Source organism: Euphorbia lathyris, chromosome 1 (assembly GCF_963576675.1).
Source record: "Euphorbia lathyris chromosome 1, ddEupLath1.1, whole genome shotgun sequence".
NCBI lineage: Eukaryota > Viridiplantae > Streptophyta > Magnoliopsida > Malpighiales > Euphorbiaceae > Euphorbia > Euphorbia lathyris.
Window position 1 is genome coordinate 47,685,124 of NC_088910.1, and position 144,179 is coordinate 47,829,302.

A 144,179-nucleotide genomic window follows, 5' to 3' on the forward strand; every position below is an offset into this window, starting at 1 on the left:
AGAAGTAGTCTAGTCTAAAATTTAGAACTTAACCCATACTTCTTTTGTGCTTAATATTTGTGTTTCTTGCCAAGTAAATCTATGATAAGCATCACTTTATCCAACCTGTCTTAATATCATGCTTAGTAGTATATACTGATCTGTCCAAATTGAACAAACAAATCATAATACTCAGTATACATCTTCACACATAAGTAAACTGAAGTAATAAAATGACCATTTCTGAAAATTGACCTATCTGATCTTAGAAGATCTAGGATTGAACTTAGTCAGTACAAGTATCTTTAATTTCTCTCAATTAAATCTTGGAAGGTTTAGAGTCAAGTTAATAGATGCAACCCTTACGGGGGAGCAATTTCAGAAATATGAAAAATAAATCAATCATGGGGAATTTCAAAACTGAGTTCCATAATTATGTATTTTGCCAACATCAAAATGGGGGAGTTTGTTGAAACACCTTTCCATAAGATTTTGATTTGACAAAATCATCCATGATTAAGAGACAATTAAATTTAAGTGCTTTGATTTAATTATACTAATCTGTTTGTTCAATGTTGAGTACAAATATGAATGCAAAAATAAGACAGGGCAAAAACACAGCTTAAGCTGAGTAAAGAGCATCTCAGCATCATAAAAGATAAGTCATCATCACAACAACAGACTAAGAATAAAGATGATCTGAGAAGCTGAGTAAAACGGAACTCAGCATAAAAGAAGAAATGTCTGCTTCAGAATGAAGTCTTACAGAACGAAGCTGACCTTGGAAGCTAAGTACGGGAGAACTCAGTATGAAATCTGGAAAACAATCAAAGGCAGTGGACAACGAAGTCAAGCTGAGTTATCCTCAGGACAGCATGAAAAGTCCATTGCCTAGAAGACAAAGACTGCCAACCCTCTGCGCCAATAATAGAAATCTCGAAATTACACAAAAGCCAAATTCCAAGATGAATGGGTCAACTGTCCGTGGCTAAAAGACGAACTGCCGTAAAAAGACAAGCCTGACGTCTGAAGAATTCAGGATTCAAGATTAGCATGCACATCTAAAGCTGACCAGAGATTTGTCCCCTAAAAGAGCCGTTTTGGACTCAACGGACAAATCAAATTTCAAATGATCTGTTTCCTACATTCCAACTATAAAAGGAACAAAGGTTTCATTTGGAAGATTGCCGATTTACAGAAAATCATAAGTGAGAAAGATACAAATCCAAAGCACTCAAAAACAAGAAAAAGATCTTACACCAAACTTCCATTCTTTGTGTAAATGCTAGATTGATTGATTGTAATCATCTAAAGTGTTATTTGTTTGAAAGGGAACAAGTTCTTATCAATTGTAATATTGAGAGTGTATGCTGAGTGCTCGGTGTTGAGTACTTAGTGGTAGAGAAAATCTGGGTGTTCGGTTATAGCATTCAGTAGGAGTTGAGTAGACGTATAGAGGAAGGTACTCTTGCATATTCAACTGCCTTGTAAACGGTTTGTGCTCTACCTTTAAAGAGCTCAGTATTGGATTCTAAAAGCCCGGAGGACTCTGGGGACTAGACGTAGGCAGAGAGGCCAAACCAGGATAAGTGATACTGAGTAATCTCTAACTCTCTCTCTATATATATATATCTGTATGTGTTGTATGGTAAACTTACTCAGAATCTAAACTGATTAAGCTGACGCTGAGTAAATTAGAGTGCTAAGTTGAAAGTTGGCCTCTGTGAGTGTCAATTCTCAACTTACAAGTAAAACAGTTCTAGTCAATATCTGACTAAAGCTGTCTTACGCTAACTTCGGCCAAGCTAACCAAAGCTGAGTTGACAAACTTACCAAAATTGTTAAGTCAGCATAAATAATTAAAAAAAAAGTTATATTAGTTCCTACCCCCCCCCCCTTGGAACTAATCACACGGGACCAACAGCTGGCCCCTTTGGTTCCACTCGAATTCTGGCAACTGAGCCCATTCCTGAGGCAACATATGCGTATCTTCATGCTACTGAGTCCGGACGTCGCATTATTGACTCCGCTCAAACTATTCTCCAGGATTTGAACACTTCTTATGCCGATGCTGCTGGGTATGCAAATGTTGAGTCCCCACAAATCTCGTCTATCACTCAGCTCCTCAATGAGATCAAGGGTCTCAAAGATTTAGTAAGTGTAATGACAACATTCCAAACATAACAACCCAAGCAAGAATCCATCATCAAGCTGGCCGAACTGCAGTTAATGATGGTGAATCACATGGATTCCCTTTAAGGCCAAATTAATGCTCTTTCTGTAGTCAACACGGGCTATGCTACCTCTGCCGAGTTGAATCAACATTTTACCAAGTTGAACTCTGAGCTGACCGGCACTCGTGAGCTAATCTCCTCAACCTCTCAATGTTCGGTCGAACAAATAAGCGAAGTTGTCCGTCTACTCAACTTGAGTAAAGAGGAAATGGAAACTGGTCAACTCAAGATGAATGAACTGTTGCAGTACTCCCGAGCCACCTACAAACATGTGCGCCACACGAATGCTCAACGACATTTTTATGACTCGGCTTTGCTCAAGATGTACCATCAAGCTTATGCCCAGCTGACTGACACAATCACATGGATTGGGAAATCCCAGAAATATATCCTTAGTATGCTCAGTGCCTCTATCTGAATTCCCCATGATACCTTGGACGATGGTATCCCAGTTTTTGATGGCCTAAGGGAAAGCACGAAAAGACTTAAAGCTTATTCAGTGAGGTTAACTCGTGCTGCCCTCAACGACACCTTCGTTCCTCCTCCACCCGATGGTGGCAAAACGAGGGAGAAAGAACAAGCTGATAGAACTCAGCACACAGGCGGTGCATCCAGTAGTCAGCTGCAACAAAAGGGAAAAGCCAAAGTCAATCCTGCTCAAGTCAATAGGAAGAAATAGTTTGGCTAGTTTAGCTTGCTAGTTTTTATTCTTGACTTGTATTTTTTTTATGTTTCCCTTATCTGGAGTATTTTGTTTTGCTAACTACCTATAAAATCATGCATCTTTTATTCCAAATTAATTGATCTTATGTGATGCTTACTTAAGTATTGTGCTTTATGCTGATCTGTCTTAATTGAACAAACAAATAAAAGAAAAAGGGAATATACTCAGTATACATTTGCTCTAGGTTTCCCATAACTCTGATATCAAACTAACCATGTATCAAAACTGAGTCAAAACATATCCCATATATTGACCTCTTCTGAAAACTGACCTAGGCTCATCTGAATTAGATCTTGGAAGGTCTAGAACTGAACTAAGTCAGTATAAGCATGCCTTAACTTTACTCAATTAAATCTTAGAAGGTTTAGAGTTAAGTCAAGTCAATAGATGCAACCCTTACGGGGGAGTAATTTCAGAAGCATAAAAAGAATTTCAATCATGGGGAATCTCAATGCTGAGTTTCATCAATTGAATATTTTGCCAACATCAAAATGGGGGAGTTTGTTGAAACACCTTTCCACACGATTTTGATTTGACAAAATTATTTAAGTTAATCCATGATTAAGGGACAATTAAATTTAAGTGCTTTGATTTAATTGTACTAATATGTTTGTCCAATGTTGAGTATAAATATAAATACAAATAGAAATAAAAAGTAAGACATGACGAAGTCAGCATAAGACCACAACACAAGCTGAGTAGAGTGGAACTCAACGTAAGAGAAGATAAGTCATCTTCAAAACAGAAGCTTAAAGATCAAGAAGCTGAGTGGAACGAAGCTCAGCATCAAAGGTAGAAATGTCTTCTTGAGAACTATGTCTTACAGAACGAAGCTGACCATGAAAGCTGAGTGAAAGAGAACTCAGTATATGCATTAGCAGACAATCACAGACAACGGCTATCAAAGAGAAGCTGAGTGATCTTCAGGACAGCATGAATGATTCGTTTGCTAAAAGACAAGCTCCGACAACTGTCTACACCAATAATAGAAACCTTGGAATTACGCAAAAGCCAATTTCGAGATGAATGGGTCAACTGTTCGTTAGCTAAAAGACGAACTGGCACAAGAAGATGAAACCTGCAAGAAGAAGACAAACCTGACGCCTGCGGAATTCAGACGACAGGATTGGCCTGCAAGTCTAAAGCTGACCAGAACCTTGTCTCAAAAAGGAGCCATTTGGATCAATGGACAAATCCAAAGTTCAAACCATTTCTGCTTCAGACCACAACTATATAAGAACATGATCATTCTTGGATCATTAGCCGATCACAACAAGAACAAAAAGAGCATACATACAAAAGCACACAAAAGCCAAAAGAGATCTTACACCAAATTTCTATTCTTGTGTAAAAGCTAGATTGATTTTCTGTAATCATCTAAAGTGTTCTTCATCCAAAAAGAACAATTTGTATCAATTGTAAAATTGAGAGTGTTGTGCTGAGTACTCGATGTTGAGTGCTTAGTGGTAGAGAAATCTAGGTGTTTGGTTATAGCACTTAGTAGGAGTTGAGTAGACGAATAGAGGAAGGTACTCTTGCATATTCAACTGCCTTGTAAACGGTTTGTGCTCTACCTTTAAAGAGCTCAGTATTGGATTTAAAAAGCCCGGAGGAATTATGGGGACTGGACGTAGGCGGAGAGACCGAACCAGGATAAGTCGTACTGAGTAATCTCTAACTCTCTCAATATATATATATATATATATATATATATATATATATATATATATCTGCATGTGTTGCTTGTCATATTTACTCAGCATATAAATTGTTTAAACTGACACTGAGTAAATAAGAGTGCTGAGTTGGAAGCTGACCACAATAGTGTCAATTCCCAACTCATACGTAAAATAGTTCCAGTCAGCATCTGACTAAAGCTGTCTTACACTATAATCGGCCGTGCTGACTAAAGCTGAGTTAACTAACTCAAGAAAATATATTAAGTCAGCTTAATTAAAATAGAAAAAGTTATATTAGTTCCTAACCCCCCCTTGGAACTAATCACACGGGACCAACAAGATATACTCAGCCTATCTTGGCTGAGCATATTAGACCTGATAGAGCAATACGACCACGGAAGTCTTTATCATACAGGCTCACGCATTCATCTGCTATAGTTGATGATACCTGCCGGAGATTTTCATCGGCTCGGGGCATTGATCGGAGGAGATGCCGGCCAGTTGGATACGATCCCATTGCTTGTGATGTGGCATACATGGACTGGTACATGCGATATTCACATCCTCATCTCCTTCATGCCCCACATGATGGACCGGTCCAGCTTGCTCGATCCAACAGCGAATATGTAAGTTTATTATTATTTATTATTAGTTTATATATGTTTGTTTTTTAATATTTATTTTTCTGCAGTGGGTTAGTTGGTTGTGGCGTATCACTCAGCGATCGGCCGCCGACCGACATGATGAGGAGGCTCCAGTTATTAGGAGAGAGATGGATGAGTTCATGGACGTGTGGCGCCGGGCGAACTGATATCTGTTATTATTCTACTAGAACTTTTGAGATTATATATACTATTTTATGTTTATTAATTAATTTTAGTGTTTATGTTGTTAATTTTTATTTCTAAAAGGTTAATCCGAGTAAAAGCTTATTTCGAGTAATCCACAATAAACCGTCCATTCTGTAAAACTTTTTTCCCCCACCCAGTCACGCAGGCATGAGGTAATCACGCCTCACCACAAGGTGAGGCGTGAGGCTATCACGCCTCACCTTGTGGTGAGGCGTGATATACACACGCCTCACCACAAGGTGAGACGTGATTACCTCACGCCCGCGTGCCAGGAGAGGAAAAAAGCCTCAATTTCCCACCCCAAAAGCTGTAAGGGTATTTCGTCCTTTTACGGGACTAGGGGTGAGAAATTGAGGCTATGTTTAACAACACCCAAAGAAATTGGATTGAGCTCTTGATTTACAGAATATTATTAACATTTTAACTTGTTTAAACTATTTTTACTCAACTGTTTAAGGGGTATTTGGTTGCTCCTTTTCATGCTCCTTTTTGCCTTTTCACCTGGGTGAGTTTTAGGTGTTTGATTAGTAACCTCTTATTTGCCTTTTACATCTGAAAAGTAGCATTAGGTGTTTGGTTAGTGATCTCATGTTTGCCTTTTACACCCGAAAAGCAGTCTTTTATAAAAGCAAAGAATCTCTGCTTTTTGGAAAAACAACTTTTTCCAATAACAAACAGCAAACCGTAACCGTAACAGCAAACAACAAAATCAAACAGTAGGTAAAACAAACGGACTCTTAATTTATTTAAAAAGTTCATTATAATTTATTAGTTTTTAAACTTCGCTTATATTTAGATAAAGTGATATACTATACACGTGATGATATTTTATTTTTCAATTAAATCCATTTGAAAAAGACCTAAAGTTAGAGATTTATCAATAGATAATAGATAATGTTGCTCCAATACCTAACTAAAGGGCTACTGCAGTATCAATCAAAAAGACGGTTGTACGAAATGGATTTCGGAATTTATTAACATTCTCTAAAAAGGTAATATTAATAAGCATGTAGGTACTGAAATATGACATACTCTATAAATGTTGATCCTATTTAACCGTTTACAACAAAAAATATGACATACTCTATAAATTTAAACACCAATACAAGTTAAAGTGACAACAAGCTCGATATGAGCAAGGCGTACGACCGAGTTGAATGGGAATTCTTGAAAAAAATGCTATCGAAGTTGGGATTCCAAGATAAATGGATCGCCTGGATGATGATGTGTGTCAGCTCAGTTTCATATAAGATTTTGCATAACGGACAAACTAGTAACACAATAATTCCATCACGAGGGATCAGACAGGGGGATCCGCTCTCACCATTCTTATTTTTGATATGCGCGGAAGGTCTCTCGGCTCTATTACAGGCAAAGGAAAATGCAGGTCTGCTTCATGGTTGTGCTGTAGCTCGTTCGGCACCCCGGGTTTCTCACCTATTTTTCGTCGACGACAGTTTCCTTTTCTTCAAGGCAAAACCTCAGGAAGCTGGTATAATCTTGGATTGTCTTAAGGAATATGAAGCAGCATCAGGACAACTAATTAATTATCAGAAATCGTCTTTGGTATTTAGCAAAGGAGTCATACCGGCAATCAAGCAGGAAATTGTATCGCGGTTGGGAGTCGAGGAGGTATCGGAATTAGGAATGTATTTAGGTGCCCCAATCACGGTGGGAAGAAGTAAATCGCAAGCGTTCGGACACATTAAAGAAAGGATATGGAACCGTATTAACAACTGGAAGGAAAGATTTCTTTCCCGGGCGGGTAAAGAGGTACTTATTAAAGCGGTCCTACAATCCATTCCGACTTTCATCATGAGTGTATTTCAGATGACAGAGCAATTCTATGATGATGTAAATAAAATGATGAATCGTTTTTGGTGGAGGACTACGGGGGGAAGTAATACATGCATTCATTGGCAACAATGGTCGACTTTATGTAGACCGAAAGGCCAATGAGGTATGGGTTTCAGAAATATCAAACATTTCAATTTAGCGTTACTAGCGAAACAGGGATGGAAAATTATACAGGAGCCAGATTCTTTAATGGCCAAAGTCTTAAAAGCTAAATATTTTCCACACCTCCCATTCCAAGAAGCTAGCCTGGGGCATAACCCGTCGTACATCTGGAGAAGCCTACTAGCTGGACGAGACTTGTTGTTAAAAGGGTTGAGGAACAAAGTAGGTACTGGTGTTACAATCCCAATCTGGGAGAGTTCATGGTTACCTGATCGATTAAATCCCAAACCAACCAGCCCGAGGGACTTTAACCTTCCCACCGGAACTGTTTGTGATCTGATAGACAGAGACGGAAGATGGAATAAAAGCGTGATACAGCAAACTTTCAATCACCGAGACTAAAAACTCATTTTCGCTATCCCGAGAAGCCGAATAACACAAGAGGATGGATGGTTTTGGGGGCCGGAGGCGCGAGGAAACTACACCGTGCGAAGTGGGTACAGGCTAAGTACTGGTGATTTTGTTGAAGAAAGCACAGATACACAAAATTTCTGGAAACAGGTGTGGTTGTTAGATGTAGCTCCCAAAATAAAGAATTGCATTTGGAGATTGTTGTCCCAGGTATTACCCACCATGCATAACTTGTCAATAAAGCACAGTAATCTACCAAATATTTGCCCCGTTTGTGGAATAGAGGACGAAACAGAGCATCATCTAGTGATTGAGTGTGTTTTTGCTAGACAAGTATGGACTTCATTACTTGGTGATGAGAGGATGTCGAGAATTGAGAATTTTCTGGTTTGGTTCAAAAGTTTGTTAATTAACAGTAGGGGAGAGATAGCGCGGGAAGTAGCAGTGGGCGTTTGGGGAATCTGGAAGCATAGGAACGAAGTAGTGTGGAGCCAGGATAGAAGCAGTACTAGAGGCGTGATGCTACGGATACGTAACGAGCTGAGGGAATGGAAATTAGCGAAACAGGCTAAGTTCTATCAACAGCAGCAGTTGGTAGCAGCATCCCCATCTACTTGGCATCACCCGGAGGAAGGTTTCCTCGCCTGTAACATTGACGCAGGAACATTTGAGGAGGCAGGATACAGCTCTGTTGGATTCATCGTCCGCAATTTTAGAGGGAGTTGTATATTCGCATTTCATGGAGCTCTGGATAGTCTCTACGAACCCGTAATGGCAGAGGCATTAGCTTTGAAGGAAGCTCTATCTTGGATAAAAGATCATAACCTCAGGAATATAGACATTCGTACGGATTGTCTATCTATAGTTCAAGCTCTTCAGAGTCAACAATTTCACAAGTCCTATTTATCTGATATTCTTTCATTTATTTCTGTTCTTTTACAAGAGTTAGGTTCAATTTCAATCTCTTTTGTCAAACGTTCAGCAAACATAGCGGCCCATAGACTAGCTCGGGCGGTTGTGTCGGAGTCTGTTCGTAGGGAGTGGGCATGTCCACCTCCCTTCCTTATCGATGTTATTCTTGCCGATTCGGCCCATTAATTTAATTTAATTGATTCTTTCAACAAAAAGTATTAAGAAAAAAGAAATACTTTAAAAGTTCATAAGAATTTATCAAAAACAAAATTTCATAAAAAATATTGATAACATTAGGATATTATCATAAGGACCGAAAGGGGTAATTACCTTAAGATATGCCACGTAGCAAAGGAAGCCGTCTGGCGGATCATCCTAGATCAGCTCTAAGAGATCCGTCGGCGGATCTCTTAGGCGAATCTCTCCATTTACCTAGGTAACGGCTGGCCGCCGTCTCGGCCATAAATGATTATTAAATGAATCATTAAATAGTCTCAAACCACCAAATTAAGAGTAACTTGTAACCACCATTAAATGAGCATTAATGGAGGCTTTCTAGTTACCTAGGGGTTACGAATTCCTCAACTATATATAGCCTACCTTTCCATACTATCAAGGTACACTTACTTTTATATTCTCTAAGCTTCGTCAATATAGTTTATTCTCCCTATATTCTACTGACTTTGGCATCGGAGTGTCCCCGGCCGATCCCAACGGCGCCTCCCAGGGACGTGATCCGATCAGAAGTTTCTCTTGTGTTATCAATTGGTGCGGTGATCGTGGAATCCTTGATCAAATAAAGGATTTTTTCGTTCACAGTGAAACATCATGACCGATGAAGGACCAAATCCCTCCTCTAGGATTGAATCACCGATAATTACACCATCTAGTGCTGGACGCATAAGCACAACTACTCCTACAATAAATATTGATGGAAATATGCCCACTGCCTCTTTCATCGATATGTGTGTTCAGGATATTGAGGCACGATATGGACTTGAGATAGGGAACCGCCTACGGGCATCAATGACTATCCCTCCGCGTTGGAGTACAATATCTACGACATCTGTCTCATCCTTACCTCCTTTAAACTTTGGTCTGGGACCGGGTGCCCATGGCTCTTCATTCCTTCAAGCTCATAATATTGATTCCATAATAACCACTACGGCACCAGGTGATGGACGACAGGTTAACAGGGAGTTATTTCCTGGCGAGGGAAGTCGAAGGAATGATACGGTCCCTCCTGGCGGATCGAGGGTTCCAAGGTTTAGTCTCGGTGGACCAAATGTACCCAGGCATCCGTGGACAAATTCGTCTCTTGGCGGATTCAAGGAGCCCATGCGTAAAAAGCATAAAAAGAATAAAAATAAGCGAGCAGGATCCCCACGCCGTGGCAGATCTCCTCCATCTACTGGTCGTAGAAGAAGTAAAAGGCCAGAAATAACATCTCATATAGGTGGACCACCGCCGCATCCATCTTCGGGAACTGTTGGACACACCTCGTCAGGAGGCCAGCAAGGAGGAAATGGTCCAACTCCACCAGGCAGAGGAGGTAGTGGAGGAGATGGGGGAGGAAGGGGAGGGAACGGACGTGGTAATGCAGGAAGACATTCGCCATCAGATCCATCGTCTGAGTCAAGTTCTTCTTCTTCTTCTTCTCCAAGTAGATCGCCACGAAGGGGTCGCCCCAAGGCGGATCCGAAGAATTTTGATGATAGGGTGAGGGCCCTAGTACTCCAAATGAACGAAGAAAATGCTAGGCATAATCCATTCGCCAATAGGGATTCGCCTTTTGCAGCCTGGATCGAGGCAGAGGAAACCGACAGACTCAATATTCGAAAATATCGAATCTTAGCCAGACTCAATAGAGCTACTGAACCCGTGCTTTGCAAAATGTTTGTCACCACACTAGGAGGTCCAGCTTATTTGTGGTTTCAATCTTTACCTCCAGGCTCAATAAACAGCTTTGATCAATTGAGCAGGGAATTTTGTGCAAAATTTGCTGGATGCATCCCTGTAGTGGTGAAATCCGGAAAGCTTTTCGAATTAAAGCAAAAGGCGAATGAGCCCCTCCGAGATTATGTGGACACTTTCAACCAGTTGTGTATACAAATAGTTGATGTCGATATCTCCGTAGCTGTGGAATGTTTCGTGAGAAACACTACATGTAAAAGTTTACAAGAGGACCTCATCCGCAAAAAGCCTACCAGCATGGCAGAGTTGATGGAGCGTTGCAAAGACTTTATAGAGGTTGACGATATTCGCCGAGGTTCTCCATCATCGCCAAAAAAAGACAAAGGCGAATCTCGTCCCCGAGATCGGGACAGAGACAAACGTCAAGATTCTTCTTCTCGGAGCAAACGAAGGGATTCTAGGAACAAATCGACGTTTGTCACTTCCTTCACACCTCTCAATGCTTCTAAAAGCGAGGTTCTTATGTGGATCGAGAATAGTCAACACAAACGGAGCATTTCATACCCCGAGCCAAAAGGAGGGGAGTACACCAATAAAGGAAAGAATCCTAAAAATTATTGCAAGTATCACAGGAAAAATGGCCATAATACAAACGCTTGCTGGGAGTTAGCTCGAGAAATTGAGCGACTCATTGAAAGAGGAAAGTTGGATCGGTTCATCCAAACAGAAGGAAAGGAAGATGATAGATCCAAGGAGGACCCAAAGAAGAAAGGAAAGGGTACCATCAATGTCATAGCAGGCGGACCTGGCTATCAGCCAGCATTGAAAAAAGCGAAGACAACCACCCTTGACAAGACATCGCTAAACCACCCCTTCTCGGATGCGGGTCCTAAGATTTTACCCCATGCGGACGCACTGGTCGTCACTATGACGGTCGAAGGTTGGGAGATGAAGAGGGTAATGATCGATACGGGAAGTTCATATAATGTCATTACCCGAGGAGCATTCGCCAGACTCCGGATTGATCCCGTCTAGGTGGAGCCAACGGTGGTTGATATTTTGGGAGTGACAGGTCATACCATTCAGACGAAAGGCCAAGTAACTTTAGATTGTGAGCTTGCTGATAATGATCAAGTTTGGAGAGGAGATTTGGAGTTCTCGATCTTGGATGGACAGTTAGCTTATAACATTATCCTTGGATGACCTTTTATCTCCGAAGTTGCAGCTCTTATCTCTATTCGCCATTTGACACTTTACATTCCCACGGTCAAGGGAGGTGTGATGGTCAAAGGTTGTCAAAAGGTAGCCCAAGAAACATATTCGGCATCCTTAACGATTCGCCCTCAATCTAAAGAAGAAGATGAGGAAGAGCGTGTCACAATGGCCCTAGGTGAAACCGAAATGTACTTTGTGGCAGAAGAGAAGCAGGTGCGAATAGCTAAGGGGCTACAGGGCAAGATCCGGGATGCGATCACCAAAGTACTTTGTGAAGCTGAAGATGTCTTTGCATGGAAGGACGAAGTTCTCCCGGGAATCAGCCTAGATGTGATCACCCACAAGCTTAACATCGATAAAGATGCAGTTCCTGTGGCTCAGAAGCGGAGAAATCATGGTCCAGAAAGGCAAAAAGCGATAGAAGAAGAAATCGCCAAGCTCCAAAAGGCGGATGCCATTGAGGAAGTACTTTACACTTAGTGGTTGGCGAACGTAGTGCTAGTCAAGAAAGCTGGCGGATCTTACCGCATGTGCATTGACTTTACGGATCTCAATAAAGCTTTCCCTAAGGATAATTATCCTTTGCCATGCATAGACATGCTCGTAGATGGAACGGCTGGTCACGCAATGTATTCATTTACTGACGTAAAGTCAAGTTATCATCAAATCCCGATGGAGCCCTCAGATAGGATCAAGACCTCGTTCGTAACTCATCAAGCGACTTATTGTTTTAAAGTCATGCCCTTCGGGCTCAAAAACGCAGGAGCTACCTATCAGAGGATGATGAACAAGATATTTGCAGACAGTAAGACTGATAATTATTCTGTCTATGTAGATGACATGATCATTAAAAGTACAACTGTGGAGAAGCATGCAGAGGATATAAGGGGGGTACTGGACGTACTTCGCCACCACAACATCAAGTTGAATCCAGAGAAATGCACTTTCGGGGCAACATATGGCAAATTTCTAGGGTTCATGAATAGCGAAAGAGGAATTAGCCCAAATCCTGACAAAGTCAAAGCAGTCCTAGAAATGCAACCTCCTAGGAATATCAGAGAAGTACAACGCCTCAATGGGCGTATCATAGCCTTGGGTAGGTTTATCTCTTGCTCAGCTCGTAGATGTCAGCCTTTTTTCGAAGTTATCAAGGGACAAAAGGCGTTTGAGTGGAATGAAGATTGCCAAAATGCATTCGAAGGAATCAAGCGGTTCCTTACAGAGCCACCCATGATGAGTCGGCCTTTGAAGGGGGAGGATCTATACATGTACGTGTCAGTTACGGATAAAGCCGTATGCACAGTCATGGTGCGAGAAGAAGATGGCCAACAATTCCCCATTTATTACGTGAGTAAGGTTTTGAAAGATGCTGAAACCAGATATTCGAAGTTGGACAAAATGGCACTGGCTGTCGTAACCACGGCAATTCGCCTTAGGCCATACTTTCAGGCGCACACCGTGATAGTTCGAACCCATATACCGATGAGAAAGGTATTACAGAAGCCGGACACTTCGGGAAGGTTGATGGAATGGGAGATTCGCCTGGGAGAATTCGATGTAAGGTATGAAAGTAGGTCATCTTTGAAAAGTCAGGTCCTGGCGGACTTCGTGAATGAATTCACTGACGAGAGGATATCTCATCCCAAGCCTCCATTAGAAGAGTGGTCGATGTATACCGATGGAGCTTCCTCTGCAGATGGAGCTGGTGTAGGAGTTGTGATCAAAGGTCCCCACTATATAAGATTGCGATACGCAACAAAGTTAAATTTCCATGCTACTAATAACGCTGCGGAGTACAAGGCTCTAATATTGGGCTTACGCCTACTTCAAGAAATCACCCCGGAACAGATCGTGATATACAGCGATTCTAAACTAATGGTCAACCAGGTGATCAAGAATTACGAGGTGAAGGATGAGGTTCTAGCCAAGTATGTAGCAGAAGTCAAAAAGATTCTAGATAACCTTGAAGCTAAAGAAACTAAGTGGGAATTGGTTCACATACCAAGGGAATCCAATACAGAGGCTGATCAATTGGCCAAAATGGCTTCTTGTGAAGTAAACTGGGCGGATCCAGATTGTCCCTTCGAGGTAAAAATGGCTCCAGCATTCGCTACTAAAGAAGTGTCCGTACTCACAACGGTGGAAGATGATTGGAGGACAGTCATCCGCCAATATCTACTAAATGGAACATTACCAGAAGACAAGGAAGAGGCGAAGAGGATTGTCAGGAGATCAGCTTACTTCTCCTTGATCAATGATGGTCTTTACAGAAAAACCTTTAGTCATCCTTGGCTAAAATGCATTCTACCAGAAGAAGGGCAGCAGATCCTCAAGGAGCTGCATGAAGGATCTTGTGGGTCGCATGAAGCATCTGCCACGATCTTGAGGAAATCCAGGATAGCAGGTTTCTACTGGCCCACAGCTGAGTTAGATGCCCAAAGTTTGGTGGAATCTTGTCACAGTTGTCAGATTCATGCGAATGAGTCACACACTATCAAGCACATTCAGAGACCAATTATTGAAGGCCGTCCGTTCGCCCTTTGGGGAATAGACATCGTTGGCCCGTTTCCTCCAACTCGTCGGCAAAAGAGGTATGTAATAGTAGCAGTGGATCATTTCACCAAATGGGTAGAAGCCGAGGCCGTTTCCTCCATTACAGCAGAACAGATAGTGGAGTTTGTCAAGGATAACATCGTAGGAAGATATGGCATTCCACATACCATCATCACTGACAACGGGACACAGTTTAACTGTGGCAAATTCAAAGCTTTTTGTGAGGGATTGGGCATCCTGAACAGATTCACCTCCGTTTATTATCCCCAGTCCAATGGAATGACCGAAGTGACTAATCGAACGATTGTAAAAGGGATAAAAAAGAGGTTGGGTGAACACGACAAAAAATGGGCGGACCAGCTTACAAGTGTTTTGTGGGCCTATCGCACCACCCCAAGAACTGCTACGGGAGAAACGCCATTCGCCCTTTCTCATGGAGTGGAAGCCGTAATCCCCATTGAAATACAAGTCCCCAGTGATCGAGTGGCCTTTTACTGTGAAAAAGACAACGATAAGTGATTAAGGGAGCGTCTGGATCAGGTTGAGGATCGCAGGAATCAATCCTATGTACGCATGGCAGCATATAAACAGCGGATCGCATCCTATCATGATAAAAATGCCAAGCTTGTGGATCTAAAGATAGGAGATCTTGTGCTTCGCAAGGCTGATAAAGTCCAATCTCGAGAAGGCAAGGGCAAGTTGGGGATCAATTGGATAGGTCCATACCAGGTAATGGAGAAGGTGGGACCAGCCACATTCAAAATACAAGATACGGAGGGCAACACCTTGCCACGCACCTGGAACCTCCAAAATCTCCGCAAATACTTTGTTAGAAAATAAAGTGTGGTCTTGAGTACTCTTTTTCCTTTAACAAGCTTTTTCCCATGGGGTTTTTCTTGTTAAAGGTTTTGACGAGGCTCATCTATAAAAGACCTGTCCGCTGTAATAAGGTGTTCATCCCATTAATAAATATCATTGGTTTTATTATTCATGTTCTTTTTATAATTTACTACTGCAATATCAATATTCCAGTCTTAAAAAGAAAGGGGAGGCACCCAACGTTCTCCACATTCGCAATATATCGCTATCTTAAAGCACATAAGAGGATCAATCTTATGGGCGGATCCGTCTCTGGGCGGATCCCAATCTTCAATAAGAGGTAAAACGATCCTTGGACGCAAGGTCTTTACACTCTCTTATCCTTTTCAAAAAGGAATTCACAAGTCCTACGGGCGGCTCACTTCACCTCAAAGATAGGTAGCAAGTTGAACCCCTGGGCAGTTTTACTTCCTCTAAAGAAGGAATAGAACAGCTCCAAACCTTCACAAAGGTTCATATAATAAAGTATGGCTGGCCACCTACTTCAAACAAAAATCCTAAACATACTCACATTAAAAAACACTATCCTACGCAAGGATAGAAGTAGCATAATGTTTATACATAGCAATGTTTGGAATTATGCTTGAAAAGTTTTTACAAAAACTTGTTAAACTAAATGATAATAGGGGCATCTTTTTTTGTGCTTCCTTCGCCCCCAACGCTCACTTGAGGGTCTTTCTTCTCCACGGTCAGGGATCCGCCTTCAAGAGATACTTCCTTATCCCATTTTTGTTCAGAATCAGCTTTGGACGGCATCTCCTGGAGGTCATCCAACGCAACTGTGGTAGAAGGTTTGACGTCCGACAGGGTTCCCTTCATCCATTTTCGCACATAGTTGCGAAGGTACTCCTTGGCATTGGGCATCTTCTTGAACCTTGCCACATCTTCCGGTTCAGGGACAGCGAACTCAGGATCTGTGAAATCAACTTCAGGATGGGATAAAAAGAAGTACGCCATAAGCATCTCTCCATAAAAGAAGGCTTGTTCGCCCGCTGTGTATTCCGCTTCCCCAAGAGCATCTTCATGGCTTTTAGCATCAGAAGCTATTTTTGCCTTCAGGTTTTGTATCTCCTCGTCTCGGAGGACTAAAGCAGCGGTAGCGGAGGCTAGGTTCGCGTTGGCAGTGGCAATAGTGGAATTGGCATTTGCTATCTCTTTCTCTAGCTTTTCAATAGTTGCCCTATTCGCCACATTCTGAAGAACTCCATTCTCCAGAGTGCGCAAACGAGCATACAGCTGAGAAAAAACAAAAGGATTTAGCCTAAGAACGAAACAAATCATCACATTCTTTTAAAAAACTCACCGAAAGAAGCTCAGACTTTCCCTTATGGACGTGGATCGATTCAGGAATTTGGTCATAATCCTTTTGTACTTCTCCCACCTGTCCTAAAGCTTCGTCCAGGTCATTTAAAAGAGATTCATTCTCAAAAGTTCCTTGAACCCCAAACTTGGCGGACCAATATCCGCCGATATCAGGCTTCGCCATCTGCTTAAACAGGAAAAATCATACGCCGCTTTAAAATCAGATGAGCAGGAAACAAAATCAAGAGACTAATTACCTGAGCCACTTTCTCAGTAGGTTTGGCAGATTTAATCGCGTCCGCCATTATCTTGGTACTCCCAACATTATTGGGCCGCCTCTTCTTCAGCGGCGGATCGATAGCCATCTCCATAGGGCGTTTGCCCGTATCAGGTTGAGGGTTAGCCGCCTGATTTTTCTTGCGGGCTTCCTCTTCTTGAAACATCCTGCGCGTCTTTGTAAGAGCACGATTTGCCTTAGACACACCCCTGTCAAAGAAGATATCAGAATAATTAAAGCTCCTGAATTATACAAAGTACCTTGATCAAACTGAGTAATTTTTGAATCAATGAATTGATCCTCCACTCGGCGGATCAGAGGAATGTCACTCATCATGAAGGCTAAGGCATCCGCATACGTCCATGCATCCGCCTTAATTTGCTTCATGAGATCCGCCACCTTTTCATCACTGTGTGTTAAGATTCGCATATCGCCCGCCATGTGTAGCGGACGAGAATTCCAGACAGAAGGAAAACCTAACGGGTCATCCTCCTTTATCTTCACATAGAAAAAACTCTCGTCCCAACTATGAACGTTGGACATTTTGTCGTAAAAGGGCGAATAAACACCAAATTTAGCAAATGTAAGATAAGACTCCGACTTCCTCCTGGAGGGTTTGTGAAAAGCTCTAAAGATTCGGCCATTATACACTACACCTAAATTTGACGCAAGATAACAATCTAACGCCATGTCAAGCCAGCCGTTGGGGTGTAGCTGGCTGACAGCGATGTCAAAATACGAGAGGATATCCGCCAACATCTGAGGAAGAGGAAGGCGAAACCCTCTCTCAATATGACTACAAAATACAGTAAAGAAGCCCACCGGCGGATTGGAGGGGCGTTGATGAGAAGCTGGGAGTTGGGTTTCGTAATTTTTGATCCACGGAAAGCGATCCGATAGACTCGCCAAATCCGTGGCACTCATACGAGACGAAGTAGACTCCGCTCGAGGATTCTTTTTTCTAACAGGAACAGAAGAAGAGGCCATTAAACCCAGAAACCGGTTACGGGCACCGGCCGGGGTAAAACCGGAAAAGAAAGATGGGTTTCCAGTGGAACGAGTCTGGTAAGGGTTACGTGCCGAGTTATTGAACTCAGTCGAACCAGAATTAATCTCGCCGACAGAAGATTGGGAGTTTTCCGACGAGGATGTGGTCCAACTAAAATCTAGTTCGATCTTGGGAGAAGGCGTCGAATTAAAGAGCTTGGAAGTTGACCCAGAGGATGAAGATGAACTTCTAAACATTCAGAGTAAAAGAAAAAGCACTTACATGGAAATGTAGAAGCTTGAGTAGGATCTTTGAAGTTTCTGAGGAAAAGCTTCGAAAACGGGAGGAAATGGAAAATGAGAAAGGAAGAGAAACTCCGGAAGATGAAAGATGGTTTTTGAAACGTTCCTAGGGTCGTGTGCTATTACACGTGTCGATCATCAAAGGACGTTAAACAGAGTGCACATTAAATGCGGAAGCATAAGACGGCGCGCAGAAGTCCAAAAGCCCTAAAGGACTTTAAAGCCATTTTTGGGGGGGCTTCTGATAACATTAGGATATTATCATAAGGACCGAAAGGGGTAATTACCTTAAGATATGCCACGTAGCAAAGGAAGCCGTCTGGCGGATCATCCTAGATCAGCTCTAAGAGATCCGTCGGCGGATCTCTTAGGCGAATCTCTCCATTTACCTAGGTAACGGCTGGCCGCCGTCTCGGCCATAAATGATTATTAAATGAATCATTAAATAGTCTCAAACCACCAAATTAAGAGTAACTTGTAACCACCATTAAATGAGCATTAATGGAGGCTTTCTAGTTACCTAGGGGTTACGAATTCCTCAACTATATATAGCCTACCTTTCCATACTATCAAGGTACACTTACTTTTATATTCTCTAAGCTTCGTCAATATAGTTTATTCTCCCTATATTCTACTGACTTTGGCATCGGAGTGTCCCCGGCCGATCCCAACGGCGCCTCCCAGGGACGTGATCCGATCAGAAGTTTCTCTTGTGTTATCAAATATATACTAGCAAAACTGAAATAATAGACAAGCAGTAACGGTAGCATAAAAATATGGATTACGTTACTTTCTAAATATACAATTTCATCTGATGATTAAGTTATAGGTGCAGGCTATCCTCACTGTGTTACAAAACAAAGTATGTGTACTTTGTATTTTAGACCGTTGATAGGAAAACAAATCCATCTCATTCCTTAAGGAGTTTTGCTTGGTTACCTTTTCTACCGGTGAAATTTATTCCCAATTGGAACTGCTCTTTTTATTTTTTATTTTTTTTGTATTGATTGATCTTCTGGATTTTCCCCTTTCCTCTTCTTTCCTTCGTTATCTGTCGATGCCTCTGGTTTTTTTTCCTTCATTATCATGGTGGACTCCATCTTCTGAATTCAACTGCAAAGATTCTACTTTCGGAATTCCATAGGTAAGCATCCCGTCTGAATGAGGAGAGGGTTCGACAATCACACTACCTTGGGTCGAGTTGGGAAGACAAGTTTCAAGCGGAAAAGGCCACTCCCAATCATCCTCTCCAGAAAAATCGGAGGTAAGCAATGTGACCAATTTTGGAAAAACCTAGGATTTTCAATTTGATTCAAATAAACTTGGCGACTGCCTTCTTAGATCTTGATTTAGTACGAACCAGGAGGAGTGGAATTCCTGACAGAGTAATGGAACGGTAGAGCGTCTAGACTTCAGAACTGGTAAGAGTTGATATAACCACACAATAACTTGCATAACTTGCATTTTGTTTGAAGTTCTTTCACAATCGATAGAGCGTATAGATTTTGTTTGTGAAATTTGAACTTCATGTGAACACATATGCATCAAAATCAGCTGCTTCCTTCACCAAAAATCACACATTTAAAAAATGCCTCTGAAAATTTAGAAAATAGTAAATGAATAAAGGAAACTTCACTCTCCAGTGGACATGGATTAGTACTTGGAAGTTATTGAATGTTTTATGGTATTTGTATGTGTATGTTGTGTAATGATGATTATGCTAGCAGATGAAGTTCTTGAATGAATTTTATTTGGTTCTTGACTAACTAGTTGGCTTAAGTTTAGGATTCTGATTTCTCAGAATGGTGGTTATTCTTTGATACGCATGCTGCTATTGCTGGTAATGTTACTACTGTCATGATACGATTTTCCATTACTCTAAATTCTATTATATTTCAAAACTTAATTCACTTTATAAGTCGTGGTTCATGCCTATAATGTTACACAATCATATATAATGAGAATATATATTAATTATGGCTGGGAATTCTAGTTATTGTAATTACATTTTCTTTCCTTTAATATAATGAGAATATAGCAAACTAGATTTTTGTCATACAATAAATGAACCGAATCCAATCCGTAGATTTTGAAAATTAAAGCAACATATGTTAGTAAATGTGATGAAAATAATTGATATCCTTCTTTTGTTTATTATTTTCATTAGTTTATGGATAAGAATTTTGATTATAGTTGTGTACATATGGGTGTTTGGGCATCCGCCATTTGTCAGCTACGTAAATAGAGTGTGAATTAGTACCTAATTATGCATTTAGTTCATTTCTGATAAAAAAAAACTCTGAAGAATAGTTGTTTACTGATGAGATCGAAACAGAGAAAAAAACTGAAACTGATGAAATTGGGACAAAATTGGATGAGAGTTCTAGTGGAACAAAGGATGAGAATACAGAAAATGGCATAAATCTTGATGGACCAGCCAGTAACCAGAGTTCAGAAAAGATGGGGAGGTCAAAGGAAAGCTCTAGTGATTTGCCAATGAATGTTACTCTTTCATTGGCATCAGAAACGGAAGCTAGTCATGGAGAGAATGTTGTTTCAGAAAAACTCAAGATTTTTGCTTGCATTGCTCTGCAGATTATTTGGTGATTTGATCTTTTTTTCTTGTTATTCTTTGTTATGAGCATGAAAATATGTTGCCTGACTTTCTGAGAATGTGTTTGTTGCCTTGATGTTTTCAATAGAGTTATCCTATGATAGGAGTACCTTTTTACATTTTGCTCTAATTTTTCAATATTTGCAACTTCTGGTATATTAATTATATTATTTTTTAACATCTATTGCAATAGTGAAGTCTAGTAAATCAGTGCTACAAACTTGTCAACTATTTCATCTTATATTTCGATTCAGAAACATGTGGCCTCTATAGCATCCTTATATATCTTAATTTTTTTTGTCAAAAGGTCCATTTGTCTGTTTCTTCTGAGTGCAAGAAATGTTATCTTTTCATTGTTCACATTTGCGTCCAGCCTCCTGCAGACTAATGGTTGCTATGTATTGCAGCAAATATTTGACAATATAATGGACAATGGTATACCTTGGCCCAGAGTACCTGAGGAGATGAGCTTTGAAACATGTGATTGATTGACAGGCAAGTGCATAGTTGTTGTGCTTAAGAGTTATCTTGTCTTCAATACTTTGTTTTTTTTTCTTCTTCAATGATGAACTAATGGTAGCAAGAAACAATTAGAATCTTTCCACAAGTTTTAGTGTCTGTTGAACACCCAGACAAGCACCTCTATTTTCATATGTAGGCCTCTTAGTAGAATATATTTTTTATGGATTCCATCAGACAATAGAGACATTTCCTTTCTAAAAATAACAAAACCTGATGGCTAAGTTTGTTGTCACGAAATTATGGTTCAAATGAAGCTATTGATTATGCTTCTATGTGACTTTCAGATTTTACTTGATTATGTTGATTTAAGACTTAATTTGGTTGATTTACATATATACATATATGTTTTTGGTTTCAATATATATCTATATTGAACAAAATGAATTTGATGATTTCTTATGAATTGTTTTTGGATTGAGAAATCTGTTGCGGTTTTTGTTGTTATTATTGTGGATTGAAGTCCAAATATGATTTTTATGATACAAAAGGGCTAATTGAAGCCAAATGATTTATGGTTATGAAATAGTTTGGAATTTGATTGTGAAAGTAAATTTGAGCACGTTATGATTTTATATCCATTGAGAGTTATCCGGATCGGTGGTTTTATATTTGAAGACCATGTTCAGTGAGGGACATGGCCTGTGTACACAGTCTGAAGACCTATTGGGTATGGCAGCGAAGTGTTGGGTAAGACCATATGGGATAGGCAATGTTAAGAGACGTCTCGACTATATATGTGGTTATGGATTGATACTTAAGGGGAGAAACTCGAGGATGGATACAATGTTTTAAGTTCATTTGGATTATGATAAAACACTTATTTGATTACAATATTTTCTAAGGTTTTGAACTCAAGAATGGATACAAGATTATATATTTTTATGGTTTTGGTTTACCATTTTGACTATATTATGAACTTAAGTTTTGAGTATATTTTATAAGGTTTGATGATTATATTATGAACTTAAGTTTTGAGCATATTTTATAAGGTTTTGGTTAAATCCCTTTATAAACGTATATATGTAGCTATGTTAAGTCAAGTTGGTTTTTATAGCTGATAGTTTCTTACTGAGATTTTTTGTCTCACCTTTTTAAATGTTTTAATGTTTTTAGGTGAGAAAGTACATGATATAGAGAAGGTTACCGACCGTTTAGGCGGGGTTTGGAAGTTGGCTGCTTATTGTGAGAATTATGGTTAGAACTTTGGTATTGCAATTGTAATATAATGATATTTGGATAAATTGGAGACTTCTAAGTATTGAGTATGATCTTTCTATTTCACGCCCGATGCCGATTGAGGTCGTTTAGGGTCGGGTGTGACATTTGTGCTAGAGCAAATGGGTAAGTCTGTCTCTCTACTTTCCTTCTCGGTAAGACTTCTCAATGATACTTGTTTGTTAGCTTTCCTTTTCATGCTTCTCTTTAGATTTTAAGGTTATAGGGCTTTGCTGCTACTTGTCAGCCCCTTCTTCGCTGCTTCTATGGATCTCACGGATTTGAATCCAATCAATATCTTGGAGATTTACTGTTCTATTGTTCATTGACTTTACAGTTCTATGGTTTTCGTTTCTCCATGTTATTGGGTGTTTCCATCTTGCTTTTAAGCTTGAATTCTTTTGCCTCATCTTCGAAAATTGAATTCTTGTGTATTAATTAGGGCTTCCTTTGTTAAACAATCACTGTAGAATCCATTGGAAGACTAGAGAATAAATAATGTGCTTCATATATGTCTGCTTTTTCTTAGTCTTCAATTAATATGGCCCTCCTTGGCTAATTGCAGCATCGCCAAAGAGTGCTGGGTGAGACTTGGTCCTAAACAAAAAATTAAAGCCTGCTCTTTGTCATGGGGTATAGAAAGTCCAAAATTGCATGAAGTTGCAGGTGTGCATTATATATGTGACTTTTTTGGTTGTCTGTGTAGACAAAACAAGTCGAAACATGAAATTACCTGCTCTAGTATTACATATATAGATGTTTGATTTGTTCATGTTCTTCTATGACACTTTCAGTAGTTCATGAAAAGCTTCATGTGGTATATCAACTGATCCAACACACTTCATGGGCTTCTTGCCTTCCTTCTGTTTCTCCAAAAGCTTCCTTTTCCAGGTAATAGGTTTAATATATGTGCTTCAACTATATAAATTACTAATTGGTCGAACTTCTTTGTTTCAGGTTTAATATATGTGCTTCAACTATTTTCATTCATAAATGTTAAAGCTTCAAAATTGCTTGTCATTTTGTAGCTTGTTGTGTATTTAGACTATCAAATTTGATTAATTCTTTTAGTGAATCTAGCCCTCCTTAATATCCTTTCTTTTTCATTAATTTCCCATTATCCTCCATCGGAGAGAATCATTGTGTTATTCATGCAAATAATCTAACATAACTAGAGCTACTAGTTTCCTGTAAATGGGTTCAACAAAGATACAACTGTACAATTAAAACAACATTGACTTGTGCTAAGTTTTAATGTATTTCTTAATGCAATTAAGAGTAAGAAAGTTCATGATTTTAAGAAGTACTTGAAATATGTGCTGAGATGAAAGAAGTATGTGTTGATGTCATTTGTCATTTGTTATCATATGTATTTTTTTTAAGTTATACCGTTTTTACCAATTTTCATTTCTCTTAATGACTTAGAATTTCCTAATGTTTAGATTTGTGAATGTCATGTACTCTTTGCTTGACTAAAAGTGCTTAATATCTATGGAAATCATCTTACTGATGCATGTGGATCCTACCTTTCAACCATAGTGGAAAGTGGAGAGGTAAACCAATATTCGAGCTCCTCAATCAGTTAATTTGAACTACTTGCATCTATTTTTGTTGACAGCACTAATGTGTTATATCTTAGGATTTTTCATATTTAGTGTGTTGCTACCTATAAATAAGTTTATGAAATGCTTTAGGTGTTATTTGGTATAATATAGAGAGCTCCATTCAATCCAAATATTTTTATTTTATTTTTTTTAATAAAAATTACATCATTTGCATCGGCCCTTTTAAAGGGCCGATGCAAATGTTAAGACCATTTGCGTTGGCCAATGGCCAACGCAAGCCATTTGCGTCGCCTAAAAACTGGCCGATGCAAATGCTCCTGTTTTCTACAAGTGGGTGAAGAATAGTTGTTTAGTTCATTTCTGATACATGATCTGTTATAATTATTCTCTTTTTGAATTTTATGTTTTGAATGTTTCTCGATTTTAAATAACTTAAATACTAATATGAATCAATCTTTTCATTTTTGCAACAGCTGATGCATACAATCACACAGACTCAGAATTTTTGAAATCAGAAAATAATCAGAACTGAGATGCTGGATCAACTGCTTCTACTTCCATCCTTGTTAGTGATGTTTACTTGTTGGGAATGTTGGAGACCCTAGAGCTGTCATATGTCGTGGAGGCAACGTATGTTTAGAATAGTTATGATTTCTCGTGCTCTTGTTTGGCTACAACGTGTAATTATCAAAGTTGAAGTTTCACTTTTATGTAAACATTGAAATTTTTTAACAGTCGGAATTTTTTAATAGTCGGAAAGCAGTTCTTTACATGTTTGACGTGACTATATAGAAACCGTAAAAAACTCAGGTCAAATAATTAATGTTCTTTTAACTAAATTTAATGTTTACAACTAATTAATATGGTAAGCAGTGATGAATACATACAATTATAATTGATTAAGGCTCAATGTGTCAAATCGAAAGATTAGGGGCTGAATTAATAAAATTTGAAAAGATTAAGGACTTAAAAGATGATTTTTTTCCTAATCTTTATTTCTACCAATGCTCCGACATTACCATGGAATTTTTCATTCTTCACTTAAAAAAAATTGTATATTGGAATTTCCAGGACTTTCAGGCTTTTAACAACTGAATTTTCAGTGACTATAGAAGGACAAAGTTGACAGCTCGCTTGACTTTCTTATCCTCACAAGCAATGAATTATGGGAGGTAAAATATCGAGTTTCATGTAAAATATTTGATTTTTACGAAGTAGTGTCAATTTACGTGAAATGAGACTTAATTTACGTAAAATTCTTAATTTACAAAGAAAAGATATCTAACTTCACGAAAAATATGAGGTTTACGTAAATCCTCTACTGATAGACTGAATTTACGTACAATTATTATTTTATAAAAAAAATTAGTAACTTCCTAAAAAATCGAGTTTCAGGTAAAATATTTGATTTTTACGAAAATCATTTATTTTTATTTACTAAATTTATAAATAAAATATAAATTAATTACCAAATAAATTTATTTTTTATTAATATTTTAATGAAAAATAACTATTTTACGTAAAAATTAACAAATGTTACGGAAATTTATAAATGTTTTATATATTTTTATGTAAGTAGTGTCAATTTACGTAAAGTGTGACTTAATTTACGTAAAATTGTTATTTTATGAGAAAAAAATCTCTAACTTCGCTAAAAGTATGATGTTTACGTAAAATCTTTAAACTTTAGGTAAATTTTATACTGATAGACATAGTTCGCGTAAATTAAGACTAAATTTACGTAAAGTTGTTATTTTATAAAAAAATCTACTAACTTCCTCAAAATCGAGTTTCACGTAAAAAAATTGATGTTTACGAAAATCATTTAGTTTAGAAGAAAAATCCAAAAAACCTTGTGCAAAATACAATTTTATGTAAAACCTTTGAACTTTACGTAAATCTTTTATTTTTAGACATAATTTACGTAAACTTTGACTCAATTTACGTAACCTTATTATTTTAGAAGAAAAAATCCACAACTCTTGTGAAAAATAGAGTTTTATGTAAAACCTTTGAACTTTACGTAAATATTTTATTTTTAGACATAATTTACGTAAAGTTAGTTTAAATTTACGTAACCTTGTTATTTTAGGAGAAAAACACCACAAATGTTGTGAAAAATAGAGTTTTGCATAAAACCTTTGAACTTTACGTAAATCTTTTATTTTTAGACATTACGTGAAGTTTGAATAAATTTACGTCATCTTGTTATTTTAGGAGAAAAAATCCAGAAACCTTATGAAAAATAGAATTTTATGTAAAACCATTGAATTTACATAAATCTTTTATTTTTAGACATAATTTTCGTAAAGTTGGAATAAATTTACGTGATTTTCTTATTTTGAGAGGAAAAATTAACAAACCTTGTGAAAAATAGAGTTTTATCTAAAACCTTCGAAATTTACGTAAATCTTTTATTTTTAGATATAATTTACGTAAAGTTAGAATAAATTTACGTGATCTTGTTATTTGAGGAGGAAAAATCCACAAATCTTGTGAAAAATAGAGTTTTACGTAAAACCTTTGAAATTTACGTAAATCTTTTATTTTTAAACATAATTTACGTAAGATTGGACTAAATTTACGTAAAGTTTGACTAAATTTATGTAAAGTTGTGTTTTTTTACAAAAAAAATCAATACCTTTGAAAAAAATAGAGTTTTACGTAAAACCTTTGAACTTTACGTAAATCTTTTTATTTTTAGACATAATTTACGTAAAGTTTGACTAAATTTATGTAATCTTGTTATTGTATAAGAAAAAATCCAGAAATCTTGTGAAAAATAGAGTTTTCCGTAAAAAATTTGAAATTTACGTAAATCTTTTATTTTTAGAAATAATTTACGTAAAGTTGGACTAAATTTACGTAAACTTGTTACTTTAGGAGATAAAATCCAGAAACTTTGTGAAATATAGAGTTTTACGTAAAACCTTTGAACTTTACGTAAATCTTTTATTTTTAGACATAATTTACGTAATCTTTGACTAAATTTACGTAACCTTGTTACTTTAGGAGAAAAATCCACAAACCTTGTGAAAAATAGAGTTTTACGTAAAACATTGAAACTTTACGTAAATCTTTTATTTTTAGACATAATTTACATAACCTTGTTATTTTAGGAGTTAAAATCCAGAAACCTTGTGAAATATAGAGTTTTCTATAAAACCTTTGAATTTTACGTAAATCTTTTATTTTTAGACATAATCTACGTAATGTTTGACTAAATTTACGTCACTCGTTTATTTTTGGAGAAAAATCCACAAATCTTGTGAAAAATACAGTTTTACGTAAAACCTTTGAACTTTACGTAAATCTTTTATTTTTACATATAATTTACGTATAGTTCGACTAAATTTACCTAACCTTTTTATTTTAGGAGAAAAAAATTCACAAACCTTGTAAAAAATAGATTTTACATAAAACCTATGAATTTAACGTAAATATTTTATTTTTTTGACATAAATTACGTAAAGTTGGACATAATTTACGTAACCTTGTTAGTTTAGGAGAAAAATCCACAAACGTTGTGAAAATTAGAGTTTTACGTAAAACCTTTGAACTTTACGTAAATATTTTATTTTTAGATATAATTTACGTATAGTTTGACTAAATTTATGTAACCTTTTTATTTTAGGAGAAAAAAATTCACAAACCTTGTGAAAATAGAGTTTTACATAAAAGCTATGAATTTTACGTAAATCTTTTATTTTTAGACATAATTTACGTAAGGTTTGACTAAATTTACGTAACCCTTTTACTTTAGGAGAAAAATCCACAAACATTGTGAAAATTAGAGTTTTACGTAAAACCTAAATATTTTATTTTTAGATATAATGTACGCATAGTTTGCCTAAATTTACCTAACTTTTTTTATTTTAGGAGGAATAAATTCACAAACCTTGTGAAAATTAGAGTTTTACGTAAAACCTATATATTTTACGTAAATCTTTTATTTTTTGACATAAATTACGTAAAGTTGGATATAATTTACGAAACCTTGTTATTTTAGGAGAAAAGATCCACAAACCATGTGAAAATTAGAGCATTACATAAAACCTTTGAACTTTACGCAAATATTTTATTTTTAGATATAATTTGCGTATAATTTGACTAAATTTATGTAACCTTTTTATTTTAGGAGGAAAAAATTCACAAACCTTGTGAAAATAGAATTTTACATAAAACCTATGAATTTTACGTAATTTTTTGACATAATTTACGTAACGTTTGACTAAATTTACGTAACCCTTTTACTTTCGGAGAAAAATCCAGAAATATTGTGAAAATTAGAGTTTTACGTAAAACCTTTGAACTTTACATAAATATTTTATTTTTAGATATAATTTATGTATATTTTGACTAAATTTACGTAATATTTTTATTTTAGGAGAAAAAAATTCACAAACCTTGTGAAATTAGAGTTTTATGTAAAACCTTTGAACGTAAATATTTTATTTTTAGATATAATTTACGTATAGTTTGACTAAATTTACGTAACCTTTTTATTTTAGGGAAAAAAATTTACAAACCTTGTGAAAATTAGAGTTTTACGTAAAACCTATTAATTTTACGTAAATCTTTTATTTTTTGACATAAATTACGTAAAGTGGACATAATTTACGTAACCTTGTTATTTTAGGAGAAAAAATCCACAAACCTTGTGAAAATTAGATTTTACGTAAAACCTTTGAACTTTACGTAAATATTTTATTTTTAGATATAATTTATGTATAGTTTGACTAAATTTACGTAACCTTTTTATTTTAGGAGAAAAAAATTCACAAACCTTGTGAAAATAGAGTTTTACGTAAAAGCTATAAATTTTACGTAAATCTTTTATTTTTAAACATTATTTATGTAAGGTTTGACTGAATTTACGTAATCCTTTTAATTTAGGAGAAAAATCCACAAACATTGTGAAAATTAGAGTTTTACATAAAACCTTTAAACTTTACGTAAATATTTTATTTTTAGATATAATTTACGTATAGTTTGACTAAATTTACGTAACCTTTTTATTTTAGGAGGAATAAATTCACAAACCTGGGTAAAATTAGAGTTTTACGTAAATCTTTTATTTTTTGACATAAATTACGTAAAGTTGGACATAATTTACGTAACCTTGTTAATTTAGGGGAGAAAAATCCACAAACCTTGTGAAAATTAGACTTTTACGTAAATCCTTTGAACTTTACGTAAAAATTTTATTTTTAGATATAATTTACGTATAGTTTGACTAAATTTACGTAACCTTTTTATTTTAGAAGAAAAAAATTCACAAACCTTGTGAAAATAGAGTTTTACGTAAAAGCTATGAATTTTATATAAATCTTTTATTTTTAGACATAATTTACGTAAAGTTTGACTAAATTTACGTAACCCTTTTACTATAGGAAAAAAATCCACAAACATTTTGAAAATTAGAGTTTTACATAAAACCTTTGAACTTTACGTAAATATTTTATGTTTAAATATGATTTACTTATAGTTTGACTAAATTTACGTAACCTTTTTATTTTAGGAGAAAAAAATTTACAAACCTTGTGAAAATAGAGTTTTACGTAAAACCTATGAATTTTACGTAAATTTTTTATTTTTAGACATAATTTACGTAATGTTTGACTAAATTTACGTAACCTTGTTATTTTAGGAGAAAAAAATCCACAAACCTTGTGAAAATTAGAGTTTTACGTAAAACCTTTGAACTTTACGTAAATATTTTACTTTTAGATATAATTTACGTATAGTTTGACTAAATTTACGTAACCTTTTTATTTTAGGAGGAATAAATTCACAAACCTGGGTAAAATTAGAGTTTTACGTAAAACATATGAATTTTACGTAAATCTTTTATTTTTTGACATAAATTATGTAAAGTTGGACATAATTTACGTAACCTTATTAATTTAGGGGAGAAAAATCCACAAACCTTGTCAAAATTAGACTTTTACGTAAATCCTTTAAACTTTACGTAAAAATTTTATTTTTAGATATAATTTACGTATAGTTTGACTAAATTTACGTAACCTTTTTATTTTAGAAGAAAAAAATTCACAAACCTTGTGAAAATAGAGTTTTACGTAAAACCTATGAATTTTACTTAAATCTTTTATTTTTAGACATAATTTACGTAAAGTTTGACTAAATTTATGTAACCCTTTTACTACAGGAGAAAAATCCACAAACATTTTGAAAATTAGAGTTTTACATAAAACCTTTGAACTTTACGTAAATATTTTATGTTTAAATATGATTTACGTATAGTTTGACTAAATTTACGTAACCTTTTCATTTTAGGAGAAAAAAATTCACAAACCTTGTGAAAATAGAGTTTTACGTAAAACCTATGAATTTTACGTAAATTTTTTATTTTTAGACATAATTTACGTAAGGTTTGACTAAATTTACGTAACCTTGTTATTTTAGGAGAAAAAAATCCACAAACCTTGTGAAAATTAGATTTTTACGTAAAACCTTTGAACTTTACGTAAATATTTTATTTTTAGATATAATTTACATATAGTTTGACTAAATTTATATAACCTTTTTATTTTAGGAGAAAAAAATTCACAAACCTTGTGAAAATAGAGTTTTACGTAAAACCTATAGGGAGGGCGACGGCTAGGGTTTCATCGTGATAAGCTTCATCTTGTTCCTTTTTATGATTAATTTGTGTATTATAATTTTTATTTTTATAATTTATTTATTGATTAATTTAAAATATGTCTATATTAGACATTTGAGTAAATAATTTATTAGTCCCTTTATTTTTTTAACACACTATTTAGTTTTTGTATTTTAATAATATATTGTTTACTCCTTAATTTTTGTTTTATTCAACATTTTAGTCCTTCAGATATTTGAACTATTAAACTGTTTAGTCATATTTAAGGAACTAGACTATTGAATAGAACAAAAGTTAAAGAATTTTACGTAAATCTTTTATTTTTTGACATAATTTACGTAAGGTTTGACTAAATTTACGTAACCTTGTTATTTTAGGAGAAAAAATCCACAAACCTTATGAAAATTAGAGTTTTACGTAAAACCTTTGAACTTTATGTAAATCTTTTATTTTTAGATATAATTTACGTATAATTTGACTAAATTTACGTAACCTTTTTTATTTTAGGAGAAAAAAATTCTCAAACCTTGTGAAAATAGAGTTTTACGTAAAATCTATGACTTTTACGTAAATCTTTTATTTTATCAATCCCTATGTTAAATATCTAGCATATTGTTTAGTTCTCGTGTTTTAATAATATATTGTTTAGTTTTTATTTTTTATTTTGATCAACAGTTTTGTCACTTAAATTTTAAATTGTTAAACAGATTAGTCCCTCTATAAAGGACTAAAGTGTTGAATTGAGCTAAAATTAAGGACTGATTAGTGTATTATTAACATATAATGACTAAATAGTGATTAGATTAAAATATAGGGACTCATATATTATTTACCTTATAATTAATAATCTTTAAAATTACCATAATTAAATATTACCTGCTATAGCAGGTTACCTTTTTTATTAATTTTAATTAACATTATTTTTATTAACACATATCCAATTACTATTGGATACTAAAACAAAGTATGGTTACTTTATTTTCCAACAAAGTAACCATAGAATTTACCTAAATTATATATTTAAAATTTTTTCGAAAAAAAAGGTTATATATTTATATAAAATATCAATCCTTCCTATCTCAGTTAAAAAAAAAACATTTTTTACCATTTAAATAACCTAACATTAAAAAAATTGGCAAAAAACATCATTAGACCCTTATCTTTCATTTTTTTATTCATTAAAGGCCCGTTTGTTTTACCTGCTGTTTACTGTTACGGTTTGCTGTTACTGCTTGCTGTTGCTAGTTGATGTTTGCTGTTGGAGATGTTTTTCCAAAAAGCAGAGATTCTCTACTTTTGTAAAAGGTTGCTTTTCAGGTGTAAAAAGCAAACAGGAGGTCACTAACCAAATATCTCATACTGCTTTTCAGGTATAAAAGACAAATAGGAAGACCACTAACCAAACACCTAAAACTCTTCATTTTGAAGTGAAAAGGCAAACATGAGCACGAAAAGGAGCAACCAAACACCCCCTAAGTCATTAATCATTTATTTGGACATATTAAACTCCTTTATCATTTTTTTATCTCATTAAACTTTTGCTTACCAAATTATTAAGTTGTGAACATATAATTCTGTTAAAAATACATTATTAATTTCATTTTTATTTGAAATATAAAAAATATGTTTTACAGTTTGAATTAAAATTTCTATAGTTTTCCTTTAGTCACATTATACATCCAAAACTGCTTTCAAGCAGTAAAAAAAACGCAAATTTCAAATGCATGTGAAATGAATAGCTCTATCTTAACCGAGATTATGTTCAAAATTGATTTTTTTAGTCATTAAGGGCTTAATGTGATAAAAAAAATAAAAAATTAGGGATTTAATATAACTAAATAAAATATCAAAAATTTAATGAACCAAAAAACGAAAAATCAAAGGCCTAATGATGCTTTTTGCCAAACAAAATAGCCCATAAGAAAATTTTTAACTACTTCAACTTCTCCATTCAATTTTTGAGATTTTCTTTCCGCTTTTAACTAAAATATTTACTTATTTTGATTTTTCTTTATTGAATAATTTTTTTTGATCGATCTACTGTAGTGGTATGTTTGATAGTCTCTATTTTATTTGAATTTTTTTTGTTCTTTTTCGTATTTCTCCCTATATGGGTAGTCGCGGTCTCTCTTCCTATATGGATGATTGTGATATGTCTCCCTATATCATATATGAGTGTATGTCATATTTTTGAAAAACACATTATAAAGTCCATATCATTTGTCATTGTTGACTGTCCTGAAAGCTAAGGTATGTTTGGTTAAAAATCTAAAAAAAAAATAGACAAAAGGACCAAAAGATTAACGGTAATAAAATATAGAGACCTTATAATATATTTTTCAAAATAAGAGAACTAAACAATATTTTACGTAAAAAATGGAGATAGATAAATTATTTACTCTAACTATTATTAATACAAAAAATATTAATTAAATTAAAATAAATAAAATTTATTATCTTAAATTTTTTTTATATAATATGAGATTCACTAAAATAGGGTGTAATTGTCCAATCACTAGAAATAATTTTTGTTGGAAAGTATTTTGTAATTGGATAGTGTTTTTTTTGTGAGGTGGCATACTATTTAAGACCTTCAATATTTGATTAAAAAACAAATATCAATTTACAAAGATGGATTTAAAAGTCACTAACATGAGGTATTTGTGAGACTTTCTGGTAATTTTCAACGATCAATCAATGGGTGTTTGAGCTTTCCCTTATAAATTTGTCCCTGCCCATTTAACGATGATAATACAAAAAAAATGAATAGCATAATTTTTATGGCAAACAAAAAATTTAAACAAATATTTATCGTAAAGTAAAATCCATAAATAGATTACCAATCAAAAAAACCATATATATATAGAAAATAAAAATACCAAACCATCCCCTTTCAAAGCATCCTAGATGAGCTGATTTTGTACACCTTATATATCTAAATGCACATCCACCTAGCTTTATGCATAATTTAAGAGTAAGGTTGTCATAAAAAGTTGGTATTAGAGAGAAGAAAAAAAAAATTAATCCAAAGGAGCAATGTTATCAGAACCGGACCGGACATCAAACCGGATTGATAACTGGGTCACAGGTTACTTGGTCGGATCGGATGGTTCGGATTGGTCGAACCGGATGATATAATAAATAAATAAATAATATATATATATATATATAAATTTAAAATTATTTGAATACAATCTCCTAAGATTGTTGAATTATTCAAGAAGCACTCAAACTATGTGGAGGTGAAATTGATGGCGTGAGATGGACTTAAGTCAGAAAAAAAAAAAAACTCTTGAAAGCCACATCGAATAAGATGAATCTGAGCAAGCCAACAAGTGAGTATAAAAGGAAGTGAAAGGCTTGAGAGAGCACACAGCCTTGGTGAGCCAAAGCAGATTATTCTTTCACCTTTCATTGAAGAATAAATGCTCGCCCTCTTATTTAAAATTTGAAAAAAAAATAAAAAAAGAATTGTAGACCTGGGGTCACACCGGTTCCTGGTCGAACCGTCGGGTTTCGGTTCAATCCCGGGTCATTCCGGTTTGTTGAGCATTCAACAAACCGGAGAGGTTCGGACCGGTTGTCTGGCCGGTTTCTGGTTCAATTAATCGAACCGACCGGTCTGGTCTGAGCCTGATAACATTGCACAGGAGTATAGATAAGATGAGAGAGATAAAAACTATATACGTAGAGAGATTTTATTTTTGTAAACAAAAAGAGATGATCATGCATTTTTTTTTTTTTTGAAGATGGAGATGATTATGCTTAATTACTATTTTGTTAGCAATATCAATTAAAAAATTATAACATGAATAAGAAAATAATTTTATAAATTGAAGGACATAAATAATATAATTACAATAAATATGATATATTAAACTTTCAGACGAACCAGATGATAAATAAAGAAAGATTTAAACGCATGATGAAATCAATCTCCTTAAGAAAGAATTTGCTGCAATCGATACTTGTCTCCCAATATATAATAGAAGTGTGAGTAGAACTTTAATCTTTCGCGTTGAATCATCACTAGAAAACTAAGAAATAAGACGAACAAATCGAAGCAAAGGTTGAAGGAGTTGAACCAATTTTGGTAGAGATTAACTTTTTTAAATGAATTGTCTGTATTTCAAATGAGAAAAAAAATCACTCCATAGATATGGAGTTGGAATACTTTTTCCTCAATTAATTTAAGAACTAATTCACTTACTGAATTAATTCACATTAATAGTAATAAAACCAGTATAACCACTAAAATATTTTACAGAATTATTAATGAATATTAATTTAATTTAATTCCATTAATAAGATTTAATTTTCTAGTAACCACCATTCAGAATTTAAAATGATGAGCCCCGTATTTAAGTTTTCTTGAAGTTTTCTAAATAATAATAATAAAAAAAATTCAACATGTTAATAAACATAACAAGTCCATATTTTGTGGGGGATTTTATATGAAGAGCGAAGTTCTCCAACTAAGATAAAAGACATTCCATTTATATTTTAACACCTATTAATTAAACAAACTATTTTAAATCATTTATTATATTTCTCCATCAAGTAATAATGGAGTCAGAGACCATCTCCAAATTTCTCCATCGCTACCATTCTCCATCTTTGTTAGTCTTCGTCCACTGATGTGCCGATATTCACCGCTACTGTTCTTCATCACCGTCAGTCACCTCTATAACAGCAATTTAGCATCATTGGTCCAATCCCAAGTTCGCAGAAGGGAACTGCAGTTGTACTTTCACAACCATATAATTGACATGATATAATCAAATTTTTAGAGCTTCTTCTTCCCTAAATTGAAGGGAAATAAAAATAAAAACATATCTTTTAATTTGCATTTGCAACCATGCTTCTTCTTCACTAAATGGAATCCGAAAACCATAATTCGCACTTATAAGCATGCTTGGTTTTTTCAAATACCACTTTTAATTTCTACATACAGAAGCAAAAAGGCCACATAGAAAGGCAACAAACAACTTTAAAATTAATCAATTAAAAAAAGTACTATTCATCTTCTTCTTCTCTATAAATCAAAAGTCTATTTTGAGACTTCAATCGACCTATGAAATAGATTACCTTTTAGAGGTGGAATTACTAGCTAATAAATAGAAATTGAAAAGCACAATAAAAAAAAACTAATGGAGTTAAATCTTTTCAAATTTGTGTATTTATATTAAAAATCTAATAAAAACTGAAAAGCCAACTCATATGGTTTTGGGTGCGATAGGGAATGGAAGCCGGCGTTGATGGAGAATGGTGATGATGGAGACTATGGAGAAACTATGGAGAAATATGTTAAATTAATTAAAATAATTAAGGTGTAAGTTATCTCTTTTAACTTCTCTAACTTGCTATTTTTTAAAACCCGGAGCAACATCAATTTACCACCAACGTATGTCATGGTACTTGTAACTTTTTTCCATTAGCCATTACAAAAGAGCAAACAAATAACAATATCCATTGACACATTATACTGAAAAGAGCAAAATACATTCTCAAATACCTAAAAAGAATGTCATAAACATAAAAAAATGTAGTTTGAAATTGATTGAAATTCCCTTCTGTATTTTGCTTTTATGATTGCATATGCGGATATGCGATTCACATTTTATCATTTGTATCGCATATTTTATAAATGTGATGAGAAATCCTATATGCACATATATATAGAAGAAGTTATCACATTTTTTAAAGGTGTTCGCAATTTGCAATCTGCGAACAACATATACCAGACTTGTATATTATTATATGCGTAGAAACTTTGAGTATAACAGTTCTAACATTTCAATTGATTAATATGTGTTTTTTCTAAAATTAACTTACCTGATCTTTGAAGATAAATGTTGAACGTGATTTGGAGGCAGATGTTGAAGCTTGGAAGTGATTTAGAGACAAATGTTAGAGCTTGAAAGTGATTTGGAGATAAAATAGAATTGATTCTTGAAAGTGTTTGTTATATATATATATATATATATATATATATATATATGAGTGAGATCCAGTGTGACAAGGGGTTAGGGTGTAACAATAAGCTTATTGTGTGACATAACAAAACTACGTAATTTTAATGATAATTAAAAAGGGAAATGTGGCAAATTTGTAAATAAAATGAAAGAGAGGATAGAGAAAATTGTTTTATTTCTTTTCTTTAAAATACATTTTCCCGACATCTCTAACATTATTTTTCGAAAATTTTTATACTATTAGACTCGTCTAAATTAGACGGTCATTTTCGAAATATACTATTAGACTCGTCTACATTTTCCGGATGGACGTTTTCCGGTGAGAACAAAATTGCCCAGAAAATTCTCAAAAAAATTCAGAAAATGTAAAACATCATTCTAAGAAACTTTAATTCTTGGATCGAAGCGAGATTTCTTACGGTTTAGTCCCAATAAAACTTTTTCCTTAATTTTATCAATTTTACATGCTTCAACAATTTGTTGGGTCAAAACTGTAAGGAATCTCCCTTTGAGCCAAAAATTAAAGTTTCTTAAAATAATGTTTTAAATGTTTTGGAATTTTTTGATAATTTTCTGGGCACGTTTTTTGTCCTACTTACATTGTTCCAAATCAGTGTACCATTTGTTCCAACATAATACTTATATTGTTCTAACAGAAAATTGTTTTATTTCTTTTATTTAAAATACATTTTTCTGACATTTCTAACCTCGTTTTTCGAAAAATTTTATACTATTAGACTCGTCTAAATTAGACGGTCATTTTAAGATCCCTGATGTTCAAGTAAAAAAAATTTCGGTGAACGGAATCCGGGTAGGCGTTTTCTGGCGAGAAAAAAAGTGCCCAGAAAATTCTCAAAAAATGTAAAACATTATTCTAAGAAATTTTAATTCTTGGGTCGAAGCGGGATTTCTTACGGTTTAATCCCAATAAAACTTGTTTCTTAATTTTATCCATTTTACATGCTTCAACGATTTATTGTGTCAAAACTATAAGGAATATCGCTTTGAGCCAGTAATTAAAGTTTCTTAAAATGATTTTTTACATGTTTTTGAATTTTTTTATAATTTTCTGAGCACGTTTTTTGTCCTACTCACATTGTTCCAAATCAGTGTACCATTTGTTCCAACAGAAAAATGTTTTATTTTTTTCTTTTAAATACATTTTCCTGACATTTCTAACCTCGTTTTTCGAAAAATTTTATACTATTAGACTCGTTTAAATTAGACGGTCATTTTAAGATCCCTGAAGCTCAAGTAAAAAAAATTTCGGTGAACGGAATTCGGGTTGGCCTTTTCTGGCGAGAAAAAAATTGCTTAGAAAATTCTCAAAACATTCCAAAAAATGTTAAACATTATTCTAAGAAACTTTAATTCTTGGGCCGAAGCGGGATTTCTTACAGTTTTGACCCAATAAATTGTTGAAGGATGTAAAATGGATAAAATTAAGGAAAAAGTTTTATTGGGACTAAACCGTAAGAAATCCTACTTCGACTCAAGAATTAAAGTTTCTCCAAATAATGTTTTACATTTTCTGAAATTATTTGAGAATTTTCTATGCATTTCTGAGTTTTTTTTTATCGGAAAACGTCCATCTAACCGTTGGATTCCGTTGATTTGGGACTAAATCGTAAAGAATCTCATTTTGAGTCAAGAATTAAAATTCTCAGAATAATGTTTTACATTTTTTGGATATTTTTTTCTCACAGAAAAACAAATCGCCGGATTCCATTCATCGAAATTTTTTTTACCCGAGCTTCTGTGATCTTAAAATGACCGTCTAATTAAGACGAGTCCAACAGTATAAATTTTTTTGAAAAACAAGATTGGAAAAGTTGGAAAATGCATTTTAAAGAAAAAAAATAAAACAATTTTCTCTTTCATTTTATTTACAAATTTGTCACCTCTTTTTGGTTAATTATAAAATTGGTCCTTGTCACACAATAAGGTTTGTCAGACCATAAGAAATGTGTCACACCTGATCTCATATATATATATATATATATATATATATATATATATATATATATATATGGGGTTGGTTTTAATGGTGAGCACTAAATTATCTCCATGGATGGTGAGCGATTAATATCCATTGGATCAAGATCTAATGGTCCATAATTTAAGTTGACATTTAATATTAAAAAGGTTTTACCTGCTGACATGTCAGTTGTAACTTAGAATATTGTGCTTTAAAAACGTTTTCTCTTTCCTCAAGATATAACCAACTTTCAAGAAATAATTTTTTTTCTTCGGATGTTTTTATTTTGCATAAGAAGACGTCTTTTTTTGAGTAATTTTGTATCCGTCTAATCAATGTTATATGCATTAAATATATTTCTCTTGATAAATGCTTATTAATTGGGAACATGAAAAGCTTGACATTGGAAATGTACAATATTATTTATGACAATCAAATACAATATTATTTATAAAGAGTATATCTCCATTTTTCTATCTTCTTATTTTTCATTCAACTCTTTTTTCTTTTCTTTTTCTAATTTCCTCTCCTAACATTAGCACTCTACATCTTTCTCTTATTTTATTTTTCTTCATCAGCTCATTTTTTCTTTCTTAGACTCTCTCATCCTTTTCCGTTTTTTTCTCCTTTAGATATGTCCCCTTAAGTCTTACATCTCTTTTCTTTTATTTAGTCCAACCCCTCTTTTAATTTTTTCTTTTTTTTTTGTTTATTATCTTCACAAATCATACCCCCTTCTTTCCACATCCTTATCTCTTACCTTTTTTTTTTTGAGATTTTGGTCTTCTAATTAATGGTGTTGTCCCACCTATTTATTACTTTCATCTCTTGTCTCTGCCTTTTTTCTTTTCAAGTCTCCTCCTCTTTTTCTTCCATACTTTTGTCTTTTATTGATTTTCTTGTTTTAACTTAAAACTAAGTAATAATAAGTGTAATGGAATTACGTAAACTAAAAACTAATAATAATAATAATATAAAAAAACGATGTTTTCTTTGTTCAGTTTTTCTACATTTTTAGACTATTCAGATAAGGAGATGTTTCTAGCTTTTCTCATCGTGTTCCAAACCGTGATCCCATACGACGAGACGTGGGGCCCACCTGCAACATGCTGAGCAAAGATAACTATAATTCCATCACGAAGGTCGAAAAAGTTCATGCTAATAGTAACATAACATAACGTAACGTGACGTGACGTAACGTGACATGACATGACGTAACGTGACATAACGTAATGTAACATAATGTAAGGTGACATAACGTGATGTGACGTAACGTAACGTGACGTGACATAATGTAACGCAACGTGACGTGACGTGACGTAACGTAACGTAACGTGACGTAACGTAACGTAACGTAACGTACCGTGACGTAACGTAACATAACGTAATGTAACCTAACGTGACGTAATGTAACGTAACTCGACGTGACGTAACATAATGTCAGGTAGCGTAACATAAGTAATCTAACATAACATAACATAACGTAACATAAGGTAACATAACTTGACATGACGTAACGTAACGTAACATAATAATATAAGCTCAATTTATGTAAAGTTATTAAGTTACAAAATCAAAATCACATCTTTAGAAATAATTTACGAAACTGAAATATTACTGAAAACATCACTAAACTGAAAATCCTTGTAAGGTCAATTTGTAAATCTTTAGTTTTTTTACATTTCTTTAAGCTTTCAACTTAGTGTAACGTAACGTAACATAACATAAAGTAACGTAAACTAGCGCAACTGAACGTAACGTGACCTAATTTAGTGTAACTTATTGTAACATAACATAATGTAACCTAACCAAACTTTACTGAACCGAAACATCACTAAATTGAAACATTACCGAACTCAAACATCACTTAACTAAAATATCACTAAACCGAAATATTACTGAACTAAAACATTATAGAACTCAAACATCAATAAAATGAAACATTACTGAACTGAAATATCATTAAACTGAAACATCACTGAACTGAAACATTATTGAACCGAAACATTACTGAACAAAAACATCAAACAACACTAAACTGAAATATCACTGAACTGAAACATCACTGAACTGAAACATTACTCAATTGAAACATTAATGAACTAAAACAATACTGAACTGAAACATCACTAAACTAAAATATCACTGAACTAAAATATCACTAAACTAAAACATCACTAAACTGAAACATCACTGAACTGAAATATTACTGAACTTAAACATTACCGAACTGAAACAACACTGAACTGAAACATCGCTGACCTAAAACATTACTCAACTAAAACATTGCTGAACTGAAACAATACTAAACTGAAACAATACTAAACTGAAACATTACTGAACTGAAACATCACTGAACTAGAACATCACCAAACTAAAACATCACTAACCTGCAACATCACTGAACTGAAATATTAGTGAACTTAAACATCATTAAATTGAAACATCACTGAAGTGAAACATTACTTAGCTAAAATATTACTGAACTGAAACATCACTAAACTGAAACATCACTGAACTGAAACATTACTGAACTAATTTTACTGAACTAAAACATCACTGAACTGAAACATCACTGAACTGAAACATCATTGAACTGAAACATTACTAAACTGAAATATTACTGAACTAAAACAACACTGGACTGAAAATCCTTAAGATTGTAAGCTCAATTTGTAAATCCTTAGGTTTTTTTATTTCTTTAAGCTTTCAACGTAATGTAACTTAGCACAATTTAACATAACGTAACCTAAATTAGTGTAACTTATCGTAATGTAACATAATGTAATTTAACCAAACTTAACATAATACAACTTAGCGGAACTTAACGTAACATAACTAAGTTGTAAAGTAACTTAATGTAAGCTTAATTTATAAATCGTTAGGATTGTAAGCTCAATTTCTAAATCTCTAGGACTGTAAGCTCAATTTATAAATCCTTAGAAATGTAAGCTCAATTTGTAAATCCTTAGGGTTTTTTTATTTCTTTAAGCTTTCATTTATTTACAAAAAATCATTTAGCTTACAATCCCTAACGTAACGTAACATAATAAATATAAGCTCAATTTATAAATCTTTAGGATTGTAAGCTCAATTTAAAAATTTATCAATGTTAGGAGTGAAATTACTCTTCACTGCCAAGGTTAGGGGCAAAATTGCACTATGTTAGGGTGAAATTACTCAAACATTACTGAACTCAAACATCATTGAACTGAAGCATCGCTAACTGAAACATCACTGAACTGAAACATCACTTCACTGAAACATCACTGAACTGAAATATTACTAACCTGAAACATTAGTCAACTGAAATATTACAGAAATGAAACATCACTGAACTGAAACATTACTGAATTGAAACATTACTAAACTGAAATATTATTGAACTAAAATTTTATTGAACTAAAACATCACTGAACTAAAATATTACTCAACAAAAACATCACTGAATTGAAATATTACTGAACTGAAACATCACTGAACTGAAATATTACTGAAGTGAAACATTACTGAAATGAAACATCACTAAACTGAAATATCACTGAACTTAAATATTACTAAACTGAAACATTACTTAACTGAAACATTACCAAACTGAAACATTACTGAATTGAAACATTACTAAATTGAAACAATAGCGAACTGAAAAGTTATTCAACTAAAACATCATTGAACTGAAATATTACTAAACTGAAACATCACATAATAGAAACATCACTGAACTAAAACATCATTGAACTAAAATATTACTGAACTAAAACATCACTAAACTGAAACATTACTGAACTTAAAGATTACTAAACTCGAACATTACTGGCCTGAAACATTACTAAACTCAAACATTACACTAAATTCAAACATTACTGAACTGAAACATTACTGAACTGAAACATCACTGAACTGAAACATCACTGAACTAAAACATCACTCAACTGAAACATCACTTAACTAAAACATCATTGAATTGAAATATAGAAACCTTACTCAACTGAAACATTACTGAATTGAAACATCACCGAATTGAAACATTACTAAACTAAAATATTACTGAACTAAAATATTATTGAACTAAAACATCATTGAACTGAAATATTACTAAACTGAAACATCTCTGAACTGAAACATCACTGAACTGAAATATTACTGAAGTGAAACATTACTGAACTTAAACATCGCTGAATTGAAACATCACTGAATTGAAATATTACTAAACTGAAATATTACTAAACTGAAATATTACTGAACTGAAACATTACTAAATTGAAATATTACTAAACTGAAACATTAGCGAACTGAAAAATTATTGAACTAAAACATCACTAAACTGAAATATAACTGAACAGACCACTCAATAGAAACATCATTGAACTGAAACATCACTGAACTGAAATATTACTGAACTGAAACATCACTGAACTGAAACATTATTGAACTTAAAAATTGTAAAACTGAAACATTACTGGACCGAAATGTTACTAAACTCAAACATTACACTAAACTGAAACATTACTGAACTGAAACATCACTGAACTGAAACATGACTCAAATGAAACATTACTGAACTGAAACATTACTGAACTGAAACATTAGTTAACTGAAACATCACTCAACTGAAACATTACTGAACTGAAACATCACTGAACTGAAATACTACTAAACTAAAACATTACTGAATTGTAACATCCTTAGACTGAAATATTACTAAACTGAATATCACTGAACCAAAACATCACTGAACCGAAATATCACTGAACTGAAACATCATTGAACTGAAACATCACTAAACCAAAACATCACTGAATTGAAACATCATTGAACTGAAATATTACTAAACTGAAACCTTACTCAACTGAAATATAACTGAACTAAAACATCACTGAACTGAAATATTACCGAATAAAAATATTACTGAACTGAAACATTACTGAACTAAAATATTACTGAACTAAAACATCACCAAACTGAAACATCACTGAACTAAAACATCACTGAACTAAAACATCAATGAACCAAAACATCACTAAACTAAAACACCATTATAACGTAACGTGACGTAACGTAACGTGACGTGACATGACGTGACGTGACGTGACGTGACGTAACGTAACGTGACGTGACGTGACGTGACGTAACGTGACGTCACATGACGTCACATGACGTAACGTGATGTGACGTGACGTAACGTAACGTAACGTAACATAACGTAACGTGACGTGACGTGACGTAACGTAACGTGACGTAACGTAACGAAAAGTTGGACATAATTAATGTAACGTGACGTGACGTAAACTCAATTTACGTAAAGTTATTATGTTACAAAATCAAAATCACTTAGTTTCGCAAAAAATGTTACTTTCATGTAAAATTTTTGAACTTTATGTCAATCTCACATCTTTGGAGATAATTTATGTAAAGTTGGACATAATTAATGTAAATTTGTATTTTTAAGTAACGTAACGTAACATAACATCATGTGGCGTAACGTAATGTAACATAACATAATGATTATAATCTCAATTTATAGATCCTTATGATTGTAAGCTCAATTCAAAATCTTTAGCTTTTTTTTTTATTATTTCTTTAACCTTTCATTTATTTATAAACAGTCATTGAGCTTACGATCCCCAACCGAACGTAACGTAATGTAACGTAATGTAACGTAACGTAACATAGCGTAACGTAACGTAGTGATTATATTCTCAATTTATAGATCTTTAGGATTGTAAGCTCAATCTATAAATTCTCAGGATTGTAAGCTCAATTTAAAATCCTTAGCTTTCTTTATTTCTTTAAGCTTTCATTTATTTATAAATAGGCATTGAGCTTATGCTCCCCAACCGAACATAATGTAACTTAGTGCACGTAACGTAACGTGACGTGACGTGACGTGACGTGATGTGACGTGACGTGACGTGACGTAACGTAACGTGACGTGAGATAACGTGACGTGACATGACGTGACGTGATTTCACTTGACGTGACGTGACGTAACGTAACGTAATATTACTGTGAGCACAGACTTTTCTGACTCTTGTGATGAAATTATAGTTACTTTGCTTAGTACGTTGCAGGTGGATCCTGCGTTGTGTCGCGCGGAATCACGGTCCGAAATTTAATAAAAAAAAGGTTAGAAACAGCTCATTATCTTAGTAGTCCGGAAATATGGAAAAACCGAATGAGGTACAAACCGATTTTAGAAATATAAGAATCCAAAACCCAAGACTTCTGATATTTATCCATATTTTTATTATTTATATTATCTCATATTATTGTCCATATTAGTATATAGTTCACATAATTTTTGTTCTACTTATTATTATAAAAAATTTTAAAAAAAACAAATAAATAAGAAGAGAGGGAATGGACCAAGGAAAGAATCAGGAAATAAAGAGTCCAGGAGACTAAATAATAAGGATTAGGGAGATCAGTGAAGGAAAAAAATGGGGTTCTAGAAAGGGGAGAGCTAATAAGAACAGAAAAAACGAAATGGAAGGGAAATTATTTTAAATGATTTCATGTACAAATTATTTTTATGGATTTATTATAGAAAGAGAGTATTTTTGAAAAACGTGGACAATTATTTATTATAGAGAGAGAAATATACATTTAGGTAACCTGATAATCTATTGGTAACCTGCTATAGCAGGTCATTTAATTAAAATATATTAGTCTCCATGGATGGAGACTCACCATTGAGAACTCCTCCGTATATATATATATACACACACACACACTAAGGGTATTTTTGAAAAATATGTAGAATACTCTATTTTAGTATAATGTATAAGAATGAGTCTAAGTATGTAAATGAGCATCTCCTAAGGTATAGTTTTGTAAATTACATGGAAAAGGATAGTCGATCATTGTTACGTGAACCGAAATATTCCTAACTTAGAATTTCAAGTCATTCTAAATTGGAAGTTTGAAGTTTAACAGGGTGAGAGTTAAATGAGATAATGGAAATGAAAGAAAAATGTTGGAAATGAAAGTTAAAAATCAACATTATTTGAGAGTTTATAGAATATAATTAAGGTTAAAAGTTTAACTTCGTGAGTTTAAATATGTAGGAAAAAGAAAGTTAAGTTTACTGTGCAGAGATAAATTTTGTTAATGAATTTTCCATTACTTCCATTAACCCCAACTTGAATGTTAGAGTTTGAAGGTTAAAATAAGTAAGTATTTGATTTTCATTAACATTCATTTATTCTATATCGCAAAAAAAAAAAAAATTCATTTATTCTTCAAAAACAACTCCCACGTAATCCCGAAGTTTAATGGCAAAAAGCATACTAACATTGTTATATTTTTTTATGGGAAAATCCATTTTTATTATGGTGCATTAACTATAATCTACTATTTCAACATATTAGATTTCCTTTTTTTTTTTTTTGTCATATTAAGGCTCTTGTAATTAAAAAAAAACATTTTTATTATAAAACTCGTTTTATAAAGAATTAATCACTTCATACATTTTTAATAGATCGAAAACAATTTTTTATATATGTAATGTAGCTATAAAAAAATGTAAAAATCTTATTTTGAACAACAAAAATAAATAATACTCTACTAATCAAGTTTTATATTATGGAACGACTAATTTGATAAAAATAGACTTTAATGTAAAAAAAAAAAGATAAAAAATTTAATATTTAAATGGAATAAATGCACCAAAATTGGAATGGTTATTCTTTTTGCCAATTTCATTTAATGATGTACTATCCATAAATATTTTTCTTTTTGTAATTTTGAGGCTTATTCTGTGGTTTTTATGCACAAACAAAAAAGAAAAGGACTAAAAGTGAAATAATGTGGCAAAGTAAGCTCCCACCACCACCACGATTCAAGGCAGCGCTGATGCTTCATCTCTGCACAGTTTCACCAACTTCACTACCACCACCAACCCCGCTGCTCCACTCCTCCCGCCCCATCGGCCGCCGCCTAACTGCTACGATGACCACAGAATCAGCCCATTTTGACGAAATATTCAAGCAGAAACGGATCCTCCGATCTAAAGTCCGGAAGGCCCTTAGGTCCATGGACCCCTCTCTCCGATCTCAAGAAGGTAGCTCTATAATTACACTTCACTTTTCCGACTATTCTTAATTTTATGTCATTAGTCTTTTGCTAATCTGTTCGTTTAATAATTAGCTCCTGTATGGGTTTTATTTACTAGATAATGCAATTCAGAATATGGTTTTGGAAGCTCCATGGTTCAAGTGTTCCCGGAGATTATGTGCTTATATAAGTTGCAGCGCTTTGCGCGAGGTCGATTCGTCGAAGTTGTTATCGGAGAGTTTGCAGAACCCGGTTAAAGGTTAATGCTTTGAAATTTGTAGTCTAATAAGTTCATTTTCGATTAAACATGGATTACAGAGGATAATTGTGCCAATTGATTTTGTTTGAGTATAGATGGGTATTCTCAGACTGCAAAGAAGCTTTATGTTCCGCGTGTTGAGGATAAGAATAGTCACATGAGAATGCTGAACATCTCAAGCATGGATGATCTTATTGCTAACTCAATGGACATTTTAGAGCCAGCTCCTTCAGATCATCTTGGAAATGCACGGGAAGATGGTTAGTACGGTGGACAAGAATAGAAAGAATCTCAATTTTCTTGCATTTTGATAGAGATAATTAGGTTGTGGATATGCCCCTGTTCTCTGTGCTTAAAAATGTAGGAACTGTGTTATGCACTAGCTAGTCCTTGGACCTTATCCTTCTTGTTCTTTAGAGAATCTTTATAAATTTTTTTTTACTATTTTTCATATTTGAAATAGTAGTACAAGTCCAATATGTATTGATAACTTGACAGTGCAAAATATATTTGCACAAGGTAAAGTCACTATATACAAACCAGTTAGGGGGGCGGCCCGGTGCACTACGCGTCCCCGCTAAGCGAGAGTCCGGAGAGGGGTCCCACCACAAGGGTGTACTGGGGGCAAGCCAGTAAACCAACAATTTGATCTGCTTTTCCATATAATGGACTCAAATTTTGATCAATTAGCAGTAGGCAAACTGATGTACCAATATGTCAAATAGTATCTCAAGTGGGTATAGAATCTAGGCCTTTTTGCTCTTAGTTTCTCTGCCATGAATTTTAGCTGTTGAGCAATGGAAGATTGTTTTATTTAGTTACACCAGAATGACAATAGCTAGAAGCTAAAGACTTACAGTGACATCACTTTTTGTATTTGCTCTTGTGTTATTTGCAAAAAAATTCTCAAGGTTAAGAAAGTCAATCCAAGCTTTTCAAATCTGTTCATGGTGTTTTTGTCTTTAGAATGTCCAAAGATGTATGGCACATCTCTCTAGATAAAAACATGTTATTTATCTTTATTTTCTACGAATCTGAATGCCAGTTACAATGTAATATTTCGGGTATGCATTATCTAAAGATATTTGGATGCTAACATTTCATCATGTTGTTTATTTACTTTTGGGTTTGTGTAATACTTGTAAATACTAAAGATTTATTATTGTGCAGTAATGGAAGCAAGTGACCCAGTTGATTTGCTCCTCCTGCCTGGTAACATTGCTATTTTTAAGCCTTGTTCTGTTTATATTGTTAAATGTTCATAGGATAACTTTTTATGGCTGGAAAGGCAACGGAGATAGATAATGCTCATCCTTGTAATGTTCCCAGGACTTGCATTTGACAGATCTGGAAGACGCTTGGGCCGTGGTGGAGGGTGAGTTTATGGATCTTATCTGTAGCTCCTATATACTCTCTTACCTCGTGAACTCTTGACAGATATTATATATTTACACAACAATCTATATGCAATCCCTGAAATCTTCGGAATCCAACCCTTGGAGACCATGTTGCTTAGGTTACATGATGCTAGGCTTTGTAGATATTTTTTTTCCCCTTAAATCACACATTAGTCTCTGTTAGAATAATTGTTAATAGGGATAAGGCCAAGTTTGACCCTAACGTTTTCGGTGAAGTGCAGATTTAGCCCTAATGTACAAAATGGTGCAAATTTAAACTTAACGTTTCAAAGCAAGGTCAATTTTAGCCCTACGTTACCGAAAATTTTAAATAACTGGTTTGACGGTTATTTAACTGTCGTATCATACCTTTGTTTATCATACATTTCAAACAAGTTTGTCGATAAATTGAAGCAGTTTCGTACATTTTTGTTTAGTTATTTGTAACTACATTAGTAACAAAGTAGACATTTTAGACACATTGACAAAAAGATTTGTGATTAACTTATATGTGACACACTTAGTTATTTTAGCATTTTCCCAAGTTTTTTTTGTAACTGTATTAGCTATGCATTAAGTATCTTAGCCATAATTGATGTTTAGAAGGTACGATGAGACAGTTAAATAACAGTCAAACGAGTCTCTAAAATTTCGGTGATGCAAGGCTAAAAATTAAATTTAGACCATTTCATATGTTAGGGCTAAATCTGCACTTCATAAGGGTCAAATTACCCTTATCCCTTATTAATAATTTTCTTGTCACATGTAGGCTGTTTGCCTTGCAGCTTATGTTTCCATGCTATTGTAACTTTTGAGAGAAGAAGAGAAAGATGAATCTCATTGATTGAAAAGAAAAGTATCTGTTACAATGATATTTATACTCAAGCATATATGCCGAGTCATCTAACAAGAATAAGAAAATGGCTAAAAAGCCCCTAAACTTATTTCATTTCTCAACAGCCTCCCTCAAGATGAAAGTCATGTTGTATAAGAAAGTAACTTCATCTTGGACAACGCTACGGACATCTGAGAAGCACTTAAAGGTTTGGTAAGTAAATCAGCTAACTGATTAACAAAAGCAACATAAGGTGCAGAAATAAAACCAGATTCTAAGTGTTCCCTCACTATATGACATTCTATAAAGCTTGAATGGGAAGCTGCGTGAAATCTTGAATTCACGAAGTAAGTATGACAACCATTTAAGTTCACAAGAAGTACTGGACATTGACCTATACTTGCTCAGAAATACACAATACCTTTTAACTGAACGCCTTGTTATCTTGCATCTTCCCCAGTCAGAATCGCAATATGCAGTTAAAGCTGTTACATAAGTATTTGCTACATAAAACATGCCTAAATTTATAAAGGCGCATCCATATGAATGTTGTGTGAACTGGCAATAATCATGTGCCGATTTCTTGAAATCCATTAGCAATAACTGTTCAGTGAAGGCCTTATTCCATTGTCACTTTGTTTGCTTCAAACCACACAAGGATTTAGATAACTTGCAAACATGCCTTTGTTTTGCCTTGCTATAGCCTTCTGGAGGCGACATGAACAATTCTTCATCAATTGTTCCATGTAAGTAAGTGTTATTTGTGTCAATTTGGTGGATGGACCATTGCTAGAAAAGCTCTTACTGTCACAACTTTAGTAACAAGCGAGAAACTGTCATGATAGTCAATCCCTAGTACTTGATTGTAGCCCTTGGCAACCGGCCTTGCTTTGTATCTTGACACTGTCCCATTAGGTGCATATTTTACCCTAAACACCCATCTTGAAGCTATAGGTTTCTCTCCATTAGGGAGCGAAACTAGTTCCCTAGTTTGGTTTTGTTCAAGAGCTTCAGTCTCTTGCTTCATAACATCTTCCACAATGAGGATTACCTCTGGCATCAAACCTGAGCTAAAAAGGCTGTATAAACCAGGGTGCTAATGGATTTTCTCATGATCTGTTGGGAACTGAAGGATGAAATTATATTTCTTCTAAATTCACAGATTCATCGTAGGGTGACAAAGGAGGTTGTATTTCATTTGTATTATGTTCATTAAGAACATGATCACAAGATAATGGTGCAGGGGGGAATTTCTAAAGATTCACCAAGAGGCATAGCAATAGGTAAAGTCGAAGATGGGCTAGAATTCTCTATTAATGTAACAGAAGATTTATCATAAGGAAAAATGGTTTCTATAAACTGAACATCATCTCTGGAGACACATATTGTATGTGTTTCAAGATTATAAACTTTCCAACCCTTCTGTCCTGGTGATCCTCCCAAGTATACACACCGAAAAGCCCTATTATCAAACTTATCTTTATGAGGCACCACATTCAACATAATATAGTCTTTGCACCCAAATATAATCAGGTTGTTTATTGTAAAGCACTTGAAAAGGGCACTTCCAGTCTAAGACTTTTGTTGGTGAAACATTTAATAATGTTGTAGCATGTAACAAGGCTTTCCCCCAAAATTTGTTTGGGAAACTAGTTTGTTTAAGCAAGGCTCTAGCAACCAATACCAATGACCTATGTCTCCTTTCAACTACACCATTTTGTTGGGTGTATAAACATAAGTCTTGTGATGAACTATACCATGATCATGTAAAACAATTTGGGTGGGGTTATTTTCAAACTCGAGCCATTATCAGTTCTAATTTTGGCAACAACACATTGGAATTGAGTCTTTACCATTTTAAAGAAAAGAAACAATCCAGTATGTTAGGGACTTGGTGTTTATGTTTAAAGAGTATAGTCCATGTGACTCACTGTGATTATCTACAATAGTGAGCATGTATCTATCCTCTGGGAATGAAGGTTTATGATATGTCCCCAACAATCTGTGTAGAAGTTCAAAAAAGGTATCCTAGATTGTATAATTCCAAGCTTAAAAGGTTTTCTAGCTTGTTTGGCTTGACGACAAGTAGTACAACCAGAAATTTTATTCAGCTTGGAAAGGATTTCTACATGATTCATTTTAATATTAGATATGTCCTAATCGTTTGTGCCCCAAAACATTATTACCAAAGGATGAACTGATAAGATAATAAAGCCCTTTGTGCAAAATCGTCGATAGCCAAGATTGTTCTATAACTGTGGTCCTACAGAACACAACACTCATCTGAAATCTTCATCTCAGTCTTTGTATTTAGTGATAATAAATTGTACTGAAAAGCTGACATATAAAGTATGCGGTTCAAAACAAGTTGTGTTTTGAATTTCACATCACCAATATAGTGAACGTTATGTATAGAATTATCAGGCAAGAACACTTTTCTACCAGTAGCAAGTTTAACAATTTGCGAGCACCAGTATTGAATATCCAGGATTCAGGAGACCTGCACAAGAAACTCCAGCAAATGCAATAAGATTTGTTGTTGTTGTAGATGTAGAAGGTAGAGAAGAATCAGCTGAATGCTTTCCTTTGCATCTCATAACTCGCTGAACCTCTTTCTGATTGATTTTCCATTTCTCTTTCTGATTGATTTTCCATTTCTGCATCTGAATCTGTGTCCTCAAGTGGAGTAGCTTGATCAAAACTTAGATTAGCCCGAGGACCTGAAATAGATCCAGGTCTTTGAACTCTTTTGCCTTTATACCAATCTGGATAACCTCTCAATCAAAAAAATTCACTCTTTCTCATGTCCACCCTTGTGACAATATGAACAAAACTTATTATCCTTATTTTGCCTTGGCTTAAAACTCTTTTGTTTGTCGAACTAAAACGATTATCCTGAGTTTTAGTGGATGTTGTTGTAATGTTGGCAAAATCTTGTTGAATTTCTCTAGTGACATCTCTTTGCTTTTCAATTCACAAAAACATCGAATACGCCTTAGTAACAGATGGACCCATGAGAAGAATTTGATTTCGAATGTGATCGAAATCTGGATTCAAGCCCGGTAGAAATTGCATAAGATGCTCCTCTTCAATTTGTTCCTGAATTAGCTTACGAGCCTCACCACATGTACATGATATAACTGGCTTTAGAGAAGCATATTCATCCCACATCCGTTTAATTTTGTTAAAAATTTCAACAATCCACATATTTCTTTGAGTAATCCACAGATCTCGCAATGCAAATGAAAAATAAGAGGTCCATTACATTCTACATAGCTCTCATCTATTTCGTTCTACATATTTCTGGATGTTGCGAATAGAAAACATCTGCAAATTCGCGACTCAGAGAATTGATAATCCAAGAAAATACCAAATCATCCTTCTCTTTCCATTGAGCATATTCCACAAAAAAATTCTAAGCTGGTGCTTCATCTTTGAGGATAAAACCCGTCTTGCGTTTTGCGCTCAATGCGAGTAACATAGAGAGCTTCCATGATGTGAAATTCTCACCAGTAAGAACTGAACTCACAAGCACTAAGCCTGGATTGTCGTGATGAGAATGAGAATGATTTTCTAGATTTATAGTCATTGTTTGTGATTCTGAATTTTCTGTAGATTCAATGGAATTGACTTCCTCTTCCCCATCTCGTGTTAGTAGAGCATTGCGTAGCTCTTTCTTCTCATAATCTTTAATTGCTAGTGAAGAACAAACACACTTGGATGGAGCTCAACCAATGCTCTGGTACCATATTGTAACTTTGAGAGAAGAGAAAGATGAATTTCATTGATTGAAAAGAAAAGCATCCGTTACAATGGTATTTATACTCAAGCATATATGCTGAGTCATCTAACAAGAATAAGAAAATGACTGAAAAGCCCCTAAACTTATTTCATTTCTCAACACACGCCCTTCAAAATTTTCTGATTTTCTGCTGCACTAAATACACATTTGCAAGTTAATGTTTCTGCTAATTGGGCTATTGAATGATATGTGAATTTTCTTCTTGACACGTTTAATGGAAACTCAAGTTATTACGACACCTTTTTGAGCAAATATCAAGAACTAGCAAGGGAAAGGAACTGGAAGAAGCCTCTCCTTGGTATGTTTATTTTTGCACTTTCTCTAGTATGCAAAATGAAATGTAGCAGAAGTTGCAATTAGGTTAAGCTATTCTATTTTTAACAACTTGATCTGGTTCTGTAGTGGCACTGTCTTACTCTTCACAACTCATCGATGAAGAAGCTATACCAGTTACTCCTCGTGATGTGTTGGTGGACGCCCTTGTGACTCCATCTGGTGTCATTCCCATTTCCCAATCTGCATCGGAAAGGTGTTGCTCACTAAAAGTCTGTTTCACTCTTCTATAGATAAGTTTTGATTACTGTTCTAAAGGTTGTCATTCCATTTGTCTTTGCAGGATGCAGATTTGACATTAGACTTTGAAACCCACAATTGCGAATCTTCTGATATGCTGATGAGTGAGGGGGAGGGTTATATGTTCTGATGTGCCAAATGCAGCTTGTGTCATCGGAACCGGATCAGAATTATGTGTGGTACCTTTGGAGGCCTTAGCTAATTGTCCACGAACTTGACTTTTAGCTTACAGAAAACAGAACATGAATTAAAATGGTTTTGCTGTGCTTTGTATTTGATGAGCATAAGTAACAAACATGTCATGTTGTAAAGACAGGAAAATGGAAGGGAAGTTTGTTATTCTATATTTTGCTTCTTTAACAAGTCCATGATCGAATCATCATATAATAGAAACACTTGAGATTTTTCAGTGGGGTCTAATTATGATGTCAGACAATATTTTCATTTAATTTCCAGGGTCAATTGCCCTTAAGAACCCTCGTTTCTTATTTTCCTAATTACTTATTCCTAGTCGGTCAATGAGATATGCCTCTTGGATGTGGAGTGCAGACGCAGATACTTCTGATTTCTAAAACACATGAATATCTTAACTGGTTTCCAGTCCGGAAGCCCTACCGTTGAATAGATTGGAAGACAACTACTACCATGTCCATGGACCATAAACGAGTGGCAATTCAGATGATCGTGTCAAAATAGTGTTGTGTTATATATATGTAGGGGTCCTCAAGCCATGGCTGTTGTTGTTGGGAGTGGAACAAGTCTGCTTAGTACGATGTCACCTTTGGTGTGTCATCAAGACCTTCTCTTCAAAATACAAAGTAGGTAGGATGTCTCTATTGATTTAAAATTATTGAATTATCGTCTACCAATTCAACTCCATGTGATATAGTTTAATGACTTTTCTTTTTCTTACATCTGAATTGCAGAAGTAGCAAGATAGTAGAAACTAACTCCTGACTTAACAGCCTCAACTTGGTGTATGACTTGTTGCATATAAAAGAATGCCTCTCTCTAATTGCTTCTAACACTACCATCTTCATACTTTGTGCTTGGGCAACAAGAAAATTACATTTCTGCCATGACTTTTCGCTCAGCCTTCCACCTTATGTGTAGTCTGGTGATGTTACTACTTCTGGCCATTCGTATAAACGCATCGGATCCCGATCCGCTTCAGGATTTTTGTGTAGCTGACTTAAAAGCTTCAACAATGGTTAATGGCTTCCCGTGCAAACCTGCAGCAGAGGTAACTTCAGATGATTTTTTCTTTGATGGTCTGAGCAAAGAGGGCAATACAACAAACATGTTTGGCTGGTCTGCGATTCCGGCTAATGTCCTTTCATTCCCCGGCCTTAATACTCTTGGAATATCGATGAACAGAGTAGACTTTGCCCCTGGCGGTCTGAACCCTCCTCACTCGCATCCGCGTGCAACGGAGACTGGTGTGGTCATACAAGGGAAGCTTCTTGTAGGATTTGTAACTACTAGCAATGTCTTTCACTCCAAAGTTTTGTCAGCTGGGCAGATGTTTGTTGTTCCTCGTGGACTTGTTCACTTTCAGCTTAATGTTGGAGCAGAAAAGGCTCTTATTTTCACTGCTTTTAACAGTCACTTGCCGGGTTCTGCTGTTGCCTCCACATCACTTTTTGCTTCTACTCCTTCAATTCCTAATCAAGTGTTAACTAAGGCTTTCAACGTTGGTGATGATATAATCAATACCATAAAATCCAAGTTCCTATCTTAGGGATTCATGAGAGCTTTTTAAGATTATGTTTCTTTGTCTCTCTTCCTACGAACCGGATTTCATTCACCTGATTCTGGTGGTGATAATTATATACAATAACACGTATGAAATACAAAATGTTCATTGTTCTTGGTCTCAATTCTCATTACACGGTTAATAGAATACCAGTTGTGTTTGATTACACTCAAGAATGTCTGTTAAAGTATTACATGTTTGTTTAGTAACTAATCCATATCAGATTAATTGCATTTCTACAAATGATATGAGATTACAATGTTAAATAATAGCCATTGACATAGGAATGGACTAGATGTAGGGGCTAATCCACAGGTTAAGAGAACAGAAAAACAACTCCTTCTGATTGATTATGTGGCTCTTTCAAAATTTCCACCAATCTGCATATGCAGCCATTCAGGAGCATAATCTCTGGATGGATGAGGAGGACCAAAGATCATTCCAGCAGCATCGAACACTTGTGCACCAACCTGCAATAGGAAATTGAGTGGTCAGAAATACCAAAAAGAAAAAAAGATTCTGAACCTAAAAAAGAGAGTTCCCAATCCGGTGCTACCTGGGATCATCTCTCTTCATGAGAACACACTACTCTAACATCAATGATGGTTAATTTGTTAATCTATAATATAGCTATGGGTAAATGGAAAATGGAAAATTGAGTAAACATTATCCACGAAACCTGAGTTTGGGATGCGCATGCGAGAAGAAAGCCATTTATCGTAATAAGAAACTAGCTTTTGATAAACTAAGCTAAATTGCTACAAAAGCATAACATGCCCAATAAGAACACAGCAAAAAAGTATTATAGTTTCGGTACTGCTTACTGCTGCCATTTTACATTTTACTTTCGCGCTTCTGTCAAATATTTGACATACTCATTATATTATTTTATTCGATTGAATATGAGCAATGCCGTACCCTACTTGAAGTAGGGTACCAGTATTTAGAATCTTTACTTCCCTCGAGTGGTTACCATGAGTATTTCTTAATACTTGTATGCATCAAATAGGGGCAGATACCAGGCTCTTTCTTCAGCTCCTAGGGGGCCAAAACTACTTTGATTATTACGTGCATCAAATGCAACGGACTTTGATATGAAAGATCGGTGATTTCTTAACCAGATGAGTTGCAGACTAGACCCAACAACACTAAAAACATAATCAGTCTACTGCTATGATGAAAACGATTGACTGGCCACTATACTAAACTTACATCTTTTGGATGAAAACCATCAATTGCAGGGTTAACGTTCATTCTTGAATTAACTGCTTCTAGTTTCATTGATAGGAACTGCAAAAGCAATGTAGATTGGTTCTTAGATAAAAAGAACTGATTTGGCATTTAAACACAAGAAGATGAGACATTACCTCGACCTGGCGCTGTAATGACTGGACATAATTAATTATCTCATCAAGAACCAGTGCTTTACCAATAACCTGGTCATACAAGGAAAATATTCCGGCTGAATTAGCAACTCAATATAATCCCCCAGGTGCCCAAAAATATCTACGGATTGATCTCAATATTGGCATATGAATAATAGAGTTAAAACAGGAGACACTATTATAAAAAGTCTGAATTGGACAACGCAGAGAATAGACGCATGATTAAGACAAATCATAAGCACCTTATTACACCCAGGGACCAAATCTTGAAGCAGCTTCATCCTCTCACTTATTTTCTCTCTCCTTGCCTGCCAAAGGAGAGTATATAATATAGTAAGTAAAACCCTTAAATCAAAGAATTCAGTAAGAAAGACGTTTCAAAAGCGACTTAATATGTTTTAGCAGAAAACACACACTACCATTCTCTGTATCTAGAAGAAATAACTAAAAAATGAGGGTTCCAAGTGAATTACTCTCTCTGCTAGACTGTGACTATCAGTTGCTTGGCCCCTTCTTGCTCTCACATGAATATAATCTTGCTTGGGGAGCTCAGATGATTTACCGCTTTGCTCACTTGGCTTCTTATTAGCAGCTGCTTCTTCAGATGTTTTCATTCGCTTTCTATTTGAGTCATTCTGTCACAAATATAAAAGTAAGTTACCAAGAGAAATACAGAAAGAAACAATGTATACCAGTTCAGAATTTGTATCTTCTCACATCTTAATTCTATAAAGCTGGAATAATTGATACCACACCATAATAACAATTACATACTCCATAGCTGATTTTTTATGAAATAAGGCTTTAAACAAAATTTTGCAGAGAAAGGTCAGAAGTGGAGTAAACAAATCAATGGCTAAAAAACAACACAAATACTCAGTTCAATTTTAGAATTTTCAATTTCAATTTAGTTGCACATAGCAGAACTTGGATGGCTTATGAATTGAAAATTAACCATTCAAGAACCCTTCAAATCCAAATACAAGAATAGCCCCAAACAAGTTTAAAAGCTACAGTATTCCTATGTTTCTCAAATTTCTCATAAACGAAACAGAAGAAGAAGAGGAATTGGGAAAAGAGCAACCCAAAGACTAAAAATTTATAGAAAACGAACCAATTCATTGCCACTACTGGAAGTAGAGACCAACTTGGATGACTCATCCTCTGAGCTGAAATCCCTCCTCTTTCTACCATTCCCACAGCCTCCACCAATGCTCTGCTCGGTGACCGTCGATTCCTCCAGTGAAACATCTAGGTCTCCATATCCCCCACTAAAATTGGCCATTCTTAATCCTAATCCACCAGCAACCGGTTCTCCATTAATTGGAGGAAAAGGCCAAATCCCAGTCAAAGAGTAGGAGGCTGGGTTGGCTGCAGAGAAGGAGGCCTCATTTACCAAAGGAGGATCCATAATTCAGGTTTATTGGAAAAAGGAAGCCAGTGAGATCGGAATTGAGGTGGTTGAATTAAAATTACAGGCAGAGGTATATGTGTTGCTTCATTTGGGTTGTGAATGGAAGTACAGGAGCAAGTGGGAGGTATAGAGAATGATGGGATGGGATGGGATATATAACAAGTGATCAACAGATAGAGACAGAGAGAGAGAGAGAGAGAGGGAAGGAAGCTTTTGGTAGCAGAGAGTGAGTAAATATTTTCACTGCTCTTGCTTGCGGTTGAGGACGGAGTGCGCATTACGCTCGCTGTACAATTTATCCACGTCAGGGAAGACTACTGGTCAACTCAACTCTCCATGTTAACCTTAACCTCTTTTTTTTTTTCGTATTCCATTTTTTTTAAAAAAATTATTACTATTATATTATTATTTTTAAGGTCTAATATGGGACATCTTGGCTTACCTCCTGCCTCAAGTCATGCATGCCATTTGAACCTTCTCTTTTGAAGGGTATATTAGTATTTAAAAAAAAAATAAAACAATTGACTTAAAAAAAAGAGTAACAAAAATATTGAATTCATTACACATAACTACATTGTGGTTTGATCCATTTGTAAACCGGTATTTATGTTCTTTTTTTTACAAGTGCAACTTTGTGGTTTGCAGAATTTTGCAAACGCAATTATGTGATTTGTAAAATTTTGCATTTGAGTTTATTTTGTCAGAATTTAATCGATAACGACATCGAAATGAAAATCTTTAAAAGTTAAATGATATTTTAAACAATTTAAATTCTTCAACTTTTTAACTTTGAGGCCATTTAGATATTGTTTTTTTTACGAGGGATAAAGATAGTCTTTAGAGAGAAAAAACTCCAAAAATGATGATTTTGAAAAATTTACTGTTACATAGTAAATATGATACTAAACAATTTTAATTCTTGAAAATTTTCATTTTGAGATTGTTATCGGTCAAATTTGACAAAGTAAAAAAACATGTAAAATTTTACAATCGCAGAGTTGTATTTGTAAAAAAAAATACATGTATGAGTCTGCAAGTCGATCAAACAACATGATAGTTATTTGTAATTAACCTTAAAATATATTGGTACTGTTTGATAAATAACTAGCTGATAGCTGATTGCATTAGCTGTTGGCTGATTATCTTTTTGGTTAGCTGATTTAACTAGCTGATTGTGTAAACTTGTTTGGTAAAACTTAGCGGATTGCTAATAGCTGTTTGTGTAAAATAACAATTAAAGACATTGTAAAATATTTATTTGGAGTTAAATGATATTAATTAGAGGTAAAAATATCATTCAAAAGAGATGGAGCAATAAGCTAATTGAAAATGCTCATAAAAACAACTTTTTCAAAATTAATTTTTTGGAGCCTATAAACTCTTTCAAACCCTTTTTTTTTACCAAACACCACTATTAGAGGGTTGATAGAAATGATAAAGATGCTCTTAGTGATTTGAGAAGTCACTAAAAAACGGTTAGAGTTGATTTTTAACTTTTTTTCTTCTTCAAATTTTGGCCATGTTTGGGAATTAGCTGTTAGCTGATTACATTAGCTGATTTGACTAGCTGTTTGTGTAGACCTGTTTGGTAAAAATTAGCTGATTGATAATATCGGTTTGTGCAAAAAGACGAATAAGGGCATTAATTTTGGCGTAGGAGAAGAGAGAGTCTATCTATTAGGGTTAAAGAAGTCCATTAATTTTAATATTCCAAAACGCTAATTGAAAAAGCTCATTTTAAGAGCCTTTTCTAAATTAGTGTTTTCATCCCAAACCTCTCTCTCAAACCTCTCTCCACCAAACACTCCAATCAGCAGTTTTAGTGGTCAAACCTCTAAAATTGGTCAAAACCGCTCTTTTTATCCCAAAACGTTCTTTACCAAACATGGCTTTTAACTTAATAGCCCCACTAATGGAATGGTTGAAATAATATAACAAACACCAATAATGGGAAACCCTTTCCCTTTGGGTAAATTATACCAATGGCCACTGAACTTTGCCCATTTTAACATTGTGGTCACTGAACTTCAATTTTTAACGGTATGACCATTAAACTTTACACTTTTTTTAGTACCAGTGGCCACTCAACTTTAACCAAATCCTCAAAATGACTGTTAACGACCTCAAAATGAAAATATTCAAGAATTAAAGTTGTTGAGAACGATATTTACCATGAAAACCACATTTTTTATTTTCCAAAGTCACCTTTTTTGGAGTTTTCCCTCTCTAAAAGTTCACTTTCTCTCTCCTAACAAAATAACACCTAAATAACCTCAAAACGAAAATTCTCAAGAATTAAAGTTCCTTAGAATATCATTAACTCTTCGAATTTTTTATTTTCAGATCGTCAATGGTTGTTTTGAGGCGTTGAGTTGCCACCGGCGTTAAAAAGTGTAAAGTTCAGTGGCCATACTATTAAGAATTGAAGTTCATTGGCCATAATGTTAAATGGGTAAAGATCAGCGACAATGGATGTAATTTACCCCTTTCCCTTACCTATACCGAACCAATATTATTCAATATTATTTAAGGATGAAGCCGGGGATGGAAGGAGCTGGGCTGGATCCGCCTCTATTCTCAAAATTGGTAGCGACGATACGATTTAAATATCCAAATCAATTTGAGTGATGAGTTTTGTCGATTTATATGTTATTTTTTTAAACGACAACTTTTATTTTTAAACTTTCAAATTACATACTTATATTACTATTAGATAATTGACTAGAACACGATGTTTGACAATCATGATGAGAATAAAAAGGTTGTATGTAAACTAGTGCTTAAAAGAATGATCATGAATTGATTAGATTTTGCCTAGACGTTCAAAATCGAGAAATAATGATATAAAAGCAGGATGTGTATTAGCATTAGTATTACACATACATATTGTTGTTTGTTTAGAATTGGAGGCTTTATTTATCCAAATAAGGAAAAAGAAGAAGATGCAAAACATATTGTTTCCCCCACCTAAATTATTGTCCCATTATTACTTTCTTTCTGCTTTTCAGATTCAACTCATTTAATGTCCAGATAACTCTTCATAATATTTAATGTAAAGTTTATATATATTTATATATATTTATTTATTTATGGAAATGAAACGTGCCAAAAAATAATAAAATGCTACTACTGAATTTCAACCGATTGTAAAGTATAAAAAGACCCAGAAGTTTCCAGGATTCTATGATTATTATTAAACATCAAACAATATAAAATATTTGAAGAACTATTAACAACTTGAGAAAATGATTCACTTCAACTGAAATTAACAAGTATCTTAACTTTTATTTTAAACAAGAAATATATAGTTATCTAACTAGTTCATATCAATACCTCAGCTTCAATAAAGGTAGTCATACTAAAAGAGTATAATTTAGTTGGTACACTTCTAAAATTATAAGTGTCATTCATATAGAGTCCACTAGAAAAACTCTCCAAAGGGAAAGTCCAACCATTATTCCTAGGAAACTAAGGACGTAAGAACCATATGATGAAAAATCGCCCACGAAAATCAACATGACTACAGTGTCATAAGGTATTGTTTCTTGTTTTTATCAGAAGTATTGGGATGTAGCGAGTGAGTCATGAGGTTAATGTTTCTTTTTGGCTGAACTCGGGTTCTTTACCTGATGATATTCATGCTACTAATTTAGTGCGTATCCTTGAGAAATCTAAGCCTAATTAATATCTGATATGCAACTTATTTCTCACTGTAATGTTATTTACAAGATTGTCTCAAAGGCTTTGGCTAATAGGCTTAAACGATCTGCATCTTATTATTTCACCTTCCCAAAGTGCTTTTATCCCGACCAGATTAAATATAAATAATGTAATTCTTGCACAAGAAAATTCAAGGGATGTCAGGTTATGAAACTGAATATGTCTAAGGCTTATGATCAGGTAGAGTGGGAGTTTTTAAGAAGAATGATGCTCAAGTTGGATTTCACGGATAAATGGCTTAACTTAGCCATATAGTGTGTCTGTAAGGCCCACTACAATATTGTTAATGACCCTCATTCTATATGCCCTATTGTGCCGCTGAGAGATTTGCGACTGGGAGATCCAATTTCTCCTTATATTTTCCAATTTATCCATAGAGGTTATCTGTTTCTCTTTCTAAGCTTGAGGACAGGGGTCTGATTCATAGTTACAGAATTTCTCATTCTACTCCTACATCTCACCTATTTTTTTTTTGCTGATGATAATTGTTTTTTCTTAAAGGCCACAAGAGATGAAGCTTCTATAATTAAACAATGCCTTGCTAATTACGAGTTAGCTTCATGTCAGAAAATCAATTTTGAAAATTCAATGATATCTTTTACTAGAAATTATTCATAGGATGCTTGTTGGTCGGTTAGTTCTATTATTAAAATGTGATATCTAGAAGTTTCGGGCAAGTATTTGGGTTTACCCTCACCGGTGGAGAGGAATAAAATCCAAGTCTTTAGTTGCCTTGAGGGTATGGTCTCTAGTCGTATGAAGAATTAGAAGGCACGTTCTCTCTCTCGAGCGGTTAAAGAAGTGATGTTGAAGTCTGTTATTCAAGCGCTTCTTTCTTATGATATTAGCATGTTTCTTCTTCCAAAGCTTATTTCTTCGGATTTAGAAAAAATGATGAATTAATTTGGATGGTAAGACGGTCTTTGGTGGAAGTTATAGGATAAACTTTGTGTTCCGAAGAAGTTTGTTGGAATGGGTTTTAGGAAGCTTCATCAATTTAATTTTCCCCTCATACCGAAGCAAGGATGTCGGCTTCTAACTAATCTCGATTATTTAATAGCTCGGGTATATAGAGCTTGTTATTTTCCTAATTGCTTGTTCCTAGAAACGACTATAAAGAACAATCTGAGCTATATCTGGTGTAGTGTAATGACGGCCTGGTAGTTGGTGATCTCGAGCACTCAAAGGGTGGTTGGTTCTGGTACAGAGATTAATATGTGACGGGCTCCTTGGCTTGCGGATGTTGATCGCCCCTTTATGCGAGCACTAAGATTTTTTAACCTCGGTGTTATATCAATTGTTAACCTTGAGCTATAGCTTGACCCGGGGAAAAAATCCTGCCTCCAAGCAGCCAACAAAGTTATGAGGAAACAAACGAGAACAAAAAAATAAAAATAAGTCTTGACTAGGAGAAGGCTGATCGGCCTTCGTCAGGTACGATCGACCTTTAAGGAAAATATCTGTGTTGACCATTCAACGAATAGAAAAAAGGGCCACATCACTATACGAAGACCGACCAGCCTTAACTGAAATTCCAGGAAAGACCGATCAACCCTTGATCCTAGGAAATAAGGGTTTTGACAAGTAGTTGTAGCCATGTCAAATCCTTTATTTCCCCTTTATAAATGGGTGCGACGCATTAGTAAGAAAATGATGGGGGATTTTGGCAGATATTTAAGGATTCTTACTCATTACTTAGAAGATTCAGAAAAGAAATATGGAGATAAAGGAAATCAAAATAAAAAAGTTATTGAGAGAGAATAACATCTTCAAACTAATGAAAATGTGTTGAAATCATCAAAAGAGTAATTTGTTCTTGTTCGGGTTCAAAGAGTTTTGCTTGAAAGCTTGGAGGACGAGAATCACCCAAGTCTATCTCGTTTAAAGCTTTGGATACACACTAAAAAGGTAAAAAATTGAAAGGTCTAAAGATCCTTTTCATTGTGTTGTGAGTTGTTGTGAAAGTTTATTTATTTCTCCTGTATTTTTGCGTACGAGAGGCGGTCGACCTTATCTAGGGAAGACGAAGGCCGATCGCCTTTCGGTCGGGCCAAGAAAGGGGAAAATGAGGATGAAGGTCAACCGACCTTAAGAGGATTCCCTTCTAGGTCGATCAGTCCTGGTTCTTGATTTTTTCCCGAATATTACGTTATTTTCATATTTCCACCTAAGTGAAGTCAATCTATCCGGATCTCGAGATTCGAGAGTAAGACGATGTCATTTAGGTTGTTCATTTTATATAAGGGCCTAAAGAGGTTAAAACAAAGCATACATAAGAAAAGTGAGATGTAATATTCCCCTCTGGAAAGTGGAGGTCGATCGGTTTTAATAAGAAATTAAAAAAAGGTGATTGGACTTTAATCTTAGCAAAGAACTTCACTTGATGTTTAATCTAAGAGGTTCCATTTTGTTCTGATAATTCCCATGTCTCTCATCCTTATTCTATGACAATGGACACAAACTTATCCCAGACATGGATTTACATGACTTCATGTATTCTAAGGTTAATAAATGGATAAATCAACCTTAAAAAGAACAGGATCTTCACGATATATTGAAAATGTGCTCTCAAGAAAAAATGGACTTAATTAATCCTAATGAATCAACAAATGACTTGAGGAAATGATGGATTTAATTGAGTATTGACTCACATATTGTTCATCTTGGTATCTTCACCAAAATGAACAAAAGATAAGACAATAAACAAGTAGATCTGCCGCTTTTAAACGTTATTCGTTTAGCCGGGTTAGAGATAAATCAATTATTGAATTTAGGGATCTGCTTTCCATAATACATATCGAGTAACTATTTTGAGTATTCTTATACCTAAAACATACATTTATTATGGCATTTTGAAGATATTTCTAATAATCGATAAGTTGTTAATCATTGATAATCACTCGATTGTTCATGTTACATGAAATTTCTCGTAACGCTCTCCACTCCGTATATTCCATATCTGTCTTTCTTGAGTCCATACTTGAGTATTGTATATGTCGAGTTCGGCGTTCCAAAAGCATCAAAGACAAGCCTCGAAGCTCGTAACCCTAACTATTATTATTTTGCAGGTTATATATATATATATATATATATATATATATAGGACCGCCCCCCATGTTGTACATCCCAATTTAGTATTTTGTATCCCTCATTTATTCATTCATTATAAATATGTAATTAATAAATTTATTTATCGCTTTCCATTATATCAACATCCACATTAAACAATCAACCATAATATTATTCGAAATCAACCAAGCATTAAAGTTTAAAGTAATTTAACATTAGAGATGAGTAAGTGAATGTTACGAACCTATATTTGAAGGTTGTAGTAGTCGAGCGCTCTATCTATGATACCGAACTTTCCTGGTCTAGTAGATCGGGTGACAACTCTATACAATTCAGTTATAAGTTGTTCCATGTTAGATTTTACCAAGCATCATTAATTGTGTGTATCCCGCTCGCGATATGATTCACTTCTTTTCCTAATGACTTGGGTGAGACTCATTCGCAAAAGTATCGTGCGCTCACAGGTGGTGTATGGAGTGTTGAAGTTATGCAAAATAGTTTTAGTTCAAGAGATGAGCGGTTAGTTCTCCAAATTCCATTGAGTAGGAGGCCTAAGAAGGATTTGTAGCACTGGTTGGGAGAAAGTGTTGGGCTTGGCCCAATTTTTAATTTATGAAAATGAGCCCATGTCTTTGTGTTTTAGGATGGAAAGTATCTCACATTGCTTTCAAAGCACTTGGTGGAGATACTTATTAATAAGGTCATCACACACTTGGGGTGTGCCCCAAGGGGTACCCACTTTTGTGAAAGGGTGAAGACCTACCTTTTGCTTGACCACCACACGCGCGCGCGCCACCGCCGTTCGTCCAAACCGAAACGGGCCGGGCCGGGTTGGGTCTTCTCCACTAAATCAGAGCTCAACAGCTCTATTTTTTCTGTATAAATAGGTGTGAGACTACCATTCCAAAACACACAATTATAATTTACTTTCGAAACTGAGCAATTGATATTGAGTGTAGACAGAAATATATTTGTATGGTTGCAATACAAATTCGTATACAGAGGGCTATTTTATCCTAGAGGCAATCAGAATTTACACTGTTTGCAATTTCCCGGCAGTTCTGCAAACGTCTTAAAGAAAGCGACATAGTCCGCGACTCTGCCCATTTCTTTTTTGTTCGGTCTTTTTCTGTTCTTTCAGTTCCAGTTCCAACAATTTTAAGACGATCCAATTGCTGCTGATATGGCTACCGAACAATCAAATGGGATTACTGAAATCAACAAGCCATTCCGGTTTGAAGGAGCTCACTTTCGAAGGTGGAGACAGAAGATGTTGTTCTACCTCACCACGAAAAAAGTGGCTTCTGTTCTGAGGTCTGAGAAGCCTGTTGTTCCTGAAGATGGTGCTGAAGCAGATGTTCGTGCTGCTGAAAAATGGACAGAAATAGACTTTCTGTGCAAAAATTATATCCTCAATGGGTTAACAGATGACTTGTATGACTATTACATTGCTGAAGAAAAAACTGCCAAAGAAATTTGGGAAGCTCTACAGAGGAAATATGAAACAGAGGAGGCTGGGTCAAAAAAATATGTTGTCAGCCGCTACCTCAAATTTCAGATGACTGATGACAAATCAATGGAGTTTCAATCTCATGAATTATAAAAAAAAATAGCACATGAAATTATCTCAGAAGGTGTGCCTCTAAATGATCAATTTCAAGTTGCTGTGATTATTGACAAATTGCCTCCTTCGTGGAAAGATTTTAAAAATGTTTTGAGGCACAAAACAAAAGAATTTTCAATGGAAAGTCTGATTACACGCCTCCGAATTGAGGAGGAAGCTCGAAAATAAGATTTAAAAGAAGAAGTGCTTATTGTTTCTAATAACACTAAAAGATCCACTGTTGTTCTGAAACCCGCTCAAAATAATTTTAAGAATCAGAACCGCAAACCAATCCAAAACTGCAACACCAGAGTTAATTTGAATTGGAACCTTCAAATGAACCAAAATAGGCCACAACAACAACTACCTAGAAATGATACTGCTTTCCTATGCTTTAATTGTGGGAAACCAGGTCATATGGCACGTAAGTGCAGGAACAGGCCAAACACTACTCCTAGTGTTAACCTGACTGAAGAGCAACATAATTTTGTTGCTATGATTTCTGAGATCAACCTCATAGGTGGATCAGATAGATGGTGGGTAGACACTGATGCTTCCCCCCATGTTTTCTATGATAGAAGTATGTTCAAAACATACACTGCTGTGACCGAAGATAAGAAAGTGTTGTTGGGTGATTCCCATACCACTATTGTTGCTGGAATTGGTAATGTGGAATTGAACTTCACATCTGGAAAAACATTAACTTTGAAGAATGTGATGCATACTCCAGAAATGAGGAAAAATTTGGTTTCAGGCTATCTTCTCAACAAGGCTGGTTTCACTCAGACTATAGGGGAAGATTTATTTACTTTGACTAAGAACAATGTGTTTGTAGGAAAGGGTTATGCAACTGAAGGCATGTTTAAGTTGAATGTTGAGATTAATAAAGTGAATGTTTCTGTTTACTCCTTGTGTGCTTTTAATGTTTGGCATGCTCGTTTTTGTCATGTTAATAAGCGTATCATTAAGAACATGAGTAACTTAGGATTAATTCCAAAATTGAATTTAAATGAGTTTCTTAAATATGATTATTGTAGTTAGGCAAAAATCACAAAAACACATAATAAATCTGTTGTTAGGAATTCTGAACCTCTAGAATTCATTCATTCTGATATATGTGAATTAGATGGAAAGTTGACTAGAAATGACAAACGATATTTTATAACCTTTATTGATGACTGTTCTGACTTTACTTTTGTTTATTTGATGAAAAATAAAAGTGAAGTGTTTGACATGTTTAAGTTGTTCATAGTTGAAATAGAAAATCAATGCAATAGGAAAGTCAAGAGACTTCGTAGTGATAGAGGCACAAAATATAGTTCTAGCTTGTTTATTGATTTTTATAAATCACATGGTATTATACATGAAACCACAACACCTTATTCACCAGAAATGAATGGAAAGGATGAAAGGAAAAATAGGACACTTACCGAATCTGTAGTAGCTATTATGCTTAGTTCAAGTGCTGCCTCACATTGGTGGGAGAAATCCTATTGACTGTTTGCTATGTGCTAAATAGGGTCCCTAAGTCAAAAAGCAAAATCTCTCCTTATGAGATCTTGAAAAATAAAACACCTAGTCTATCCTATTTTAGAACTTGGGGTTGTTTGGCTTATGTTAGGATTCATGACCCTAAGAGAGTCAAACTTGCTAGTAGGGCTTATGAATGTGTGTTTATTGGGTATGTTGTGAATAGCAAAGCATATAGGTTCTATGATTTGAATGCACATGTTATTTTAGAGTCAAATGTTTCTGACTTTTATGAAGATAGATTTCCTTTTAAATTGAGAAATAGTTGGGGTGCATCATCTAGTAACATGCCTGCTGTTAGACCTATAGTGCAAAAGGAGAGTGAGGAATCTGAACCTAGGAGAAGTAAGAGACCTAGAGTCTCTAAAGACTTTGGTTCTGACTTTTATGCATTCACAGTAGAAGAGGATCCACTTACTATACATGAAGCCTTAACCTCCTTAGATGCTGATCTATGGCAAGAAGCCATTAATGATGAAATGGACTCATTTGAGTCAAACCAAACTTGGCACTTAGTAGACTTACCACCAGGTTGCAAACCAATAGGGTGTAAATGGATCCTCAAAAAGAAACTGAAACCTGATGGTTTAGTTGATAAGTATAAGGCTTGCCTTGTAGCTAAAGGCTTTAGACAAAGAGAAAATGTTGATTTCTTTGATACTTATTCACCTGTTACTAGGATTACATCAATACGTGTTTTGATTGCTATTGCTTCTGTGCATAATCTTGTGGTGCACCAAATGGATGTTAAAAATGCATTTTTGAATGGTGAATTAGAAGAAGAGGTTTATATAGATCAACCTGAGGGCTTTGTAGTTTTTGATCAAGCCCATAAGGTATGTAAGTTAGATAAGTCTTTATATGGGCTAAAACAAGCACCTAAGCAATGTCATACAAAATTTGATAACCTGATTATTTCAAATGGCTTTAATGTGAATGAAAGTGATAAATGCATCTACTACAAATATGAAAATTATGTTTGCCCCATTATATGCTTATATGTTGATGACTTGCTTATTTTTGGATCTAATATTCATGTTGTGAATTCTATTAAGTCAATGCTATGTGAAAACTTTGACATGAAAGATCTAGGAGAAGCGAACGTCATTCTTGGCATCAAGATAACTAGGTCTGAAACTGGAATTTCTTTAGATCAATCTCACTACATTGAGAAGATTCTAAAGAAATATAACTACTTTGATTGTAAAACCTGCATGTACACCTTATGACCCTAGTATAAAACTTTTTAAGTACACTGGAGACAGTGTAAGACAATCAGAGTATGCTAGCATAATTGGCAGCCTTCGCTATGCCACTAATTGTACTAGACCCGAAATCATGTATGTCGTAGGATTGCTATGCAGATTTACTAGTAGACCTAGTGTGGAGCATTGGAATGCTATAGAAAGGGCCATGAGATACCTTAAAAGAACCATGAAACTTGGATTACACTATCAAATGTTTCCAGCAGTCCTTGAAGGATATAGTGATGCTGACGGGAATACCTTATCAGATGATTCCAAGGCTACTAGTGGCTATATTTTCAATATAGCTGGTGGGGCTATTTCATGGAAGTCTAAGAAACAGACCATTCTAGCTTAATCAAATATGGAATCAGAACTTATTGCACTAGCTGTGGCTAGTGAAGAAGCAAATTGATCTGAGATTCCCCTATGGGAAAAAATGATTCTAGCAGTATTGATCCACTGCGATAGTACCGCAGCTATTGCTAAGATTCAGAATCGTTATTACAATGATAAGAAACGACAGATACGTCGTAAGCACATCACTGTTAGAGAGCTACTCACTAAAGGAGCTGTTAGAGTGGATCACATACGCTTAGAAGAGAATTTAGTCGATCATTTGACGAAAGGATTAGCTAGAGAGAAAGTCCAGAATACGGCAAAGAGTATGGGACTTATGCCCCTACAGTGATGATTTACACACAATGGTAACCCAACCTATAGACTGGAGATCCCAAGAAATAGGTCCAATGGGTAATAACAAGTTGTGATGTAATATGTGTCAGGTCATGCAATTTGAAGCATGAATATCCTGAAGCGATGTGAGGTTGAGATAATAGAAACTCTTAATGAAGTCTATACTCCATTTGGAGTGAAGTACATAGCTGCAGGAGTACTTTTGATAGACTCACCTATATGAATGTGGAAGTGAGGCCGCTTCCTATGAGTTTAGGAAAAAACTCTAGAGCATTCATTATATCGGGATAGACGTGCATGGCCATACACGCACGGGCTACTAGAACTACACTCTGAAAAGGTTATGGCATGGTATAATGTCAGAGATAGAGTAAAATCTGAACTATACTCACTACGCAAAGGTTCAAATCGAAAGATATCTCTGTTTATGTCTGACCTTATGTAACTGCTCAGTAAAACGTTTTTCAAAAATTCTAGTGGGAGATTGTTGGGCTTGGCCCAATTTTTAATTTATGAAAATGAGCCAATGCCTTTGTGTTTTAGGATGGAAAGTATCCCACATTGCTTTCAAAGCACTTGGTGGAGATACTTATTAATGAGGTCCTCACACACTTGGGGTGTGCCCCAAGAGGTACCCACTTTTGTGAAAGGGTGAGGACTTACCTCTTGCTTGACCACCACACGCGCGCCGCTGCCGCCGTCCGTCCGAACCGGGCCGGGTTGGTGTGGTGTGGTATGAATCCTATAATTTTTTATTGGAAAAATTAATAATATTTTTTATTATTATTTTATTAAATTCTGTTTTATTTTTTATTTAATTAAATACAGCTTTCTGAATCAGTCTCCCACTAACGTCTATTTTTTTATCTGGTCGAGTCTTTACATACCCTGTCTTCCACCTTCCCTGATTTCTCTCCCACATTCTTCTCCACTAAATCAGAGCTCAACATCTCTATTTTTTCTGTATAAATAGGTGTGAGACTGCCATTCCAAAACACACAATTATAATTTACTTTCGAAACTGAGCAACTGATATTGAGTGTAGACAGAAATGTATTTGTACGATTGCAATACAAATTCGTATACAGAGGGCTGTTTTATCCTGGAGGCAACCAGAATTTACTCTGCTTGTAATTTCCCGGCAGTTCCGCGAACGTCTTAACGAAAACGACATAGTCCGCGGCTCTGCCCATTTCTTTTTTATTCGGTCTTTTGCTGTTCTTTCAGTTCTAGTTCCAACAGAAAGGAATGGTCTTTATAGTGTTAAAAGTGGGTACCAAAGTCTTATGCATAATTACCCGCGTAATGATTCTGCTCAAAATTCTTCCCTTTGGAATTCAATTTGGAATTTATCAATCTCGTCTAAAGTTAAGAACCTTGTGGGGCGAGCTCTTTCCCATTTCCTTCCAACTTTTTAATCTTTGAATCGTAGCTATGTGCCCGTGGCGGTGGTTTGCCCTTGTCTTCTTCTGCAAGTGAGGATACTTACTATGCTTTGGTGAGCTTCTGCTCTGCATGACAGTTTTGGTCCTTTTCTAGCTTTGGAAATGTTAGTTCTTGTTTTACAAGCTTGAGAGACTTCTGGTCTTTTATACCTTCTTCCTCACCGAGAAAGGATGTAGAAACATCTATGTGGGTTAACAAAAATGATAAAAGTTTGGAACAATAAACTGTTTACAACCTCTATTTTATTAAGCAACAATGCTGCATTTTTTTTTATCCAAGTGGAAGCAAGCTTAGCTTATGGTTCGTCCTTCCTTTGCCCCTGTTTCTTCGGCAACGATAGCCTGGTCTTTACCTCCTCTTAATTTGCTTAAGCTAAATATGGATGCAAGCTATTTTCAAACTCGGGTACAACATGTTTTGGTTGGGTGATCGAAGATTCTTCAAACTCCTTTATTGCTACCAAGAACAATCAGTTGTAGTGTTCATCAGACGTAGCTTTGTCTGAGGCGCTTTCTGTCCAAGAGGCGCTTAGTTAGATTAAGGAAAAAGGTTGGGCAAATGTTATTGTGGAATCTGATTCGTTTTTGTTGGTTCAGGCAATGACCAACTGCTTAGAAGCCAATTCTCCTTTTTAATGTTTGTTTGTGATTGTAAGTCCATTTTAGGGATTTAGTTAACTGTTCTATCAGTTTTGTCTGTAGGTCAACGAATGTTGCAACTCATGTCTTTGCTAGAGTGGTAGCTTCTGTGACTGATTGTAGGCATTATGTTGATGTTCCTCCCACTTTTCTCTGTAATGTTCTTGATTCTTTTTCTTAATATATCTTTTGAGTTTAAAAAAACCATGTGGTTTTATCCATTTATAATAGAGAAAAGTGATATTTTTTTTACGAAAGAGAACATATGTTTTACCTAATTAACAAAAAGAAAGAATTTGCCTAATGATGTTAATTTTCGGTGACATTACACATTGACATTATGACGTTGCATGTCGGCTTTTGTTGGCTTTACTGACATGACATAATGGAATATTAACTTTTATTGACGTATCATTTTTTTTCTAAAATTTTTTTTTTTTGCGCACAATGCGCTTACATTAAAGGAGTAAGAAAAATATCTACCAGACCAGGATGTGATTCGAACCCATGACTTCTCAGATATAGGTAAACTCTCAACCACTAAGCTAAGAGTTTCACCACTTTATTGACGTATCATGTTGACTTCATGACATGACATATTAATTATATATCATGTTGACTAGATTACGTGTCTAATAGTGTTAGTCAAGTTTTTTATTTTACTAACCCTCTAAATCAAGTATTTTTATTTTTATTTTTGAAAAAAACACATTACTCTATTTACATATCGATAGAAGTAGGGAAGTTTTATTTGTAATTTTTTTTATATTTTATTATTTAATTTTTTTAAATTATTTTGAGCGTGTAAAAGAATTAGTAAAATGGTGCTATTAAATTTGAAATGATTGTAAAGTATAAATTCAGAGGATTGTATGACATGATATGAACTCAAATAAATATTTGAAGCAATAATAACAACACGAGGAAAACGATTAACTTGAACTCAAATGAAAATTGAAATGCTCCAATTTTGTCATATTTATTCTATAAAATGTAGAGAGTATTTCCACTTATATGAATTTCCTTTTATAGCCATTGTAATCCATGCTCTTTACTTATCACCATTTTTACACGTTTTCTCATTCATAATTTACGTCTATTAAAATCGAAAATATATATTTTAGGGTAAAGTTCAAATAAAACCCATGTGGTTTCACTAATTTTTAAATAAAGGATTGTGGTTTACTTTTTGTCAAAACGAGGATTGAGGTTTTTAACTTTAACAAAATAAGGACTTTTTCGATTGATACTATTAAAATCACATTTGACGACTTTAAAAATGACATATTTTAAGAACTACTAATATTTTAAGCAACTTTAATTCTTCAATTTTTTTATTTTGAGATTGTTTAGATGATGTTTGGTAAAGAGAGAGAAAGTTAGTGTTTAGAGAGAGAAAGTTTCAAAAAAGATGATTCTCGAAAATCGAAAATGTAGTTCCATAGAAAATATGACATTGAACAACTTTAATTCTTGAAAATTTTCATTTTCAGGTCGTTAAAAATGGTTTTAATAGCATTAATCCAAATTTGAAACCCCAATCCTTGTTTTGATAAAAAGTAAACCACAGTCCTTTATCTGAAAATGAGTGAAACCACAGTGGTTTTATTTGAACTTTACCCTATATTTTAACACATAAGTTTCACACATCCAACGAGGACATCAATTAAAAAAAAAACATGAACAATGAGAAAAAATGATTTTTTTTTTATTGTAAACTGTGATGGAATAGATATTTGTTGTGAATGAATAAATGTACCGAGGTTATTTTAGTCTTGACAGTTTTGGCATTAGAGATTTTTTTTTTTTTTTTTTTTTTTTTTTTGAGAAATATAGATTTAACTTAACGTGTAAAATGGTATAAATTTAATCATAACATTTGTAAGTAAGATTAATTTTAGTCCTATATTATTAAATATTTTAAAAGACTGGTTTAAATCCTATGTTATTTAATTATCACACTGGACCTTTCAAATATCGATTATATCGACGTTATTAATACAATTACAAATAACATGTTTAAATGCTAACGACCAAGTCAGGCATATAAAAGTTAATCGAACACAAAAAATTTGTTAAAGTGTCTAAAATGTTATTTTGTTATTAATATACTTACAAATAATAAAACAATAATGTACCAGATTATTCAGTATATCGACAAACTTGTTTAGAAAAGTCTGATTTGATATTAAATAACAGTCAAACTAGTCTTTTCAAATTTTTGATAAAATAGAGATAAAATTGATCTCGCTTGAAAACGTTGTGGTTAAATCTATACTATTTTACATTACGACTAAATTTGTATTTTTTTTAAAATGTTAGGGTTGACTTTCGCTACTATTTCAAAAAAACGTATGGTTTTTTTTTTTAATTCAAGGACAAATACAACGTGATGTGGCTGCGAGGGTAAAATTTCAAGCAATAGGGGTATATGCAGGCGATAACCCTACTTTGCCGCCAGTAAAGGGGACGACTACTTCGTGTAAAGGAGGGAGTCCGGCCATAGGCAAATTCAATCTCAAGCATTGACAAAATTACGAAAAAGCTTCAACATATGTTGACAGTGGAGGTCAAGGAACACTATAGGAACCAGAGACTACCCTAACATTAGATCTCCACTCATATATAAATTAATCATACTTTTTTTTTTTTTTTGTCAAACTGTCTAAAATATTTATTATGTTATTAATATAGTTAAAAGAACCAACAAAAAAGGTACGAAACTGTTTATCCACAACTTGTTTGGAAGGTTCAACATGATAATTAAATAACAGTCAAATTAGTCTTTTCAAATTTTTGATATAGCAGGTAAAAATTGATTTTACTTGAAAACATTAAGGTTAAATTTATATCATTTTATACATTATAGTTAAATCTGCACTACACTTGAAACGTTAAGTCTAAATTTAATCTTATCCTTTAAAAATGTCATATTAACTCTTTAAACTTTCTTATAATAATTTATTAATTTTTAAAATTTAGTCAAAGTGTCATACTAGTCTCCTAAAATTAGTGGCAAAACAACAAAAGGGCAACGAGGTGTCACGGGACCACGACTGAGTCAGGTGTGCGACGCCAAGACTTTCCCAGGTCTCGGCCAACCAACTCCTACTGAAAGAGTATATCCTCTTTAAGCTTTCCGTCAATGTGTCTGTCGGTATTCCATCCCTCCCTGTGTATAAACCTCGTCCTAAAAGGGATACACATTATAGGCTAATTTCGGAGCCCATAGTGTCCATAAAGTTCCACCCTATCGAATGTCCGACTTCCCTAGTCCCTCGTGGACTGAGGTGGACCGCTTAAGGCAATGCCGACTAATGAACTAGGGGCAAATTTAGTTTTTAAGATTTTAATAATTTTTTTTTTATAATTTTGTTAGTAGTACAAAAAAAAATATCTTAAACATAATTGATATTTGGATGGTCTGAAGTGACAGTTAAATATCAACTAAACTAGTTTTTCTAATTTTCGTTAACGTAGAGTTAAAATTAATCTTACTTGAAAACGTTAGGATTAAACTTACAACATTTCATATGTTGAGACTAAATCTACACTTCCCTTAAAACGTTATGACTAAATTTGATCTTTATCCCATTTTAAAAGTTCACAAGAAGATCAATCAGATAAGTATGAAAACCTTAAATCAATCAATAATATAAAAAGTAAAAAAAAAAAAAAGTCATTCTGCTTTCACGTTTTGTCAAACAAATTTATGTAGTTTTTTTTTTTTATCTAAACCAGGACTGAAGTTTTTCATTTTAGTAAAATGAGTATGTTTTAGTTTAACACTATAAAAATGACTATTAACGACTTAAAAATGGAAAATTCCAAGAATTCAAGTTGTCAAGTACAACTTTTCTAATGAACCAAATTTTTTATTTTACAAAATGATCATATTCCAAGTTTTCTCTCTTTGAAGATTCACTTTCTATCTTCACCAAACAACATCTAAATGAGCTCAAAATTAAAAAATTAAAGAATTATCAAATTTTTAAACTTTTCAATTTTAAGATCGTTCAAAGCTCATTTTTTTTATTGGTTATTATTTTTAGTAAATGAAAACCTCGGAAAAAAACATCAATCTCCATTTAGATAAAAAAAATTACACAGTTTAACAAAACTTAAAATCATAACAGTTATTAATACATCATTTGTCCCTTGAATTTGTCCAAAAAGTTTGATTGACCTTCTGAATTTTTAAAATATCCCGATAGTCCCCTCAACTTGCATAAAATATTCAGTTAGTCATCTGAACTTACACAAAATGTAATCAAGTAATCACTCGGTCGCAAAAGCTAAGTTAAATGAGAAAAATGTATTTCCACGCATCTTAAAAAAAAGAAAAACGACTAAAATCGGGGTATATAGTTCTAATATTAGAGAAGACAAGTTTTATAGTTGAACAAATAATATCTTCATTTTTAACCTATTTTTGAATTATGTAATAACATTCTAAGAGTTGAATATATTTAACTTACTTTTTTACGACCGAATGATTAATTGATTACATTTTATGTAAGTTTATGAGACTAGTTGAATATTTTATACAAATTAGAAGTTTATCGAAACACTTTAAAAATTCAAAAGACCAATCAAACTTTTTGAACAGTTTCCGAAGCAAATGATGTATTAATTTTTTTTTTTTTTTTTACCTGATATAAAATACGTATAGATTAGAAAAAGAAGCGCATGAAACATAAGGTGAGGTAGCAGGTGTCAATAAATAGTTGGAGTTAGAAAGCCTCTTTTCCGATATGCCTAGTTTGGATTGGATTGGATAAGATAAGCCTCTTCTCTTCTCTTGATATCGACTTAATCCTTCCTTCTGTCTCTACTCTCTGTCCCCTTTTCTTTTTAAACATTTGCCATCAATATTCAAATTCAGATTTTCCAATAGTTTTTTAATTATGTTTTTAACTTAAAATTTAAGTAAGGACAATTAAAAATCAACTTCCATCATCTATTATTGAGAATTTTTTTTATTATAATTTATCATTAAATAATCTCTCATTCCACTATTAATAAATATAATAAAATAAGGGTTTTGTTATACCCAGCCTCAAATTCTCACCCAATCCCGTGAAAGGACGAAATGCCCTTTCATAGATTAAGGGTGGGAAAATGCTATTTTTTTTGCTCTCCCGACAAGCGGGCGTGTGGCTATCACGCCTCACCGTTTGGTCGGGCGTGACAGCCCCACGCCTCACCTTATGGTCGGGCGTGTAGCTATCACGCCCGACCACACGGTGAGGCGTGGGGCTATCACGCCCGACCACATGGTGAGGCGTGATAGTCACACGCCCGACCTCACGGTGGGGCGTGATAACCACACGCCCGCGTGTCGGAAGGGCAAAAAAAATTAGTCCGCTGTTGAATTAAACCCGTAAAAAATTAGTCCGCTACTGAATTAAACCCGTAAATACCTGAATTAACAAATTAAAAATTTAACTAAATAAAGATTTAGTTAAACTAAATTAAACACACGAAAAATTACAAAAATTTAATTAAATTTAACTAAAAATCTACAAAATTAACATATAAATTATAATCAAATTAATATCAAAATTTCACATATAAATTAAACCCCAAATTAATCTAAACATTTAACAATTTAATTAAAATGTAAATATAATTTTTCTTAAAAAAAAAATTTCAAAAACCCCTTGGGCGTATGAACATCACGCCCGAACCATAGGTCGGGCGTATGAAAATCACGCCCGATCTATGGTGCGGGCATATGAAGATCACGCCCGACCTATGGTGCGGGCGTGATAGCCTCACGCCCGAACCACAGGTCGGACGTGATATTCATACGCCGGAACCGTAGGTCGGGCGTGATATTCATACGCCGGAACCATAGGTCGGGCGTGATGTTCATACGCCCGACTGCGATTCCGACATTTTTAAAAAATCGCCCACAGATTCCATTTTTAAGCTTAAATCAAAAAACAAAAACGGTAAATCTTATCATTTTCGTTTTCCCTTTACGGTTGTTGTTACACTCCATGTTTTGGTTCATAAATTAGTCCGGATTTGATCAAAGAGTGTGTAGAGTATTTGAGAGGTTTTGTGTTTTTTCAAATTTTGGGTAAAGGGTAGTTTGGTCTTTTCACGGGGCTAGGGGTGGGAATTCATGGCTGGGTATAGTAATTCACTAAAATAATATAGGGTAATTTTTTTATTAGTCATCTAGTTTTACCTAACACACTGTTTAATTCCCCTATTTTGAAAAACACATTATAATGTCCCTAACTTTTGCCAGTATTAACTCTTTGGTCCTTTTGTCTAGTTTCTTTAGACTTGTAATCGTTATATTTTAGCATAAACAGATATATATAAAATAACAGAGTAATATGGTCAACTTGTATTGTACCGTGGTTGTCTTAAAAGCTAAATTTTGTTCGGTTAAAATCTAAAAAAAAATAGGTAAAAGGACCACAAGGTTAATATTGGCAAAAGATATGGACCTTAAAATGTGTTTTTCAAAATAAAGGATTAAATAATGTGTTAGGTAAAAACTAGGGGACTAATAAATTATTTACCCAATAATAAATAAACAATGAATATAAAACACAGATTCTCATCCAGTTAAACTTCTTGAAGCTTTGGCTTTACTTGAAGGAATGCATTGGGCCCAGCAGATGAATTACACAAATATTGATTTTGCCACTGATTCAAAAACTGTAGGGGACACCGTTGGAACCTCGAGGTAGGATCTTTCCGAATTCGGAAGCACTATTTTGGATTGTCAACAATTTTTGTTAAGTCGTCCTGATTATCTGCTTTCGTTTTGTTCCAGATTAGCGAATGGAACAACTCATACTTTAGCTAGAAGTGTCATTTCCAATACTAATCCGTTTATTACTTTAGTTTGTCCGAATTTCTTGGAGTCTGTACTTCTTAAAGACAGTTCTTCTACTTAATAAATCTGAGTTTCTCTTCAAAAAAAAAATTGAATATAAAGAGTATTGTTAGAGATGATGAGTCTTGATCACTCTTCAAATCACTAAGATTCAATTATTTATATTATTTTTAAAAAGTTAATTAAGAGAATCTTGACGATGCTCATCATACCAAAATATCAAACATCTATTACTAACACAATTAAAAAAAAAACTGTCAAAATGTCAATAATTAAACCCACTATATATCAATTAAATGCCAAAAGCTGTCTAAAATATTTAGGGGGCTTCGGAAGAAGAAAGGTTATGCTCGAGATACGGGCAAAACCTTTTTTCTCTCATTTCCTAGCATCATTGCACTTGTTCTATTAACAAGTTTGAAACTACTAGATTTCCACATAAGATATCCCTAGAATCAATAGAGTTTTTAGACCAAAGATACAAGTCATATTATTAGTTAGCTGAAACGAAAGTTTATTCATTATCATGATCATTCCTTCTTCTGGTCTGATTATCACAACTCCAACTCTTGTTCTTGCAACATTAACTGCTGCATCAAAACACAATTTCTATAATACGATCACATTTGCATCAAATGTTCGTTGGGGAACTCATAAGGCAAAATTTTTTACAACTGCTTTGTCTTTGATTACTTTCTTAAACACATTCAATATCAAATCGAGAAAAAATTAATAGGCATCTCGTCCATAATTGTTAAAAGCGCTGAAAGGTTCTGGAGCTTAGGCTCAAGGCAAGACATAGGGAAAGAATATATATATATATATATATATATATATATATATATACTAGTTAAGCATAGAAAAACACACATTTATGACTACACAAACAAAACAAAACCACATATAAAAACATAATATTAAATCATAAATGTCAAAAACAGTAAGTTCATACTGAAGACATTATCTTAGACATAACATCATAACCTATGTACGTAACTATGACTAATGCTACTAAACTAATAACTACTCTCTATTTATTCTTCATTATCTTTGTCGCAATTTATTTTTACGTGGAGTAGAGAATACTCTTCTTTCTTTATGTGAAAGCTCTTAATCATTCTCTATTCTTTTTATACTTAGTTATGACTTTTGATGTTATTAGTAGTTGAAATTAGTCAAACATTTATTTTACAGAAAAAAAAAAAAAAAAAAAACCGTAGTGATAACCCTCGCACTTTGATCCAAGCTCCAAGACGCAGACCTTGAGCCACACCTTTAATCTAAGCAATAATAATTAAGTTTACTACATATCAATTAATCACAATTTTTTTTACCTAAAATACAGTTACAATCAAGTACAAAACTGTTTCAGTTTATCGATAAATTTATTTAATGTGGCTATTAAATAACGGCCAAACCAATCAGCAAATTTAATCTTACTTGTGACGAATGAAATTTATAGTTTCCCAAACTATGGGAGTAAATTTGCACATAATACCATTAAAATTACTTTTGACTTGTTGAGGTTGCTTTCATCATCTGATATATATGTTGCGAATTCAATCCAAAAGCACGTGAACGAAACTATAATTACATCAATGGATGTCCACCCTCATTAGTTAGGCATATTCATATAACCACGAAAGTAAATACAAGATAGAGTGTTGGCTCTCTCTTACTAATAAGCTTAAAGGTCAACAATAATCCACTTCTTATAATTTCCCACATGTTCTATTCTTTTTGAATCAATTATTATATGGAACAACCGAAAAATATCACATCAAGATGTTAACACCTGTAAAGAAGGAAAGAAAAATAAAAGATGCTACTATGAAAGGATGCCTTAAAATAGGAAATACTAATACAAATTGAAATTCACCTATTTTTATTAGCGTTTTGAATTTATATACTTTATATATACATATATAGTAGTTTGTCCCAACCACTAATTTATGTATTTCAATTGATATCTTTTTTTTTTATCATTAGATCCGTTATTCGGTCGAACAATTCAAGTACCATTTAGCTGGCCCCTCTTCCAATTCACAAATTTAAGAAAAATCAAATGCTTAAAATTCTAAATAATAAATATAAATCATCAAATATCTAATATTAAGATTCTTCATTTCTTCAGTTCATTCTTTAATATGTATTCATTAACCTTCAAAACAATAAAAATATGAATGAACAAAGTATGGCAGAGATAGCCTGAGATTGATCTGAGGTGCATAAAGTGAAAGGTCCATTCTTCTGATAAAAGTAGCCATCCAAGCCGAAAAATTAGAAGTGCATTTACTTAGAGAGCTTTCAGAAGTTGACATAGGTAAGGAACAGAGATAGAGATAGTGATATGCATGGAAAGAAGGCAGCCTACCCTACAATGTGTACAAATATCTGAAATTGCTAGGCAGGTGTGATCTTGCACCAATTATTTTCACCTGATTACGGTTAGATCTAATCTTATTAAATTTAAGAAACTCACATATAACAGCAAATGTCACTGACCAGGTAGTCAGAGAAAACCACCGATCTTGCACACCTCTAAATTACAAGGGGCTTAATATATCAAGAGCCCATCAACTTGGCTTAAAAAGTTGATTGCCCTCTAAACTTATAAAGTGCTTCGTTAGCCTCCTGAACTTATTTAAATTGATTTATTTGCCGCCTTAATTTGTTTAAGACTATCTATTAGCTCCCTTGAACTTGCTTATAGTGTTTTGTTAGGTCCCTCCGCTTGCTTAAAGTGATATACATTTCAATTTGTCCCAATCCAATATTGTCATGCTACGTGGATCTAAAGAGTTAATTATGCAACTTTAAGCAAGTTCAGGTGGCTAACAAGACACTTTTGTAAGTTCAGAGAGTCAATCAACTTTTTTAACCAAGTTCAGGAGACTCTTAATTCAAGGCCTAAATCACTTTTCAATGCGGATACATAATTTTTTCTATTAGGCACAGACTTCTGCCATATTCCCATTTCTATAAATTTCATACCACATGTATACTCACTTTTAGATTATCTAAAATGAAAATAGTGAATCTATATCTCTAGTAGCAGCACTGACTAGTCAAAACTACCAGGAAACTTGTGACGATTTCCATGACCAAAAGGGGATTCTGACCATAAACGTGAGACTCATTGGAGCTGTTAACATATCTCTCCTCTTTCACATAATTTTGACCATAAACGTGAGACTCATTGGAGCTGTTAACATATGTCTATGTCCAATTAATTCAATTCATAGCTCATGCTTTCTAATAATGGTGAATCCCTAATATGGCAAGCTTTTGAAGAGGGAAATATTAACTGTTCAACTCTTAAGTTCATATATTCTGATATTTCTGTGTCAATTGCTAGCCATTTACAATTATCCCCTCCAAACATTGCCAGTGCTTAGATTCTTATAATTTTACACAATGGAAAGTCATCCATATAGTTTTTGAACCATCTTTATAACAATAGAAAAGAAGATTGCACCTTTTAGAAACTGATCAGCTCCAAAATATATCATGTTAATGTATAGATTTGGCTTCTAATTCCATGGGCTTGGCTGCCGAACATCTCTAAATGATGAAGTGCCACCAGAAGCTGCGGGGGAAGGAGAAGATGCAACGTAATTAGTCCCTGATACAGATACTGTGGGCACAGTTGACGGAGGTCCTAGGTGTCCAGTTGGAGCAAACCGTGATGGACTCGGACTACTAGTCATCCCCAAACTTGGTCGAGATGGATGTAGAACCTGCAAAACATTGCAGTTCATTTGAATTTCATAGCTTTCATATAACTGAAGATGCTAAAAGCAAAAGTAAGATCCTAATAGATCACCATATTAATCCCCCAAATCACATGAGATTGTTCAATCTTGTATATGCATGTATGCTCATAATGAAGAACATGCCTGATTAAGGAGACCTGATTCATATGCAACTTTGTATTGACTCTTAAGCACTTACAACTTCAACGCTCTGGAAAATTTGAGCTATAAGCTTCTAAAAAATGTAAAGAAAAAAATAAATAAAAATTCTATTCATTGGCTAGCAACTTCAAGAGGATGATCCTTTTCAGCTACCTACAGTTCTTACTAATCAAAATTGACTACAAGTCAAGCAAATAGCCATCTACAAGCATTATGCTGCTTGAGGCGATCATCTATCTCATGGGTTTCACAAACGAAAACCCAAAAAAATGCCCTGGGAGTATAGTGTTTGTGAGCATTTGAAACCTTTCCTAGCAATATTTTCTTACAAAAAGGTCTAACTCAATCACAACTTCAAGTATCCACAGAGTAGAACTGTAGAAGGGCAATTACCAACCAACTATTAGAATTGATTTCAGACAAAGTTGTGCAGAGACCCAAACATTGCAAAATATATGAAGTCTGGAATTTATGTTTAGAACAAGTCCAGAGGAGCCAGAGCAGATGCCAAAAGTTCATTTTTGTTCTTTAGGCCTAAACCATACAGAGCTCCCTAAAGTTGTCCATTTTTTCACTTTGCCTCCCGAACTCAAGGAACAACCCATTAGCCACTCCAACTCCCTCAAAGTGACATAAAGCGCCCCTTATTTTTCCTCAATCGTAGAAGATGTGGCTTTTCCTTCTATAAAAATCTGTTTTTGGAGGGAACAGCCACATTGCATATGGGAAGTCAACCGAAAGGTGAGTGGTCAAAATCTTCTCCGACCGAGAGAAAATATCATTTTTAGGGAGTTGGAGTGGCTAATGGGTTGTCCTTTAAGTTCGCGGGGCAAAGTGACCAAAATGGACAGCTTTAGATGGCTCTGTATGGTTTAGGCCTATTCTTTAAGTGCACACTTTACTTGAGTGTATGCATAGGCAAAAATGGACAACTTTAGGTGGCTCCGTATGGTTTAGGTCTATTCTTTAAGTGCACACTCTACGTGAGTGTATGCATAGGAAAAAATGGACAATTTTAGGTGGCTCCGTATGGTTTAGGCCTATTCTTTGAGTGCACACTTTACGTGAGTGTATGCATAGGCAAATTAAATAATCAACTAAAAAAGGTATCAGTCTTGAACAAGTGGGGTCAACTATACTGATAAACTTGTCTCCAAAATTGTCCCTATTTGAAACTCAGCCTAAGATATGTGAGTTATTTATATAATTATGCACCAAGCACGTATCTCATATAATTTATTGGGTGGGTTAATAAAAGCCTAGGCGGCAGAAACACATAACAGAGGATAAAATTCAAATCTGCAACCATATTCGTTTTTTAGCTGTCATTCCCATTTTCAATTCTGGCTTCCCTGAACTCCGAACACCATGCAGCCAGCTAAATTTAAGGTGTGAAATTGGGATAGAAGGCAGATAGCCCCTTGATCTAGTTAACCCAAGCACAATAGAACTAATAACCCAACAAAAAGTTCAATCAAATAAAAGGAACTATCTAATTAATGTGATAAAAGAACAATAAGAACTTTCATGACCATGTTGTGCTGAATGTAGGGAGGCCTCCTAAGAGGAGACTCTGATGATGGAGACGTGCTGCTTGTTTGATGTATAAGCCGTGGATAATTATTATGATTTGAAACATCTTCATTTTCTCTTCCTTCCATATCAACACCAATATGTGGCTCTGAGCCTATTCTAGGAGTAGGATGCCTGCTCATTGACCCAGAATCATTGCTCATATCCACTTGAGGAGAAACAGGTGAACGATTTGCCATTCCTTGAGAGTTATTGTGTCTCTTCAATTCCTCCTCCACGTTCAATATCTGTCAAGCAACATAAAGGCGAAAAGGAGCTCAAAGTGGCATAAAGCAATAATTCAGAATAATAAATTGAAAAATCATGTTCAAGACAAGAAAAATGGTTACCTGTTTGAGCATTTGAACAAGATTATGCTTCTTTCCACTCAAAGCTTCTAACTTCTCCTCTACTTCCCTTTTCCTTTTCTCTTTATCACCCAACGTATCAGCTTTGCTGCTTGTCTAGAAATTGAGAAAGAGTTTCCATAACAAATCACCAATCATTGAAACACACTTCTGTAGATGAAGAATTACAAACACATAATTGGTAGAAAAAGCTATCTGATCTGATCCATCAATTTGGAAGTGTCTAAACTTATGCGCAATAAAAACAATTAGAATTAGTTTAGGATGTTCTCTTCCATTAGGAAGCACATGCTTGTCAATTATCTTGCCACATGAAAATCCATCATTAAACCATCAAAGCGATTCACTTGCATAACCAAAAAGGAAAGAGTGAGTATCTATTTATGAATCCCATAGGTTTATCTATTTGTACTTTATTATAGCAACCATAAGTCAATTTCAAATCCATACAATAAAGCATAGCTTATAACTCCTAAAAGAGAAAGGATGAGCCATGAAAAAACTCGATTGAAACAAGAAAGCATAAACTCAATGGAAAAATACAATATAAAAAAAAGGAAAAAATATTTCCTTATATACCTCCGCATGAGGATCAATTGAATGCAAATGTTCATTGCCTTTCTCAGCTACTTCATGCTTCTCCACAGGTGACGAATTTGAAACATCACCCGCTTTAACTGTAGATTCACCACAGTCGAATGTTTCTTGATCCTTGACCTGCTCAGGAGCCGCACTTTTTGAAGTCCCTTCCCCAAAGCGATTAGCTCCCTTGTCATCTTCCAATGGAGGCGCAATTACGATTCCGTTCTCCTTTGAGTTAGGGTTAGGGTTAGGGTTAGGGCTAGGGTTTGAAGTGGTGGTGATAGGGCCGGTGGAGGAGTGAAGGCGAGAGAGGGCCTTGGAGCGACGATGCAAGAGTGATTTGAAGTCCTTGAAAGAGATAGCACGAGTCGGCATTAGCCATCGACGAGGCACATCGGGGACTCTGTGGAGGTTCCCTCTGTACAAAGAAAGTGACACCATATTTCCGTTTTCCGTTTGTGGTTCTATGGCATTGTTTCCTTGTGCTAGACACAAGGATTGGCCGCCATTTGTTCAAATTCTTTACTTTTCTTGATCCAAACTTGACCATATTATACATCAATCACTGTCCCTTATGTCGATGACTGCAACGACATGTCGTCGATTAATAAGGGAAGAAAGAAAAAAAAGAAAGGGATCATACCAATTTTTTTATTATTATTATCAGAGATCATACCAATTTTCTGAGTTCTAATTTGTTTTGATTTCATTTGTATTTATCCGTCTTGATATTGTTTTTAACTTTTTCTTTTCGAGTTCAGCATAGATGGAAGTGATTTATCTTAATAACTCATAGTGAATATAAAAAAGATTATTAGATTTTCGAGATTTCACTATTATCAAGCAGGATAGGCTATGTTTACAAAGTAAATGTTACTTTATAAAAAACAAAGTAAGCATAAAAAACATTTTATCAAACATATTTGTTTATTTCGAATGATTTCAATAAAAAAACATGTAAATTGATTTTTTTTGGTGTGATTTTGATTTATAGATTGTTTTAGTTTTTTTTTTCTTCACTTTGTATAAAGTTTTTTTCTTCTCTATTTTTGTTGGAATAAAAATAACTTCAATTAATTATAGAAGCGTCATCACAAAAAGCAGTACTAAGAAAGTTAGGAACGAAAGTCACGGAAAATCCCAGACGTTGAACTAGTAAACAACGAATATCCTCTATTGCCTCTCCTACCTCAGAACTATCCACACCACTTAGAAGCAATCAAATCAGTAACAGTTTTTGCATCAGATTCAAACATTGTAAAACTTCAGCTCAATACACCACTCCATCGCCTTTCGGATAGCTTCCGCCTCAGCCAAAAGAGCATAAGCTCGTCTATACAACACGTCAGGAACGTCCCAAGACATATATCTTGCTCAAGAGCATATTAATGAATATTACAATTGAGTTTATTCACTTAGAACCAAGACATATACTTGAATATTACAATATTAATGAATATTGTGCTCAAACCGTGTTTACCGATCGTGCTTAAACTCAACACATTTATAGATCAAGCCAAACACAATCAAGCTTTTATCCAACCGAACGTCAAACTGCTCATGAGCGACTTGACACACTTACAGTCCTAGATATAAGAGTATTTTGATTATGATTACTAGTAACTATTTTAAAAACAGAATTAACAATAAAAGATTAACAAAGCAAACAGAAAATAATAATAACTAAAGGTTAAACTCTTAACTAATATGCAACTTATTGGCACTAAAATAAAATATTAAATTAATTAAAGAGAAAACCTTATTACAAAAATCATCAATATTATTTGACAGTAATTAAAAATAAAACTAGTAGGAAAATGGTTCCTCTAACAAGTTAGGAAAATCACAGAAAATCTCAGTTTCTTTATCTAACATAGCTTCCACAAATGAACTATGAGAATGAGATGCTTGTCCTGAAATTCCCAAATCCATTCCCATTTTAATCTCTTTTCCACTAATCTCATCATCAATTGGCATCATATTCCCATCATCTTCCATTAATCTCACATTTTCTCCTTCCTGCTGCTGATCAAACGCATCATCCAGAAGAAAATCACGCCAACTAAAACTTAATCCCGATTTATCTTGAGCACCAGTCGAGCAAGTAGAAGAAGAAGAAGACGATGAAGATGACGACGACGATGACAACGACGATGTTGAAGAAGAATACAATGCGCCATTGAAGAAATGATGATCATAGTTTCTGTAAGTTGAAGCTTCTGTGACTAGTTTTATTGCTTGAAGCTGATCTAGAAGATGAAGAGAAGAAGGATTGAAATTGTAATCTTGCATTGGTTCTAATTTTGGGGGAATTGAAAGTTGTTGTTGAGGTGTAGATATTGCAAATTCATCATCTGGTTTGGGATTGAAAGCGTTTTTTAGGTCTCGATTGAGAGATGCGATTCGGGTTCCGTATTTGGGGAAGCAACCTATGTTTCCATAGTCAGCAAGGATTTGAGAGAAGGGTTTATGAGTGACAGGATCTATTCCCATTTCAGAGAGCTTCTTTTTAAGCTTTGTGTTCCAGTAGTTTTTCACATCATTGTCTGTTCTTCCTGGAAGTTGTTGAGCTATCATTGACCACCTGTAACATGAAATCTCCATTACAATAAAGCTTTAATGACCCGTTCAGGGATTGCAATCTGAATTTATGATCGTCTCGTTAGCTTCTAATCTTACTTAAAATAATCTATTGGCCCCGTTGAAAATGAAGCTAAATAATACAGAAATTAATCAAACAAAGATCGAACACAATGATTTGTTAACGAAATTCAGCAGTTTTGAATTGCCTACGTCTCCGGGAGCGATGAGCGGTTTTCTTATTGAGGAGCGATGAGCGGTTTTCTTATTGATAGTGTAACTCGAAAGATACAGTTTTTTTTTTACATGTATTTATAATGTGTAATACAAATTAAGCGAAATACCCATGTATCATATAAGCCCATTTGATATTATGAGCCATATACAATAAATACTCAGCCTAAGAATTTCTAACTTAAAGTTGTGTAAATTTCAATTTGTCCATATCATTTATTGATCTCCCAAAGATTAATCATGTCAGTTTAAATAAGTTTATGAGCTAACAAGATACTATCTCGTAGGATCATCTGTTTTTAGACCAAATTGAAAGGTTGTTAATGCATTAAGCCAAAGAGATTACTTGCAGTCATGCTTAATATATCTCAATCACTCTACTTATCTAAATCAATTTTCGGCTCTCTGCATTTTATTTATCTCCGAACTTTATTAACATAAGTTTGTTTACAGTAATTTATTCGTCTCTAAACTTTTGTGAAATCATACATTGTTTAAAATCTTAAAATCTTTCATTACTTAGAGGAGTTAAGAAGGTCAGTTTAAACAAAGTTCAAGAGATAGATAAGGTAATTGATATTCATTTGATGCATAAACATGGAGAAAAGACTGACCTGCTACCAATGGCAGAATGTAGCCTAACAATGAGCTCTTCTTCCTGGATAGTGAAGTTGTCATGCTTTAGATCAGGCCTCAGGTAATTAGTCCACCTAAGTCTGCAACTCTTCCCACATCTCCTAAGTCCTGCACTTTCACATTTGCAAGTTTTTTCTAAATAAAACAAATTGGAATTGTCGTGTCATAATCGTATTACGCGATCTATATAATCAACCCGAAAAGAAGAAGAAGCAACCTGCTTTCTTGGGAAGATCAGTCCAATTTCCAGTGCCATGTTTGGATACATAAGCAACCATCTTAGCATCTTCCTCCGGAGTCCAAACTCCTTTTTTCACATTCAGCTTATTACCACAGCAAGGAGGTCTCATTATCAACCCAATTTCAACCTGCAATTTTATCTCTAATTAAAACTCTTTGTTTTTCAAAGTCACAATATAAATTAATACAAGAAAAATAAAGATTTGATGATGATATTTAAAAGAGTGAATGGAGCAACTTCAAACTTTTGTAAATTAGCTAGCAAATGCATGTGTGCCCTTCCCAAGAGCTGATTTTACTAATTAATATATTTAGTTAGGTTTAAAGGCATAATTACAAGTTTGGAAACAAGAAAAGCATGGTACTAATTTAATTAATGATATATGGTTCATCAAACTAATATATATGTATATCTATAAATATAGAAAGATCATTCTTTTCTTTCTTCCCTTTTCTTTATAAATATTTATTGATTTCTATGCGAAATGCTCAAGAGCGTTTGAGAGATCAGGTTCTAATCAGGTAAATATTAGTGTTAATCTAAGTGAATTGTATAAGATAAAATATTGATTAATCTAAAAGATTATTTATTTGCTTAGGTCAAAAGGAAATGAAACTATTCCTAATAATTCACAACTTTTATGAGAGAATATAACTAATTTATACAGAGATCCAAACTAATTTTAGAAAACTATATATGCTGTGGTAAAATAATTTACATAATTTTTTTTTATCAATTTTATCTATAGTTATCTATAGTTAATAGTCTTAAAATGATAGGATTAGGGGTGAGTATGGTCCGGTTCGGTTTAACCAAATAAGAGTAATTTTTATAAACCGAACTGAATCAATAATTCAGTTCGGTTCAAACCGAACCAAATTATTTCGGTTAGGATTAGGGATTTTTCAGATCGGTTTTTTCGGTTTTTGGTTCGGTTTTACTCACCCCTAGATAGGATAAGATTGAAATTTTCACTGAACTTTTTTGGAGAAATATAAATATACTCCTAACATAAGAAATAATAAAATTTCGTTCTCAATGTGTCTAATATAGAACAATTTTGAATTTAAATAGTAGGAGAGTTAGTATTTAACTGCTTTGAAATGATAAATGGAAAAATCCAACCCATACATTCTAGGCCGTATATTATTATTATTTTTTACCCTTATTCAAGTCAAAATAATGTCATTTTCGCTAGGGTTGGGACATAAAAAAGGAAAACTTTACGTGAAATTTCGCTTTTAAGATTGTATTATGGCGTGTAACTTATGCTAATTCCACACGTGACACCTTTTTTTAATTTTTATTTCCTTTTTACCATTTTTTATTTCACCTTTTTTCTGTAGCATGTTGTTTTCGGGTATTTTTTGGAGTGTGTTCTTTGACTAATATAGTGTTTGGAATTTTTGGTCTTCATTTTCTCTTGCTTTCTTCATATTTCTCTTTGATCATTCGTTTTTTTCTATATTTTGTGTTTTTTTTAATTTTTCCTTGTACGTTTAATCGAAGTGAAAGATTGTTTGTAATTTTCCTATGAATGCGAATAAACATCAACATTTTATTCTTTGGAGGGCTCTCAATTGTTTTTACTTTTTGCTATGATGGACCAGTTTAATAGTGCTAGAGCTCTTGAAAGAACATGAGAAGATTTTGAAAGTACCGGATAAGAAGTTATCGGTGTTAAAACTGTTGGTGAGAAGAATGTTGAGGGTTTTGAGAAGAAACATACCAAGTATAGTAGAAATTTTAAGAAGATAGAGTTAGGGAAGAAATCATCGAAGAAATCAATCAAGACATATCTTCTATTAAACGTGTAAGAAAGAAAAATTCACTGACTCGTAAATTGCAGATATGCTATTTTTGTTTGGAATTCATTCAATATCAATTGTGTTTTTTTAGAAGAAAGATAATTTTTTAATTCATAGGAAAAACATTATATCTTGACATAAGTAATTAAAAAAATTACAATCCATAATTACATTAGAGAAGTTTAAATTTATATCTTAAATATCATAGATCGTGATAGATCAATAATAGACAGTGCTTGAAATTGATTTTCATACAACGACAAAAAAATACACTCTATCCAGAATCGACTTCATAGTTGTGAGCACAGATTTTTCGTCTGGTTTCCATGATGATAATAATTACGCCTTTGTGTCCGATTAAACGAGCTAAGATTCAAGTTCCCCAGCAAATTCTAAGCTTTGAGATCTCCCGATAGGTCACATTAGTTTCTTATGTATTTTATTTTGAAAAAGTATAATGACGTACCTTCATGCCATATTTTTGTAGCTTTTCATAATTTTTCTGATTTTTTTCGAGCAACTCTATAACATTATGTTTCCCTTCGAAGACCGAGACGGCGACGACCTCAGACATTTTTAATTTAATTTTTAAAAATAAAATATATTATTCCACTTAGAAAAGTCTAAGCATTTGGAAATTTTTTCAGATTTTTCTGAAATTTTTTCAACCTCCTCGGTTCTATTTCATACCTTTGGCTCTAATTAGACTGCAATTAGAGCCCAACCGCCTTAAATAGAACCGAATGGCATAATTTTTTTTGGATAGACGCATGTCCCGACATGAAGGGATCAGTCAGAAAAAATTCAGAAATTATCGAAAAAGCTTCATACGTGTTAGAGCCGATCAGGTTCTATTCCGGCTGCTCGGCTTTATTTGTGATATTGGTACAATTTTGGTTTTTAGGGACAATTTTTCCTATAAATATAATTTTTTTTTTGAAAAAATAGCTCTAATTGATAGAAATATTTTTAAAATTTTTTTGAGAAATTTTTTTCTAGACAGAAAGTAGCTTTATTTCAATTTTCAGTCTTTTTTTAAGTAAAGTTTTGGGTTTTAATTAATTCATAATCAATAACCTAAACTTTTCACCTCATTTCGGGTCTCAAAGTCGGAGTCGAGAAGGATTTATAGGATTAACAACAACCGTACTGGAGGCATGCTCCAAGGTTAATTTCTCAAAAATAAAGTGACATTTTATTGCTTTCCTAACTGAATATAATTATTCTTAGTTTTTCGGCTTTGATTTGAGGTTAATTTGAGTTATGTTCAATTTTTAATGATTTTTTGAAGTTTATTTCCGGAAACTGGAGGTGTTCTAATTTTGTTCATCAAGAACATAGTTTGAATCCTTTTTTTCCAAATCCATTTTGTGTAACTTATGTTTCCGAAGTCCGTTTTCAAAGAGTTTGTACACTAAATTCAAGAAAAAACTCTACTTTGTAAGAATCTTTGATAAAAAAAACAAAATTTGAGTTGAGAAAGTATTTATTTAAATTTATTTAAATTTTTCTTTGAGATTTTTAGTTTTTTAGGATTTTATTATTAAAAATGGTTCCTTTGTAAATAAAATTCTCATATTTCTTTTCCAAAGTTCCCGTAGCATCCAAATGAATATTTAGATCATTGGAACGTTTTTTAGAATTATTATTTATTCACTACGATTTTCTAGTTTTTATTAGATTTTTATTACTAAAAATAAAATTCTTTCAAATAAAAATCCCATTTTATCCGTAAAAGTTTTAGGAGTATTTCAAGGAATATTTCAAACATTAAAACATTTTCGGGAACATTTGGGTAATTATTATGATTTTCTAAGTTTTCTAGTTTTCATTTAATCTAATTTTCAATAATAAAATAGAAGTTTATCGATATAAGCCCTATTTCCGTTCCCAATGATTCCGAGAATATCAAAACATGATATTTTCTCCATGGAATATATCCCGAGGTTCTTTAGGTAATGATTGAAATCTTCTAAGATTTCTCCAGTATAAGCATTATTCCTATCGGTAATTATCCTGATTGCTATAGGATTATCGAAACGAAGTAACAAGCATACAAGGTTTCAACGTATTCTTCAGAATATGGAGGTAATTAATATGAATACTTTGCATAAAATAACAAAATTTCATTGATAGAAGTCCTACTTCTATTCCCGGGATTTTGAGAACATCAAAAGATTTGGTATTCTCTCCATGGAATAATCACGAAGGTCTTTAGGGAATGATCATAATCTTCTAAGTTTTCAACAAAATAAATGGTATTGAATTGATAGTTACCCTGACTGCTATAGGATTTTCAAAACGAAGTAACAAGTATACAAGATTTCGGCGTATTCTTTGGAATATGGAGATAATTATTGTAAATATCATATTTGATTAGAAAGGTTTCCTCAAAACCAACTTCTCTTGAAACATAAAGGATCGGCTATCACCGAGAAGAGAGATGTGACAAATCCCTCCAGGACCGGATAAGGTCAAACTTTGGGGCTGACTGCTAGTAATAGGAATTCTATCTAGAACCCTGGAAGCCTTCTTGCTCCAAAGCATCTATTTGACTTTTTTCATTGTCAAAATTACCCGAATCAGCCGGGGCATAAGTGAACTTCTCTAGGCTACCTCACTTCCTCAATATTTTCATTATTTTGAATATCATTTTCTTAAAATAATTTTTTTTGTATAAACTCGCCATTAATAAAACTTTGGACATATTCCTGTTCATCGAATTTCAATTTTTAAATCAAAGCCAAATTAACTCGTCATGTTTGCAACTTGTTTAAACGAATCTGATAAGTCAGAAAGTCCGGACTTAATAACCACTTGTTGATCTATCACTTTGGCATAAATAGCGATTATTTAGGGTTGAATGTGAAGTAGAAATCTCATAAAGTGAGCTGATTAAGAGATATTTAAGAAAATTCTGAATTACAGTATAGTAAATATAAGAGTCCACAAGCTCTGTCTCTGAAGGATATGGTAGTCTCATTGTGGCATCTTCTATATCTATTATTTCTCGGTGAGTGGAAAACAATATGTTGGTGACTCGCATTATCCTTTAGGGACATGCGTTTGCCCCATTCATAAGTCGAATGATGTCTATCTTTTGAAATCTTCCAACTGTACTCTGGTGATCCGAGATGACAACAGTTGTCAGAAAAGGGGGCCGAAGTTCCGATAAACCCTCTCTCATGCTAAAGTCGGTGAATATTTGAGGAAATATTAGACCAACTTAGAGCAATGAAGTAAGAAGTTGAGTTATGAAGTTATGTACTTGTAACTGATGATTCTCAAACTATATAGGCAAAATAATATGTACATAGACATGTGGTGATTTTTAATTGGTCTTCGGACCCTATATTTCTGTTCCACAATACATGTGAACTTGGGGAGCGTGCCTTTGGAATCCAGGGTGATCATTGGTCCACATGTCATCCTCAGCAACTCCCGAAGAGACTCCTCCTGATGCCAAGTAACCGAATGTTAGTTTTGACCGAATAGAAGTATATTCATCGGCCCAAATGAGATTGAGCCCAAATGTTGGCTTTAGAATACAGATGAAACCCATTGACTTAAGGCTCATTCAAATGGTACCGTATCAGATGTCCCCCCTATTCTCATAATGAAATCCTTTAGGGTTTCATCGATCAGAATGCTGAGTAGACATGCTTGACACCCATGACGTCATCCTGAAATCATTAATTAGGCATTTTCTTTGGATCAAAAATTATTACTAACATGCTTTGTTTGCCCCAAGAATAATAAAGTTTTCTAGACACTTCCTCTTTCCTCACCCTTCCATAAATTAAAGAAAAAGGCCAAATCCTCATCTTCCCCGCTTCTTACTTTTGTGATTTCTACCATTGTCGAAAACTGTAAGTTTCTGTGCTTTCTCCTTTTTCATTTCAGTTCCTTCATTTCTTGTACTCAAATGTCTCCTTCGTCATCTAAAAATGGAACCAAGAAGGTTTGCATTAACAAACAACCGGCCACAACTGATGTTGATGATGCTGAGAAAGTGGCTAAATATTCAAAAATCGATCCTAGAGTTCTTAAACAACCTTCCACCTTAACTACTTTTCACCTAAGGGCCCTTGAAGAACAACACGATTGACTCCGGTGAATGACCATTTCACTTCTAGAAAGTAGTGAAAGGGCCAATCTTCCTCCCTCCTCCATCAAATTAGGATTATTCACTCAATACCTAGAGTGGAAGATGAGATTTCCACTGCCTATAGGCATCTGGCCGTGCTGACCGAATTCAATCTTTGCCCCTACCAAATACCCCAATGGATGGTTTGTCATAGATATTTAGTTGATTGGACCCCTGTTTCGTAATTTCTAGCGTCTGATGAAGAAAATAGATGAAGATATGGTTTACTAGACTCTGGTGGCCAAAGGCGACCCTTCTTGACAAAGAAGGTTAAAAGAATTAAATATTTCAAGCCAAAATGGTTTCAGATAGAGCCGAATGGAGTTGACCCGAACAATCCATATGTTCAGGGGTTTTCCTTCATCACCAAATGGAATGAAACCCAAAGGAAGAGTCCTCATGGAAGCATGTTAGAGTGTTAAGCCCCGAAGAAACAATGAATGTCGAACGTATCAGTGCTTACAACCTTAAATGGGAATATCGGGATATGATAAAAGTTATATGAACCAAAGGATACATGGGATTCTTTAGCAAAACTAATGGGATTTTATATCCGGGGTCTAAATGATTTAAAGCTATAAAAGGTAGATTTACTTTCATTTTTTGAATTCATACTTTTTTTTCTTAACGCATATGTAATTCTGATTATGCAATCTATTCGTGATGAAATGATAGCTAAAAAAGGTAAAAAAATATAAAGTCGCAGCAAAAAAACTTCACTGAAGTTTCGGCAAGTCAGAGAGTAGTTGAAGTTGTAAGCTCTTCTTCAGATGTGCCGAATGTTTCTACCGAAAGCCAGCCAGCCATCGTACCTGGCAAACAACCATCAATAACTCCCCAAGCTCAAGCTTAAGAAACTCTAGAAGCATGGACGAACTCGAAGAACTTGTCTACTGATGCTTCCATTTCGGTTCCTCGTGCAGCCACTCCTCCATCAATCCCAATTGCAGGGACCGAAGTACTTCCCTTTTGTTCTACCACCCTATTAGTAGAGATGGCTATCTCTACCAAAGGTATGCCTCCTTCCCTTAGAGGGTTTACAGATGATCCTAACCTACAAAGCGAAGAAATGACGGAAAACATAGTTTATATAGTCCATTCCTCACCCGAGGCCCCACTCTCTGCTCAAGTTATAAAAACGAACACGAGTGAAAGCTCAATGGGTCCAAAGCATGTTAAACTGAAGAGAAGACTTCAAAAGAAGGCTTCCAGCATAATGGACTACACCTCTTACTCATATTCAGATATATCTGATGTTGGGAAATGCATCGAGAAGAAATAAACCAACAGCTCTCCAAGAACTCCCACCTGAAGACAATCCAAATTCCCATTTTGAATGATTCTTACTTTGCAAGGAAACTTCCTAGTCCAATTGAAGTGACTGGCCTTCATGAACCTGTCATGAAGAAGTTGTGAGAATACAAAGAGGAAAGAGCCCAGATGAGAGAAAACCAGAGATATTCCCTGTAACATCTCAATTTTATGCATTTCATTTCGTATAAATATATGCATTACATAACATTATTAGGGACATTAGAAAATAATAATTGCATTTTACATGGCATTATGTCATTGAATACATATAGATAATAATATTAGGATAAGTGAAAGTATATGAAATAGATGTGTAAGTGTGTTTTAAAGTATATGGACTAAATTGAGTGATCTTAAAAGTATAATGACTTAAATGTAATTTATTAAAATTTTAATCTAAATAATATATCATACAATTTCAGATCAAAATTATGATTAATAATAATAAGCATAATAATAATAATAATAATAATAATAATAGTAATAATAATGATAAGAACAAGAATAGTGGTAATAGTGGTAATAAAAGTATAAACTCATGGGTAAATAAGGAATTGTAACCAAAACCATAAGATAATCTTGTGGAAGGATTAGGGAGTCATTCATCTCAAATTCTCCAGAAAATTTAGAGAGAGAAACACCTTTAAGAGTGAGAAAGTGAAGAAAAAGAGAAGAAGAAGAAGAAGTAGGAGAAGAAGAGAAAGGTATATTTATACACCACCTTGCACAAATTATTTCATAATTTTTGAAGCTGATTTTGAGGAAGTTAAAGAAGCGTTTTGAGTACATGTCTTAGGTAAACCCCAAAATTTGTTGCATGCAATTTGGTTAATTATTTTAGGAGATAAGGTATAATCTATTAGACTAGCTCTAAGTTGAATCCTATATATGAAGCTGTTCTTGTGGTATGTTTTTGAAGCCTTTAAAGACTTCATTGGGAGAGGTGTTAAAAATAATAAATGTTCATATATGTATTAATTAGTGATATGGAAAGTTTGGTTAGTATTATATTTGTATGTTAAGATATAACTAGGAAATAAGTTCATATGTGCTATGTTGCATATGTGTTGACACAGGGTCAGATTATAAATTCAGTAATAAATTGTACAGAGCTTAAACAATTCTGAATTTGGGATATAGTATACTCATGTTTGTCTAGTTTAAGTAGAAAAAGGAATCAGATCATTTGGAGTTATATCTTTTGAGTTATGAGTGATTTCGTGGAACTGGTATAGGCAAATTATGATTAAAAGAAGACCTAAAGACAAATTTTGTAATAAATTATGTATAATTGGACATTCTATAAAACTTTAGTATGGTATTCATATATGAGTCTAGGATAAAATGAAATTAGAATTAATTTATTTAGATAAGTTAAAGAGGAGTTATAAGGCTTTTAAGGTTAAGAGGTCATACTAGTATAGGTACAAATATCATTTGGTGGAAACAAGTGTAATGAAATGGAAAATAAAAAGTAATAAGTAAATAATTTTTGGGTTTAAAGATGGTGTAAATTATATTTAATCATATGCTAAATTATATTATAGGTGCTCGTAATATTGAAGATATTCCGGAGGAGGGTACAAGCCGTCATCGAGAAAATTAGCGGCTTAGAAGCAAGTATAAACATGATGTGAAGTTAATTCTTAATTGTGTTTGTGATTTGAGAATTGTGGTGTTTGATGGGACACATATTGATGTGAATTGTTGTAATTAACTTGAATAGATATGAATTGATACTTGTTGAACATTATTTGTGATAGTTGGATTTAAATGAATATATGTTAAATGTGATACGTGTTGAACATTATTTGTGATAGTTGGATTTAAACGAGTATATGTATATGTTAAATGTGATACGTGTTGAATATTATTTGTTGGATTGGAATGAAGAGTATGTGTATATGTTAAATGTGATTTCATTGATATAGAACATATGTACATGATTGCATGAAACATAAATGATGGCACTATGACATACCAGTTCAGTCACTGTTATGACTACTTGAATTTATATGGACTACTTGGACCTATACGGTCAATATTTGGACTACTTGGACCTAAAAGGTCAATACGTGGACTACTTGATTACATAGACCGAAACAAGATTATGTTATACCTGTTACCTGTTATTTGATCCCGGGTATTGACTGGTTGGTGGTGTCACAACATTAATAAAACGGTTCATTCATTTGCATTTGTATGACTTGGGTGTGAGACTTGTTTACGTTATTGTGTGTGATTGGTATTCATTGATTATTTATATTCACTGAGTTGCGACTCATATAAATCGCTAAAATTTTCCAGCTAGTTGAAGTGAAGGTTAGACTGGGACTTTAGACGCTTAAAGAACTGTAGATTCCATGGATAAAAGGTCGGTCTGCTGGGTTCCGTCTCACACTCTCTCCTCTCATTATAAGCATGTAGAATAAGTAAACTTTTGGACTATATAAGTTTGTAGACTGTATGTATAAAGATATATATATATATATATATATATATATATATATATATATATATATATTAACGTGTATATGTTTGATATACCTACGAGTATAAGTTGTTAATATATGTTTTTATCTAATGAATAACTTTAGTTTTAAAAAAAAATATTATACGTCTAGGGTGTTACATTCCCTACCTCCCGGACTGAACCCAGAAATTGTAAACCAATTTACCGATGTCGTTGGCTCGAAAACACTGGAAAAATTTGCCAAATATGACAGGCCAGAGGTATAATCAACTACCCCAATTTATCTCAGTTATTTATATCTGTGTTTCATCTTTCTAACTTTTTCTTTGATTGTGTAGTTGTGGCCAGCCATCTTCGGGGATCGTTTATCGCTTCAAATCCCCAGTATAACTGAAGACATCACTCGACTAGCAGTTATGCCGAATATTTTGACACTTGAATGCTTATAAACCCGCTTGAGAAATTCTCAAAAGAAAAGTTTCGATAAGTTTGGCTCTTTGCACTTATTTTTTTCCCTTTGATTTATCCATTTTTCCTTTAACCAAAGTTTTATGCTTTTTAAGATTTGTCTTCGACTGCTTTGTTGGTTGAGCAATACAAAAATTTAGCTGTCAAATATCATGAGCAGAAGAGAAGATTGCCAACCAAACTTTGATAACCGTCAAAGCTCTGAAAGAACTGGACAAAGTGAGGAGCAATCTGACAGCAGCTCAAGAAGAAGTTGCTAAGTCACGTGATGTTATGGCTGAAGTAAAGCGATAAGAACAAATTGCTCTTCAAGCGGCCAAGGGCATCAAGGATTTGGAGAAAATTATTTAGCGTAAAAATGAAATTATCTGAAAACATCTTCCCATACTTCAAGTTCTTCAAGCTCAGCATGATACACTAACTACAGATGCCGATAAGTATTTGAGGGCAAGAAACAAATTTGAGGTTGACCTTGGTGCCTTAAAAGACAAAGGGGCCGAAATGGAAACTGCGCTAACCACCGCCAAAATTGGAGTGATTCAAGAGAAAAAAAAGAGCTAACAGAGCAAAGAAATGAATGTTAATGGCTCAGTCTTCAAACATTGCACTTCGTCAACAGATAGCCTCTTTAGAAGCAGAAAAATCTTCTAATGAAGCTACACTACAAGAAAAAGGGGATTTACTGACAGAAAAACCAATCATTAAAAGTCAAATTCCACTCATTAAAGACTTTCAATGAGTAGAATTTTCCCCTTGAGGAAGCTCTTCTTACTAAAAGTATTATGAGCGGAATAATTCCGCTCATTATTAACTTACAATGAGTGGACAATTACGCTCACTAGAAACTATGTATAATGATTAAAAATACAGTCATTAAAAGTATTGATAATTATTAAAAATACACTCATTAAAAGTATTTATAATAATTAAAAATTGTCTTAATAAAATAAGTATAACGATTTGGATTGAAGGGAGCTACTCTAATTTGATATTCAATTCTCAAATAAATTAAAATAACATCAAACTTTTTATTAAAAACACATGAATAAATAATTCCAGGTGAAATCATCTCACTAATAATAAGACATTACAAAATTTTGAAAATGACTATCATAGTGGTAAATATTAAGAATACAAGTTATATTACTATCATAGCGACCCTGATCTGACCTTTAGCTCATATTGCTCAGCTAAATTAGGATTGGCAACTTGCCACAATGACACATAAAAATGCTCCAAAATTTCACATATAAGGAAAATAAAAAAATTCAGAACATCAAAAGAAAACAAATCATTATTTTAGAAGGTGAAAGCATTGAAGGAGATAATATATAGAGCTAAATGTATATATAAAGGAAAGGAAATAAAATTGTAGATGACTCCGATTAAATGCCATAGCATATTAACATAAACTATAAAAAATCAAAAAGTATAACGAAATGTGGATCCTAGATACATGGAATTATAGATTAACTCAGTCTATGGAACCTCACTCCTTTAAAACAATCTTTATCAAGAACTACAATTGGAAGTAAGAGCACCCACAATGGGTGATACAACTTTTTTGTATTATATCTAAAAAAACTCACTTTTTTCAAAAAACATCTAATACACTCAACTACCTCTCCATTAAACCAATTTGTATCACTTTTTACGTAGAACCCACTTGTCATAAAACTCTTACACATTCCAAATAAATTATTATTTCTTTCCACCAAACAATTAATCTAATTATTTCATCATTCAATCTAAATAATTCCATTAATCTATAAATTGGTTAAAAAAATAAATATCAATTATATCTATAATTATTTTGAACCGAAATAGTTAATTAAAAAAATATAATTAATTGCAAAAATAAAAAATATCACAAACGATAATTTTTTATTGAAATAAAACACGAGAATACGAAACGGAATAAAATACAAGATTTAAAAACGAGGAAATTACATTAAAAGCACGAAAAAATGGACGATAAAAAAACAATGACATTAGAACACGCAACATATTAAGCAACTGAACCGCTAGGTCTTTGGTTGAGATCTCTCGTTCCATGACGTCGCCATATATGCTTAACTAGATCATCAGTTAGCACGGTATGTGTGGCTCTATTGCAAATTGTCAACTCTTGTCTAACTAAGTTTTCGAAAACAATCGGAGGGTTTCCTCGTGCAACGCCCTCAATGACTTCTATTGAAACACCTTTCCACATGATTTTGATTTGACAAAATTATTTATGTGAATGATAAAAATATTCTAACACATTAAATTTAAATGCTTTGATTTATTCACACTAATGTGTTTGTTCAATGTTGAGTTAATTGATTTATAAGACATTAAGATAAAAAGCCTAAAGGCCCATAAGAGGAAGTCAAGCCCAAGTCAACAGATCAAGACCTCACGGCCCAGGAAGACAAAACGCAGTCGTTCCAAGCAAAGCGCTAGCTCAGCATGAAGAAGGATCGAGAAGCCTTCTATCAATTGCTTCAAGATGAAGCTGTTGAGTTAAACGACAAGAAGTACAAGTCAGCGGCAGAACAGAACTAACTTAGAGACAAAGTATTTCTACTTTGGGTAAAGCTTAGAAGACGCAGTAAGCTGTCTGGAAGACTTTACTATAAATATCGAAACATTATGTTCATCTGACGAAAAGTTGCTGAGCACTGCCGTAGACAGAAGATACAAGAATCTCATTGGCCAACGACACTGAGCACGTCCAGAATGAAAGCGACAGGAAGCCGTTAGCCTCCAACGGTTATTTCGAAATTCGAAATCACCGGTGCTTAAAGTGTCACTATAAATAGGCCTTTCAAATGCTTCATTCGATGCAGATCTTCAATCAAGTCGAAACGCTGACCAAATTCATACTTGAAGTTCTGTGAGAAAAACAAGCAAACCTTACACCTGTTGGTCCCTTGTAAGGTTGCAAATATAGTTCCAAGGGGGGGTTAGGAACTATTTTACCTTTTTAAAATAATTTGGGCAGATTTCTTTTCTTTAAGAAAAGTTTATCTAACAGCGGCGCTTAGCACTCAGCAAGACACTGGCTTAGTCAACTAGTGACTAGGACAGCTTCGTTGCTTAGGTCAAGAAATAGCACTTAGAGTCTATTCCTGAACCTTCTCGTTGGTAGCGCACAACTCAGCTTGACCTCTTTTACTTGGTCAGTTTTAGTTTGTTTTAAGCAAGTAATGTAAATAAGGAGTTAAGGTTTAGAAATACTTCACTCAGCAGATTTATCCAGGTTCGGCTTCTTCTAAGCCTACGTCCTGTCCCTGGAACACTTCCGAGATTTCAAATCCTCTACTGAGCTCTTTAAAGGTAGAGCCTCAAACCTTTTACAATATCAGCAATTGAGTATGACAAGAGTACCTTCCTCTATACTTCTACTCAATCCTAATCTCTCCGCTGAGTACTTAAAACCGAGTACTCAGCCTCTCCTTTCTACTTCTAAAAATGATAAAGATTTTGTCCTAAACAACAATTGCTAGAACACCTTAGATGATTGAAAAACAATCACTCTAGACTTTTACACAGATATGAAAACGTAGTGTAAGAATTTTGCTTGCTTCTTGCTTGCAGAACTTGTAGAGATTTGGACAGCGTAATGGCTTGATCAAGTTCTGTGTCTTGTGAAGCTTGTGATGGCACTATTTATAGAGACGTCTGGCCATTCGGTCATTTCGAATTTCGAATTTCGAAATAACCGTTGGAGGGAAACGGCTATGTGTCGTTGTCATCCTGACTTGCACAGAGCTCTTGGCCAATCACAATCGTGTATCTTCTGTCCTCGGTCAGCATAGCAGATGGTCTCTCCTTTTATGGTAAAGTCAACTGGACAGCATACTGTGTCGTCTGAACTTTGCTAAAAGAGGAAACACTTTGTCTGGAAGTTTTCCTTTGCCGGTCTGCTGTCTTGTACGCTTTGTCGAGACTACTCAGTAGCTTCATTGTGAAGTTGTTCCTGAAGGTCTTCTAGATCCTTCCGTTTGCTGAGTTGCATTTTTGTCCAAAACGACAACGTCTTGACATACGCGGGCCGAGTGTACTGAGTTGTTTGACTTGGGCCTTGGCTTCCGTATTGGGCTTGGGCCTTCCAATCCTTATGACTTATAACATTTATACTCAACATTGAACAAACACATTAGTAGAATAAATCAACGCATTTAAACTTAGTGTGTTTAGAATATGTATTCTAATTTATACTTAAACAATTTTGTCAAATCAAAATTATGTGGAAAGGTGTTTCAACAAACTCCCCCATTTTGATGTTGGCAAAACTGTCCAGCAAGGAACTCAGTATGAGGTCCCCCATGATAGTTGACCTTATATTTTTTAGCAAACTCCCCCGTAAGGGTTGCACTACTGACTTAATTTTAATTGCAGCATTTAAGAATTTAAATGAGTGATTCTAAGGTCAGTTTTTAGGTGAAGGTCAGCTATATTACATATTCTATTTACTCAGTGTTAAGCGGAAGTTTTAGATAGACAGAGCGTGCTGAGCAAATTATTGTTCAATGAGTTCTTTATCAGAATGTTTCATAAGATCATAGTATGATGTCAAACATGTTATCAGCATATCATTTAGTCAATAAATATTATAAGTGTTAAGCATAACTGATATAAACAAAGATACATAATAACTCAGTACTTAATAGCATATATCATAACTCAGTATTTGAATAAGAAAAGGAAGTATGATATATAGATAGAAGTCAGCAGTTGCACAGCAAAAGAAATAAATTAGCACATATAGCACATATTACAAAAATTAAGACCTAGCCTAACTATTTCTTTTTCTTGCCCTGTGACTGACTTCTCTTGTACTGACGTTGCTCATGCTGAGCTCTAGCAGCTTGCGCTTTCTCCCCCGTTTTTTCAACTTCAGGGAGCTTAAACGCATCGGTTAAGACAGCGCGAGTCAGTTCTTGTGAAAGCTCTTTGAGTTTGTCAGCACTTTCATTGACCCCATCAAAAATGCCAACGCCATCAGCGGATACTTCGACTGGTATATGAAGATCAGCAGCACTGAGCATATTCACACTGAAGGCTTGTGCTTTGGCTTGCCAAATGAGAGCTTCAGTGAGACCAGCAAAGACTTGGTGGAAGGTTTTTAAGAGTGCTGAGTCATAATGATGACGCTGGATATTGTTATGACGGATGTGAGTGAAGGATTGCCGTGCAAGAGATAGCAACTCATTTTGCTTCATCGAGTCAGTATCCATCTCTTGCTTGTTGAGATTAAGGAGCCGGATGGCCTCACCAATTTGCTCGACTGAGCACTGACTATAGGATACCATTTGCTCATTTGTCTTAAGTTGCTCAGTATGAAGCTGAGCAAAGAGCATCTTGAGTTCTGAGGAAGTGGCATAGTCAGTGTTCACAGCAGACAACTTCTGAACTTGCTGATGGAGTGAGTTCAGATGTTGAATTGTTGACAGCTGTATCTCTGCCAACTTAGCAATTGAATCCTGCTTATCTTGTTGGGCTTGTAATGATAGGACGACATTCAGCAGATCCTTGAGTCCCTTGACTTCGTTGAGAAGTAGAGTGACTTGAGAGAGCTGAGTTGCTTCAGGAATTGAAGAACCAGCAGCAGGCACTGAGTCAAGGAGCTTTTTGCCGGACTCAGTGGTATCCCGATGTACATCAGTATGACCAGAAGAAAGTGGGGTGAAAGGAGTACCCTGGTCAGTGACTGGATGACTTGGCTCAATCTGCACTTGAGTTGGAGGTAAGTTTGATTGATCAGCAGAGAGGTTGTTGATGATGGAAGTCATAACCCGAACACTGTCTGTGCTGACGGCAGAGGGATGAGGAGTCAGCATTATGCTTGAGGAAACAGCATGGGCAGTGCTTGGTTCAACCTGACTTGTAGAAGTGGTTGAAGTGTTATGCTCGGCATGTTCCTGTTGAGAAGAAACAGAGGCTTGTTTTTCCAACGGCGTTGTAGTAGAGGAAGTTGAGGGCCGTTTGAAAAATTTTAATTGGATGGTAGAAGGATCCTTTGTTGTCTTGGAGAGGACAAGTTCAGGAATGGATGGTGGTTGCACAAGAGGGTCACTGACTATTACCTCACTGGCCTTAACCAGTTTTCGCCTTCTACGTGGTGGAGTGGTATGATGAGCAGGTTCTATTGAGTGAGTAGGAGAAGGTTCCTTTTGCTCAGTCTGAATCTGGTCAGCTTGCTCTTCAACTTGTTCAACTCCCGCAGCCAACTCAGTGTCAGTCTGCACAGCTCCACCTGCTAACCCAGGGTCAGCGTCCTTAGCTTCAATTTCGCTGGCATATTCTTCAGACTCCTCAGCGTCATTCTGACCGCTGGTTTCATCATCTTCTTCTTCTTCCTCAGTATTATCTCCATCAAGTTCTTCCTCAACTTGGGAGATGAAGTGGTCATCTAACTGGACCTCAGTTCCCTCAGCATCAGTGCCTTGACATTGAGTGAAGTGAGAATCACCCGGTACAATAAAATCCGTCGGTATGACGTCGAGAGGGGCCAGTGTTGAAGACTTCTGCTTCTTCTGAGGGAGCTCAGCAGCTGCCTCAGTGTTAGGCTCATCTTGCCTGCTTCTCTTCTCAGCTGACTTTCCAGTTGACCTCTGCCTCTTTGCTGGAGACACAACATTAGGTGTCTCAGCAGATTTTCTCTTGCGAGAAGCTGGGGCCTTAGTTCTTCGCCCTTTCTTAGGCTCAGCTATAGTCTCCTCAGTCTGATCAGCTTGGCCCGCAGCAGCAGCAGCTTTTCCTTTCTTCAAAGGCTGCCCATATTTCAGTGCCCTCAGCGAGGCAGCTGTGATTTCGGTTCCTCTGAAAGATTCCTCACCTTCAAGGTCAATCTTGTGGTCGATGAGGATCCTGGTAATGATTGATCCCAACCTCATTGTACCCGTGCTGCGTAGGAACCCAGCAACTAGGAAGACCGGCATGTTGATGGGGGTGTACGTCAGCATGTGCCATATGAAGCATTGTTCAAAGTTCGTTGCTGAGGTCGTGCAGTTTATCTTAGGGTAAATGAAGTAGCTCAGCAGGTAGTGAGCCATCTTTTGGTGCTGTCCCATTGAAGATGCTGAGATCTCGCCTGAGTGACCCTCAGGTTTGCAGAAAGTATGGACGTAGTCGGTCTTGTCCTGATCTCCAGACTTCCTCAGCCTCACTCCCTCAGTTTTAAGTTGGAGGAGATTTCCTATGTACAGAGGGTTGATGAAGATCGTCTTTCCTTTTACTTTAGTGCTTAGATAGTCAGGGGAGTCATTGGCAACCATGAGATTGTGGTAAAACTCCCTTACCAGGTCAGGATACGTCTCATCTCTGACGGAGAACAGCCCAGTCCATTCGTTCTTTGCAATCCATTCGGCAAACGGTTGTTCATATTGGACGAAGTGCTCAGAAACCCATCTGGAGGGCTCAACTTTCCATTCGAGAACACTTTCGAAGACTTTGGAGTAGGTTCGTATTTTCACAGCTTTCTCTTTTTCAGAGTTTTGATCAGTTTTACCCTTGCTAGAGGTGGAAGGGTTTCGTGAAGGTTCATCGGAGCTGGACTTATTTTGGCCGGCACCGGAGACGTTGAAGGATAGCTTAGTCATTCTTCTAAGATGGAGAGAATAGAGGTATTTGAGAGAGAGAAATTTGGGTGATTTCGTAGCCTTAAGGATTTGTTGAGCGTAAGGAGTAAAAGATGGGGAAATGCCCATAATTTATAGACGAGTTGAACGGTGTGGATCTTAACCAAATCCATGTGTCAGTTGCCTTGGGATCATGTACCGACAGGGATCCTGGCATTTATGACACATTACGGCGAATACGTCATCCTAGGTTATACGCGTGCTTGGAATTTATGCTAACGGATTAATCACTCAGTATTTAGAATGTCAAGCGTTTTGATATTCTGAGTGGTCAGTGCATTATTTAAGGATGATTTTAAGTTCAAGTTCTAAACTAATTTACTCAGTGTGCAAGTTTACTCAGTATTGTATATTCAGTCAGTTTCAATGAGATACTCAGCAAACAAAAAAATCATTCAGCATGTAATTCACTCAGTATTCAATATTCATTTAGCACAGGAATTTACTGAAGAGGATTAAACATACCAATTGCTTCTCTCAGTATGCTGAACTGCTCACGAGCCAGTGGCTTCGTGAAGATATTCGCCAGCTGTTCGTCCGTTGGGACAAAGGTCAGCTTGATCTAATCTTTGAGTACATGGTCTCTAATGAAGTGATGTCTGATGCTGACATGCTTCATTCGGCTGTGCTGGATTGGGATCTTTGAGAGGTCAATTGCACTCTTGTTGTCGGATTTGACTTCAATTGTCTTTGTTTGAACACCATAATCTTCAAGCTGTTGCTTAATCCAAAGGACTTGAGCAACACAGCTTCCAGCAGCAATGTACTCAGCTTCAGTTGTGGACAGGGCTACTGACGCCTGCTTCTTGCTGAACCAAGATACAAGACAGCTTCCTAGGAATTGGCATCCTCCAGAGGTGCTTTTTCTTTCCAGCTTGTCTCGTCCATAGTCAGTGTCAGTGTATCCGATGAGTGTAAAGTCATGAGTATTTGGATACCACAAACCTGCATTTACTGAGCTTTGCAAATATCTAAGGATCCTTTTTACGGCTATGTAATGGGATTCCTTAGGGTTAGCTTGATATCTAGCACAATAACATACTGAGAACTGAATGTCCGGTCTACTTGCTGTTAAGTAAAGTAAAGAGCCAATCATACCTCAGTATAACTTGCTGTCTACTGACTTACCATTCTCATCAGCACAAAGGACAGTGTCAGTGCCCATAGGAGTGGATATTGGCTTGCAATTTTCCAAGTCATATTTCTTTAAGATCTCCTTGGCATATTTGGCTTGACTGATGAATATGCCATTCTTTCCTTGCTTAATTTGAAGTCCGAGGAAGAAGTTGAGTTCTCCCATCATTGACATTTCGAATTCAGTCTGCATTTGTTTGCTAAATTCCTTGCACATAGATTCATTAGTAGCCCCAAATATAATATCATCCACATATATTTGTGCCAACAGGGTATCTTTACCCTTTTTCTTAATGAATAAGGTCGTATCAGCTTGACCCCTGACGTAACCTCTAGTCAGTAAGAAGTTGGTCAGCCTCTCATACCAAGCACGTGGTGCTTGCTTAAGTCCGTACAGAGCCTTTTTGAGTTTGTAAACATGGTTTGGGAACTTAGGGTCCTCAAAACCTGGAGGTTGATTTACATAAACCTCCTCGTTTATAACTCCATTAAGAAAAGCACTTTTGACATCCATTTGGAATAATTTAAAGCTCATGTAAGATGCATATGCACACAGTATTCTAATTGCCTCTAGCCTTGCCACTGGGGCAAAGGTCTCACCGTAGTCTATACCTTCTTGTTGACTGTAGCCCTAAGCTACAAGCCTTGCTTTGTTCCTGACTATGTTTCCTTATTCGTCCATCTTGTTCCTGAAGACCCATCTTGTTCCGATGGTCTTTTGACTCTTTGGATGAGGCACTAACTCCCATACATCATTTCTTCGAAATTGATCGAGCTCCTCTTGCATTGCGTTCATCCAGAATTCATCATACTCAGCTTCAGCGAAATTCTTCGGTTCTTGTACTGAGACGAAAGCAACATTGCTGAGGTACTTCCTGAGTTGATTCCTCGTCATCAGGGTATTCCCAGCAGAATCAAGGATTGCACTTTCGGAGTGCCCTCTTGGAATCCTTATTTCTTTGGGTAGATTCATGTCTTGTGTTGTTCGTGTTTCAACATTCTCTGCAGAAGTAGATGGGTCAGTGAAAGTAATTTTAGGTTCACTCTTACTCTTGGTCAGCCGTTTTATGAAGGACTCAGTAGCTGGTTCTTGATCAGCAGGTGCTGAGTTTGGTTCATCTTCTGTCAGCGGCTGGTATCTTCCTGCAGGGTCAGTTTCATCGAATTGCACATGTATAGATTCTTCTAATACTTGAGTTCTCTTATTAAAAACTCTATATGCTTTGCTGTTTGTTGAGTAGCCTACAAAGATAGCCTCATCAGCTTTTGAATCAAATTTGGCTAAGCTATCTTTGGTGTTTAAAATAAAACATCTACAGCCAAAGGCACGAAAGTATCCAATGTTGGGCTTTCGTCCTTTCCAAAGTTCATATGGGGTTTTCTTAAGTATAGGTCTAACTAGAGCCCTATTCAGAATATAGCATGCTGTGTTGACAGCTTCTCCCCAAAAATACTTTGGAAGCCTATGCTCATCCAGCATTGTCCTCGCTATTTCAACAAGAGTTCTGTTCTTCCTTTCAACAACCCCGTTTTGCTGAGGCGTTCTAGGAGCAGAGAAATTGTGGTCAATGCCGCTGGCTTCACAGAATTCAACAAACTTTTGGTTTTTGAATTCTCCACCGTTATCACTACGGATATGAGCTAATTTTAGGTCTTTCTCATTTTCAATTTTTTTAAGCAAGTTTGAAAATGTCTCAAAGGTCTCATCCTTACTGGTCAGCAGGATAACCCATGTGTACCGAGAGAAATCATCTACAATAACCAAGGAAAACCTTCTTCCATCCAGACTCAGCGGCTGGACTGGACTGGACCAAAGAGATCCAAGTGTAGCATTTCTAACGGACGCTTAGTTGAGACAATGTTTTTACTGTGAAAAGATTGCTTGGTTTGTTTTCCAGCTTGGCAAGCGTGGCATAGTTGATCTTTTTGGAATTTAAGTTCAGGCAGTCCCTCAACCAATTGCTTTCTTGCTAATTTGGCCAGGAGGTCCATGCTTACATGACCAAGTCTCCTGTGCCATAGCCAGGAATTTTCTTCCTTTGTTACTAAGCACACAGTTTTTGAAAACTTTTTCTCTAAGTCTAGCATAAAGACATTATCTATCCAAGGGGCAGTTAAGATTAACTCATTAGTTTTACCCTCGTATATTTTACATCCAGTAGCATCAAATATAACTTTTCTCCCATTGTCACATAGCTGAGCTACGCTGAGTAAGTTATATTTGAGTCCGCTGACTAGGGAGACAGATTCAATAGTAGGGTTACCTCCGACGGTTCCTGAGCCTACTATCTTACCCTTCTTGTTGTCTCCAAAACTTACACTCCCTCCTCGTTTACGTTCAAACGTGATGAACTGAGTTTCATCACCCGTCATATGCCTTGAGCATGCGCTGTCAATATACCACATCTTTGACTTCTCGGCACATCTCAGGCTTACCTGCATTGTAACTAGTTATTTTTAGGTACCCAATTCTTTTTGGGTCCTGACTTGTTAGGTGCAACAGGTATAGCATCATATTTTATTTTATGGCGGCATACATGGACAGTATGGCCATTCTTTCCACAGAAGTCACAACTGACCTTCTGTTTAGGATTTTTTACTGACTTGTCAGCACCCCAGTGCTGAGCGTGCCAGCACACTTTAGTAGTGTGTCCTAACTTCCCACAAAAGTCACATTGGACTTTTCTCTGGGGATTTCGTCTCTGCTGAGTACCTTGGTACTGTGTACCTTGATACTGAGTTCTCAGCGGAAAATTGTTTTTATTTGGAACCTTTAATTGGTTCTGAATGGTTGTGACATCCTTCCTCAGTTTCTTTGAAACTGACTGGACTTCAAAGACAGACTCATGAATGATTTTCATATTTTCATGCAAAACTGAGTTGTCTTGAAGAAAGTATCTGAGGTCACTCAGTTTGACCTCTTCTACTTCATCACAGCACCGGCTGAGTGCTTTAATCTTCCTGTTACACTTTTTAACAAGTGTATAGAGATCACTCAGGGCGTTACCCATTTCATTTCTGAGTTGAGAGAGTGAGATTACCTCATTAGATTGCTCTTCATTATCTGACTCATCAGATTGGTCAGCATGCTCAGAGATGCATGGCTCAGCAAGTTCGTCAGCCATAAAGCATATCTTCGCTGACTCGGTGGCCTCAGTTTCTGTTGATGAAGATTCATCACTGTCACTCCAAGTAGCCACCATTGCCTTCTTCCCACTTTTCTTGTCTTTCCTCAGCGTGGGGCAGTTTGACTTAATATGGCCATCTTGGTGGCACTCAAAGCATGTAATGGGCTTTGAGCTGTCCTTTCTGTATTTGCTGTCGCTTGAGTCAGCCTTATACTTATCAAACTTTTTGTAAGGCTTTTTGGAATATTTGTCGTTCTTCCTGAACAACCTCTTCATCTTTCTTGTGAACATAGCCATCTCCTCATCATCAGTTGAACTCCCGTCAGTGGAGTCAGCCTTCATGACAAGTGACTTCTGCTTCTTGTCATCAGATTTTTCCTTCACCTCAAAGTTTTTCATAGATATCTCATGGGTCAGCAATGAACCGATGAGTTCGTCATATTTGTAGGTGGTTAAATCATGAGCTTCCTCAACTGCTGTCTTCTTTGCTTGCCAGTCTTTTGGAAGACTCCTGAGTATCTTTTTGACTTGTTCTTCATCAGTGAAGATTTTCCCAAGTCTCTTGAGCTCATTAATGATGTTGGTGAACCTTGCGTTCATGTCTGAAATGCCCTCATCATTGTTCATCTCAAACAGCTCGTACAGTCTCATCTGCTGATTCACCTTGGATTCTTTTACTTTGTTTGTTCCCTCGTAGGTGACTTCCAGCTTTTTCCAGATCTCTTGTGCCGACTCACAACCTGAGATTTTGTTATATTCTGCAGCATCGAGCGCACAGTGAAGCATATTGATAGCCGAAGCATAGTTTTGAAGCTTCTTAAGATCATCCTCTGTCCATTCAACCTCAGCTTTAACAACTGACTGGGCAGCAACAACTTTCACAGGTACAAACGGGCCTTGGACTATAGATAGCCAGGCACTCATGTTTGTAGCTTGAATGAAGTTTTTCATCCTATTATTCCAAAAGGTATAGTTTGACCCGAAGAATAGGGGAGGCCTGGTAATGGACAGTCCCTCAGGTAATATCTGAGTTGTCTGGTTTCCAGGGAGAAACCGAGTGCTGTTTTCGCCCATGGTATGGATCAACTCAAGGTTGTTAGACCTTTAGTAATGAGCTTTTATGCTCTGATACCACTTGTTGGTCCCTTGTAAGGTTGCAAATATAGTTCCAAGGGGGGGGTTAGGAACTATTTTACCTTTTTAAAATAATTTGGGCAGATTTCTTTTCTTTAAGAAAAGTTTATCTAACAGCGGCGCTTAGCACTCAGCAAGACACTGGCTTAGTCAACTAGTGACTAGGACAGCTTCGTTGCTTAGGTCAGGAAATAGCACTTAGAGTCTATTCCTGAACCTTCTCGTTGGTAGCGCACAACTCAGCTTGACCTCTTTTACTTGGTCAGTTTTAGTTTGTTTTAAGCAAGCAATGTAAATAAGGAGTTAAGGTTTAGAAATACTTCACTCAGCAGATTTATCCAGGTTCGGCTTCTTCTAAGCCTACGTCCTGTCCCCGAAACACTTCCGAGATTTCAAATCCTCTACTGAGCTCTTTAAAGGTAGAGTAAGAATTTTGCTAGAACACCTTAGATGATTGAAAAACAATCACTCTAGACTTTTACACAGATATAAAAACGTAGTGTAAGAATTTTGCTTTGCTTCTTGCTTGCAGAACTTGTAGAGATTTGGACAGCGTAATGGCTTGATCAAGTTCTGTGTCTTGTGAAGCTTGTGATGGCACTATTTATAGAGACGTCTGGCCATTCGGTCGTTTCGAATTTCGAAATAACCGTTGGAGGGAAACGGCTATGTGTCGTTGTCATCCTGACTTGCACAGAGCTCTTGGCCAATCACAATCGTGTATCTTCTGTCCTCGGTCAGCACAGCAGATGGTCTCTCCTTTTATGGTAAAGTCAACTGGACAGCATACTGTGTCGTCTGAACTTTGCTAAAAGAGGAAACACTTTGTCTGGAAGTTTTCCTTTGCCGGTCTGCTGTCTTGTACGCTTTGTCGAGACTACTCAGCAGCTTCATTGTGAAGTTGTTCCTAAAGGTCTTCTAGATCCTTCTGTTTGCTGAGTTGCGTTTTTGTCCAAAACGACAACGTCTTGACATACGCGGGCCGAGTGTACTGAGTTGTTTGACTTAGGCCTTGGCTTCCGTATTGGGCTTGGGCCTTCCAATCCTTATGACTTATAGCATTTATACTCAACATTGAACAAACACATTAGTAGAATAAATCAACGCATTTAAACTTAGTGTGTTTAGAATATGTATTCTAATTTATACTTAAACAATTTTGTCAAATCAAAATTATGTGGAAAGGTGTTTCAACAACACCAATTCCAATCATTGTGTAAAAGTTGTTGAGCGATTTCCGCAAGTGCACGGTATACGCTTGTAGTAATAAAAGATATCGATCCCACAGGGAACGTTTTTCGAACAAAACTTATTTATAATCGGTTAAATTTACTTTTAGGTTTATAATATGGAAAAATCGTTTAATCGGTTTTGGTTTTGAAATTGCTATAATGAGAATTAGATTAGATTATGAAAACGTTAGAAAATATTCTGATTTAAGAATGAATTTGCAAGATAGGAACGTTTAGTACTTTTCAGAAAAGTAAACAGATGTATTTGTTTGCATTAAGCAAAGAAAATAACTTTAAACTTTGTACGAATTATAAAGATGAAATAAATGACGGAACCTCTAATTAATTGGCTTTGAACATGACAAAACCCTTTCGGGATAGTTGCCCTTAATCAAATTAAAACTCTTTCGAGATAATAATTTGCCTAAGTGTTCAACAAAGTTTCCTTGTAAAGATTTTGGATTAAATACGTTTTAATGAAAACACCAGCAGTCACTTTAGTGGATTGGTTACCATAAGTGCTGCATAAAAATCTATCGAATAGAACGGACTTTATTAGATGAAATATAAATTGATACAAGTTTACAGAGAACATGGAGCATGGAAACATTCGACGACTTGCAAGTGAACGGGTTGTCAATCCTTTCCTTGGGTTTCGTTGGAGTTTGTCAGGCTCAGGGGCGGATCCTCTACTCAATCTTCTCGTTGAATCTTCGTAATAGAGACTGGGTCGGTCTACTACCAAAATGTAAACTAAACTGGAACAATGTCTAAACGCTACTGAGTTTATTATTATTTAGTAAACAATGTGTGTACATCATATTGCTTTTTACAGAATCGAAATCTAACTTCTGAATCACTTGACTCGGAATTTCTGCATAAATTCTATACTAATCTCTTTCTTCTACACATATCACACTATTTATCAACTCTCCATCAACTCTTTATTTATAGATGTTGAAGAGTCTTGATTGAAGTGTCGTGTCCGTTGTGAAGGATCGTATCCGTTGCGAAGGATCATGTCCGCTGCGAAAGGACGTCTTTATCCACCCGAACGATCGCGTTTCGTCGAAAATGAAAGTGTGTAACTAGGCTTCTAAAAACTCCTGCTCGTACCGAGAATGGGGGAGCATCAATTGGTCTTCAAACGGAAGAAGGAAAAGCTGGGGAACGCGTGTCGCGGCCGTGAATTTGGGGGCCGCGGTCGCGGCACGGAACGTTTTTTGGTCCTTCTGCTTTCGTTCGCGTCCTCGATTCGGCGTTATTAATTTCTGTCGTCTTTGACTCCTTTTGTAGGGTTTTTCTTCTGTTTTCGAGCTCTTTTCATTCCTATTTGGATTTTACCAAATATTTATGTACCTTGCATGAAAGAAACATATTCGGGAGTAAAAGTATTCTAAATAGGTATAAATAGCATAAATTCGTAGCAATATTGATGTAACTACTAATGATATTTTAGGTATATTTTGGGCTTAACAAATCTCCACACTTAATCTTTTGCTAGTCCCGAGCAAAATTTCTCTGAATTTATTCTTTAACTAATCTCTTTATGAAAATAAAACATATATCTTGGCATTACCTTTTGAATTAGTTAAGCCGAAAAGACTAGCTTCATATGGCAAATTTATACGCAAAACATCAAACTAACTTAGTATAAATACGATATATCATTTGTCTTGTATTTTCAATTTTGAATTAAAGCATTCGGGACGAAATAAGCACGCATGCTATTGAATCTTTCATCTCAAAGCATTTCAAAGCACTAAAATTTCCTTTCCCAAACCTAAACTAATATATGAGATATATTAAATTTAAATAAGTACTTAGGATTAATTTATTTGCTTAGTTACGCCCGAGATAAGGGTGGTCTTGATCGTAACTTTATACGTATTTTATTGCTTTGTGTTTGCTTAAGAGGTACCGACCATGCCATGGGTGGACGCAATCGTTACTTTAAACTTATACATGCTTATTTATTATTTTTTTTATCTAAACGTTCCTTCCATACCTCGATTGTGATAAGGGTGGTCGCAACCGTGGCCAAAAGTAAACGGTATTTAATTTTCTTCCCTTTCATACCTCGATTGTGATAAGGTTGGTCTCAATCGTGGCCAAAAGTTAAGAATTCAACTAATCGATTAATTAACATGAATTATAAAATTGTAATTTGGGAAAAAGAAAGAGAGCACATTCATCCTATATTGATTTAAAATTCAACATGTATTATGGCTAAAGTTTCCTTAAAAACTTCAATTGATGTTAATGTAGACGAAATCAAACCGAGCTAAAATTGTTAGTTCAATTTAATGCCTATAAACCTAATTGAAAATTTAAAATAAGATTTATTGTATCACGAATTGCATGATATAAAATAGAGATTAGAATAAAGAATTTTTGTTACTTAAATACATTTACTCGAGATAATTTTACTTAAAATCGCATCGGAGATTTGTGAAAAATTTGAAAAATATTACCCGTATAGAAATATTATTTCTAACGATAATGATAACCTAAACAAATAATCATATTAACTTATGGTTAATTTATGAACATATGAAAAATAAAATGTGTTGCATTTGTATAAGATTATTCGTTGCATTTATTCAGTTTGCAAAATAATATTTTCGTAGCATTTATTCGTATATGTGGAAATGATATATGTATATCTCCTCGCACACTGAAATTGGACCATGTCCTCATTGGTGCAAAAATGGAGAAAACATAAAAAATAAATACGAAATAAGGCATACGAAACTAAGATTGAAATTGTAGGAAATAGAACATTCAACATGAAATTAAAAATAGAAAATGTACCAAACATATGAAATTGAAAATTGTACCAAATATAACAAGATAAAAAGAAAATAAAGAAAACAACCTAAGCTTGAGGCGGGGAATCCGGAGGTGTAGGTGAAGTCTCCACATTTCGGCGTCGGAAAAAGGAAAGCATCCGATGCCGAGTCGACCGATGTTCACGCCTCAAAAGGTTGAGGTTGTCATTCATCACCATATTGTTTTCAACCAAATCATCAATTCTTAAATTCATTTGACAATTGTTGGAATTGATTTGGTTCAAAATTCTACGCAAATCTACCGGATCATCCTCCGCTTGAGGTGCTTGGGGTTGTGCTTGAGCCGGTGGTTCATCCTCCTCGCCTTCCGCCTCTCCGCCGCCTTCGGTACCTACAAATTGAGAACTTGAAGCGCCACCACCCATAGTGCCACGAAGATGGGCAATACGGGCAGCATAGGAAATAAAGACGTGAGGTCCTTGTGGAAGCAATAAATGAGCTCGCTCAAGAGCCGAGATGTCTAAAAGTGGAACATACCCACGGTAGGTGGACATGTCATAATCGGCCAACTCACCCCGTGCTCCCAACACAATAGCGGTGATAAAATTATAAAGAGGGATTTGAATGGTACTTGCCCTCGAAGCACGGAACAAATTATCAAACAAAATACCAATGCTATCAATCCGCAAGCCTTTAAGCAAACTATCCAAAACATACAAATCCCGAACCTGAATCTTGGAACTCTCAACACGACCAAACAAGGAGAAACTCAAATACTTATGAAAGAAGAACACACAATTGTCCTTAATCAACTTGCTTGAAGTGTTTTTCGAATTAAAATAATCTTGATCCGAGAGAGTTTGCCAAACAGCATCATTATCAAAATCCCTAGGCTTATCATAGAAATCAGAAGTAGGGAAACCAAACATGTTTCCCATTGCTTCATAATCAATGGTGTAAGTTGTACCTTCATTCCTAAAAGAGATGGAAGTTTTCTTCTTGTTCATGGTCAAAGTGACCAAAAATTCCACTACATATTCATTAATACGCGGGAAACGCATATTAACAAATTCTTGCCAACCCAAAGCTTCAATAAAGGCATCAATTCGAGTAGAGAAATTTAATGCGCTTACCGAATGGAAGTCTAAGAAGTGCATATCTACAAATTGGCGGTCGGCTTGTGAAAAATGTTTGAAACGAGCGGCTTCTTCCTCCAAAGCGATGTCAAAATAAGCTCCACATTGAACTCGAAGGCGATTAGCTTCCGTAACAGCGGGCTTGTTACCAACACGCTTAGTCCTAACCATGGTGATGGTGTTTAGTGTTTTTTAGGGTTTGAGAAGAAGGAGAAGAAGAAAAAGGAATTGAGAGAAAGAGTAAAGCTTGAAGATGAGTTTGGGGGTTTGAATTGGAAGTGATTGAAATAGAAAAGAAGATAGAAATTGGAGTGAATAAATTGGGAAGAGTAAAAGTAGATTTTTGGGGAAGAGTTTGGAGTAAGGGATTGGGTAAAAATAGAGGTGATGTGAGGTTTGTGTAAGAGGTAGGTTTATATAGGGTTGTATAGGTAGGTGTATAGGTAGAATAGGAATAGGCAAAATTTGGTGTCAAAATCGGATTGAGAAATGCCTACAGGTCGCGTGTCGCGACCGAGAATCGCAAAGCCGCGACCGCGACATGCGACTTTCAGGCAATTCTTCGTCCTGAAATTGGGCCAGTTTGCTGCTCATACCGAGAATTATTAATTCTTGGTAGAGAATTGGTCAAAATGGCCTATTTGGGTGCCTAATGACTTGGTTTGTGCAATTTTGTTGATTGAATGGTTCCTGAACTTAATATTAAGTGTTCCTGCACTTAAAACTTAAATAAATGACATTAATTGCAAGGAAAACCAAAGGTTTAACCTTAATAAATTGAATTAAAGTGTAATAAATTGGTTATGAAGAATTAATGAAACTTAAATGTGCATTTATGCATATAAGTTAAGAGAACCATATTAAATGCATAATAAGTGCATGTTAATACATATTTAATACATGAATTGAATTGATTAAATGAAAACTTAATTTATTAAAAATAAATCGAGTTACAAAAAGAATTAAATGTGGATATATGTGTGGAAAAATAGAAAACCATACTAGTTCATGTGAATCCTTTTTATCTTAATTTGAGTAAGAATAATTAGAATCGACCCATATGAAATATGCTAAGTATAGATAATGGATCAAATAGATAGTTAAGAATTGAACTAAATAAAATTTTTATTATATCAACATATGTACAAATAAGGAAAACAAAACAATAATTAATACAAAACAAAATATGTACAAAAATAAAATGAAAAACATAAACTATTCTACATATTCATCCCTATCAAACGGGATTCCTCTAGCCTTAATACGCTCAATTTCTAATTGTACGAAAGCTTGACGTTCCGTTGCAGAAAGAAAATGCGGGCCGGCACGAAAGACACGTTTCACAAGTCCTTCGTACTCGAGAAACTCATAGTCAATTGTCGGGAAGAATTCATCATCACTCCAAGGAATATCAATTGTACCCTTGGTACCGAGAATTATTCCACAGATTATATTGCCGAACTCAATCTTCTTATCTTTGGATCGAGAAGCGGCGACAAGACCCTCCATCAGAATTTTGGAAGAATCCACTGTATTTCCCTGGAATACATCCCCAAGGATATACAAATCAGTGTCACGGACTACACTACTGAATGTGTGCCCGAATAAACTGTGACACAGAAATTTGTGCAAATACAGTATGGAACTGGAGTGAAAAGACTTATTGTAGGCGAGTTTTGAATTGAATCGCTAGAATCCAGTGAGCATTCTCCAAATATCAGTGGATGTCATGTCTCTTCCAGGATGACGTTTGATTGTATCCCTCGGGGGAAAACCAAACCAAGCATGCAACTCAGGATAGCCGAAAGTAAAGATTTCGCCTTCTCGACGAAAACTGAGACGTACTCGTCATTTATTAGTGAAATGTACGGTACAGAAGAATTCGAGTATCCAGTCGCCTATTATTGGAAACCGCATTTGGGCGAATTTTGTCCACCCTAGGCGTTCCATATAGCGGCTCATGTCATCACTAATTCCAAGTTGGTTGTTAAGGAATTCATCCATATACAACATTTCGGTGAAGAATTTGTAACAGAGATTCCAATAACGCCTACCTTCATCGTGGTTGAAGATAGGAAAAGGCGCCCCATATCGCTTAGATAAGTCTGGGCGTTTGTTGCTTGAGGCAGTAGTGTGCCTTGAAGCGTTGTATTTGGTAGGCATGGTGCAAAGTTTGTGTTACTTTAGCAAAGAACGGTGTTGGCGAAGAAAAAGCAGAGTTCTGACAAAGATGAAATGAATTGTAACAGAACTTGAATCCTCTAGGATTAATTTATAAGAGTTTAAAATGAAAAGAGGTATTGTTTTAATTATGAAAAGGTATAAAATTACACCTTTCGGGAATGAAGAAACTTAAGGTTTCATTTGTCAAGAGGTTTGTCGAAAGGGTTAGAATGTTTCAGACCTGATAGCACAGGAAACACGCGTGTCGCGACCGAGAATGGCTAAGCCGCGGTCGCGACACGCTGATTTCCTTACGGAAATCAGGCATCGAAGCTACCTCCCGATTCACGGTAGAGAATTTAAAATTCTCGATATGAACAGAGAAATTCGAACCTGTTTGGACTATTCTTAAAAAGGGGATTCTCGGCAGAGAATTCTAAATTCTCGGCAGAGAATTTCCTGAAACTTCAAATTCATCTTAATTTCTAAAAATTAAATCTAAAATCATGAAATAAAAATATTTTATGTATTTAAAGCATAACATAAAGTCATCTAATCATAAAATTTGCATTTTTAAAATAAAATAAAATAAAAATAAAAATAAAATAAGATAAAATAAAATAAAAATAAAATAAACAAAAATATAAAAAGAAATAAAACAAAATAAACTGTGATCGAAAAACTGAGTAATTTATACGTCAGAAAATCTTGTTACGAACGGGATTTCTATTTGTGAAATATTTTCGTAATAGATTTTACATCGATTACCATTAACTTTGAAACGATTTCCGTTAGGACCTTCCAGTTCTAAAGAACCATAATCGAATGTTTTGACGACTAAATATGGTCCTATCCATCTGGACTTAAGTTTTCCTGGAAATAAACGAAGTCGTGAATTAAATAACAGCACTTTATCCCCAACATTAAAGTGTTTTACTTTAATTTTGGCATCGTGCCATTTTTTCACTTTTTCTTTATAAATCTTTGCATTTTCGTAAGATAGATGACGTAACTCATCTAACTCATTCAAATTGAGCAAACGTTTCGTACCTGCTTGTTGTAAATCAAAGTTAAGTTCTCTAATAGCCCAATAGGCTTTATGTTCTAATTCGACTGGCAAATGATATGCCTTCCCATACACTAAGCGGTATGGAGTCATTCCTATTGGTGTTTTAAATGCAGTACGGTATGTCCATAACGCATTATTGAGTTTAGAAAACCAATCTTTTCTAGAAGATGAAACTGTTTTCTCGAGAATCCATTTGAGTTCTCTATTTGATATCTCCGCCTGACCATTTGACTGAGGATGGTACGGCGTTGATACGCGGTGGCGTACTCCATATTTTTTCATAAGCGTTTCAAAACTCTTGTTTATAAAATGAGTACCACCACCACTAACGATGACTCTTGGACAACCAAATCTACAAAATATATCGTCAAGAAAACTAATGACAACTTTAGACTTGTTCGTCAGGGTTGCAATTGCTTCAACCCACTTTGAAACATAATCAACGGCAACTAATATGTAAGTTTTACCATTAGAAGGGGGAAAAGGTCCCATGAAATCTATTCCCCACATATCGAAAACTTCAACTTCTAATATAGTTGTGAGGGGCATCTCATCTTTCCTTCCTAGATTTCCTGTTCTTTGGCACTTATCACAACGAGTAATAAATGAACGGACATCCTTAAACATCGTAGGCCAAAAAAAACCACTTTCAAATATTCTAGCTGTTGTCTTGTTAACTCCATTATGTCCTCCATAAGAGCTATAATGGCATTCCGACATTATGGATTCATATTCATCTTCACCAACGCATCTCCTAATTATCCCGTCACCACAAGTCTTGAACAAAAAGGGATCTTCCCAAAAATATTATTTAATATCGAAGAAAAATTTCTTCTTTTGTTGGAAATCTAATCCTTCCGGAACAATATTGGCTGCAAGATAATTAGCAATATCTGCATACCATGGTGACATGGCACTTTTTATTTGATAGAGGTGTTCATCAGGGAAATCATCTCGTATACCGATAGTTTCACCTATAGGACCGTTTTTATTTTCAAGTCTCGATAGATGATCGGCGACAAGGTTTTCTACTCCCTTTTTGTCTTTAATTTCTAAATCAAATTCTTGCAATAATAAAACCCATCTAATTAGACGTGGTTTTGCATCCTTTTTAGCAAATAAATATCTTAATGTTGCATGATCAGTATAAATAATAACTTTTGAACCTAATAAATATGACCTAAACTTGTCACATGCAAAAACTACAGCTAACATTTCTTTTTCTGTTGTGGTGTAGTTTAATTGTGCACCAGACAGTGTGTGACTTGCATAATAAATGACATGAAATTTCTTATCCTTCCTTTGTCCTAAAACACATCCGACAGCTAAGTCACTTGCATCACACATAATTGCAAAGGGTAAATCTCAATCGGGTTTAGCAATAATAGGTGCACTGACTAAAGCCGTTTTCAATGTTTCGAAAGCTTTAACGCATTCTTCATTAAAATCAAAGGTTGAATCTTTCATGAGTAAATTAGTAAGTGGTTTGGAAATTACAGAAAAATTCTTAATAAATCTTATGTAAAAACCAGCATGTCCTAAAAATGATCTTACTCCCTTAACAGTAGTTGGAGGGGGTAATTTCTCTATTACTGAGGTTTTTGCTCTATCTACTTCTAATCCTTTTTCAGATATTTTGTGACCTAAAACAATTCCTTCGTCAACCATGAAATGACATTTTTCCCAGTTTAATACCAAATTTGTTTCTTCACACCTAGACAAAACTTTATCCAAGTTTTCTAGGCACGAATCAAAAGAATCTCCATAAACTGAAAAATCGTCCATAAAAACTTCCATGATATCTTCAATGAAATCATTAAAAATCGCAGTCATACAACGTTGAAATGTTGCAGGTGCGTTACATAGACCAAAGGGCATTCTTCTATATGCAAATGTTCCGTAAGGACATGTGAAGGTTGTTTTATCTTGGTCATCCGAGTAAATGTATATTTGAAAGAATCCAGAGTAACCATCTAGAAAACAATAGAAAGCATGACCAGCTATCCTTTCGATCATTTGATCAATGAAAGGAAGAGGAAAATGATCTTTCCTAGTTGCTTTATTTAGATTTCTATAATCTATACAAACTCTCCAACCAGTGGTGGTTCGTGTGGGTATTAATTCACCTTCTTCATTCCTTACAACTGTTATGCCTCCCTTTTTAGGTACACAATGGATTGGACTAACCCATTCACTATCCGAGATAGGGTAGATGATTCTATTGTCCAAAAGTTTAGTAATCTCATTTTTTACTACTTCTTTCATATTCGGATTTAGGCGTCTTTGCCTATTCGCTTTAGGTGGCTTATCTTCTTCTAAGTGAATTCTGTGCATTACAATGCTCGGATTAATACCTTTTAAGTCTGAAATTTGTCAACCCATACTTCCTATCCTATTTCTAACAACTTCTTTCAATTTCTCTTCTTGGACTTGTGTTAATTTGTTAGAGATAATAATAGGTAGAGAATCGCCTTCGCCTAAGAAAGCGTACCTCAAATGACTTGGTAATTCTTTAAGTTCTAATTTAGGTGGAACTATAATTGAAGGCAGAACTGGTCCATCTTCTCGAATCAAAGGTTCTGGGTCCTTATCTTCTAGTTCCTCACTCATTATAGGTTCTATTATTTCTTCTTTTTGAACAATGTCATTTACACATTCTTCAATTAAATCAAGTTTCATACAAGCGAAATCCTCCATAGGATATTTCATCGCTTGATTCATATCAAACTCAATCTTATCATCGCCTATTCTTAAAACTACTTTCCCTTCCGACACATCAACTAGAGCACGTCCCGTGTTCATGAACGGTCTACCAAAGATTAGCGGACAGTTTACGTCATAAGCAAAATCTAAAATAACGAAATCGGTAGGAAAAATAAATTTGTCAACTTTAACTAAAACATCTTCAATTATACCGTATGGTCTTTTAGTGGTTTGATTCGCTAATTGCAAAACCATATTGGTACGTTTGATATCTTCTTCTAAGCCTAACTTATTAAAAATAGATAATGGCATCAAGTTAATGCTTGCTCCTAAATCACAGAGACAACTGGGAAATTCAATATCTCCCAATTTACACGGAATGGTAAAACATCCGGGATCTTTGAGTTTTGTGGGCAAATTACTTGACACAATTGAACTACAATCTTCAGTTAGTGAAATGGATGAAATTCCTTCCCAACTGATTTTCTTTGAAATTAAATCTTTGAAGAATTTACCATAGTTGGGAATTTGCGTAATCGCATCCATAAACGTTAAATTAATATGCAAATTCTTAAGTTTGTCTAAAAATGTTAAAAGTTGTTTGTCATAGTCCTTATTGCGGACTTTGTGTGGAAAAGGTGGTTTGGGTACAAAAGTTTTTGTACTAGAGTCAATTGGTGCATCTTTTTGTTTTAATGTATCTTCTTTGGGCGTCGGTAAATCAGTTCCAGGTAAGGTCGAATTTCCGGGCATTTCCGGGCCTAAGTAGTTTTTCCCTGAACGAAGAGTGATAGCCTTAACATGCTCTTTCAGATTTTCTTTCGTATGGCTTGGAAGACTTCCCTCTTTGCGGGATGGAATTGATTTAGCGAGTTGTCCAATTTGAATCTCCAAATTATGGATGCTAGATGATTGGTTTTTAATAAGCTGATCGAATTTATTCTCGATCCGTTTAAAACCATCGTCGTGATTACTTATTTTTCCGCTCATAGCATCAATAAATTTGTCGATTTTAGAAGATAAAGTGCTAATCGAATCTCCTGATTGATTTTGATAATTAGTAGTACGATTTTGATTAGCATTAACATTATTATTGTCTCTCCAGTTAAAGTTAGGATGATTTCTCCATCCAGGATTATATGTATTGGAATAAGGGTTATTATTTTGGTTTTGCCCTTGGACAAAATTTACCTGTTCAATTTCACTCATACCTTCGTAATCCACATCTGTTTGGATTGGCTTACCATTAGAATCACATGGTGCCATAAACCTATCAATTTTGTGCGATAAGGCAGAAAATTGGGCTTGCAACATCGCTACTGGATCAAGATTCACTATACCTTTAACTGATGATGTTGTTGAGGATGATGGTTTCGCTGATGGTACGTGTCCACGTTCCGCGGGCCACATACAGCTGTTGATTGCCATTTCCTCCAAAAGTTCTCTTGCTTGGGCAGATGTTTTCTTCATGAATAACCCTTGATAGGGGTATTTTATCCCTATCTTTTAGCGTGATTTACGGGTTAATTTTAGAAGAAATAAATAAGTTTAATTACAAAAATAGAGTGTTTTAATAAAATAACGAAATAAAAATAAATTTTGTACTTTCGGTTAATTTTCCTTATGTTTGATTAATATTAGAAAATAAAACGTCAAGCTAACTCGGCTCTCGAGAATTGTATTTCAGGTACGAGCAAGGAGTGGAAATCTACCAAAATACGCGGGGCGTATCACTCCTCACGCGGGGCGTGGAACACTTAGTCAGAAATAATTGTCTTATCCGCAGACTCCACGTGGGATCCAACCATTGATACGCGGGGCGTACCCCAATCTACGCGGGGCGTAGATGCAATGATGAGCCCAATCATAAACGTCAGACTGCATTGTCTCTTAAGTCAACCATCGGTACGCGAGGCGTGTTTCAGGATGCGTAAGGCGTAAATGGCGTATTTCAAGCAATAAAACGCCAGGAGCTCAAACACGCGCGGCGTATATCACTATACGCGGGGCGTGGTTGAGACAACAAGACCCGGATTAAGTCCACATGCAAGAAATCATTGAAGGAATGGGTCATTATGATCTTGTTGCTCCATGCTTTGCTCTATGCTTGTAGGAATGGGAAATATGCAAAATAATGTTGCTCCATGCTTTGCTCCATGCTTGTACCTTGTGAAATTATGATTTTCCCCTAGCTTGATGTGTATAAATAAGAGTGACTAGCACTCATTTGACACACCTCTTTGTATAGACAAGTTTCATATTTTAAGTTCTTGCTATTTTAGTTTTAAATTCAGATTTTGTAGCAAAAACTCTCCCGCCTTGAGAGCTTGTTCGTTTGTTCCGGCATTTCCTCGAAGTTTCGTTCCACCTTCGTTCACCAAGCTCGAGAGTTCCACCTCCAAGTCCTAAGAGACGGCCTTGAGTCCGGTTAGCTAGTTCCAAGGGTGAATTCTTCCCTTTTCACTTGCTAATTAGCTTGTACTCTTCCTATGTACTAGGCTTGGTTGTATTCTATATTTTCATTCTCCATATTTATAATTTATGATTCACAATCTCTATTTCTTATATGTGTTGATACTTGCTACTTGTTTTGATATTCATAACTGATTATTGTGTAGGAGGACACGATTTCCGACGCCATTCGGGCTATCTTTAGGGGTTATATAGGTGTTGCCCTACCGGAAGTGACAAACCAAAAACCGTAGGAATTGACAAGCCACGGAACTTACGGGCCCTAATTTCTAATCCCGAGCATTAGACACGCCTTGACTAGGAACCACGTAGTCTAAGTACTTCACGGGTCGGTCACACTACACATAGTCGTCATTGCAAGACTAAATCATTAACCGTATATATTTAGTATCATTGTTTATCGTATTTATATCTTATCACCATTCATATCACTTCGTAGAGTTTTTGTGCCGTAAATATGTCTCACCTATAGTTAGGAGTAGTTTGTAGTTGTGTCTCACACCAACCTCAAATTATTCACCGCTTAGATAACGTATAAAACCGAGTCGTTTAATACTTGTAGTTATAAATCCCGTGGATTTGATACCCGGTCTTAACCGGATTATTACTTGATACGACGGGGTACACTTGCCCCTAAGTAGTCGTAGCGTCTAGTAGAGATAGAGCATTTATAAAGATCACATCCATAGTCATAGCACATTCATCGTAATATACATTTTGTCGTAGAAAAGCTCTACACCTAGATTTTACGCATCAACCCTCCAGACATAGCGTCCAATGAACCTCTAGTTGTAGGATTTAGTCCATTGTAAAATGTTTGCATTAAAAGTTCGGCGGGCAATTGGTGGTGTGGGCATAAACGTTGAAGTTCTTTAAAACGTTCCCAAGCCTCATAAAGAGTTTCATTATCATTTTGAGAAAAAGATGTTAACTCTTTAATGACTCTTGCGGTTTTTGCTAAAGGAAATTTTTTTGATAAAAATGCTTGGGCTAATTGCTCCCAAGTGGCAAATGATGCGGCTAGCATAGAAGTTAACCATTCTTTGGCTCGATCCTTCAAAGTAAAAGGAAAAAGGCGAAGTTTGATTGCTTCTACAGTTACATCAGTAATTTTAAAAGTGTCACAAATTTCTAAGAAATTTGTCAAATGGGTATTAGGATTTTCGTTAGGTAACCCGTAAAACGTTACATTATTTTGCAACATATTAAGCAACGCAGGCTTAATTTCAAAATGATGTGCATTAATTTGGGGTCTAACTATACTGTTTGTTACACCGGCCACTCCTGGCCTAGCGTAATCCATAAGTGTGGCCATAACTTCTGGCTCGGTAATTCTGGTTTTTATTGGGGTTGTTTTTCTTTTTCTTTTCTTTCTTGTTCTTTTTAAGAGTTCTTTCAATTTCTGGGTCAATAGGATCTGGTGACGTGCCTGAACTTCGAGAACTGCGCATGAACTTGAAATTTCGCACGAACCGAAACTACCTACAAAACAGAATTTGAAAAATAAATATGTTAGTAATTGAAAATAAATAAAATATAAAAGTTTGAATAAGTATAAATAAACCTAGATTCGTAATAAAACACGAAAAATTTAAAATTTTGTCAAAAATTTTGGCGTTCCCTGGCAACGGCGCCAAAAACTTGTTGAGCGATTTCCGCAAGTGCACGGTATACGCTTGTAGTAATAAAAGATATCGATCCCACAGGGAACGTTTTTCGAACAAAACTTATTTATAATCGGTTAAATTTACTTTTAGGTTTATAATATGGAAAAATCGTTTAATCGGTTTTGGTTTTCAAATTGCTAGAATGAGAATTAGATTAGATTATGAAAACGTTAGAAAATATTCTGATTTAAGAATGAATTTGCAAGATAGGAACGTTTAGTACTTTTCAGAAAAGTAAACAGATGTATTTGTTTGCATTAAGCAAAGAAAACAACTTTAAACTTTGTACGAATTATAAAGATGAAATAAATGACGGAACCTCTAATTAATTGGCTTTGAACATGACAAAACCCTTTCGGGATAGTTGCCCTTAATCAAATTAAAACTCTTTCGAGATAATAATATAAGTGTTCAACAAAGTTTCCTTGTAAAGATTTTGGATTAAATACGTTTTAATGAAAACACCAGTAGTCACTTTAGTGGATTGGTTACCATAAGTGCTGCATAAAAATCTATCGAATAGAACAGACTTTATTAGATGAAATATAAATTGATACAAGTTTACAGAGAACATGGAGCATGGAAACATTCGACGACTTGCAAGTGAACGGGTTGTCAATCCTTTCCTTGGGTTTCGTTAGAGTTTGTCAGGCTCAGGGGCGGATCCTCTACTCAATCTTCTCGTTGAATCTTCGTAATAGAGACTGGGTCGGTCTACTACCAAAATGTAAACTAAACTGGAACAATGTCTAAACGCTACTGAGTTTGTTATTATTTAGTAAACAATGTGTGTACATCATATTGCTTTTTACAGAATCGAAATCTAACTTCTGAATCACTTGACTCGGAATTTCTGCATAAATTCTATACTAATCTCTTTCTTCTACACATATCACACTATTTATCAACTCTCCATCAACTCTTTATTTATAGATGTTGAAGAGTCTTGATTGAAGTGTCGTGTCCGTTGTGAAGGATCGTATCCGTTGCGAAGGATCGTGTCCACTGTGAAATGACGTCTTTATCCACCCGAACGATCGCGTTTCGTCGAAAATGAAAGTGTGTAACTAGGCTTCTAAAAACTCCTACTCGTATCGAGAATATTAAATTCTCTACCGAGAATGGGGGAGCATCAATTGGTCTTCAAATGGAAGAAGGAAAAGCTGGGGAACGCGTGTCACGACCGTGAATTTGGGGGCCGCGGTCGCGGCACGGAACGTTTTTTGGTTCTTTTGCTTTCGTTCGCATCCTCGATTCGACGTTATTAATTTCTGTCGTCTTCGACTCCTTTTGTAGGGTTTTTCTTCTGTTTTCGAGCTCTTTTCATTCCTATTTGAATTTTACCAAATATTTATGTACCTTGCATGAAAGAAACATATTCGGGAGTAAAAGTATTCTAAATAGGTATAAATAGCATAAATTCGTAGCAATATTGATGTAATTACTAATGATATTTTAGGTATATTTTGGGCTTAACAAAAGTCTAGAGTGATTTTATTCATCTAAGGTGTCTTAGCAATTGTTGCTTAGGACAAACACTTATCATTTCTAGAAGAATAGAAAGGAGAGGCTGAGTACTCGGTTATAGTACTCAGCGGTAGTTATAGGAGTGAGTAGAGGAATAGAGGAATGTACTCTTGTATACTCAGCTTCTGTTGTAAAGGGTTTCATGCTCTACCTTTAAAGAGCTCAGTAGAGGATTCAAAAAGCTCGGAATGAGTTCCGGGGACTGGACGTAGGCGGAGAGGCCGAACCAGGATATGTCTGCTGAGTAACATATTTCTAACCTTTAAACTCCTTTATATATTGCTTGCTATAAAACTGACTAAGTAACGAATAGACACTGAGTTGAGTGCACTAAGAAGCTGAGTTCAGGAATAGACTTAAGTGCTATCTCCTGACTCAAGGAAAGAAGCAGAGTTAGTCACCAGTTGACTAAGCTTGTGTCTTAAATCTACTTAGCGCCGCTGTGTAAACCTTTTCTAAAAGAAAAGAAGTCAGCCTTAAAGGACAAAATTTTAAATAGTTCCTATCCCCCCCCCCTTGGAACTAACCTTGTCACGTTATACGGGACCAATAAATGGTATCAGAGCTTAAAAGCTCACTGAGCAAGATATAACTATCTTGAGCTGATCCCCATAATGGCTGAGAACATCACTCGTTTCCTCCCAGGAAATCAGACAACTCAGATTCTTCTTGAGGGACTGTCCATTACTCGGCCCCCTCTGTTCTTCAGGTCTAACTACACCTTTTGGAAGAACAGAATGAAAAATTTCATTCAGGCAACAAATATGAGTGCATGGCTTTCTATAGTCCAAGGCCCATTTGTTCCTGTTGAAACTATTGACGGCCAAATGGTTGTTAAAGCTGAGACTAAGTGGACAGAGGATGACCTCAAGAAGCTACAAAATCATGCTTCGGCTATAAACATGCTTCACTGTGCGTTAGATGCTGCAGAGTACAATAAGATTTCAGGTTGTGAGTCAGCGCAGGAGATCTGGAAGAAACTGGAGGTCACCTACGAAGGAACCAACAAAGTTAAGGAGTCCAAGGTGAACCATCACATGAGGTTGTACGAGCTGTTTGAAACGAATGATGATGAAGGAATCTCTGAAATGAACTCAAGATTCACAAACATAATCAACGAGCTCAAAAGACTTGGCAAGATCTTTACTGAGGAAGAGCAAGTCAAGAAGATACTGAGGAGCCTTCCCAAAAGCTGGCAAGCCAAGAAAACTGCTGTTGAGGAAGCTCAAGACTTGACCACCTACAAGTATGATGAACTCATTGGATCTTTGCTGACCCATGAGATCTCAATGAAGAACTTTGAGGTGAAGGAGAAGTCTGAGGACAAGAAGCAAAAGTCTCTTGTCATGAAAGCTGAGTCCACTGACGGGAGCTCAACAGACGATGAAGAGATGGCCATGTTCACTAGAAAAATGAAAAGGTTGTTCAGAAAGAATGATAAGTATTCAAAGAAGCCTTACAAGAAGTTTGACAAGTACAAAGCTGAGTCCAGCGACAGCAAGTACAAGAAGGACAGCTCAAATCCAATCACATGCTTTGAATGTCATCAAACTGGCCATATCAAATCAAGCTGTCTTACCTTGAGGAAGGAAAAGAAGAACAACAAGAAGGCAATGGTGGCAACCTGGAGTGATAGTGATGAGTCATCATCATCAGGAGCCGATGCCACTGAGTCAGCAAAGATCTGCTTCATGGCATATGAGCTTGCTGAGCCTTGTGTTTCTGAGCATGCTGACCCCTCCGTTGCATCTGATGATGAGGCACACTCAACTGAGGTAATATCACTACCCCTGCTCAGAAATGAAATGATAAATGCCCTGAGTGACCTCTACACACTTATCAAAAAGTGTAATAAGAAGGTTAGAGCACTCAGCAGGCGATGTGACGAGATTGAAGAGGTCAAACTGAGTGACCTTCGATATCTTCTCCAAGACAACTCAACTTTGCATAGCAACGTAGAAACTATGCATAAGTTTGTCTCTGAGGTCCAATCAGATTCTAAGAAACTGAGAAAGGATGTCACATCTATTCAGAATCAACTCAAGGTTCCGAATAAAAGAAATATTCCTCTGAACACTCAGTACCGAAGTACTAGTCAGCAGAGATGGAATCCTCAGCGGAATGTCCAGTGTGACTTCTGTGGGAAGAAGGGACACACCACAAAGGTGTGCTAGCATGCTCAGCACTGGGGTGCTGACCAGTCAGTGAGATATCCCAAACAGAAGGTCAGTTGTGACTTCTGTGGGAAAAATGGACACACTGTCCAAGTGTGTCGTCATAAGATTAAATATGATGCTTTACCTGCTGAGCCTAACAAACAAGGACCCAAAAAGACTTGGGTACCTAAAGATAACTAGTTATATTGCAGGTAAGCCTGAGGTGTGCTGAGAAGTCAAAAATGTGGTACATTGACAGCGCATGCTCGAGGCATATGATGGGTGATGAAACTCAGTTCATCACACTTGTGCATAAACGAGGTGGAAGCGTAAGTTTCGGAGACAACAAAAAGGGTAAGATAGTAGGGTCAGGAACCGTTGGTGGTAATCCTACTATTGAGTCAGTCTCCCTAGTTAGTGGACTTAAATATAACTTACTCAGCGTAGCTCAGCTATGCGATAACGGGAGAAAAGTTATATTTGATAACACTGGATGTAAAATACTCGAGGGGAAAACAAACGAATTGATTTTAACTGCCCCTCGTATTGACAATGTCTTTATGCTAAATTTGGAAAAGAAATTTTCAAAAAATGTATGCTTAGTGTCAAAGGAAGAAAATTCCTGGCTATGGCACAGGAGACTTGGTCATGTAAGCATGGACCTCCTGGCCAAATTAGCAAGAAAACAATTAGTTGAGGGACTGCCAGAACTTAAGTTCGAAAAGGATCAATTATGCTATGCTTGTCAGACTAGAAAACAAACTAAAACATCTTTTCATAGTAAAAACATTGTCTCTACCAAGCGTCCACTTGAGTTGCTACACTTGGATCTCTTCGGACCAGTCCAGCCGCTGAGCTTGGGTGGTAGGAGATTTTCCTTGGTCATTGTAGATGACTTTTCTCGGTACACTTGGGTCATCTTGCTGAGTAGCAAGGATGAAACCTTTGAGACATTTTCAACATTAGTAAGAAAACTTGAAAATGATAAAGACCTAAAGTTAGCTCACATCCGAAGTGATAATGGTGGAGAATTCAAAAACCAACAGTTTGTTGAATTCTGTGAAGCCAGCGGCATTGACCATAATTTCTCTGCTCCTAGAACGCCTCAACAGAATGGGGTTGTTGAAAGGAAAAATAGAACCATGGTTGAAATGGCTAGGACAATGTTGAGTGAGCATAGGCTTCCAAAGTACTTTTCGGGAGAAGCTGTCAACACAGCTTGCTACATACTTAATAGGGCTCTAGTCAGACCCATATTAAAGAAGACTCCCTACGAACTTTGGAAAGGATGAAAGCCCAACATTGGATACTTTCGGGCCTTCGGCTGTAAATGTTTTATTCTAAATACTAAAGACATCCTTGCTAAGTTTGATTCAAAAGCTGATGAAGCTATCTTTTTAGGCTACTCAATAAACAGCAAAGCATACAGAGTTTTCAATAAACGAACTCAGGTCTTAGAAGAGTCAGTACACGTTGAGTTCGATGAAACTAACCCTGCAGGAAAAGACAAGCAGCTGACTGAGGATGATCCATACTCAGCACCCGCTGACCAAGAAACAACCGCTGAGTCACTACCTCAAGGGCTGACCAAAGGTAAAAGCGAAACTCAAATTGTTTTCACTGACCAATCTATACCTGCAGAGATTGTTGAAACACAACCAGCTCAAGACATCACTCTACTGATGACACGCGGAGAAATTCTGATTAACTTCCGTCCCTGTGGAGGCGTCGTTGGGTTCGACGAGGGGAAGCTCCGATGCCAAAGTTAGTAAGGAAGAATAGGAGAGCAAACTGAATTGATAAAGGGTAAGTGAATGTGTACCTTGATAGCCTGAGACGTGGGCTATGTATAGCTAGAAAGTTGTAACTTTCAGTAACTAGAAAGTCTCCATTAATGTTCCATTAATGGCGGTTACAAGTTACCTTTAAGCCGGCGGTTAGCTAATCGATAGCTCATTAATGGTCTTTATGGCCAGGTCGGCCCAGCCGTTCTAATGGCGAATGAGTGTTCAAGGAGATTCGCCTCATAGGTTCTCTGGCGGGTATCTTTTGATGGGACCTTGGTGATCCGCCAGTCGGATCTCTTTGGAGGATCAATACGTGGCGTTCTTTAGGTGAATATCCCTTTTGGTCCTCGGGATAATATCCCAATGTTATCAGAATCCCCCCCAAAGTTCCCTTAAAGTCCTTTAGGGCTTTTGAGCTTCTGCGCGCCGTCATGATTACCTGCATTAATGAGCACTCTGTTCGATGCCAATCGCAGAGTGACACGTGTAACGGGCGTACTGTCCAAGGAAAGAGAAGACTCCTTCTTCTTCATTCTCTTTCTCTCTCTCCCCATTTCATCTCCATTTACCTTTTCGTTGCTCGAAGCTTTTCCTGGGAGTTTCAGAGTTCTTTCAAAGCTTTCGCTTACATGTAAGTTCATCTTTTCTCATTCTATTTTTCCTGAATGTTTAGGAGTTCTTCCTCATCCTCTAGATCAACCTCTGAGCTTTTTAATTTGACCCCTCCTCTTGAAATTGTAGTTAGTTTTAGTTGGACCACTTCGTCATCGGGAAATTCATATTCCTCCGAGGACACAGTTAGCTCCGATTTAGCTGAATTGCGTAACTCGGTGTGTAATCGCTATCGAACCCGTTCCACTAGGAGTCAAATTCTTTCTACTTCGGCCACCGGTATTGCTCCGGCCGTAGATTTTAGGCGTTTTTCGGGGACAATGGCCTCTTCTTCTGCCCAACCTAGGAAAAAGAATCCCCGAGCAGAGTCCAATTCATCTCGTATGAGCTCTGCGGATCTAGCGAGCCTGGCGGATCGCTTTCCGTGGATTAAAAATTATGAAACCCAACTGGCAGATGCCCATCAGCGACCAGCCTGTCCGCCACGTGGATATCTATCCGTGTATAGTAGTCATGTAGAGAGGGGATTTCGTCTACCTCTCCCAAAGATGATGGCGGATATCCTTGCTTATTTTGATATCACTGCCTGTCAGTTGCACCCCAATGGCTGGTTAGATCTGGCTCTGGATTACTACTTAGCTTCAAATCTAGGCGTAGTGTGTACACCACGTGTCTTCCGAACCTTTCATAAACCTTCTAAACGAAAGTCTGAGTCATTTTTTACCATTGCTAAATTTGGAGTTTATTCGCCATTTAGTGGCAAGATGTCGAATGTCCACTCCTGGGATGAGAGGTTCTTTTATGTGAAGATCAAGGAGAATGAGCCGTTAGGCTTTCCATCATATTGGAATGCCAGACCTCTACACATGGCGGGTGACATGCGAATAATGACGGATAGCGATGAGGCTATGGCGGATCTCATGAAGAGTGTTAAGGCGAATGCTTGGACATACGCCGATGCTTTAGACTTTATGATGAACGACATTCCCTTGATACACCGAGATGGAGACAAGTTCACTTTACTCCAAGATTGCTCAATTTGATCAAGGTAACTTTAATTTTCTTTAAACCTTGATTATTTGATTGTTCTTCTTGGACAGGGGTGTATCTAAGGCCAATCACGCTCTTGTAGAGATGCGTAAGAAGATGAAGGAGGAGGAGGCCCGTAGGAAGGCGCAGGCGATGGAGCCTCAAAAGAATGCAGGAAAACGTGTTGCGGATCCAGCAATCGATCCGCCGCAGAAGAAGCAGAGATACACCGCTCCGGCCGGGCAAAAGTTGATGGCCGATGCCTTGAGATCCGCCATACCTTCGTCGAACAAGGAACAGGTAAATTGCTCTACTTGTTTTTCCTTTCTACATCTTAATTTTAGGTTCTGACCTGGAGATTACGGTGTAGATGGCGAGACCTGATTTGGGCGGTTATTGGGCCGCTAAATATGGAGATGAGGGATCCCTGGAGAATGAGTCGGTAATCAACGATCTGGATGAAGCTCTTGGGCAATTAGGCAGAGTTCGAGAGAGTCAAAATCTAATCTCAGGACCTGCCAACATCCAACTTGGGAAAAAGGAGCTTCTGTCCGTAAGTGCTTTCTCAACCATACGTTTGATTTTTAGGCAATTTCTTTTGGGGATAAATATCAACTAAGCTTTTGTTTGTTTTCGTAGGCGTATACTCGCTTACGAGTTGCAGAGGCTGAGCTTGGATAAGGCCACCATAGAAAGGTTGGAAAAAGAAGATGTGGTTGCGAAGGCGAATGCCGAATCAGCTCTTGCTCTTAAAGATGCTGAATCCGCCCGTAAGGATGCTGAGATCCGACAGTTGAAGGAGAAGATTGAAGTGGATGCTAAGGAGCATGAAGAAGCCTTAGCGGATGCCGAATTTATGGCTGGAGAGCAAGCCTTCTTCTATGGTGAATGGCTTATGGCGTACTTCCAATTGGAATATCCTGAGATCGATTTTACGGATCCGGAATTCGCTGTTCCCGATCCGAATGTAGTTGTTAAATATCGCAAAACTCCAAATGTCAAGGACTACATTCGGGATCGTGTTCGGGAATGGATGAAGGGATCCGTCCAGGAAAGCAAGCCTATTGTCATCCCTCAAACTGCGGATGTAAGTGAAGTTCCCTTGAAGATAAGTGATGAGCTACCAAAGGACAGTTCTATTCCTTTAGGAGGAATTATTTCTGTGGAGCCAGTGGTTCCCCCTGAGGGCATACCTAATGATGTACAAAAGGAGACCCCTTTGGAGGGTGTAACAGGGGAATCGAGTGTAAAGGAGGATGCTCCTATTAATGTATAACTGTATGTGTAAAGCTTAAGTACAATTTTGAATCCTTTATGACAACCATTTTGTGTTTACTCTATGCAAGTAATAGGTTTTAGGATTTATTTTGTGAAGTAGGTGGCCAGTCGTACTCCATAGCGGGAACCTTTGTGAAGGTTTTGAAGCTGTTTTATTCCTTCAGAGGAAGTAAAGCTGCCTAGGGGATCAACTTGCTACCTATCTTTGAGGTGAAGCGATCCGCCCGTGGGACTTGTGAACCCTTCCTTGGGAAGGGAGTACGAGAGTGTAAAGTCCTTGCGTCCAAGGAATGTTTTAACTCTATCTCGAATGGGGATCCTCCAGATATGGATTCGCCCATGAGATTTGTTCTCCTATCTTTGAGGAGAAAAAGTAGCTATGAGATAGCAGTACTTTTTTAATGTGGAGAGCGTTGGATGCCCCCCTTCTTTTTAAGACTAGAATATTGATATTGCTGCAATAAAAACTTTAAAAAGAACATAGATAATAGAACAATTGATGTTTATTGATAGGAGAAATGCTTTATTACAGCAAGCAGGTCTTACATGTGAGCCTCGTTAAAACCTTTAATAAGAAAAACCACATGGGAAAAAAGCTTACTAAAGGAAAAAGAGTACTCAAGACCGTATGTACACTTTATTTTCTGACAAAATATTTGCGGAGATTTTGGAGGTGCCACGTGCGTGGCAATGTGTTCCCCTCCATGTCTTGAATCTTAAATGTGGCGAACCCAATCTTGTCCACTATTTGATATGGACCCATCCAGGTGAGCCCTAGCTTGCCCTTCCCTTCTCGAGACTGGATTTTGTCAGCTTTGCAGAGCACGAGGTCTCCCACATTCAGGTCTACAAGTTTGGCATTTTTGTCATGGTAAGCGGCGATCCGCTGCTTGTATGCCACCATACGTACATATGCCTTGTCTCTTCGATCGTCCACTTGATCAAGACTCTCTTTTAATCTGTGGTTGTTGTCCTCCTCGCAATAGAATGCAACTCTATCACTTGGGACCAGTATTTCAACTGGGATTACAGCTTCTACACCATGAGAGAGGGCGAATGGTGTTTCTCCTGTGGCCGTTCTAGGAGTGGTGCGATACGCCCATAAGACGCTCGTCAACTGATCCGCCCACTTCTTATCATGCTCCCCCAATCTCTTCTTTATTCCTTTTAGATTGTCCGATTCGTAACTTCAGTCATACCGTTGGATTGAGGATAATAAACGGAGGCGAATCTGTTAAAAATGCCCAATTTCTCACAGAAAGTTTTGAACTCGCCGCAGTTGAACTGCATTCCATTATCAGTGATGATTGTGTGGGGTACGCCATATCTTCCCACGATATTGTCTTTAACAAATTCCACCATTCGTTCAGCAGTGATGGAGGAGACAGCTTCGGCTTTTACCCACTTGGTGAAGTGATCTACTGCCACTACCACGTACTTCCTTTGTCTACGAGTAGGAGAAAATGGTCCAACGATGTCAATTCCCCAAATGGCAAAGGGTCGCCCTTCAATGATGGGCCTCTGGAGATGTTTGGCAGTGTGTGATTCATTTGCATGAATCTGACAACTATGGCAAGATTCCACCAATTTTTGTGCATCAAGCTCGGTAGTGGGCCAATAAAATCCTGCTAACCTGGATTTCTTCAAGATGGAGGCGGATGCCTCATGGGCCCCACATGATCCCTCGTGCAGCTCCTTGAGGACTTTTTGTCCCTCTTCTGGCAGAATACATTTTAACCAATGATGGCTAAAAGACTTTCTGTAGAGGCAATCGTTGATCATGGAGAAATATGCCGCTTTCCTAACGATCCGCCGAGCCTCCTCTTTATCGATGGGTAGAGCTCCATCTGACAAATACTGGCGAATGGCTATCCGCCAATCATCCTCTACTGTTGTGAGTAGGGATACTTCCTCGGAGGCGAAGGCCGGAGCAGCTTTAACCTCGAATGGACATTGCGGATCTGTCCAGTTCTCTTCGCTGGAAGCCATTTTTGCTAGGTGATCTGCTTCGGTGTTTGATCCTCGGGGCATGTGGATCAATTCCCATTTAGTTTCTTTAGCTTCGAGGTGATCCAGTAATTTTTTGACCTCGGCCACGTATTTGGCCAAAACATCATCTTTTACCTCGTAATTTTTGATCACTTGATTGACCATTAACTTGGAGTCACTATAGATCACGATCCGCTCGGGAGTGATTTCTTTTAGCAGGCGCAACCCCAATATTAGAACCTCATATTCTGCGGCATTGTTGGTTGCATGGAAATCCAACTTTGATGCGTACCGTAGTTTTATGTATTGGGGGCCCTTGATCACGATACCTATACCAGCTCCATCTGCTGAGGAAGCTCCATCCGTGTACATCATCCACTCCTCTACAGAAGATTTAGGGGGATTCACCCCTTCTTCGGTGAATTCATTCACAAAGTCTTCCAAGACCTGACTCTTCAAGGCGGACCTGCTCTCATATCGCACATCAAACTCTCCAAGGCGAATTGCCCATTCCATCAATCTCCCTGAAGTGTCCGGCTTTTGCAATACTTTTCTCATGGGTATATTCGTGCGAACTATGACAGTGTGGGCCTGGAAGTATGGCCTAAGGCGGATTGCCGTGGTGACAATGGCCAGAGCCATTTTATTAAGTTTAGAATACCTGGTTTCAGCATCCTTCAATACTTTGCTCACGTAATAGATTGGATACTGCTGGCCATCCTCTTCTCTTATCATGACTGTGCACACAGCTTTATCTGTAACCGAGACATACATGTAGAGATTCTCACCTTTTAGGGGTCGGCTCATCATGGGCGGTTCTGAGAGAAACCGTTTGATTCCTTCGAAAGCCTTTTCACAATCCTCATTCCACTCGAATGCCTTTTGCTTCTTGATGACCTCATAAAAGGGCTGACACCTACGAGCTGAACAGGAGATAAACCTGCCCAAGGCCACGATCCACCCGTTAAGGCGTTGCACTTCCCTGATGTTCCGTGGTGCTTGCATTTCCAGAACGGCCTTAACCTTGTCAGGATTTGGGCTCACTCCTTTCTCACTAATCATGAATCCCAAGAACTTTCCATATGTCGCACCAAAGATACATTTTTCTAGGTTCAGCTTAATATTGTGACGTCGGAGTACGTCTAGTACCTCTCTTACATCGTCTGCATGTTTTTCCACAGTGGTGCTTTTGATGATCATGTCGTCCACATAGACAGAGTAGTTATCACCTTTGCTTTTCGTGGGCTATATTTTGTTCATCATCCGCTGATAGGTGGCACCTGCGTTCTTAAGCCCAAAGGGCATGACTTTGAAGCAATAAGTGGCTTGGTGAGTCACGAACGAGGTCTTGATTCTATCTGAAGGCTCCATGGGGATTTGATGATAACTTGACTTTACGTCCGTAAAGGAGTACATAGCATGTCCGGCGGTTCCATCTACGAGTATGTCAATACATGGCAAAGGATAGTTGTCTTTGGGACAAGCCTTGTTGAGATCCGTAAATTCAATACACATGCGGTAGGATCCGCCTGCCTTCTTCACCAGAACGACGTTCGCCAACCATTGTGTATAAAGTACCTCTTCAATGGCGTCCGCTCGTTGGAGCTTGGTGATCTCTTCCTCTATCACCTTCTGCCTTTCAAGGCCATGGTTTCTCCGTTTCTGAGCTACGGGAACTGCATCTTTGTCGATGTTAAGTTTGTGAGTGATCACGTCTGGACTGATCCCTGGGAGGATCTCATCTTTCCATTCAAAGACGTCTTCCGCTTCATGGAGAACCTTGGTGATTGCTTCTTTAACTTCACCTTTGAGCCCTTTAGCCATTCGCACCTGCTTCTCATCCGCCATGAGATATATTTCTGTCTCGCCCAAGGCCATTGTGACGAGCTCCTCTTCATCTTCGTCCTTAGATTGGGGGCGAATCATTAGTGATGCGGAATACGTCTCTTGAGCCACCTTTTGGCTCCCTCTGATCATTACACCTCCCTTGGCCATGGGGATGTAAAGAGTTAAGTGGCGTATGGAGATAAGGGCTGCTGCTTCGGAGATAAAGGCCGTCCGAGGATAATATAGTAGGCCAACTGGCCATCCAAGATAGAAAATTCCAGATCGCCTTTCCAGACCTGATCCTCATCTGCTAACTCACAATCCAATGTTACCTGGCCTTTTGTCTGGATGGTATGTCCTGTCACTCCCAGGATATCCACTACGGTTGGTTCTACTTGGATTGGATCAACCATGATTTTGGCGAAAGCTCCTCTTGTGATGACATTGTACGAGCTCCCAGTATCGATCATCACTCTTTTCATCTCCCAGCCTTCCACCATCATAGTAATGACCAAAGCATCTGCATGAGGAGAGATCTCTGGACCTACGTCTGCAAAGGGGCGATTCAACGATGCCCTGTCAAGAGCAGTGGTCTTTGCCTTTTTCAGTACTGGTTGGTACCCAGGTCCGCCTGCTATGACATTGATGGTCCCCTTTCCTTTCTTCTTTGGGTCTTCTCTGGATCTATCACCATCCTTCTTGCCATCATTTTGGATGAACCGATCCAATTTGCCCCTCTCAATGAGACGCTCTATTTCCCGAGCTAACTCCTAGCATGCATCTGTGTCATGGCCATTTTTCCTGTGACACTTACAATAATTTTTAGGATTTTTACCAGTATTGGTGTACTCCCCCCTTTTGGTTCGGGGTATGAAATGCTCCGTTTGTGTTGACTGTTGTCGATCCACATAAGCACTTCACTTTTAGAAGCATTGAGAGGTGTGAAGGAGGTGACAAATGCCGATTTATTCTTAGAACCCCTACGTCGGCTTCTAGAGGAGGAATCCTGATGCTTGTCCTTTTCTCTATCCCGATGGCGAGATTCGCCTTTGTCCCTTCTAGGCGGAGATGGTGATTCACGGCGAATGTCATCTACCTCCATAAAGTCTTTGCAGCGCTCCATCAATTCTGCCATGCTGCTGGGCTTCTTTCGAATTAGATCCTCCTGTAAACTCTTACAAGTGGTGTTTTTTACCAGAGATTCCACTGCCATGGAGATATCCACATCAACAATTTGTATACACAATTTGTTGAAAGTGTTTACATACTCTCGAAGGGATTCGTTCGCCTTCTGCTTTAATTCAAAAAGCTTCCTTGACTTGACCACTGGAGGGATACAGCCGACGAATTTAGCACAAAATTCTCTGCTTAGTTGGTCCCAATTGTCTATCGAGCCAGGAGGTAGAGATTGGAACCAGTCATAAGCGGGACCTCCGAATGTGGTGATGAACATTTTGCATAGCACTGGTTCAGTTGCACGGTTGAGGTGAAGCAGTATTCGGTATTTTCTGGCGTGGGCCTCTAGGTTGTCAGCACCCGTGTATATAGGGAGATTAGGTATTTTAAAATGCCTATCCGTTTCCTCTGCCTCGATCCAAGCCGTGAAGGACGAATCTCTATTAGCGAATGGGTTATGCCTGGCATTCTCCTCATTCATGCGGAGCACCGTAGCTCAAACTCTGTCGTCAAAATTCTCCGGACCCGCTCTTGGGCGGCCCCTCCGTGGAGATCTGCTTGGAGAAGATGAAGAGCTGGATCCCGAAGACGAATCCGAGGGTGATCGTCCGCCTCCGCTTCCGCATCCGCCTCCGTTTCCACGTCCACGTCCACCTCCTCCTCCACCTCCACCTCCTCCACCCTGTCCGCCCGGGGGAGCTTGACCGCTACCCCCTTCAGAGCCTCCTGAAGGAATGTGCCCTTCATTTCCTTGGTGTGGTGGTGGCGGTGGCCCATTCGAACGGGGTGTCTCTACTGGCCTTTTGCTCTGTCTACGTCCAGTAGATGGGGGTGATCTGCCTTTGCGGGAGGATCTCGGTCTTCGGGGCGAAGGTGATTCGGACCGCCTACTTTTCTCTTTTCTACGCTTTTTGTGTTTTCGCCCTTCTGATCCACCCAAGGAGAGATTCGACCGTGGTCGCCTTGGGATATCTGATCCGCCTAGATTGATCCTATGGCTTGCAGATCCGCCAGGAAGAGTTTGATCGCTCCTTTGACTTCCTCCTGCGCCAGCAAGGAATAATTCCCTATTGATCGGTCGTTCTCCAAACGCCGCCGTGGTAGTTACCATGGATTCCGTATTGTGGGCTTGGAGAAATGAAGAATTGTGGGCGTTTGGTCCTAGAGTCATCTGGGGCCAAGAAGATGTCGTAGATGTAGGCACCAAGCTCCAAAACGGAGGAATGGTCATGAATGACTGTAGGCGATCACCTGTTTCAGGGCCAAACTTTTCCCCTATTGCTTCTGCACACATGTTGATGAATGCATCCGGGGGCATACTACTTTCAGCCTGTGTTGTGGGAGCATTTGGATCAGTGCATCCAGCATTAGTTACTGGTTGACTCGATGGTGTTATTAATGGTGTTTCAACCCCTGAGGAGGGGTTCTGCTCTCCATTTGTCATATTCTTTCTAATGTGAATGGAAACCCTTTATTTGATTAAGGATTCCACCTTCACCGCACCAATTGATGACACGCAGAGAAATTCTAATTAACTTCCGTCCCTGTGGAGGCGTCGTTGGGTTCGACGGGGGGAAGCTCCGATGCCAAAGTCAGTAAGGAAGAACAGGAGAGCAAACTGAATTGACAAAGGGTAAGTGAATGTGTACCTTGATAGCCTGAGACGTGGGCTATATATATCTAGAAAGTTGTAACTTTCAGTAACTAGAAAGTCTCCATTAATGTTCCATTAATGGCGGTTACAAGTTACCTTTAAGCTGGCGGTTAGCTAATCGATAGCTCATTAATGGTCTTTATGGCCGGGTCGGCCCAGCCGTTCTAATGGCGAATGAGTGTTCAAGGAGATTCGCCTCATAGGTTCTCTGGCGGGTCTCTTTTGATGGGACCTTGGTGATCCGCCAGTCGGATCTCTTTGGAGGATCAATACGCGGCGTTCTTTAGGTGAATATCCCTTTTGGTCCTCGGGATAATATCCCAAGTTCTTTCAAAAGAGATCAGAATACCAAGAGGACACTCAGAGAGTGCCATTCTTGATGCTGCTGAAAACACCCTGATGACAAGAAATCAACTCAGGAGATACCTCAGCAACGTAGCATTCGTCTCAGTTCAGGAACCAAAGAACTTCGCTCAAGCTGAGCACGATGAGTTCTGGATGAGTGCAATGCAAGAAGAACTTGATCAGTTCAGAAGAAATGAAGTGTGGGACTTAGTGCCAAATCTAAGAAGTCAGAAGACCATAGGAACAAGATGGGTCTTCCGCAACAAGCTGGATGAACAAGGGAACGTGGTCAGGAACAAAGCAAGACTAGTAGCTTAGGGCTATAGTCAGCAAGAAGGTATTGACTACGGTGAGACCTTCGCCCCAGTGGCAAGGCTAGAGGCTATAAGAATTTTATGTGCATATGCAAGTTATATGAACTTTAAATTATTTCAAATGGATGTTAAGAGTGCATTCCTTAATGGAGTTATAAACGAGGAAGTTTATGTTAATTAGCCTCCAGGGTTTGAGGATCCCAAGTTCCCAAACCACGTTTATAAACTCAAAAAGGCTCTGTATGGTCTCAAGCAAGCACCACGTGCTTGGTATGAGAGGCTGGCCAGTTTCCTGCTGACTAGAAATTATGTCAGAGGTAAATCTGATACAACCTTATTCATTAAGAGGAAGGGTAAAGATACCCTACTGGCTCAGATATATGTTGATGACATTATTTTTGGTGCCACTAATGAGTCCATGTGCAAGGAATTTAGTAAGCAGATGCAGACTGAGTTTGAAATGTCAATGATAGGAGAACTCAACTTCTTCCTTGGACTTCAAATCAAACAAGGGAAAAATGGCATCTTCATCAGTCAAACTAAGTATGCTAATGAGATATTGAAGAAGTATGAACTTGAAAACTGCAAGCCAATATCTACCCCTATGGGCACTGACACTGTCCTCTGCGCTGACGAAAATGGTAAGTCAGTAGACAGCAGACTGTACCAAGGTATGATTGGCTCTTTACTCTACTTAACTGCTAGTAGACTGGACATTCAGTTCTCAGTATGTTATTGTGCTAGATATCAATCTAACCCTAAGGAATCTCATTACATAGCTGTAAAAAGAATCCTTAGATATTTGCAAGGTTCAGTGAATGCAGGTTTATGGTATCCCAATACTTATGATTTCACACTCATTGAATACACTGACGCTGACTACGGACGAGACAAGCTTAAATGAAAGAGCACCTCAGGAGGATGTCACTT

The 144,179-nt window shown here is 36.1% G+C and overlaps 5 protein-coding genes and 1 non-coding gene across 8 annotated transcripts; 3 read left to right on the forward strand and 3 right to left on the reverse strand.

Moving 5' to 3' along the window:
• Window positions 1–46,456: 46,456 nt before the first annotated feature.
• Window positions 46,457–53,940, forward strand: LOC136231360 (5-formyltetrahydrofolate cyclo-ligase, mitochondrial). The gene is made up of 8 exons (XM_066020720.1): window positions 46,457–46,735; window positions 46,847–46,987; window positions 47,083–47,247; window positions 48,158–48,199; window positions 48,317–48,362; window positions 53,249–53,319; window positions 53,424–53,550; window positions 53,638–53,940. Exons 1-8 carry the CDS (start codon window positions 46,480–46,482, stop codon window positions 53,648–53,650), a joined length of 861 nt encoding a protein of 286 aa, XP_065876792.1. The 5' UTR covers window positions 46,457–46,479; the 3' UTR covers window positions 53,651–53,940.
• A 143-nt stretch (window positions 53,941–54,083) lies between these two features.
• LOC136231379 (germin-like protein subfamily T member 2) lies at window positions 54,084–55,488 on the forward strand. Its single transcript, XM_066020734.1, has 2 exons — window positions 54,084–54,416; window positions 54,521–55,488. The coding sequence occupies exon 2, from the start codon at window positions 54,673–54,675 to the stop codon at window positions 55,333–55,335; it is 663 nt and encodes a 220-aa protein (XP_065876806.1). The 5' UTR covers window positions 54,084–54,416; window positions 54,521–54,672; the 3' UTR covers window positions 55,336–55,488.
• On the reverse strand, window positions 55,446–58,402 carry LOC136231370 (transcription factor bHLH79-like). The gene is made up of 6 exons (XM_066020726.1): window positions 57,850–58,402; window positions 57,209–57,370; window positions 56,978–57,043; window positions 56,718–56,786; window positions 56,563–56,640; window positions 55,446–55,820 (listed from the first exon to the last, which is right to left on the reverse strand). Exons 1-6 carry the CDS (start codon window positions 58,144–58,146, stop codon window positions 55,701–55,703), a joined length of 792 nt encoding a protein of 263 aa, XP_065876798.1. The 5' UTR covers window positions 58,147–58,402; the 3' UTR covers window positions 55,446–55,700.
• Window positions 58,403–82,260: 23,858 nt separating this feature from the next.
• Window positions 82,261–85,969, reverse strand: LOC136231388 (uncharacterized). The gene is made up of 4 exons (XM_066020747.1): window positions 85,394–85,969; window positions 84,797–84,910; window positions 84,407–84,694; window positions 82,261–82,697 (listed from the first exon to the last, which is right to left on the reverse strand). The coding sequence occupies exons 1-4, from the start codon at window positions 85,835–85,837 to the stop codon at window positions 82,491–82,493; spliced, it is 1,053 nt and encodes a 350-aa protein (XP_065876819.1). The 5' UTR covers window positions 85,838–85,969; the 3' UTR covers window positions 82,261–82,490.
• Window positions 85,970–87,159: 1,190 nt separating this feature from the next.
• On the reverse strand, window positions 87,160–89,362 carry LOC136236082 (transcription factor MYB35-like). Of its 3 annotated transcripts, XM_065990832.1 has the most exons (4): window positions 89,332–89,362; window positions 89,064–89,214; window positions 88,825–88,981; window positions 87,160–87,980 (listed from the first exon to the last, which is right to left on the reverse strand). In XM_065990832.1, the coding sequence occupies exons 2-4, from the start codon at window positions 89,194–89,196 to the stop codon at window positions 87,203–87,205; spliced, it is 1,068 nt and encodes a 355-aa protein (XP_065846904.1). In that variant the 5' UTR covers window positions 89,197–89,214; window positions 89,332–89,362; the 3' UTR covers window positions 87,160–87,202. The 3 variants fall into 3 exon arrangements, with proteins under 3 accessions (XP_065846904.1, XP_065846943.1, XP_065846854.1); XM_065990871.1 differs by having other exon boundaries at window positions 88,825–88,954; window positions 89,064–89,346; XM_065990782.1 differs by having other exon boundaries at window positions 89,064–89,346.
• Window positions 89,363–126,727: 37,365 nt separating this feature from the next.
• On the forward strand, window positions 126,728–126,834 carry LOC136215965 (small nucleolar RNA R71). The gene has a single exon (XR_010682966.1). It is a non-coding gene; the product is annotated as a small nucleolar RNA R71 (small nucleolar RNA).
• The last annotated feature ends 17,345 nt before the right edge of the window (window positions 126,835–144,179 follow it).

What these genes read in the sequence shown, in the direction of transcription:
- LOC136231360 (XM_066020720.1), top strand. Translation starts at nt 46,480, where the DNA reads ATGTGGCAAAGTAAGCTCCCACCACCACCACGATTCAAGGCAGCGCTG. An exon ending in CTCTCTCCGATCTCAAGAAG is followed by an intron (nt 46,736 to 46,846) that starts GTAGCTCTATAA and finishes TTTATTTACTAG; the next exon opens with ATAATGCAATTCAGAATATG. An exon ending in CTGGAAGAAGCCTCTCCTTG is followed by an intron (nt 53,320 to 53,423) that starts GTATGTTTATTT and finishes CTGGTTCTGTAG; the next exon opens with TGGCACTGTCTTACTCTTCA.
- LOC136231388 (XM_066020747.1), bottom strand. Translation starts at nt 85,837, where the DNA reads ATGGTGTCACTTTCTTTGTACAGAGGGAACCTCCACAGAGTCCCCGAT. An exon ending in TTGTTCAAATGCTCAAACAG is followed by an intron (nt 84,695 to 84,796) that starts GTAACCATTTTT and finishes GTTGCTTGACAG; the next exon opens with ATATTGAACGTGGAGGAGGA. An exon ending in CCTACATTCAGCACAACATG is followed by an intron (nt 82,698 to 84,406) that starts GTCATGAAAGTT and finishes AATGTTTTGCAG; the next exon opens with GTTCTACATCCATCTCGACC.
- LOC136231370 (XM_066020726.1), bottom strand. Translation starts at nt 58,146, where the DNA reads ATGGATCCTCCTTTGGTAAATGAGGCCTCCTTCTCTGCAGCCAACCCA. An exon ending in TGGTCCCTGGGTGTAATAAG is followed by an intron (nt 56,787 to 56,977) that starts GTGCTTATGATT and finishes TTGTATGACCAG; the next exon opens with GTTATTGGTAAAGCACTGGT. An exon ending in CATTACAGCGCCAGGTCGAG is followed by an intron (nt 56,641 to 56,717) that starts GTAATGTCTCAT and finishes TTGCTTTTGCAG; the next exon opens with TTCCTATCAATGAAACTAGA.
- LOC136236082 (XM_065990832.1), bottom strand. Translation starts at nt 89,196, where the DNA reads ATGAGACCTCCTTGCTGTGGTAATAAGCTGAATGTGAAAAAAGGAGTT. An exon ending in TGATCTTCCCAAGAAAGCAG is followed by an intron (nt 88,982 to 89,063) that starts GTTGCTTCTTCT and finishes TGTTTTATTTAG; the next exon opens with AAAAAACTTGCAAATGTGAA. An exon ending in CATTCTGCCATTGGTAGCAG is followed by an intron (nt 87,981 to 88,824) that starts GTCAGTCTTTTC and finishes TTCATGTTACAG; the next exon opens with GTGGTCAATGATAGCTCAAC.
- LOC136231379 (XM_066020734.1), top strand. Translation starts at nt 54,673, where the DNA reads ATGACTTTTCGCTCAGCCTTCCACCTTATGTGTAGTCTGGTGATGTTA.